Source organism: Lygodium microphyllum, chromosome 27 (genome assembly GCF_053477565.2).
Source record: "Lygodium microphyllum isolate KBCC chromosome 27, Lygodium_microphyllum_v1.1.10, whole genome shotgun sequence".
Lineage (NCBI taxonomy): Eukaryota > Viridiplantae > Streptophyta > Polypodiopsida > Schizaeales > Lygodiaceae > Lygodium > Lygodium microphyllum.
The window spans coordinates 95021159-95165337 of NC_141161.1; the positions used below are offsets into that span (position 1 = coordinate 95021159).

The 144179-nt window shown below is 43.5% G+C and overlaps 2 protein-coding genes across 2 annotated transcripts; one reads left to right on the plus strand and one right to left on the minus strand.

Annotated features, from left to right (window-relative positions):
- Positions 1-15287: 15287 nt before the first annotated feature.
- LOC148012618 (alpha/beta-Hydrolases superfamily protein) lies at positions 15288-113992 on the minus strand. Its single transcript, XM_087669266.1, has 8 exons — positions 113703-113992; positions 92295-92387; positions 53030-53241; positions 17190-17334; positions 16805-16877; positions 16436-16582; positions 16122-16247; positions 15288-15799 (listed from the first exon to the last, which is right to left on the minus strand). The coding sequence occupies exons 1-8, from the start codon at positions 113960-113962 to the stop codon at positions 15740-15742; spliced, it is 1116 nt and encodes a 371-aa protein (XP_087525392.1). The 5' UTR covers positions 113963-113992; the 3' UTR covers positions 15288-15739.
- Positions 113993-119257: 5265 nt separating this feature from the next.
- LOC148012619 (putative ubiquitin-like-specific protease 2B) lies at positions 119258-120598 on the plus strand. Its single transcript, XM_087669807.1, has 6 exons — positions 119258-119421; positions 119523-119699; positions 119788-119925; positions 120009-120099; positions 120190-120291; positions 120372-120598. Exons 1-6 carry the CDS (start codon positions 119405-119407, stop codon positions 120456-120458), a joined length of 612 nt encoding a protein of 203 aa, XP_087525933.1. The 5' UTR covers positions 119258-119404; the 3' UTR covers positions 120459-120598.
- The last annotated feature ends 23581 nt before the right edge of the window (positions 120599-144179 follow it).

Sequence of the window (144179 nt, forward strand, 5' to 3'; positions counted from 1 at the left end):
TGCCCACTAGCATGCTCACGATACAAGTTCACCTTCTTGTGCATCTTGTGGACGAAGTGGAGATTGTTGGACCTATCCATATGCGATGGATGTTCTTCCTGGAGCGCTTCATGAAAACCCTGAAAGGCTTTGTGCAACAACAAGCTCGTCTAGAAGGTAGCATGGCGGAAGGTTGGTTGGTGTCAGAGGCGTTAGTGCATATCTCACAATGGCTACCAACGGTGGAACCAGACAATGAAATGCTATGGACGCTGAAGGACGATGATAGGCTGACTGGAGATGTGGTGGTTGGAAATGGGGTAGAAAAAAGAATGGATGCCTCAATGGAAGAGAAGGTGAATCGTTTTTGTATGTTGCACCATGCCTCCATGGAGACGTGGCTCGCCAAGTATCAGATTGCAAGGCAAGATCGAGAGGAAGCGCGAGCTGAATTCCGACGCAGTACGCATCACCGACCGATTCGATATCCCGAAGGCATGGAGGAGATGCCACGGTTTATGTCAACACGATGGTTGCATGGAGCCTTGACCGCAGCATCCAGCGAAGGGACAGAGGTCTCAATGGAGGAGTGAGAGTTCTCAAGGGGATGTAGTCCAAAGGTAATGAGGGGTTTAGAATGTGTCGTATCTAAATTTGCTTGTTACATCTAATTTGAGTGTTTCAATGTGCAGTACAAAATATATAGTGCAGCGTGGTCGTGCGGACGGCATTTTCGGGTGGAGCGTATTGACAAAATGCGCTCCACAATGGACTGTGGTGTCATGGCAAGGTTTGAGCAAGAGAGCCGGCGGCGAGCAACGGATCCGAACACGGTTGTGGATGAGATGGAGTATTTTGGGAACTTGCAAAGTATTATTACGGTGGATTACCGTAGCTTCTCCATGATACTATTCGATGTGCAGTGGTTCAAAGTGGTACTTGGAGGAGCTGGAGCAACAGTTCGACGAGGTCCATCTAGATTTCTCGAAATAGATTCCGAAAAAAAATGGACGGATTTGCACGACACCTTTGTGTTGCCGGCCCATTGTGAACATGTGCAAATAGTCATTTGCTTGCTAATTGTAATACGACATGGTTTATGTCACAATGGATTGAACTTGCTTTGTAAGTGTTTGTGAACAGGTAATCTTCCATCCAAACCCCCGACAACCTCGATGGTGGTATGTTATACCTTCAACTCCTCGAGGTGCGAGAGTATATGATCAAAGCGATGTTCTAGGCATAGATGAAGAAAATATGCAAATAGAGGGGTCGATATTACAAGGGGTGGAGGCCACCGCAAGCTTGGAGCCCGCATCGGCTATCAATGATGGAAATACAGAAGTCGTAGAATTTTTTGAGAACGAGGCAGACTCGTTCTTTTGTGGTGACATGTCTATCGACCTTCCAGTGTATGCAGAGTTGTGTCAGGAGATTAACATGGGACCATAGAATACTTCATTCTTGGAGAATTGTATTACTCAATTCGTTGTTTAGATCTTCCATAAAGATAGACAAGATATGCATTTTAAGAGAGATTTTTCAAAAACGATTTATATTAATGTGCTTTGTATAGTTTAAATTGATTATTCTAACATCATTTTTTATCTGTGCAGGTATCGACATTTTCAGGATGAGACGAGGGATGAGCGATGAGGAGTTTCAGGACATGATGGCACGCATGTCTCCAGATCAGCTCGCGAGATTCAGAGAGATGGCAGACCAGGAGCTGTCTCGTTCTTCGTCAGGGCGCTCTGCTAGATCAGCTTCAGCGCGATCAGATGCTTCAGCTTCGAGCAGACGATCTCGATGCTCGCGACTTGGGCCAGAGGGAGGGACTGCGACTGCAGGAGGATCAGGGGGTGCTGCTGTGGAGACACGGACGTGGTGTCTTCGTCTCGTCGTTCAGCTGGAGCTGCGTCACCTCCAGGATTTGTCACACCTGTGGGGACGTCCACTCCAGTTACTCCGGCTTTTGCGCAGCCGTCGGGGCAGATGGCATGCCTTTTGGTGGCACTCCTTTTGGTGGCACCCCCTTTGGTGGCACCCCTTTGAGTGGCACTCCGGGAGAGGGTACCCCCGTCGGTACACCGGATGTACAGGGGTCTCCTGGATATGCCCAGGAGCGTGGACGGAGATGGGAGAGGGCCCATCTTAGGCAGACTCCTAGGGGTTATGGATACCTAGTGGATAGTAGGTCAAGAGCCATCATCATGAATGATGAGGGGAGGAGGGTGATGGCTCGCATGAGGGAGTTGTGCCAACAAGTTTTTCGGCACAACGTCCTGGATCATTGGAGGAACATATCGGAGGGGAGCAAGGACTACATAGTAGCATCCTTGCACGAGGAGTTCCCGGTGCCAGCCGCAGTAGATAGATTCTCTACGGGCTGGATGATGGATTGCATGCGTGCATACATGTCACATAGACGATCGACGCACGCAAGGCAATCAAGAGTGGGGCTCCAAAGCCCGAGTGGTTAGATGCAGACGACTCGTGCCGACTGAGGGAGGAGGCTACAAATTCGCCAGGACGTTGGAGTCAGCAGAGCGGGAGGCGGCAAGGGCATGAATCGAGGCCGGATCGGTGCATCATCTTGGGAGTGGCGGCCACAGGACATATTTGGAGGACTTTGTAAGTTTCTCTTTTGTTTTGCTTATTTGTTTTTTTGAGATATTCTTTGTACTGACAATCATGTTTCTAACAGTTAGCATTTTGTTTTCTTTGCAGCACTCCGTTACAAATCGCGATCCACAAGGCCTTGAGACTCGATATGCAGAGAGGCACGGTCTCAGGGCATTGATCGACCGATTGTATAGACGCAGTGGCCCTATAAGTCACTCATCTTTCTTGTCTGTAGTTACCATGAGATATTTGAATGCATTATTGTATGGTGGATTGATATGTTGTTTCTTTTTCTGCAGAATCCGTTTGATGCTCCTTTGCAGCGGGACAAGCTTTCGGGGGACGAGGATTTGTTGCTCGCCCTTGGATCCTTAGAGCTCACACACCTTTAGTTTTTAGTCACCTGATCTATGTAGACATTTTCTATGTATTACTGATATCGTTTCATGATTGTACCAATCGCATTTTATGTGATCATATATTTATTTCATGTATCAGTTTTATGATTTCAGTATGCATTCTTTTTGTTTGCAAACGCTTTGTATGCAGCAGTGCAGAAACTATTTTGTATGGCTCTCATACAGCACACAGTGCTATGCCACAAATTTTTTTTTTCTCTGTTACCGTTGCTATTTGCATCGCAAATTTACTGCTCGCGTCGCTATTGGCGTCGCTATGAGCGTCGCAAATTCTCTGTAACCGTCGCTATATGCGTCGCTATTAGCGATGCATATAGCGATGCCAATAGCGACGATTCTATGGCGTCGTCAATAACGACGCTTTTTGCGACGACGGGGGCAAATTTTGTTGTTTGTATTTTCGTCGCTTTAAACGTCGCTATAAGGTCTATATCTTGTAGTGTAAGAAGCTCATTCTTGGGTGTGGCTAAAGCTTCTTCTTCCTCTTCTCTTGCTTCTTACCTTCATGCTTGTGCTTGAGTGAGGGATTGAGGGAGTGCGAGGGAGTGAGTGTGTGAGAGTGAGGGATCGTGGAGAAGAAGCTCCCCATCTTCTCTCTTCATCTTTCCTTCCCTTCTTCTCTTCTCTTGTCTCGTGCGGCTATGGAGGATGGAGCTTGACGGAGGGGGCTTGAGGTTACTTGAACTTGCCACAAGGATCGTGGAGCTACCAGAGTGTGAGAGAGAGGAGGGAACTCGATCGAGCATCAAGGTAAGCTCACTACACCCGCAAGGTAGGCATTGCGCGTCTGCTATGTGAGAGGTAGCCATGGCCGCTCGACTTGAAACGCTTGATCAATAAGCGGTCTGTAGGTCTCGAGGTAGAGCTCCGTAGCTCCCCTACATTTTGGTTCCATTGTCGGGACCGACGGAATCGATCCTTGAGTGCCACGCACATCAAATCGAGCATAGCAGTAGGGTTTGCAGCCTGAACTGGTGCTCGAGATAGTTAGGAGATTTAGGAGGTTTTAATCCTTGGAGCAAGTAAGTATTTTGATTTGTTGCTGAATGTTAGAGTAGGACCATCTATCTTTATTTTTGTTTCTGATTTCTGTTGCATTAGGTTAAGTGTAGGATAGGAAAAAGAAAGGAACAGAAGGGTTTTGCTGCTGCTAGAGATAGAGAAGTTGGGGCGTAGATTCAGACATCTGGCTGGAAGAGTGTGCGAGATTAATCTCTGAGTCTACAACAGACTGAGATGAGGTAATAAGGGGCCCAGGGGACCAGGGGATGCCACATTTGACATCCTGCCTTCTGAGAAGACTGTGAGCCTGAGAGCCAGGGAGAGAGCGAGAGAGAGAGAGAGAGAGAGAGAGCTGCGAGAAATCGCGAAATGCTGATCGATTCGAGCGCCCCATCACTTCGAGGTATGCCAGATGTTTCCCTCTATTACTCGCATCTATTTGGAAGGCATGGCACGATTTGATAGAGTAGACATTGACCTAGAGGCACTGCACGCAACTTGCGGGCCGTCGTCCGCGCCGTCGGACCAGTGCGTCTGAGTCCCAGAATAGGACTGTCCGATTTCCAGAGTCGAACAGTCCGACTCCCATAATCGGACCAGCCAAAAAAATGGACCGTTGGTCCGATCCGATTCTTATAATCGGACCAGTCGAAAAAACGGACCGTTGGTTCGATCTGATTCTTATAATCGAACCAGTCGAAAATCGAACAGTTGGTCCGATTCGATTCTTATAATCAGACCAGCCCATCAAAGTCAGGCCATGTGTCCTAGCCCCGGACTTGAACCACTCGACCCATTGCAGTAGTCGGACCACCCCCGTCCAACTAGGGAAGTCAGACCTGAGTAAGATTGGACCCGCCCATCCGATCGCCATAATCGGACTAGCCCGTCTGATTCCTAGAGTCGGACCATCCCGTCCAATTCCCAGTATTGGACCATTCCATTTGATTTCCAAAATTGGATCATCCCATCCGATTCCCAGAATCGGACCAGTTCACCAGAGTTTGAATAGAAGGTTTTTTACTTGGCCCACAGTCCTGGGCACCTTGGTCACATCTCTGATCCCCCAGGAAACCCAGTTTAACCTTGGAAGCTAGAGACCAGACAGGGTGACCAAAGATTTACCCCGAATAGCTAGACACTGGGCATACCAAATTTGGAATTGGACGTGACGTTTGGCGACCAGCCAACCAACTAACCAACCCTGAAGCAGAATAGAGAATGCAGCAGGGTCTTTTTGTAAGACTTTATATTGGCCAGAACCTGCGCCCAGAGCCACATCAGGCTACAAACGTAAGCAGTAGGGTGGAGTCTGCATTGGGCATTTCGTGCATCCTCACCTCACCTTTTGATTTCATCACCTAGGGTGCACTACAAGGAAAGGAAAAGCCTATTTTCACACTGAGCACTAGAAAGCACGAAGCACAAGTTGTGGATAAGATTGACGATGGTTTCCAATAACAAGGAGCTCATCAAGAAACATAATAATATCAAGGAACCCACTACTAAGAGAAGATCCCAAAGCATAGCTGGCTACTAGAGAACCCCATCGGTAGGGCCCTAAGAGGACACGAGGATCCGGAAGGCAATAACATAGAGAATCGGACGCTGCCAGAGTTACTCAAGTTGATCGACAACCTTGTGGAGCTGGAAGTGGGAGCAATGTCAGGATCACAAGGTGGACAAGGAGAGGACCCGACTGGACTTGGGAGAATTCCCAGTCATGGTGCAGGATCACAAGGCAATAACATAGAGAATCGGACGCTGCCAAAGTTACTCAAGTTGATCGACGACCTTGTGGAGACGGAAGTGGGAGCAATGTCAGGATCACAAGGCGGACAAGGAGAGACTGGACTTTGGAGAATTCCCAGTCATGGTGCAGGAGTTAGTCAACAAGCATGACTTGTTGGCTAGGATGGTAGTTCAGGGTAGGCCAGTAGAGGAAGTGGTAGCAACCCTAGAAGAGGAAAGAAAGTCGATCAGAAGGGCGCTAGAGAGCATGATCGCCTATAATCACAAGAAAAAGGCTAGGAAAATCCAACAAGACGTGGATATGTATGAGGCCCGGCGTGTGCTACCCCTAGCGGGAGCAGCCAAGGCAGGACCAAATGCGGAGAGAGTGCGGGCAGTGGAGGCTGACTTATCATTAAGTGAACTTGTAGCCAGGCAGCTCATGGACAACATGTCTACTGAGCAGGGTGAAACAGCCTTAGCCACAACATTACTCTCGAGATTAGGGGTCACACAAGGGGCAAAGGGGAAATCTAGGATCCCTGTAGTGGCAAAACAACTTGACAAGTATGAACCTAGCAACGACCCATATAGCTTTATGGAGCAGTTCGAACAAGTTTGTGAAGCAAACGGCCTCATAGACCCTGCACAACGCTCCCAAGCTTTTGGGCTGTGCTTAGGTGATAAGGGGAGGGTTTGGTACACTAGTCTAGATGTAGCCGAGCGCATGAACTTTGCCCATCTTAAAGATCATTTTATCAAGAGGTTCTCTGAGGCAGGATACTTTGACAACCTCATCGTCCGGTTGATGAATGTCAGTCAGAGGGAAAAGGAGGATGTGAGAGACTACATCACACATGTACGTAGCCTCTTCAAGAGGATCCCGGCCAATGAGCAACCTAACAAGAAGGCTGTGTCTACAGTGTTTATAAATGGAATCCGAAGCGAGGAACTCTACAAGGCCTTGGCTAGTAACTCCACCCTACACAGAGATGTGCTAGCTAGGGTTTTTTACGAAGCAATAAGGGTGGACAATCAGGTTAGGGAGCGAAGCATGAGGAACACCAGTCAGGACGGTACAGGCCAGAGGGCTTCAGAGTTGTGGGCAACGACGTCGAGAGAGAGAGAGAACTCTAGCACACGGGATAAGGGAAAGGGAGTTGACCAAGGCCAGGACCTGGCTGAGGTGAGAATGGAGCTTGCACGTTTGCAAGAACAAATAAGGAAGCCTACACGAACTCACGTGCAGTGTATACACTATGGTGGAAACCACCTCAGCCCTTCAACAGGCCCCACATCAGTTTGGGCCAACTTAAAGACCTGTAAAAATTTTCATTTTATACTTAGCCCTCCCTTGGCACTCATTGGCAACTTGAAAACACTTCATTTGGCACTTGGGAACACCCTCTTGATGTTGGACATTGGTAGTTATCATTGGCATTGATTTGTGGACTGATTTACCTCAGTCTAGGACTATTTTCCACAGTCCACACGTAGCCACAAATAGTGTTGCATCAGCACTTCATGTTTATTCTTGGTTGGCATTGACATTGGTTGCTCGGTGGTCCCGAATGCTCCCAAAATGCTAGGGGAATGTCTGCATATGATATGAGATGCTTTTGAGACTAAATTTGCTCAGCCATTGACTATTTTACACAATCCACAGGTAGCCCCCTGCCATTACATTTTATGCTTATGCTACATGGTCAATTGATGCCCGATTAGTGCCTATACATATAGGAAAGTATGCCTATGGTGCTTGTCTATGGTTTTGAGTTTGGATTGAGCCACTATTTGCTCAGTTTTGGATGTTTATTTGCTACTAGAATATTCAGGGCTAAAGCTCTTTTGCTTATGTTTGGATATGCCTATTGCATTCGAGCTATGTCTTGGATGTATACATTGATGTAGTGACGCTGAGGATTGACATAGAGCTTGGAATTGTTCTCAAATCATTGGTTGAGCTTAAGCTCGTTTTGCATAGCATTTGGATCTTCATCTCTTATGTACTTATGGCATGTACTTTGCTTATGTCTGACTGGTCTTGACATGCTTGGCTTATGCCACTACTACATGCCAGTTACATTGTTTAGAGTTGGATGCTATTGAGCCTTGCTTTGACTTGACTTTTGATTGCCCAGAGCTTACTTTGGCTATTTCTCAGCTTGCTAGAGTTACAAATTGGATGTATTTAATGTCTATGGATGCTATGTACAGATGGTACATGGCCTATATGCTCATGAGGTCTTATTGATGCTTGATCTTGGATCTTTTGGCACTGGTGCAATCATATGCCCTTTTTGAGCTTCTTTGCTTGATATTTACGGCTATTGTGCTAGTGGGAGCGTCTTGATACACTTGACAGACATTGAGCAGACGGTTTATGCTACTTAAGCATTCGAATACTTAAGACTAGGATCTTCACTTGAATGTTGCATGGTTGATATGCGGTGGTCCTCACAAATGTACTTGGGTTGATTTAGGCTTTGCACTCCCTGAGCATATACCTCTTTGTGTTAGGTCTTGCAAGTGTTGTGTACACTTTGCCCTATTACACAAGGGGTATGTCGGCTTACTGACGGATTCATTTCACATGCTTGGGTGTTTGCTCGATGTCAGTATAACTGTCACATGCTAACTTATGTCCACTTGATACTAGTTATGCTTTGACAGTCAGTGGTTGACTTGGTGCATTTATTTTGCCTACACTTTGCTCTCATTATACCTAGCTCTCATTATACCTAGCTGTAATTTATTATAGCAAGCAGTCATGCATGGGCTGACGTAGAATTTTCATGCTAAATCATCTTGATTTTATGTACTTTTGATGGTACTAGGTGGGCAACATCATTAGCTATCAGTTTGTGGTCATTTTGCCTTGGTTTTGGTGGTATTTTGGTTGTTTACACAAGAAAACAGCAAGCAGTTTTGAACTGTCTGCACCGTTTTGGACTACAGTATGGCATCTTCTTCCACTAATAGTGCTATCTTCAACATCACTAAGCTTGATGGTACAAATTATGCCTATTGGAAGAGCCAAGTTTGGTAGGTATTGGTGTAGAAAGCGCAAATAAAGCCACTAAGGATGCATGGCGAGCAACCTAAAACTATGATTGATGACGAATGGGATGAGCTTGATGAGTTATGCAAGTCCACCTCTCATTGAACAAGTGCATTACAACGTGGTTGAGGAAGCACATAGTGCTTGGTAGCTTTGGAATAAAATTAAGAACCTCTATGAGACAAGAAAAGTCCAACAAGTCAAATGTATTGGCTGAAGCAACTTATGGACCTAGGCATGAAGGAGAATATGGCAATGTCTGCTCATTTGAGCCAGTTCCATGCTATTCTCAATAACTTGACTTCGTAGGGCATTACCTTTAATGATGAGGTTACTCCATTATTTTTGCTTGGGACTCTGAGTGAGTCATGGGATGTATTTCGCACTGCCTTATGTGCTCCTGCTACTATTTTGAACTTGCCTGATGTAGAGAGTGCTCTTCTATAGGAAGAGATCAACCGTAAGAACTTGGATGCCTCTCGTGTGTAGTATGCTGTGACTGTTAGAGGCAGAGATGGTAATGGAAAGAATAACCGTGGGTATGGACGTGGCAGAGACTTGCAGAAGTCTAGGTCTAAGTCGCACAATAAGTCTCGTGGAAGAAATGCTAATGTAACATGTCATCATTGCAGCAAGAAGGGTCATATACGCCCACAATGTCATGAGTTGTGCAATGAGAAGCGCAAAGAGAAGGGGAAAGACAAAGTACATGAAAAGTCCTCTGTCCTCTAATCGCAGCATTATGCCTACGAAATCCAGTGTGAAAATCGAGAAGATAAATGTCATGTAGATTGATGACTCCGATGGAGAGTACACACTTGCATCTAGTTCTTGTGATGCTATGCCGTTGACCAAGGTTCACTCTATGTATGCATAGTGCTGGCTTTTGGATTTTGGTGCTTCATTTCGTGTTACACTATATCGTGAGTGGTTCCATTTTTACCACACTGTCTCTGGTTCAATTTTCTTGGGTGATGACATATCACTTGCTATTATTGGCATTGGGGATGTACGGCTGCAGTTCTCTACTCGCAGTACTTTTCTATTACAGGATGAACGTCATGTACCTGCGCTTACACACAGTGTCATGTCTGAAGGGCAGCTTGATGCTGGATTTCATGTTTCATTTGGGGATTCTACCTAGAAAATCACCCGTGGCAGACTTGTGCTTGCTAGAGGTACCAAGGCTGGCAGTCTCTATCCTCTTGTAGTTGATGGGTTCTTTGTTGACCATGTTTTGTCAATCAGTTCCATCCCACATGCATCTCTTTGGCATGCCCATTTGGGCTATATGTCCTTGAAGGGAATGAAAATGCTTTCTGGTTTGTAGTACTTACCACCCCTTGACTATGCATGTTTTGATTCATATAAGCATTGTCTTTATGGCAGACAACCTAGGAATACACATAAGAAGTCTGATAGGACACGCACGAGTGAGCCCTTGGCATTGGTACATTCAGATGTCTGTGGGCCCATGCCCTATCAGTCTATAGATGGTGCAAAGTATTTTGTGACATTCATTGACGATTTTTCACGTAAAGTCTGGGCTTACCCCATTAAGCTTAAGTCAGATGTCTTGGCTGTGTTTCAGAGATGACTTGCATTGGTTGAGAACCAAACTGGGCATAGGCTGAAATGCCTTAGGATTGAGAATGGGAGAGAATATATGTCACGTGTCTTTGAGCAACTATGTGATGAGAGGGGTATTAAGCGTTAGTTGACCGCCCCCTATATCCCACCCCAGAATGGTTTGGCTCAGCGAATGAATAGAACAATCAAGGAGCATGTACACAGTATGCTTAGCCATGCAGGCCTACCATAGAGATTTTGGGTGTTGAGGCAGTCAGTACAAATGTGCATGTCATCAATAGATCACCTTCCAATGGTTTGGATTTCTAGGTTGCAGAGGAGGTATGGACTAGGAAACCTCCGTCTTATGCGCATCTACGTGTCTTTGGATGTGAGGTTTTCTGCCATGTGCCCAAGGACAAGTGGACTAAGTTGGATCCTAAGAGTATCAAATGCATTTTCCTTGGCTATGGAGATGCAAGCGAGATGGGTTACCGCCTTTGGGATCCACAGGCGCGAAAAGTCATCCGCAACCATGATGTAGTCTTCCATGAATACAAGATGCATCAGCAGCCTAAGAAGGTGGTAGAGATACGCAGGGTTATATTCCATGAGGAGCCATGTGCTCCTGCACAGCCAGTTGGACAGCCTGCAATAGCAGTTGGTACACATGGCCAGGGTGTTGGACAGGATGCTAGACATGCAGCAGAGCTTGCAGTGAGACAATCTACTAGAGCTAGACGTCCACCTGATCGATTTGAGCCCTCGATGCATTATGTCTTGGTTACAAATGCAGGAGAGTCTCTCATCTATGATGAAGCTATACGTAGGGGTGACAGTCACTCCTGGGAGAGGGCTATGCAGTCTCAGATGGACTCCCTGCATAAGAATATGACTTGGAATTTGGTTGCATTGCCTAATGGCAAGAAGGCTTTGCCATGCAAATGGATGTACAAGCTAAAAAGTACCCCTGGGCACCCCAAGCCGGATTATAAGGGAAGACTTGTTGCTAAGGGTTAAAACTAGGAGCATGGAGTTGACTTCGATGAAGCCTTTTCTCCAGTGGTCAAGATGATCACCCTATGCTTCGTTTTAGCCTTAGTCGCGCAGCTTGACTTGGACATGTATCAAATGGATGTCAAGATTGCATTCTTGCATGGGGATTTGCATGATGAGATTTACATGGAGCAATCTAAGGGCTTTGCAGAACCTGGCAGGGAGCACCTAGTGTGCAAGTTGAAGAAAAGTCTTTATGGCTTAAAGCAGGCACCTAGAGAGTGGTATCATAAGTTTGATGCCTTTATGCAGTCACAGGGCTACAACAGGAGTGCTATGGATTCGTGTCTTTACACAAAGAAAGCCCGTGATGGCTCATTGCTTATTTTGGTACTTTATATGGATGATATGCTGATAGCAAGGAGAGCTCATGATGAGCTGGATGCTCTTAAATATCAGCTGAAAAAGAGCTTTAAGATGAAGGATTTGGGACATGCCTCTCACATTCTTGGTATGTGCATTAAGCGCGACAGGCATCATGGACTGCTCTACCTCTCACAGAGGGAGTATATTCATAAAGTCCTTGATCGTTTTCGCATGCAAGACGTAAAGCCTATTGGCTGTCCATTACCTTCTTATGTGAAGGTCTCACAGGTCGATTGTCTACAGACAGATGAGCAGAGGGCCGAGATGGCCAAGATCCCTTATGCATCAGTCGTGGGTAGTTTGATGTATGCCATGATAGTCACTCGACCAGATATTGCCTTTGCAATTCGTGTTGTGGCACACTACATGGCTATACCTGGCAAGAAACATTGGGATGTCGTGAAGGGTATCATGAAATACCTAAAAGGCACAACAGATATGTGTATTTGCTATGGCAGCTAGGATACTAGAGTTGTGGGGTACACAGACTCCAATTATGCAAGACATGCAGATAGTAGAAAGTCCACTTCTGGCTATGTATTCACCTATGCTAGAGGTGTTGTCTCTTGGATATCCAAGGTTCAAAAGTGTACGACTCTCTCTACCACTAAACCGAGGCCGAGAATGTTGTAGCCATTGAGGCGTGCAAGGAGGCCATATGGTTGGGTTGTTTGGTTCATGACCTTGGGATTGATTCTATACCTATGCTGCATTCAGATTCTATGAGTGCTATTCAGCTAGCCAAGAATCCGGTCTTCCATGCGAAGACGAACACATTGAGGTGAGGTATCACTTCATACATGGGGTCGTGGAGGACTAGTCTGTCGACCTTGTCAAGATCTCCACTGACGAAAATCTTGTAAATCTGCTCACGAAAAGCCTCACTATTAAGCGCTTTGCCTTCTTCAGGAGATTAATGGGCGTTGGATGAGATGACATTTTTCCTCATCCTGTTGTACATGTGTATATTGTACTGTCTTTTCTTTTTCTTTTTCACTCCTCACTGGGACAGATTCACCTTTAAGTGGGAGGTTGTTGGGGATAAAGGTGCCTTTGCCTAGCCGCCCGTGTATTACTACACTGACAGTACCTGCCACTGCACACTGCAGGTGGCAGGCGCCCATCACCATCACTTTATTCTTTATTCTCTTAATGACAGTTTGAATAAAGGAAGGCCCGGTCAAACATTGTGACTATTGGAGTTCCCATTTGGTCTCTCTCTCTTTTCTTGCTCTTGCTCTCCTGCCATAGCTCTTCCAAGCAAGCTTCAATCCTTCTCACCTTTCAGGTTTAGCTCGTACAAGATGTTGAGGATTATATTAAAGTCAAAGGAGGCTATCAAATTGATGGTATTAAGACTCAACATAATGTCAAATTTGAGGCAAAACAAAATAATCAAATCATGGGAGTTCTTATTATGCTTTGCAAACTAAAAGAAAGAAGACCATCACCTTAATTTAAGGTAATAAGTAATCCATCAAGATGAGTTTCAATTTCGAGAGAATTTGTCATAGTTGGCCAAGGGGCAACCAACCCAAACATTGCAGGGGTATGTGGAAGCTATGGACCTCCTCCTTGTGCCATGTGCAAGGTAACATTTGATACTATTGCCTTTATAGCTCAACCCTTTTTTGTGGAAGAGTTTGACTATGTGGTCAAGAAGATGAAGTAGGAGAGATGTTTGGGCCTAAATGGCCTACTACCGATGGAGTTGTGCCTGACAATTTGGGAGACATGCTCCCATGACATATGTGAGTATGCTAAACACTTAAGAATGGGTTAGACACTTTCCAAAATTGGTGAATCATGGCCTAGTAAAGCTAATTCGTTGATAACACAATGGCAACCACTTACAATGTTAAATGTGTGCTACAAAATAATAGCCAAGACCATTGCCTTAAGGATCTAGTCCCTCCTATTGAAGATATGTCAAAGGGATTAGTATGATTCCTATATTGGAAACAACCATGCTACCATAATAAACCCCGTCTTCTCAATTAATTTGGCACTAGAAAGGAATGGAATATTTGTCCTAATCAACGTGGATATGCACAAATATTATGATAGAGTTTGGTGGGATTTTATTGTTGCCTTCTTGACATGGATGGAGTTTGGCTCACATTTCTACACAATGATCAATGGTCTCTTTGCTAATGCCATTGCTACTGTGAAGATGGATGGGCTGACTTGGCATAGATTTGAGGTGAAAGGGCCAATATGGCAAGGATGTCCTTTAGCAACACTACTTTTAGTTCTCATTACAAATCCCTTCCCTTGGATGATAGTTTACAAGGTCTAGCACAACAATCTCAAAGGGTTTCTACTCCCAAATGGATCGACCTTTCTATTCACAAATGTTTGCCAACGATAGTTCCAACATTCTTGAGGCGAGGTAGCAAAACATCGACTCCTTGCTTAGCATATATAATCTAAAAATCAAAACTATAAAGATTGAGATGTTATTCTTTCCTATCGAAAGGGAAGAAAAGTGGCTTACGTATTATGGATTCAAATCCATCAAACCTAACCAAGCCTTCAAATACCTTGGGTTCTCCATGCCTTCAGGTACCTCGAGTCCCCCACGGGACACGGCTCTAATGAGAAGCGCATGTTTAAATGGTTAATAGGTCAAAGTAGAACAAAATGCTAAGTACCAAAAGGTGCATGTGGGACTATGTGGGAGGCTAGTTATGCTACACTCTGTGATTAAACTGGGCGGGCTCTTTTGTGGATACAGCCAATGCCTTTTCTAAAGTTAATTGGGATGCTTTGGAGAAGAGAGGCCGGGATTTCATTTTGCATTTTGCTAACATCACTAATGGGCATTTTGTGACATGGGGACTCCTTTGTGACTCCAAGAGAAAAGGGGTTTGAAGAAGAGTATGTGGCTCTAAGGTAGGACTTGGCACTTCTTAGAAGGCTAAGGCGCCTTTCAGGTTAGTAGTAAGCTCCTTAGCAGAGCCACAGTTATAATTGTTTTTCTGGGGCCCAACTCTTTTCTTGTTTTCCCCCCATAGCATCTGATAGGATGCAATTGTGAATATTTAGACGATAGAAATTACAATTCTTATTCGCATTAAAAGAACTTTACCCCACAACCTTTTATGCCCAGCACGAGTAAGAGTTCAATACATATCAGCTCTAAATTTTCGCCCTGATAGTGAGACTTCTCAAGCTCTGCCTCGGGTGTTCCACTGTATAGCAGGGGTTTGCAGAAGCCTGGGCATTGAAATTTTGCAGACTAATTGCTGAGTGGGTGGTACTAAGTGCATGATGACTCGTGGGACATTGAGTTGTCAGGAAGTATTGAGAACCGTGTTTTGCTTCAACTAGCTGAGGTTTTTCCATGTCTTTAGATCACACAATGAATCTTACAGTACTCGTAGTGTTGCAATTTTACATTGTTGGAATTTCTCTTAGCAAAAGGGACAATCCAGTAGCCATCTCTCTTCATCAGTAAATGGTTAGTATTGCATCTTTCACATAACAATTTGTGGTGCAGAATCAAGATAATGTTTCTCATCAGAGCGAAGTTCAACAATCCGATACAAAATATTCAAGCTCAATTTTTGCTGAACCATTCAGATTGTGCAGAAGGTTCGTTTTGTGTCTTGCTAGGTGCATGAAAGCTTCACTGAAAATGTCCAACAGTAAATAAACAGCAGTAGCTCACAAGTAGATGAGATAATTAATTTGTTGTCAACACTGTCACTACTTCATTACTGCTCCACTGAAGCCCAAAAAGAATGATTGCTGTAACCTTACAGCAATAATGTGAGCAGAGATCTATGTCATGACTTCACTTACTGCTCTGCTCAAAAGAATATGATTGTATATCAAATAAATAGGAGCAGAGATCTGTTTATAGCAAAACTGTTACTCATGTGGCCATCCTGTGCTGCACCAACCTCTCTCTTAATTAATGGGGTGCTTATGTGTGCTGCAGAACAAATCTCTCAATCAATGGATTGATTAAATGTGGAGCCTCATCCTGCATTGGACCAGAAGGAATTAAAGGTTCAAAAACAACGCTAAGGAATAGATTGACACTAGAAAAGTCATGGCTTTCTTTTCATAGTAAAGGCGAAATGCCAAGATGGCAACTCTTGAACCCTGGTAAAAGCAGTGCTAAACACAAGGTTTTCACAATAACTGTAAGACTTGTATTCATTCACAGGACTATCGTTTGGAATTAATATTTTTAACTGACGTTCAACCTCTAAATTTAAACTCTATGTTTAATTTCATAAGGAGCTTTTAAAACTTGATTACAAAAAGCTAAAAGTTTGGTATAGTGCACTAAATCCAAGTACCTGTGGGCAATGGCCTACATTTGGCAGGACAAGAAATTCTTCAACACACGAATAAGAACCATACAATCTGCCCAACTCTACTGGTTCCCAAGGATCCTTTTCACCCCAGCCTATCAAGACAGGACACTGCACAAACACACAAAGAAAGCAGTTTTACTTGAGATGAAGACTACAATGCAAGTCCAAATTCCCACCTAAGGCTTGGCACCAACATAGTACCTGGTAAAATAATGGCAAAGAAGGGAAAACACCACTATCTATGTTGACCAAATGTAACATAGGACAAACGTTGAATGCTAAAAATTTTCTGTCACCTTAATGTCAGGAAGTATTTCTTCTGGCAATGGACCACCAGAGTAGCAAATAAAATCCAAAAACACATCAACAGCACCCGGTTGCAAACCAGGTAACAATATCTTTTCTACTAACTCATCTGTAACTGCATTATCATTGTGATAACACTGCAAAAATAATAGAACTTGTATGTCAGACATGAAATTGACGCCTGCATTATCATTGTGATAACAATTGTATGTCGGACATGAAATTGGCGCCTTCATTTCATACGTAACTAAACAGTCCCAGATTTCATTATTTCCTGAGGCAATTTCGATTCAAATCATTACTGCATAAATGTCACTGGAAATTAGAGGCCTACAAAGGGATTGGGACAAAGTTTTGACCTCACAAAGAATCTTCTTTACTGATTCTGGAGTTGCAATGGCTCTGAAAAATCTCTTGCCTAGATTGGTGTTTCTATACAAGTATACAAGAAACTTTTTGGTTATAAATAATCTTATGTTTCACAGGGCAACAACTTCAGAAAACGCAACTGCTGAATATTCTTGCACAAACCTTGTGACGGAATATCTTGCCATTTGACAAAAAAGTGTAACACAGCACAGACATTATTATACATGCTGCTTGATTCTAATAACTTACTGCTTCGTCCTAGCCTAAAGGAAATTTTGCTTCATGAAGTAAATGCAGTGCTGTATACAAGAAAGAGCTCCAATTATGACAAAAGGAAAATTGCTCCTATCGGATGTTGCAGAAAAGTAACCTTACCTTAAGAGATTTTGGAAACCTTTCACAAATGGACGAATATACCACTGCTGTTTTTTTATATGAAGCATACGAAGAGAGAGATTCAAAAGGACCAGACCTCTTACTGCATTTGGATCAAATAATGCAGCTTGAAGTCCTACAATGCCTGCAAAACTTCCCTAACTCAACAAACCAGACCTTGGGCATTTTTTTGTTACATACTTCATGAACCATTATTGGAATTATACAGTAACTTCTTTATACAGAGATTTATGCTAACAAGCAAACTGCATTTTCAGAAAAAGGAAACTTTGAAAGTTAATTGAAAGGTTTGACAGGCGGCTTTTAATTGTGTTTTCGAGACAAGTCACAAATTTCTGATGTTCATATGCTCAAAGGATACATGACCTTACTGACTTGGAAAGAGAATACAAGAATGAAGACTGAATCAGAGAGTGAAAAGCATGCGCATTTAAATAAAGTCACCAAACAGTGGGTGGGTAGGTGTGACTGGATGTGTTGTTGGGGCTTGGTTGGCAGAATCAGCAAGCCAAAGATGTCAATTAGCCATTACGTTTACAGCCATAGTAGATTGTAATGGCTCAGATTGGTTTTATTGTACTTAATTAGATGAAAGAACAAGGTTTTCATACCTCGGTGTCTCAGGCAACTAAGTCTTTTGACAGACATCCACATAAATGTCACCCACCCATTTGCTTACGTACTATAGCTTAGCTCACAGAGGCTCTGCTAACCAAAAATGCATAGGGATATCATCAATTAATATGTGCTGGCTCAATAAACCCCAGATTTTTAAAACAATTCTCCATTGCCTATCGCCACTCAGGCATAATAAGGACCTTAAAATCAAGAGGGAGGGGAGGTCTCAAGATCAGTGTGACTCATGTGAAAGGACGTCTCCTGCTTATGCACCCCAATGTGCCAAGGATGACAAGGCCCATCTGAAGTCTGCCAAATTGTTCGTGCTAAAATCCCAAAGTTCATACCAATAGGGAATGGCCATTTTAGGTGGAGGAGAACAGTTGGCAAGGAGAGCTGGAGAGGGTGGGGTAACTCGAATCTATCAAACGTGATAAACAAGTGGAACTGAGGGAACCAGAGAAGCCTGATCAGGGTTGAATAGACACAGGAGGGGGAAATACAGAAGTACAAGATAAGAAAATGGAGGGATGTCCATGTGAAAGGGAAACATGGAGGACCCAATATTAGTCCCCCTTTGAACTCATCAAAGAACATGTCATGATTGATGATGATGACAACAAACCGAACTTTTGAAATCGTGATCGACCAATGTCAGGGGGGGTAGCATAGCCGGTCACCAATCAAGGCGCATCTGAAATTATTGGGTGCACTGTGATAGGATAAGATAGCCTCATATGCCAGTGAGGAAGGGATGAAGTAAAAGAAGCTAGAATGGTGTGAAGGAAAGCATGCTGCAGATGTGAATCTGATGGAGCCACATATGAATGATCTCATCCACTTCCACATCCGCAATAAGACCCCCGACCCCCTCTGATGCTTGGAGGCCCTGCCCCTTGGCCTCATTACCCATAGATTGATAAATCTCTGTAGATGTGAGCCTCCGACCACAATAGCCACATGTAAGGGGATCCCCTCTCCTGGTTGTGAATAGTGAACTCCATCAGAGCCTGACAGAGATGGAGTAGCTTTGACTATTTTCAGCCCTTCTATTAGAGTGCACTGCAGTTTTAGACTGTTTAGGAGTATGTTCACACTGGCTGTCCTCTATTTCCAGCCAATACATTTCGATTGCTGCCTGCTGGTGCATCTACACTATGAACAGCTGGCAATCAGGTTTCAGCAGGTGGCTGCACGCTGTCAACATTTTATGCAGATTATGCAAGCAACCAGTATTAAATGTTGTTTGCTCAGTTTTTGGCACCACCAACTTCTTTGTAAAATATGGTCAGACCATATTATAGTCCCACTCTTTAAGAGTGGCAAACCTGTGATTCCCAATTACTACAGCCTACAGAACCATCATGATTGGCCAAACACTAGCTAAGATATACGGATCGATATTGAAGCATGAGCTCAATGCATGGGCTGAGATGCAGGGAAAAGCTCACAAGGGTAGGCTGGTTTTAGACGTGGATACACCACATTGGATCATATCCTAACACTTGGGGTAATCATTGAGGAGGGTCAAGCTTGAGGCAAGAGGATTTATTGTTACTTTATGGATTTCCGTAAGGCATTCGACACAATACCTCTAGCAAGTTTCATGTAGAGATTGCAGGAGATGGGAGTGCCAGAGGGTGTGCAATGGGGCATGTATGCACTATACGAGAGAGTAATCAGCCATATGCACATACCTAGGGGGATGTCTAAGGATTGGTAGCACAATAGGAGTAAAATATGGATGCCTGCTTTTGCCCACACTATTTGGACTATACATAGACGAGATATCCAACTACATTGAAAGAGGAGGTGAAGGTGGAGCTAGCCTAGTTGGAGTGTTAATACCAATACTAGTATATGCCAATGATATTGTACTCATTTCAGACTCACTGAAGGGCTTGCAGCATCACTTGGATGCACTATATGCCTTTTGTAAAGATAGAAATCTCATAGTGAATCTTGGAAAAACCAAAGTCATGGTATTCAACACTTCCACAGCATGGGCGACCTGATCAATGTATCAATTGACATTTGGGGGGGATGTAGTGGAGCATGTGGGACGATATGTATACTTGTGAGTCACTTTCTTTGGCCCGAGATTTTCACTAAGGGAGGCAACTGAAGCTTGCTTGGTGTGAGGTTACACAGCCCTAGGGCCCTTGAGAGCCAGTATGCCCACATACAGTTTCAATAACCTCGCACCAAACTCTAGTCACACCTCTTATGTATGGAGCTAAGATTTGGGGTTGCAGCCCATACCACAGACAATTAAGCCTGCTCTTGATGACAAGATTGGCCAAGAGAGAGACCATTATTATGGCTGGTACTGCATGGAGAGGCCATTGACAATTATGAATCTTGCATGATCAGGAGTAAGCGCTCCACCCTACTCCCTATCATCATAGCATAGTTAGGGGCAGCACCTATGATTATGGAGGTACTCTTTAGAGCAATGACTTTCTTACATAGGATATGGGAGCTCTCATGCCACAGATATCCCAAATTGGCAGCATTGACCTCCTCTAGACAGCTAGTAACGGAAGGTGAGGATTGTTGGTACTAAGAAATGGCAACTTGGATGAGTTTACATGGGCTAAACATTAACAAGCTCATGCCCTTTGATTATGGCCTGAACTGCCCTACATTCCCCCTCAGCCAATCTGAGCTGAATTCAGTCATTAGGGCGATGTCCTCAGAGTTTGAGATAGGGAGGACTTGGATCCAGTCACCTCTCCCTCAAATATCAAAGATGAATTTTTATTATCACCTCTCCCTCAAATATCAAAGATGAATTTTTATTGGAGTCACTTCCTAGACTTCTCTAAGGATGGATTTATTGTCCGACCATAGTATACGGATGTGCACCTTTTCCATGGTATATCCTGCCAGACTTCACCTACCACACACCACGGAGTCACCCTGGACACAGCCATTGCAGTTTGCTAAGCTCAGTGACCTCAACCACCTAATAATCCACTGACGGGTCCATACCATAGTCAAATTAGAGCCATCATTGCGAGATATAGGTCCCCTCAGTACATTAGTAGAGCAGTCCTGGACCACATCATAGCGAGGATTCTCCTTTCAGTTTCATGCTGAGATGACATTGAATGCAAATATACTTTGGTTTTGCCTCATAGGCCACATTGGCCTTCTACAGCTGCTAATATTTCTTTCTTTCTTTCTTTTTACGTTTCTAATAGAGCTCCATTCGAAGGACCCTGCATAGCCATTATGGCACCATCAATGCAGGTGCTTGTTTTTCCCACAATACGTGAAGAATTGTTTGGACAGCACCAACTACTCCCCTAGGCCTTGCAAGAATAGAGTGTATCTTGGATACTTATGATCTATGGGCTTCTGCGATATCCAGTGGAGGATCCTCATATTGGTTCTACTACTGACTAGACGGCTCCTTGAGATCGATCCAACTCTTGAGCTCGATCTTTCCTCTTCATAAGCTATCAAGCCTTAGTTTTAGTACATGTCTGCAAAACTCGAACTACAGCAAAGGTTTGGACAAAGTTCTCTTCTCTCTATCAAATCAAGACTTGCGCCCACCGAATCACAAATGAGAAGAAGATCCTAATGTTATCCATTGATTACTCTCCATACTAGATGAATTTGCATCCGTCGGCAAGAGGATGTCTCAAAGATATGGCTATGATTCTCATTGCTCATCTCCAATCTCTCAAGTATGATGCCTTCTACACTACACTAGTTTACTCACCTCCAAAGCTTGGGACACTATTCCTTAAGAGAATCTTGCCCTATTGGAACCTATGAGAACAGCCTCCCTCAAGAAGGCCAAATACCTAATATTTGCTGAAAAGCAAACTTCTTTCAAGGTTCGAGGGGTTTGAATCAATCATGGTAGTGAATTTTGTTCCAAGGTGAATTGTGTTCCAAAGTGTTTGGCAAAGGTTTTGCAAGGAGCATGGGAACCGGATGGAGTATGCCCATCCAAACACACCATCCAAGAATGATGTGGTGGAGTGAGCAAATCGTACCATGCTAAAGATGGCCTGTTTGATGCTAAAGCATTGAGGACTTTCTCACATCCTTTCAATGGAGGCAGTTTCTACTACTGTTCATATACGCAACAGGACTCCAACAGTGGCTTTGAAGAACATGACTCTATACCAGGCTTTCTTTGGCAAGAACCCTTCTATCCCTCACTTCTGCATCTTTGGTTGCCATAACTATGTCCATGTGGACAATAAGCACAAGGACAAGCTCGATGGTAAGGCAAAGAAACTCAACTTCATTGGTTCCACTCATGTAACCAAAGGATACGTGCTCTATGACCCCAAGAAACATATGATTATTGTGAATCGGGATACAATCTTTGATGAGGCTATGGCCTCCAATCCTCCATCCATGGTTGGTAGGTAGTTTGCAAGCAAAAAGGGAAGTTGAAGAACATGTGGCTAAAGCATTAATGCAGAAGGATATTGTAAAGAATGATGCATCAGTTGATCTGGAATAGGACATCCACTACACTTGTGAGCAGATGAAGCAGGAGATGGATGCAGAGAAGTCTGTGGTGTTGTTGCTGATCAGCCAAAAACATTAACCAGTTATCTCCCCAAGCCTAAAGCAATTTGGGTTCAGGGGATTCCAAAGGCACCTATAACTGTGACTACTCAGGATGATGCAGTTTTCTAGGATGCTAGTAACAAGCATGCAGATGATGTGATGAATCAAAAGTACCCAAGAAGACAGTGGTCACTGGTGAGCTGCTATGCCTCAAGCATTGAAGGACCCCAGTAAGAAAGACAGTATCATTGGTGATCTGAACCTGCATATCCCTTGATAACAGAAAGCTATTGCCATCAGTGACTAGAATGGCATATCCCTGGTAAGAAAGGATAGCAGCAGATAAACCAGATGACTGAATGAGGAAGAATGTAGTGCAGCATTCTCCAATTTCTGTCTTTGTTCTACTCTGTTTTCTGCGTTCATGTTCAATCCCTATGATGTGGTGTGTTTGGGTTTTGGGCATTGCTTGTCTTAGTTCTTTTTGGGTTACTATGTTTTGGTTGTTTACCCGTCATGTACACCAACTACAACTAGCATCTCTCCTCGTCATAACCAATATTCTTCTCTTTTGCTGCTTGTGGGATGCTACCTTGCTGCTGCCATACCTTCTGAAGCTGTCATTGACTTCCCCTGCCCTCTTAGTGGCTCTCTTTTCTCCTCTTCCTGCCTATAGACTGCTGCCCAGCTGTTCATACACACATTAATGCTGTAACAGCATCTATAGTTTCTGTAGTATGTTGCATTTCTTCTACAGCTAATGCTCTGCTGCTGTGTTTTGATACCAGCTGTGGTCCTTACCTTCTAGAGGCTGTTGACAGGTTGCACACTCCTGTGTTGATCAAATATAAAGAACATTTCGTCATTAATCATAGTGCTCAGAAGCCATAAGAAGCTCCACCAAATGGCAATAGGTATTCATTTTTCATGATATAAACTTCAGCCTGCAAATGATATGACAACATTATGCCGAAGGTGATGGGAAAAATGTTGTGCAGCTTAGTCAGAGTGCAAGTTTCTCTAGGCTTGTTGCCTGCTATATCTATTGGATTGATGGATGATAGATCTCAGATTCTTATGATGTCAAGGATAATTCACAATAAACCCTCAATATCAAACAGAGCTTGAAATACCCCCATACTGGTCAAAGGCTCTAATTCAACGCATCAACTACATTAAGCATAACATTCCATAAGGTTAGACAGACTATCATGCCAAGCCCTAGAGGCACCATAAAGTATTGCCACGCATGATTACCAACTGTCATGGTATTTTTTTGTTCCTTCATTGGTCCTCGAAGCATAGGGCAGACATAAAAAAATTAGCACCCTTCTCGCATGACAACTCCCCCATAGTTTCACTCTTCTAAGAGAAGAGGAATAAAGCTTGGATACTATATGCACAAATGCATACTCAACAGACTTGGTTGGGTCCCCTACCTGCCAAGATGCAACACTACAAAGATTACTTCCTTGTGTTCATAGATGATGGGTTTATTAGATGACCAAGCCACATGGATATACATATATTCCATGTTATGATGGTTGTTATTGGCTAGAGCAGAGTATCATTACGCACCCTTGAGATTGAGACCAGTAGAGCTGCGCTAGTGGCTAGAGAGGACAGGATAGGCAAGTTGTGCATGGGCTCTGCCATGAGATCATGGTGAGATATCATTGCTTGTTTAGACTGACTGGCTTAGGCCAAGTGATAGACTATCTTGATTACAGATCACTGTGTCTTTTTCTCATAGACCTACAGAGGCATCAAGAGACTCTTCTATGCACAGAAAGCCAGAGATGATAAATCCAGCTTCTTCATCATCCGAGAAAAGTTGGGTGCAACACCCATGGTAGCAAGCTCACGCCCGTTACGTCACAAGCTGCCCCCCCCGTCACGTCTGTTCACGCCCGCCCAGATCGGTCGCGCCATCACCAGCACCCGCTACAACAGTTCGCCCCCCCCCCCCCCCCCCACGACAGTTTGCCCCCCATCGGCTCGTGATAGCCCGCCCCGACGGCTCGCGATAGCCCGCTCCTATGGCTCGCGAAAGCCCACCCCACCTATCCGTCCTTTCCCCCTGCCCCCAACAGACTCCGCCGCCCAGTCTCCGCCCACGACCTGCCATTCCACCACTCCAACGGACTTGGCCACCCAGTCTCCGTCTGCGACCCGCCGTTTCCCCCCCCCCCCCACCCCCGGCCCGCCCGCTCTGCTATCCCCGCCATACCCACCCCCTTGGCGCGCTGCCTTCGTCCGCGACCTTGGTTCAGTCTGCAGGGTCCAACACTCCCCCCCCCAAATGCCAAAAACAGCAGCTTCCCCCCCGCCATTGTTCCCTCCCACCCTCCAGTTGCTCCCTCTCTTGCAGCAACTCTTCCCCCTCAGGTAGCACCGCGACGTGATTGGTAGTTTTCTCAGAAGGGTCGTGCAATGGAAACCTCTGGTCAGACGCCGGCACACTCAGAGAGTACCCCCCAGTCAAACACCTTGCGTATCGTCCTCTCTAAGGAGCAGCTCTTAGCCGTCCGAGCTAAGGAGTTGGAGCTAAAGGAAACAACGATTTATGGTTAGGTAGTAGGACATTTCCTAGCCAAGGCCCAGCTTTGGGACTTGCTTCACTCCACGCTGCGCATCAACACAGCACAGATCCTGGAGGTGGCCCTAATGGGCCAAGGGATTTTCATGGTCAAGCTCAATTCGGCAGACGCAGCTCATGAGTCGCTTGCCAATTCACCATATGCATCCATGAAGGGGGTCATATACATGGCCCCTTGGTACAGTGGCTTTACTGTGGAGGCAGTTGCACTCCACAACAGGTTTCTTCGGCACCCGGTCACCCTTCTTTTCCCCGGCTTGGCAATAGAGTATTGCTAGTTGGTGGAAAACTTTGGACGTCTCTTCGGCACTATCCTTCCTGCGTCCTTCGCGGATGTAATGACAGCTGCAGGAGTCCCAAAGGTACGGATGGCAGTGAAAGAGGTCAAGAATATCCCACAGTTCCTAGAGATTGAGGCGGGCGGTACACGTTTAGGAAGTAGGTCATTGTGATGGGGCAGCCAGGGCAGTGCCTGCGCTGCTACAACTTTGGGCATTAGGCAGTAGTTTGCACACGCTTCGGAGCCAAGGTGGCTCCGCCGATAGGCCCGCAGGTGGACACAGACGGCTTCACACCGGTCCAGAGACAATAGAGAGGGAGATGGCCGCGCGGGGGGGGGGGGGGGGGGGGGGGGGGGGGCGGCGCGCAGCCAATGTCTCAGACCCAGTCTCGACAGCAGGGAGCAGGTGGGCGAGCGACGCCCCCTCGGCAAAGCACTCCATAGTCCCCCCCCTGCCCGCCCCACCCATAGGACCGCAACCCCCCGCATCCACCACCCACGCCACAAACTACCTCTCCTGAGTTCCCACAGCCCCTACACCCACCTCCCCCCACATCCCATGCCCTCCCCCCCACTGACCCTGGCCCACAGCCCCCCATTTCCAGGGCCACCAACCCCCCCCCCCCCCCCCACACCCGCCATGTACCTCCGTCGATCCTACCATCCCTCGATCATCCTCCCCCTCACCACCCCCCTAATCCGCACCTAATTTAGGTGATCCCCACCAGACCCACCCCCCTCCTTCCATAGGAGGTGATGAACCACACACGCCTACACCCTCCTCGCACCAGCAGTCTTCCCCCTCCCATAAAGCCACCAGCTTATCCACCCCTTCCATCCGTCACACTTTCCCAAGACAGGCACACCTGTTACCACAGGAGTGCTACTGTAGTGGCTCATGGTCTTACTTGAGAGTTGCGAAGCGCTGAGAGTTCCCACTACCTCTAGAGGTGGGGATCTTCGTGGTTCATAAGTCAAGAAGGGGCAAGGTCCATCTACTAGCACCACCGGATGGACCAAACTATGCCTTTTCTTCAGTCCTCTCACTTAGGGGAGGGGACGACGACACAGATAGAGGAAGAGTTGAAGAGTCAGGTGGTGGACCACACCTCCCAGTGGATGGGAGAAGAAGGACTAGCATTGTTTGCACAGCAGTGGCCTGCTTGCATGATGAATATTAACTGGTGGGCTGGTGCTGAGGTCCCTCACTTGAGCATTATCTTTAGAGCCCCTCCACAGTGGAGAGCTCTGAGGGATGTGATCGAGTGGCCCCTGGCACAAGCGGCCCGTTTCTACTAGTGCACAGAGTCCCAACTCTCAGCATGGCTGATGGATGCATTGATAGTACCACCTAGAACATCTATCACCCCTATGGTCCAACCGAGGGCCACCATGGGGGATTGGAGTTCACCATCCAGACCGGCGCCAAAGCATACTTGCATGCCTCATAGCTTCTCCTCTTCATCAGTAGCCTCCACACCGAATAGATGCCTGTTCAGTCAGTCACAGGTTTCCCCATGAGCTTACACCTTGCATCCTGGAATGTGAAGAGCCTCCACTACAGTGGGGCATGTGGTTCCAAGAAGTTGATTGTTCGGCAGGAGCTCCAGCCTTCCCTTGCCGGACGGATCGACTTCTTACTTCTACAGGAGCACAAGCTCACCCCCACCCAGGCCCAATGGGTAAGGAAGGTACTCCCAGGCAACTCGCACACTTACTGGGAGCACACCATAGGTATGACGTGCCCCACGGTAGGGGTGGAGGCGTATGCACCTCTATTGGTCCGAGTCTTATCGCTTGTGTGCGAGACCACGGGACGATAGTGGCAAGGAGGGTTCTATGGATCAGATTGGATATTGGGGACTCGTGATTTGGAGTCCTTAATGTCTATGCCCCTACGGAGGTTAGGGCACGCAACAGGTTCTGGGTGGAGATTGCGGATGGACTCCCAGAGGTGGACTCTTGGATTGTTGGAGGAGACTTCAACAACCTGGAGGCTTTGGAGGACCAGCAAGGCAGAGGGAGAAACTACCACGGCATGGCCGGGGAGGAGCAGGAGGCATGGGAGGTCTTTCTACTGGCAGTAGGAGTACGCGATGCCTAGAGAGACCCTGCCTTCCACAAGAGGGAGAGATCGCTCGACTTCTCTTGGGAATACAGGCAGCTAGGTGGAGTCCTGCTAGAGAGGTTGGATAGGTTTTATGTGGGAGAGTTGGGAGGCTCTCGGGGAGGCTAGATGGAGCAACTGGTGGGTACCACGTTGTCCGATCATTGCCCGGTTCTCCTGACACTAGATCCCCTAGCATCTTCCCTAGATACACGATCTTATCGGGTCCCTGACTCGATCTATAGGAGGGAGAAGATGACGAGACAGATAGAGCAGATTTGGACCAGAGAGTAGGGCAGGAAGGACCAGATCGCAGAGGAGGTTGTAGAGGTCCTAGCTGAGTCGAGCAGAATCTGCCAAGAGGCAACCATACAAGCCAGGCAACAGAGCTGGGAGGAGGAGAGAGCACTCCAGCGGGACCTTGCATTCACGCAGAGATTATTACAGGAGGCACCAGGGGATCCCACTCTCCACGCACAGGAGGTACGTGCGCGAGCAACCATTGCTAGCCTAGAGGACAGGTGCTCAAAGTTCTCTTTCCACACCTCAGCAGCTTTCTAGGCGTGGAAGGGGGACACGATGTGCAAGGAGTTTTTCCAAGTGCACCAACCTCGCACCTGAGGAGAGTAGATACATAGCCTCTGAGATCAGTATGGGAGGACCCGTTCTAGCCGAGACGAGGTGATGGAGATTGCCACCGACTACTACAGACACCTCTTCTAGCAGGAGACAGCCTCAGCTAGAGGACGGCGATGTAGACAGCAGGTCTAGGATAACATCCCGTCCCTCGTCACAGAGGAGATGGGACGCTCCCTCCTGGCCCCCTTCATAGAGAAGGAACTAGAGGAGGCTTTCCATACACAGGACGGGCAGAAATGCCCGGGAGAGGATAGCCTCTTTAAGGCTTTCTTCACTACCTTTTGGGAAGTGGTGAAGGACCCCCTACTGATGGCCTTTCAAGAGATTTTCACTTCCAGACAGATGTCAGGGAGTCTTTCAGCAGGCCTTATCAGTCTTCTCCCCAAGGGGGAGACCGGTTGGAGCTTTCCCAGTGGAGACCGATCATCTTATTGTCAGTGGCCTATAAGGCGCTGGGAAAGATGATTGGTAGGCGACTATGCCCTGTGCTTCCAGACATCATCCATGACACACAGACAAGCTTCGTCCAGGATAGGAGCATCCTAGACAATGTATTCACCTTCTTTGAGGTGATAGAGTGGGCCCAGCACAGTGGGCAGAGACTGGCCATACTACTCTTGGATTTTGAGAAAGCTTATGACAAGGTGGACTGGGATTTCCTAGAGGGCACCATGGTGAGGTTGGGTTTACCCCAGGCTTGGATTTGCGGGGTCTCCGCACTTTAAGATCGGCCACCAGCAGGGTTCTCATAGGTGGTAGGCGAGAGGAGGAGTTTTGGCTAGAGAGATCGGTCTGACAAGGCTGTCCCCTAGCTCCGTACCTGTTCCTTCTCTTTGCAGAGGCGATGTCTCACTTCCTCAGGTCACGTGTGAGCGGATTACATGGCCTCCAACTTCCAGTGAGAGAGGAGACCGAGTTCCAGTGAGAGAGGAGATCATACAGCACTCTAATAGAGGACGACGAGTTGATGCAGGAGAGAATGAGGCTAGCTCTTGAGGTGTTTTGTTCTGTAGCGGGAGAAAAAATCAATTGGCGAAAGTTGGTTGTGGTCTCCTCACAGACCCGAACTCTAGCATAGAGTGGGGCATCCACCTGGGATTTAGATGGGTGAGCAGAGGGCAAACCGTCTGGTACCTAGAGTTCCAGGGGGACTCAACATCACTCCCGCCCACCAGTTTCTTCCAGTCCGCGATTCTATTCGGAGGAAGCTGACCAACTAGAGCACGGCTTGCCTCTCACTAGCCAGCCGAGCCCTGGTGGTTAACTAGATCCTCCTAGCGACGGCCTAGTACGTCGCCTCGTGTTGGTGCTTCTCCTCATCCTGCGCAATGCAGCTTCGCCGCCTAGTGCAGAATTTCCTTTGGTCCGGGTCAGACGACTCTAGGGATTCTAGGGCCAAGGTGGCGTGGGCAACCATTACACGACATCAGTCAGAGGGAGGGCTTGGGATCATAGACCCAGGGTATCAGAGTATGGCCCTCTTGGGCAAGCTAGTTGTCTGCGGCCTCAGACCGGGAGGACAGACATGGAAGGTCCTATTGCAAGAGGATCTTCAGGATTGTAGACCAAGGCTTGGTGGTGAGTGGAGACCGCCCCTGAGATGGATCTTCATGTCAGCCTAGATCACCCCCCCCAGATCACCCTTCCTACGCAGCTTGCTCCACGTGTGGCAAGGCCTCTGTAAGGCCCTAATCCAGAGCCCCCCAGGCTGCCAGGAGGAGATAGACCATCAGCCGGTGATTTGGAACCCCCAGGTCAGGGACCAAGAAGGGGCACAGATTGGGGAGCACCCCCACATCTAGTGGGCTGGGTGGGAGGCTGGCCCGGCTCGTACCATCAGGACATAGCGGGAGGTGTACAGGATGGCGGACGAGGAGGTGCTGCAGCAAGTATCAGGCGGCCAGCGAGGAGTGGAGCTGAGGAGAAGGGAGATAGACGCAACAATACCTCACGAGTGGCTTGCTCCTCCGATACGAGAGCCGATAGAGCCCGGGGAGGTATGGGCCACTAGGTTTTCACCAGCAAATATCCCCCTACAAGTGGCAGGAAGAGTGGGTGGCGCTCCACCTGGGACCTTTTTCACCATGCATGAGGGGGGGCATTTGGCTCTTGACAGAGGGCAGCAGGATGAGGGGATAGCTGTCCTTTCATGGAAGAGGATCCGGGTGACTGGCCTTCAGGAGAAGACATGGCGGTTGGACCCTTTGGTCTTTTGGCAAGAGCTCAGGGAGTGGTGCCTTTGGATCTCGGAAGGAAGGCCACTTGATAAGCTGGAGTGGGATCCGAGAGAGTGGCTTTGGCCAGTCACTGTGGTTGCCAAGAAGCCACCGAGGTTCCTGGAGTACACCGCCAGGATTGGCAAACACGTACTGATGCAGGAGGATATGGATTGGGCGCCATCACGTAGCAGGCACTGGGCAGAGCACAACATCACGGAGCCATTCTGACGGACCTTCTGGAGCCACCTGTGGGACAGCTGGAGGCCGAGGAGGGTATCGTATTTTTTATGGCTGGTAGCACATGGAGGCTTGGCGGTGGGAAGCTAGCTTGCCCAGATGCAGAAGAAGAGAGTTTGTAAGCGCTGCACACAGCAATCTATGGAGACCCCAAAGCACTCCCTTTGGTCGTGTGAGACGGCACAGCTTGTGTGGAGAGGAGTATGCGGCATCCTTCGTTGCATAGCACCTAGCCTTGGATGTATCTCTTGGGGAGCTTTCCACTGGCAGGCAGTCAGCTAGGGTCGTCACCTTCTGTATGAGGCAGGGATGCAGGATACGATATTCATTATCGAGGCAGGGTCGTACGCAGTGGTCCGTTTAGAGGCTCTACCCATCCACCACGTACTAGAGCTCACAGCAGACCACTCTGAGGTATGGGAGATCATAGGGAGTCTTACTGGTTGGCATATCTGGAAGGCATGGTGTCAGGTGGCTTTCGGCGGAGAGAGACTTTCAGTATAGGCAACCTTAGCAAAGCTCTGGACCTCCATCATCCACTCCCTTCGAGGCCGATGGGATCAGGTGCAGGGCTCGTCCAGGGCTCGTCAGGAGCTTTGATGTCATTTCATGCGCACTTGGGGCGGCTAGGACCTGTTCTTCGTGATGCAGGCAGGCAGCCCCAGATGGCGATACACCCCCCTTCCATGGCTTCTTGCCCCCATCCCCCCCAGACCGCCTTGAGAGGCTTGTATATATGATGTATTTGTGGCTTTCATCAGCTCCAGCTTGTCTGTTGAGCATGAGTACTCCGTTGTAATCAGTTTTTTTGAGTAATATAATCAGCCACATTTTACTTGCAAAAAAAAAAGCTTCTTCAAGCCCACCCGTGTGCCAGAACCATCCTTACCATCAACCTCATAGTGGGGACTCACAATTTATTAGCCTCAGCCAACAGGGTCAGCAAGAGACCCAGAACTCTTTTATGCGAACCACCAGGCCCATATCAAAATAGATTCCTCATATCCAAGAACGATCGAATGAAGATTATATGGTAGCCCAAAACAACACTCTTTATATCCTTACATCATTTCATGTCAAGACTAGTATTAAAGGTGCAGCCAGTCTACAAAGTATATTTCGTTCTGAACAAGGATGGCCTTTAGAGCAACATTTACTCTTGGGCAAGCTAGAAATTTCCTGAAGACCATGGGAGAAAATTTTCAAAGGTTATGGAAGAATTCAAGTTCAATATCCTCAGTCTATATGCACTATCTACACAGGGTTTCTGCACAGAAAGGTGCAAGCATACCAGATTCATGATAGGCATAAAAGCAAGAAACCATGAGAAGGATCTGCCTTTGCTCCCGCCATCACGTCGTTGTTGCCCCCCGTCCCCGTTCGAACTACCGCTACACCAGTCCTCCCCTCCCCCCGCCTACACCAGTCCCCCCCCCCCCCCCCCTTCGACAGCCCTCCTCCCTCCCGTTTGCCAGTCTCCCCCTCCCTTCGCCGACCCTCCCCCACCCGCCTTGCGGCCGCCTGCCCGCCCACCCTGCTCGTCCTACATCCGCCCGCTTGCCCTGCACTGGGCCTGCCCCTCCCCTCGCCCGCCCGCCCTGGGCCTGCCTGCACTCCACCTTTTTTCCCCTAGCTGCCCAGTGCCCCCCCCCCCCTAGTGCGCTCCCCCGCCCTGCGGCCCGAGCCAGGCAGTCACACCACCATTTGGAAAACAAGAATCCCCCCTCCCCCCCCCCCGCCCCCCGAGCTCCTCGCCATCGACTCCCCCCCCCTCCCAACCTCCAATTGCTCCCTCCCCCTACAGCAAACCCCTCCCCCTCGGTAGCACATCATCGTGATTGACAGGTTCCCAGTAGGGACGCACAATAGAAACCTCTGGTCAGACGCCGGCGCATTCTGCGAGTGCCCCCCAATCAAACACCTTGCACATCATCCTCTCTGAGGAACAACTCTTGGCCGTCCAGGCCACAGAGCTAGATTTGAAAGAAATAACGATCTTTGGTCAGGTCGTAGGACATTCCCCATCGAGGGCCCAGCTGCGGGATTGACTCCACTCCACGTTGCGCATTGGCACAGCGCAGATCATGGAGGCAGTCCTCATGGGCCGAGGGATCTTCATGGTTCGACTCACCTTTGCGGACGTAGCTCGTGAGTTAGTGGAGAGCTCACCCTATGCCTCCACGAAGGGCGTCATCTACATGGTTCCCTAGTATAGCGGCTTCACAATGGAGACATTTGGGCTCCACAACACATTCCTCAGACACCCAGTCACTTTACTATTCCCCGGACTGGCGGTAGAGTACCGCTAGTTATTAGTGGAGGACTTTGGACGGCTATTCGGCACAGTTCTTCCTGCATCCTTCACGGATGTAGTGACAGTTGCTGCAGGAGTCCCAAAAGTTCATGTGGCCGTGAAAGACACAAAGTGTATACCAAAGTTCCTGGAGATCGAGGCAAGAGGTCACTCCTTTAGGCAGCAGGTCATTGTGAGTGGGCAACCAGAGCAGTGCCTACGCTGCCACGACTTTGTGCGCCAGGTAGCAAACTGTGCGCGCTTCGGAGCCAAGGCGGCTCCGTCGGTAGGCCCGCAAGTGGATGCTGACGGCTTCACACGGGTCCGGAGACCACAGAGAGCGAGACAGCAAGGGAGAGAGCGTAGCCAGCTCCTCAAACCCAGCCTCGTCAACAAGGTGCAGGTGGGCGTGCGACGCCCCCTCAGCAGAGCACTCCACAGCCCCCCTTGCCCGCCCCACCCGGCAGGACCGTAACCCCCCACATCCACCACCCACGCCACAGACTACCTCACCTGAGATCCCACAGCCCCCACACCCACATTCTATGCCCCCCCCCCCCCCCCCCCCCACTCCCCCCTTTCCACCAAGGCCACCAGCCCTACACCCCCATACCCTCCACGCACCTCCGTCCATCCCAGCATCCCTCAATTCTCTTCCCCCCCACCATCTCCCCTACCGAGCTCCCCTCCTGATCCGCACCCAATTCAAGTGATCCCCCCCCCAAACCCACCCCCCTCCTCCCACAAGAGATAGTGAGCCACACACGCCTACATCCTCCTCGCACCAGCAGTCTTCCCCTTCCCACACAGCCACCAGCTCATCCGCCCCTGCTGCCCGTCACACTTTCCCGAGACAGGCACAGCTGTTGCCACAGGAGTTCTTCCGCAGTGGCCCATGGTCCTACCTGAGAGTTGCGGAGCGTTGAGAGTTCCCACTACCTCTAGAGGTGGGGATCTTCGTGGTTCGTAAGTGAAGGAAGGGCAAGGTCCATCTACTAGCACCACCGGATGGACCAAACTACACCTTCTTTCTTCAGTCCGCTCACTCAGGGGATTGGACAACTACACAGATAGAGGAGGAGTTGAAGAGACAAGTGGCGGATCACATCTCCCAGTGGATGGGAGAAGAAGGACTAGCATTGTTTGCACAGCAGTGGCCTAGCTGCATGATGGACATTAACTGGTGGGCTGGTGCCGAGGTCCCACACTTGAGCATTATCTTTCGATCCCCTCCATAGTGGAGGTCTCCGAGGGATGTAATCGAGTGGCCCCTAGCACAGGCGGCCCATTTCTACCAATGTACAGAGTCACAATTCTCAGCACGGCTGATAGATGCATTGATAGTACCACCTGGAACATCTATCACCCCTATGGTCCGGCCGAGGGCCACCATGAGGAACTGGAGTTCGCCGTCCAAACCGGCGGCAAAATGTACTTGCATGCCTCTTAGTTTTTCCTCCTCATCAGCAGCTTCCACACCGAACAAATGTCTGTTCGGTCAGTCACAGGTTTTCCCATGATCTTACACCTTGCATCCTGGGATGTGAATAGTCTCCATTACAGTGGGGCACGTGGTTCTAGGAAGATTGTTCAGCAGGAGCTGTAGACTGTCCTTGCCGGACGGCCGAATTGACATCTTACTTCTACAGGAGCACAAGCTCACCCCCACCTAGGCCCAACGGGTAGGAAGGTACTCCCGGGCAGCTCGCACACGTACTGCGAGCACACCATAGGTGCCCACGGCAGGAGTGGAGGCATATGCACCTCTATTGGCCTGAGTCTCACCGCCTGTGTACGAGACCATGGGACGATTGTGGCAGGGAGGGTTCTATGGATCAGATTGGATATTGGGGACTCGTACCTTGGAGTCCTCAATATCTATGCCCCTACAGAGGTCAGGGCACGTAACAGGTTCTGGGTGGAGATCGTGGATGGACTCCCAGAGGTGGACTCCTAGATCGTTGGAGGGGACTTCAATAATCTGGAGGCTTTGGATGACCAACAGGGCAAAGGCAGAAACTACCAGGGTATGGTTGGGGAGGAGCAGGAGGCATGGAAGGTCTTTCTGCTGGTAGTAGGAGCACGTGATGCCTGGAGAGACCCTGCCTTTCACAAGAGGGAGAGGTTGTTCGACTTCTCTTGGGGATACAGGCGACTAGATGGAGTCTTGCTAGAGCGACTGGACAGGTTTTATATAGAAGAGTAGGGAGGCTCTCGTGGAGGCCAGATTGAGCAGTTGGCGGGCAGCACATTGTCCGATCATTGCCCGGATCTCTTGGCACTTGATCCCCCAGCATCTGCTCTAGACACACGATCCTTCAGATCCCTGATTCGATCTATAGGAGGGAGGAGGTGACGAGGAAGATAGAGCAGATTTGGACCAGAGAGTGAGGCAAGAGGGGCTGGATAACAGAGGAGGTTGCTGAGGTCCTAGCCGAGTCGAGTAGAATCTGCCAAGAGGCAGCCTTACAAGCTAGGCAGCAGTGTTGGGAGGAGGAGAGAGCACTCTGACGGGACCTTGCAACCACGCAGAGATTACTACAGGAGGCACCAGAGGATCCCACCCTCCACGAACAGGAGATGCACGTGCGAGCAGCCATTATTGGCCTAGAGGCCAAGCGCTTGGAGTTCTCTTTCCGCACCTGAGTAGCCTTTTGGGCGTGGAAGGGGGACACGATGTGCAAGGAGTTCTTCCAAGTGTACCAGCCTTGTTGAGCTAAAATATGCATTACTTGCTGGTTAGCCTCTTAAACAGCCCCAAAACACAGTAAAAATGCTCTTTTAGAGTAAAACCCTAAAATAGGGAGCGGTTCCAGAGAGTTCAGGAAAACCCTAAAACGGGGGGTGGTTCAAGAGAGTTTAGTGGAAACCCTAATTTTTGGGGCGCCCTTCCACATCTATAAATAGACAGACTGCCCCCATCATCATCCTTGTTTGCAGGTTACACCAGACCACACACCCTCTGTTGCTGTTAGCGCCGAGTTTCCAGCCTGCAGCCCGCCTCCATCTGCTGTCCAGCCATCATCGACTGTAGCCACATTATCTTCATCCTGTCCATTGCTGTAGGCGACAGCTCTCAACTGCTGGCGACTGCTCCAGACTGTCCCGGACTGCTGTTCCAGCCTGCTGTCCATCATCTCCAGGGTCAGCCAGCCTACGTTCTCAGCATTGTAGGCCCTGACACTCTCAAACACTGTTTCAACCTGCTGTTTACAGCAGACTGTGCACAGTTTCCAGCCTCCGATCGGTGGCACACTGCTGCGTTTACCAGTTTCCAGCCTCCAAACTGTTGCGTTTTGGTGACCAACCTATTGCCATTCACTATTCAGCACTCCTACACTCCGACTAGTGGTCACAGACTTGGGATCTATCTTCGGTGGACGTCACACTCCGACATTGCTCTACCCTTGAGCACAATGTACACTCTTACATTCATTTACAGCATTCATTCACTTCAGAGTTGTGTTCTCTCTCTCCCTTCTTCTGTTTGTGTTTGAGTTGTTGTGTTTGAGCTTTGAGTTTTGCCTTTAGGATTTGAGTTTTTAAGTTTTATGTTTAGGGTTTGAGTTTTGCCCTCTGTGTCTATGTCTGTCTCTTTGTGTTTCTGTCGTGGTCGTACACTCTGTGTGTCCTCGTTGCAAACCCTAGTAGTTTCCTTCACATGGTATCACAGCCAGTGCTCTTGTAAAGAGTATCTTGCGGATATTGTGGAGAGCTAGTCTTTGTGCGAGGCACACAATACGACTCAAACGGAATCATAATGTCCCAGACACCTTCTTCTCTAGTTCCTATGATGTCTTATCAGGCTTCTCCATCATTGGAGGCCCTAAGACAGCATTATGGACTCCATGAGGAGGACAACACTCCACCTTCACCAAATTTCACTAACATGACAGAGGAGGACTTTGAGGAGTACTATCACAACAAGTATGGTGATGTTTACACCCCTCCTACTAGTTTTGCTACCACATCCAGACCGGTTGGTGAGGCTTGCCACCTCTCCGATCATGGAGAAGATACGGCATTCGGAACGTCTAGAGATCCATCTTCATCATCTCAGCCAAGTCCAATGTCAGGTTTGTACAATTCTTTTGCGTTGCATGAATCAAAACCCTCGCTTGTTTCTTCTTTTGAGGTATAGGATCCGGATGGCTTTGTGCATGTGAACTTCAATAGAGGGGCTCATGAAGCAGACGAAATTCAGGTACATCTACAGCTCCTGTTTCATTTGAGCATATCACACATACTTCTCACTTCCCTCCCATCCCACCCTCTTCTATATCACACCTCTCATCATCTTTCCAAAACCTTGGATTACACTCCACATCTGCATCACACACCCAAGGGATTGGATCTTCCATCTCCGCTCCTAGTACCTTTTCCTTCTTCACCTCATTCTCTACCTCTTTGCACCATGGTACTTCGTTAGGGGTAATGCCACCCTTTAACACAATGCCTCTCACCTTTCAGCACATGAGCACACCCATAACTCCTAGGACGACTGTGATGGGCATCCCCCTCACTATCCCCAGCTTCACATCTCCCGTGACCAATCATATGCAGGGGTTTCCATCCTCAACTTATGGTGCATCTTCACACTCTCCTTGGGTTACACCTACGCATGGATTCCCATCTTTTGCTCATCATGTTCCTGTCCCACCTCCTTGGGTTCCTCATGTGCCTACCATGCCCATGCCTAGTCAACCCATCCCTACCTATGGATCCACCTTGCACACTGCACACATGCCTGGTGGGCACTCAGGGGCCCATTTCCAAGTGTACTCCACTCCCCCATCCTACTCACACTACACTTTTTCACACTATCCATCTTCGAGCACTACCACTCCTGTTGCAACGGCCAAGAATGCCTTCACGGATACGACGTGTTTTAACGGGTCAAATCTCACCACTTGGTCTAATTTCATGCAACAAGTGCTTGAGTCTCAAGGTCTTTGGGACCTCGTCATTGGTCTAGAGCCTATGCCGGACGCTCAACTAGCTCACCCTGACTACATCCGTTAATGGAGAGCTCGCAATGCCACAGCCAATATTGAGCTGATGCAGGGATTGCTTCCTTCTCGACCACTATGCGGCTCGTGATCGTACTCAGGGCATCAATCTCAACTTTGAGCATCAAGAGTTCTCTACTAAGGAAGGGGATGATCTGTAAGTCAAGCTGAATGAATATAGGCGGTTACTTGCCGAGTTCGCCACTATTGGCTCTCCAAAGTTAGATGACGATCAGGTTACATTCTTCTTGAATAAGTTGCCCGCCGACAAGTACTTCAATTTCATTCAACACATCATCTCCCAACCTAGATTACCAACCTTCTACGAGTTTGAGTGCTAGTTCTTGCGTTACACAAGGCTGCCTGATCAAGTCCACAAAAAATCCTCATCATAACCTTATTCAGAGCAGAGGAGGTTGGTTGCCTCTTCTTCGAGAGGGACAACCACTAGTGGCAAGAACTTGCTTGATGCGAAGGCAAGCCAAATCAAAGGGTGACTCCTCTTCCTTAGATGGAACCAAAGGATCTAGACCTATCTAGCAGCAACTCCCCAAGAAAAACCGGTTTTGCACACATTGCTAGAGAGCAGGCCATGTGGACGAGGAGTGTCGCTCCAAGGCCCAAGATCTTCCACCTAAAAGGCCTCAACAGACCATTGTGACTGCACAGTCCAGTGGGGCTACGCCATTCGCTTCTGCTTCATCTGCTCCTTCAGCACCCGTTGTTGTTGTTGTTGAACATGTGGCTCGAGTACAGCCTCAACGGCTCATCCTTTTCACTATCCTTGAGGGATTGGCTGATTGGTTTGCAAGTTCCGATCCCGTTGCACTTCATGCATCCATCTCACCTTCCTCTCCACCTCGTAAGGCATTCCCTTGGCAGAGCCCTGCTACTGGACATCCACAAATGGTAGCCACCTTCTTTGACTCACATGCCTCTAGGTCTTTTCGGATATCCTAGGTGAGTCTAGCATTCATTTTTCGCACTCTTAGAGTCGGGCCCATAGGATTCATTATCCTTAGTTTTTCCATTTTTTTGTCTTCCGTTGCATTTATTCACACACATACACATTCATTGCATTTATTTTGAGTTAGATTTTCTTTCTGTTCTGTTTTGCCTTGGAGCATCTCACCACTAACCTCTGTGTTTGCAGATTCTCATCTCTTTTGCAGGGTTTTGTCTTTCAGTGAAGAGCTAACTTGCAAACTACTTTGATCCTCCCTGAGCTAGAGACATGGGGATGCACACCGTTCCTTTCATGGTTTCATCATCCTAGGAGTGTTTGCTCTTCTTCCAGCATGGCGGTTTTCCCTCCTGAGGCGAATTGTGCAGCATCTTTCTCGATGCTATCATGACGGTGACTTCTCCCTTGCTCTTCTAGCAGGGTGCTTCATCCACTTCATCTTTTCTTTCATTCCTTATGGTTCCGACACCATATGAAGACCGACATCAGGCTCCTCTTCCTTCTTCGGCATCTACATCTAGGTTGAGAGGGGGTTCCTACCCTTCTTGGTATTCTACAAGTCAGCACTTTGTCTTCGACATCGGCTTCTTCCCCCTGTTGTACCTTACCCTTTGCATTGCATGATTACATCATCCTTGTACTAGGGCACTTAGACAAGTGAACAATTTTCCCACGAGGAACACTATCCAAGTGGTACCTACTACATGAGCATTCTTCAGCATGTAGCATATTTTACATCTCATTGTGTATAGCACCACTTGCACGGATCCTAAGCTGCTTCCACCGGCGGCTATTATTACCAAACCACCATCCTTCTTCATCACATGGATACCTCATCACCTATTTTTCCTTGTCATTGATACCCTAAGTGGATGGGTTAGCTTGTACTGTTTTCTGATGTGTTGGGTGTACCCTCCCATCTTCTGGGTCACTTTTACTCAATCGGCCGCATCCCATCAAATTTACTTCACTTATTCAAAAAAAAAAAAACATTTAATGTAGTTCCATCCACCTTTGTAGGGCTTGGTAGGCCACTGGGCAGTCAACGTACACCCTTTGTCCGATGCCCTATCCTCTCTAGGGTGACTACTTGGATTCCCTTGGTACGATAGCCATCGCCTTTGTAGTCTTGGTAGGCCAAAGGGCAGCCGACGTGCACCCTTTGTTCGATGCCTTGGCTGCTTTGGGATGGAACGCCTTCGGGTACATAAATATCACAATGGCTGGCCTAACCTTTCAGCTCAGTTTTGGGCCTAAGAGGGGGTGTTGAGCTAAAATATGCATTACTTGCTAATTAGCCTCTTAAACAGCCCCAAAATACACTAAAAATGCTCTTTTAGAGTAAAATCCTAAAACGGGGAGCGGTTCGAGAGAGTTCAGTGGAAACCCTAAAACGTGAAGCGGCTCGAGAGAGCTTGGTGGAAACCCTAATTTTTGGGGCGCCCTTCCACATCTATAAATAGGCAGGCTGCCCCCATTCAGCCATCATCCTTATTTGCAGGTTACACCAGAGCGCACACTCTCTGCTGCTGTTGGCACCTAGTTTCCAGCTTGCAGCCCGCCTCCATCTGCTGTCCAGCCATCAACAACTGTAGCCACATTATCTTCAACCTGTCCATTGCAGTAGGCGACAACTCTCCGCTGCTGACGATTGCTCCAGACTGTCCCAGAGTGCTGTTCAGCCTGTTGTCCATCATCTCCAGGGTCAGCCAGCCTGCATTTTCAACATCGCAGGCCCTGACACTCTCAGACACTGTTTCAGCCTGCTGTTTACAGCAAACTGTGCACAATTTCCAGCCTCCGATAGATGGTGCACTGCTGCGTTTACCAGTTTTCAGCCTCTAGACTGTTGCGTTTTGGTGACCAACCTGTTGCCATTCACTATTCAACACTCCTACACTCCGACTGGTGGTCACAAACTTGGGATCCGTCTTCAGTGGACGTCACACTCCGTCATTACTCTGCCCTTGAGCACATTGTACACTCTTACATTCATTTACAGCATTCATTCACTTTAGAGTTGTGTTCTCTCTCTCCCTTCTTCTGTTTGTGTTTGAGTTTTGAGTTTTGCGTTTAGGGTTTGAGTTTTGCCCTCTGTGTTTGTGTCTGTCTCTTTGTGTTTCTGTCATGGTCGTACACTCTGTGTGTCCTCATTACAAACCCTAGCAGTTTCCTTCACAAGCCTCGCACCGCAAGAGAGCAGATACGTAGTCTTTGGGATCATTATGGGAGAACTCATTCTAGCCCAGACGAGGTGATGGAGATTGCCACCGACTATTACACGTGCCTTTTCCAGCACGAGACAGCCTCAACTAGAGGACTGAGATGTAGGCAGCACATCTGGGATCACATCCCGTCCTTTGTCACAGAGAAGATGGGACGCTCCCTCCTAGCACCCTTCACATAGAAGGAACTAGAGGAGACTTTCCATACACAGGATGGGTAGAAATGCCCAGGAGAGGATGGCCTCTCTAAGGCCTTCTTCACTACCTACTGGGAAGTGGTGAAGGAACCCCTATTGATGGCCTTCTAGGAGATTTTCACTTCAGGAGGGATGCCAGGGAGTCTTTCAGCAGGCCTTATCAGCCTTCTCCCCAAAGGGAGAGACCGGTTAGAGCTTTCCCAGTGGAGACCGATCACCTTATTGTTAGTGGCCTATAAGGCACTGGCAAAGATGATTGGTAGGCGACTACACCCCGTGCTTCCAGCCATCATTCATGACACACATATAGGCTTTGTCCAGGACAGAAGCCTCCTAGACAATGTATTTGCCTTCTTTAAGGCAAGAGAGTAGGCTCAGCACAGTGGGCAGAGACTGGCAATACTACTTTTGGATTTCGAGAAAGCTTATGACAAGGTGAACTAGGATTTCCTAGAGGGCACCATGATGAGATTGGGTTTCTCCCAGGTTTGGATTCGTGGGGTCTCCGCACTTTACAGATCGGCCACTAGCAGGGTTCTCATAGGTGGAAGGCGAGGAGAGGAGATTTGGCTGGAGAGATTGGTTCAACAGGGCTGCCCTCTAGCCCCATACCTGTTTCTACTCTTTGCAGAGGCAATGTCTCACTTCCTCAGGTCACAGGTGAGCGGATTACGCGGCCTTGGACTTCCAATGAGAGAGGAGACTTAGTTGTTAGACTTGGAGTACGCAAATGATACAGCACTCTACATAGAGAACGATGAGTTGATGCTAGAGAGAGTGAGACTGGCTCTTGACGTGTTCTATTCTACAGCAGGAGCGAAAATCAATTGGCAAAATTCAGTTGGTTTCCTCATAGACCCGGACTCTAGCACGGAGTGGGGCGTCCACCTTGGATGATTTAGATGGGTGAGCAGAGGATAGACCGTCCGATACCTAGGGTTCCAAGTGGGACTCGACATCACTCCTGCCTATCAGTTTCTTCCTGTCCTAGATTCTATTAGAAGGAAACCAACCTATTGGAGCACGACTCGCCTCTCACTTGCCAGCCAAGTCCTCCTAGCGACGGCCTAGTACATCACCTCATGTTGGTGCTTCTCCTCATCCTACATAGTGCAGCTTCACCGCCTAGTGCGGAACTTCCTTTGGTCAGGGTTAGATGGCTCGAGGGATTCCAGGGCCAAGGTAGCGTGGGCAACCATCATACGGCATCAGTCAGAGGAAGGGCTCGGGATGGAAGGGCTCGGGATCATAGACCCAGAGTATCAGAGTATGGCCCTCTTGGGCAAGCTAGTTGTCCACGGCCTCACACTGGGCGGGCAGACCTGGAAGGTCTTATTGCAGAAGGGTCATCAAGACTATAGAGACCAAGGCTTGGCGGTGAGTGGAGGCCGTCCCTAAGATGGATCTTCACGTCAGCCAAGATCACCCCCCCCCCCCCCCCAAATCACCTTTCCTACACAGCTTACTCTGTTTGTGGCAGGGCCTTCGTAAGGCCCTAATCTAGAGCCCCCCAGGCTGCCAGGAGAAGATAGACCGTCAGCCGGTGATCTGGAACCCCCAAGTCAAAGATAGGGAAGGGGCACAGATTGGCAAGCGCCCCCACATCCAGTGGGCCTGTTGGGAGGCTAGCCTAGCTCGTACTATCAGGACATGGCAGTGTTAAGAAATACCCTAACACAGAAACATAAACAGAAACCGTACGATAAAGCACAGACTGATAAAAGAACACAGTTAGGTTTAGGGTAACTCAGAGACAATGAACACAGTGAATAAACATATAACTACTGAATAATACGATACTCATGCAGCAAACATACTATGCAGTGAATGAATACTGAACCTCGAACTCTTGTATCTCAAGGATCAGGGTAGGGGTAATGAGCTAGAGAGTATGTCGTACTCCGAACGGATCTCAAATCGCAACAAGGCAGCCTCCGGATATCGAACATCAACAAACACAACACTGAGAAGCTAGATCTGATGTAGACAGTAGTATGAGAAAAATACTAAAAACGCAAGCAGGACAACCTGTAGGAGAGAGAAAGACTAAAAACGTAGGCAACAGGTGAGAGAAATACTAAAAACGTAGGCAGGACAGCCTACAAGAGAGAGAAATACTGAAAACGTAGGCAGCAGGACTGTGATGACATGGCAGGCTGTACGGCAACAGCTCCGCACAGGAACAGCAGTCGCCTAACTAAAATCAAGTCCAAATTGCGTGAAGAGGGCTGGTAATCAGACGCCAACTAATGGAGACAGGAATGGACAGCTTCGATTGAGATGTCCTCCGCAAACGGGGTGTGAGCAGCAAGCTGAAACACCTAAAATCTGCAAAACAAGATTTTTGGAAAGAGTGGAGGGCTGGCTGCCAATTTATAGAAAATTAGGGTTCTAGATCCTCTTCCACTTAACTCTATCAATCCGCTCCTCATTTTAGGGTTTTGGCTAAAATAAGCATGTTTTGGGGCTGTTTTAAGTGACTAAGTGCATTTCTTAGCACAATACCCCCTCTTAGGCCCAAAATAGGGTTAGAAAAGTAGACCAGCCTAAATTTTGATTTACCCCAAGGAGTCCCATCCCAAAGTAGCCAGGGCATCAAACAAAGGGTGCACATTGGGCGGCTGTCCAGTGGCCTACCAAGACTACAGAGGTGATGATTATCTTACCAAGGGAACCCAAGGGATCACCCCAGAGAGGCCAGGGCATCGGACCAAGGATGCACATCGACTACCCAAGGGCCTACCAAGTCCTACAAAGGCGGATGGATACAACAATGGACTATGTTGGTTGTGTTTTGATTTTTTTTCTTGTTGGAAAAGTGTTTTGAAAATACATAAGAAATATAGGGGAAGCAGCCAATTAAGTGACAAATAGAAAAGGATAACCCAAGTCATTCAAAAAACTAGCAAGCCAATCCCTCACACTGACTAGGATAAGTGCCTAAGGATGATAAAAGTGTGTGTGTGTGTCAATCATATGGTGAATATATGTAGAGACGAAAAAGATGATGGTGAGCTTAGCAAGACAAGCAAAGCAAGCAAGGATAGGGAAACTGCCTTTTAGGAGAACTGCCATGGGTTATGCCACGAATATGGTGGATCCTAGAGTCAACCGCTCCAAAAGATCGAAGCGGGATAAATGCGCACATATGTATATTTACATGAACAAAATGCCAATGCATGGAGTAAAGGGAGATGCAAGATGGCATGCTCATGCAATATGCTATGCAACAATGTCACTTGGACAGTGCCCTCACAAAGGAATTGTTCACTTGTCAAAGTGCCCTTTTACAATCATGTCATCCTGACAATGCGGATGAAGTTACAAATGTCCATAATACAATACAAAAGAATAAATGAATGTAAAGTCTAAAAAATGTAAGCATCATCACTGTCACTATCAAGAGTAGAAGCCGCCCCCTCTCAAACTGGAAGGGAAAGCAAGAGGGAAACACCCTCTCCCCGTCAAGCTGAAGAAGAAGGGGAGGGTGGATCCAAGCCAATCCTGGGTGGCAGGTACTGAAGAACCGGCCGGTTAACCACTTTGGTCAAAATGTCTGCAAAAGTATCTGATGAAGACACAAACTCTAGGCAAATAGTGCCTAGCTTAACCTGCTCTCTGGAAAAGTGAAAGTGGACTCCCACATGCCGTGTCCGTGGTGTGATGATCGGATTGCCCGCAAGGGCAATGGCACTCTGGTTGTTGCAGTAGACAATTGTGGAAGAGTCACATGGTAAATGAAGTGCCAACAGTAGACTCCTCAAATAGATGGCCTCGGTGGTGCCATCAAAGAGAGCCTGGTACTCAGCCTCGGCCGTGGAAGCCGCTACCATCTCCTGCTTACGACTCGACCAAGAAATGGGAGCCGTGCCCAAGGTAAAGAAGTAGCCGCCATGGGAACGCCGAGTGTCAGGATCTCCTGCCCAATCAGAATCAATGTATCTCTACAAACATAAACCAGAACCATATGTTAGGCCATAAGAAAAAATACACCGCAAATAACACAACACACGAAGACATGCAGTCCAATGTGATATCCTAGGTGCTGTGAAATACTGACTGAGTATGCTGAGTAAGCTAAATATGGCCTAGTGTGAATTAACCAAAGAAGTTTTCCTACAACAGAGCGATAGGTATGTTGTTCTAGGATATCCTTCGACAAGTGGATAGTAGGATCAAGAGGCGTGGCCACTCACCGTGTCTGATCCGTAGTGTACTGGTCCACGAGCTGAAGTGCGTACTTCTACTGTGACACAAAAATACAGCCCCTAGAACGAACTATTTCCATCCCCAAAAAATAGGACAACAAACCGAGGTCTGTCATTTCAAATGTAGCTTGAAGATTAGCTTGAATTTCTGCTATGGCACCAGAATCTGAACCTATGATGAGTAAGTCATCAACGTATAGCAAGACATAGCTAACCCCCTTTGCAATAGATCGAGTATATAAGTTCGGGTCATAAGGGGTAGAATGGTCTCCATGAGTCTGTAAGAACTCATCCATCCTATGGAACCAAGACCGCGGCGCTTGCTTCAACCCATAAAGAGCTTTATGCAAGCAGAATATCTTATTCCTTGGGTTGCCAGAAGGAAAGCCTGGTGGCTTTTCCACATAGGTCTCCTCCTCGAGAAAACAATTTAGAAGGGTACTCTTGACATCCATCTGATGTATCGGCCAACCGTGGTGAGTGGCTAGCGCGAGTAGCAACCGAAAGGAAGTCAACTGTGCAGTAGGGGCAAAGGTCTCTTCATAATCAATGCCATGCTTTTGTCAAAACCTTTATACTACAAGGTGAGCCTTGTACTTGTCTAAAGTACCATCAGTTTTTAGCTTAGTCCTAAAAATCCACTTCGTCCCGATGACTTTCTTGTGGCTCGGACGATCTTCCAATGTCCAAGTCACATTTCGGTCAATACTCTCAAACTCCTTCGCCATGGCCGCTCGCCATTGAGAATGTTGAAGAGCCTCCTGCCATGTATCCGGCTCAGAATGCACTATTTAAGCAGCTGTAAACAGCAACGCAAACGATGCCTAAGGAGCAAGCCAGGCAGATCTTCTAGGTCACTCCGTAGTGGAATCTGGTGGTAGGATCCCCGAATCCCGCAAGGTCTGCTGGTACCAGCGAGGTAACGGGTCGCGCGAAGGGGACCTAGGAACTAAAGAATCTGCGAGAAGGATAGGAGCGGAAAGTAGACCAGACTCAGTAGGCACAATCTCCGATGATGTGGAAAAAGGAATCAGATCGGAATCCGGTGCAGAAGATTGCACAATATCCCTCTCGTCAAAGACGACATTCCGTCTAATGATCACCTTGTTTGTCCAAGGATCGAACAAACGATACGCTTTCGCCTCAGAGGAATATCCCACAAAAATAAGAAGATCAACTCTAGGAGTGAGCTTTCTTATCTTGTCGTCAGGCGTGTGTGTACGCACGACACCCGAAGACTCTGAAGTGGAAAATAGCAAGCCAAGGGCCAAAGAATGCCTCACACAAGGTCTTCTGAGGAAGAGCAGCAGTCGGGCACCGATGAAGGATGTATATTGAAGTGTTAATAGCCTCGACCCAAAGGCGCTCAGGAAGCTCTACTGAGAACAGCATAGAGCATGACATTTCCATGACTGTCCGGTTCCTACGCTCGACAACTCCATTCTGAGAAGGGGAGTTGGTAGAGATGAGCTGGCGAGAAATGCCATGCTATTGTAGAAACTCGGAGAACTTGTGGGAGATAAACTCACCACCGCTATCACTCCCCATGCAACCGACACAACGGCTAGTCTGGTTATGAACTAGCAGCACCCAAGCAAAAAAGTATATGAAAGCATCGGATTTATACTTGAGGAAGTACATCCACAAGTATTTAGAATGATCATGCACTATCAAAAAGAAGTGCAGTGCGCCATTCAAGGCAACAGTGGATGTCAACCCACAAAGATCAACATGAATCAATCTAAGAGACACCTCAGCTCTATGAGAGGATTACTAAGGAAATGGGATACGGTGCTGCTTCCCGAGCTGACAAGCTTTACAGACATCTCGAGCAAGCTTCAGGCATGCAATGCCCTCAACCAGCTCACGGCGTGACAACTCATAAAGTGAGTCATAACCAAGAAGCCCTAAACGAAAATGCCAAAGACGCTCATTGTTCGTAGGCTCCCAAGAGATGGCTAAGGCCAGGAAGCTATGAAACACGGAGCCCTCGGCTATCGGCTTGGTCAGAAAGTGTATCATGTGGTATAGGCCATTAGGCTATGTCTCACCGCGAGCAATCACTAAACCAGTCAAAGAGTCAAGCATCTCAATTGTGGTCGTTGTAAAGAAAACTGCTCGCCCCAACCGGCAAAGTTACTGAATAGATAACAAGTTCACCCCAAGCTGAGGGACATGATATACATTGTCCAGTGTAGCCAGATCCGGACCCTTATCGATGGCAAAACTGGCGCAACCTTGTGCCTGAATCTTGACCGAGGAGTTGTTTCCTACGCGGACCCGTCCGGCTGCAGGGGCTCGGGTACGGAAGATGTCCTCTATAGGAGTCATGTGATGTGTAGCTCCACTGTTCATGATCCAAACGGGAGCTGAAGTGCTTGGCTGTGTTGAGTGGGCCTCTGCAGTAACCTCGTCAGGAGGCAAATCACAAATATGGACGAGACTCGCATCTAATGTCTCTATGGAGACAATGTTGGCCTCTATAGAGCAGTCAGAGAAGCCCTCTGGAGTTGAGAACATTGTCGATTAAGATGGTTGTGCGGTGGCAATGTGAGTGACCTTTAAACTGCCCCTTGCCATCACCCTACCTCTCCTACAAGGGATTGCCCGACTGAGGGGCGGGGGTCTGAGACTTAGGTTTTGGTGTTGTGCCTCTTGTCTTTGATCAATACTTGTCGTCAAAATGGCCAACCTTTTGACAATGTTGACAATAGAGATACATTCTGCTACCCAGGTTTGAGAGATTGAGATGTTTCTTGTGATTCCGCGGATTGATTTTGATTTTGATTTTGAGTGGAGATTTGGTTTTGTTTTCCCTTCCCTTGTTACCCTTTCTGAGAATGAGCAACAAGAGCCCCCTCTGAAGAGGAATTTATTTGGAACTGATCAAACAACCGTGTGTAACGCAACAGCTAACACTCAAATTCATAGAATGTAGGCATGGTAGGTTTTGAAATTATACCTTCCACAAAATTGAAGTATTTCCTAGGGAGTTTGTTTAGGAACAATGTGACCTGATCATCAGAGGACTTAGGAGTCCCCGCAGTGGAGAATTCAGTGAGGAGACGTCGAAACTCAGTCAACTTGACTTTCAAGTCATCCCGGTCAGTGATTTTGAAAAGCTGAAGGTAAGATTAATACGACGGGTCCTATTCTGAGCCGCATAACAGTCAGTCAAGTGTGCATATCGCTCTGACGCTAGGTCAAAATGCTGAAGCTGAGAATGAAACTCAGGCATTAAGCCCTGCATCAACTCGACAATAGCGGAGGCATTTCTAGCCTTCCATGAGAGGACAACCTGATATGGAACAAGTGCGGGATCGGGTTGGGGTTCCAACCCCTGCACAGGATCCCATAGATTCTGGGAGTCAAGGACATGTTACCAAGTAGTAAAGTTTGACCCATTAAAATGAGTCTTGTCATTAAATGCATGCTTGGTAGAGGACGCCGAGCTAGAACCATGAGGTGTCAAGTAGGTAGCGTAAGATGGATGTGGGGAATAAGATTGTGAAGGGTAAGATAGTGAAGATGGATATGTCTGATAAGAAGGAGGAGGGGGAAAAGATGGGTAGGCAGAAATAGATTGTGAGTGTCCAATGAGTGCCAATTGAGGTGAAGGCATTGGATCATGAATGTTTTCATAAGGTGCCAGTGTATGTGAAGGCATTGGGACACGGAAGCCCTGTCCAAAGTGAGGCTTGGGCACAACAGTATGACCAGAAGGTCTACTAGGAAAACCCATGGAGGCAAACTATGGAGTCAACTGATCCACACTCGGGAGAGATTGGTGGGGATACCCAGGCTGCAATGATCTCGAAAGTGTGTGAAGTAGGTGGAACACCACCGGGTAGAGATAAAGATGAGGTCCTAAAGGATGTGCCTATGTTTCCATACCCCCCCGGTGTGATGTGCCATGCGACATAAGGTGTTTGAAATGGAAAAGTGAATGGTGTGAATGGAAGTGGGGAAGCAACGGATGAATGTGGTGGGATGGGTGGTTTTTGAAAATGAGGTGTATGAGGTGCATATGCATTTTGTTTATTTTTATCATTTAATGATTGGAAATGAAAATGTGAAGATAATGATGCACCATGCAATGAAGAAAAAGGAACACCAAATTCATTCTGATTTTGTGAAGTAAACTGAAAAGAAGATTAGAAAAAGAGATACCTGGCTTTTTCTTATAATTCCCACGACGTGTGTTAACATACAAGAATTAGTCCTCAAGAGGACCTTTTCTTTGGTCAACAGACTGTACTCTTTCTTCCACGTGATCTTTACCAGAATATTGCAAAGCAGAAGAAGTAAAAGAAGAAGGCACAAAAGATGTATCTAACATACCTTGCATTGAAGTGGATGGAAGTGGATGAAATAAAGTAACATACTTTGGGTCTTGTTTTCCAACAGGGGGGCCCATCCCTGATGGAGGTCTCGACGGCCCTGCAACATCATCAGACTTACGCGCAAAATTTGAAGAGAGATATTCATGCATACCTTCATTTAGGAGATTTTCTTGAAGGGCAATCCTTCGATCGAGCTCCTCAATCTTCTTTCGTCTATAAGCTATGATCAGTTTATATTCTTCAGAGGTCACCTTGCCTAGTTGTTCTTCAACGTAATTAGAAGTATCATCCACCATGTCCGAACTTTGTGGAGCAAGCTAACCAGCCCACTCTCGCTCGGTTCTCGGCATAGTTGGTTTTGGAGCTTTTAGATCAAAGGTCTAGGTTTCTCATAGAGTACCAGGCTCTGATACCATATTAAGAAATACCCTAACACTGAAACATAAACAGAAACCGTACAACAAAGCACAGACTGATAAAAGAACACAATAAGGGTTAGGGTAACTCAGAGACAATGAACACAGTGAATAAATGAAGTGATATAACTACTGAATAATACGATACTCATGCAGCAAACACACTATACAGTGAATGAATACTGAACCTCGAACTCTTGTATCTCAAGGATCAGGGCAAGGGTAATGATATGGAGAGTATGTCGTACTCCGAACGGATTCTGAATCGCAACAAGGCACCCTCCGGATGTCGAACACTAGCAAATGCAGTAGTGAGAAGCTGGATCTGATGCAGACAGCAGTGAGGAGAGAGAAAGACTAAAAACGCAAGCAAGACAGCCTGTAGGAAAGAGAAAGACTAAAAACGTAGGTAGCAGGTGAGAGAAAGAAAAAATGTAGACAGGATAGATTGCAAGAGAGAGAAAGCTAAAAACACAAGCAGGACAGCCTGCAGGAGAGAGAAAGACTGAAAAACGTAGGTGGCAGGACTGTGATGACGTGACAGGCTGTACAGCAACAGGTCTGTACAGGAAAAGCATTCGTATGACTGAAATCAGCTCCAAACTGCGTGAAGAGGGCTGTAAATCAGGCGCCAAGTGATAGAGACAGCAATGGACAGCTACGGTTGAGATGTCCTCCACGAACGGGGTGTGGGCAGCAAGCTGAAACACCTGAAATCCGCAAAAACGAGATTTTTGGGAAGAGTGGAGGGTTGACTATCAATTTATAGAAAATTAAGGTTCTAGATCCTCTCCCACTTAACTCTCTCGATCCGCTCCCCATTTTAGGGTTTTGGCTAAACTAAGCCTAAAATAAGCATGTTTTGGGGTTGTTTAAGTGACTAAGTGCATTTCTTAGCACAACAGGCAAGAGGTGTATAGGATGGCGGACGAGGAGGTATTGGAGAGAGTATCAGATTGCCAAAGAGAAGTGGAGTTGAGGAGAAGGGAGACAGATGTAGCAATACCTCTGGAGTGGTGTGCTCCTCTGATACGAGAGCTGATAGATCCCGAGGAGGTATAGGCCACAAGGTTTTCACCAATAGGAATCCCCCTACAGGTGGCAGGTAGAGTAGGCGGCGCCCTGCAAGGGACTTTCTTCACTGTTCAGGAAGGGGGCGTCTAGCCCTGGACAGAGGGCAACAGGATGAGGGGATAGCCCTTTCGTGGAGGAGGATTCGGATGGTGGGCCTGCAGGGGAAGACATGGCAACTCGACCCCTATGTCTTCTGGAAGGAGCTCGGGGAGTGGCGCCTCTGGATCTGGGAGGGCAAACCACTTGATGAGCTAGAGTGAGATCTAGGAGAGTGGCTATGGCCGGCCACTACGGTCGCTAAGAAGCCACCGAGGTTCCTAGAGTACACTGCCAAGATTGGCAGACACGTATTGATACAGGAGGAAATGGATTGGACGCCCTCACGTAGCAGGCATTAGGCGGAGCACAGCATCACGGAGCCTTTCCGATGGACCTTCTGGCACCGCCTATGGGATAGCTGGAGGCCGAGGAGAGTTTTGTATTTCTTATGGTTGGTGGCACATGGAGGTTGGCAGTGGGAAGTTGGCTTGCCCAGATGCAGAAGGGAGGTTGTAAGCGATGCACACAGCAGCCTCTAGAAACCCCAAAGCATTGTCTTTGGTCCTGTGAGGCGGCATAGCTTGTGTGGAGAGGAGCATGCCGTATCCTTCACCGTGTAGCACCCAGCCTTGGAGGTATTTCATGGGGAGCTTTCTGCTGGCACGCAGTCAGCCAGGACTGTCACCTTCTGTATGAGGCCGAGATGCATGACACGATTTTCATTATCGAGGCAGAGTCGTGCGCAATGGTCGGTTTGGAGGCTCTGCCCATCCGCTAGGTACTGGAGCCCACAGCAGACCGCTAGGAGGTATGGGAGATCATAGGGAGTCTCACTAGATGGCATATCTGGAAGGCGCGGTGTCAAGAGGATTTCGGCGAAGAGAGACTTTCAGTACAGGCGACCTTAGTAGAGCTATGGACCTCCATCATCCACTCCCTCCGCGGCCAATGGGATTAGGTGCAGGGTGAGTCCAAGGCTCATCACAGGAGCTACGTTGTCAGTTCATGTGCACGTGGGACGGCCAGGACCTGTTTTTCGTGATGCAGGTAGGCAGCCCCAGATGGCAATACACCCCCCCTCCATGGCTTCTTGCCCCTATCCCCCCCAGACTGCCTTGCGATGCTTGTATACATGATGTATTTGTGACTTTGTATCAGCTCCAACTAGTCCGTTGAGCATGAGCACTCCGTTGTAATCAGTTTTTTTGAGTAATATAATCAGCCACTTTTTGCTTGGAAAAAAAAAAGGAAACCATGAGAAGATTCACTGCCCCATGCAGATTCTATGGTTTTGAAAACTCCCTGCATCCTGCGTTTAGCATCTTGCACTAACAGAAGAAGTCTAGCTTATCTGATTGCTATCTGAGTTGGGCATCAAATTAGAGCTGCCAAATGATCTACTTGATCAAATGTGTAGGTTACATAATAAGCATAGGTTATATAATTAGCATTTCTTTGTGTAATAGTTTGAATTCAAACTATGTATAAATTAGGTGAAACATATGTCCAAGTAGTACACTTAAGACAAGTACAGGAAACAAAGATCCAGGGTCACCTTGGCTTGTTAGACATATCTTAGCAAGCTTTCTTTTTTTTTTTGGGTCTTCTAAACTCCCTAACAAATCTATTAGGTAGAACTCTTCAGCCTCAAAAGACATTAAAAATTTCATCAGCATATGCATGAACCTTAGAATCAGGTGATGATTGGTGCCACTTGCTGAACTAACACAAACCTCACAGAACCCAATTCTTCCGTTGCAAATTATAAGCATATGCATTTAATTTTTTCCAAGTAGCAAAATTGACTCACCTCCTACAGAGTTGCAGACAAGAAATGCATTATCCTCTACAATGTTGTCAAGAAACTCAAGAACTTGAGTTGCCCAATTTTCAAAGTTATAGATAGAGTTTGGAAGTGCATTCTTTGGGCTGGGCTTGTCTGAATATCCATAACCCAAGAGGTCGACTGCATAGACTTTATGTTGACTTGCAAGGACCGGGATATTTTTTCTCCAATGGTCACTGTACAGTACACAGGAAATCATTATGCCAAAAAGTGAAAAAAACACAAATGTAATTAACAGCACAGTATAAAAGATGTTGTTCAAGTGTAACTTATACAAATCATTTTCATGCATGATGGATGCACCTTTTTGTTTCTTGAACTCCCATTAGCTTATTAGTTCTCACTCTTGTGAAAATGGTTTTAGTCATAATACAATGCAAACTTCAGAGTCACCTGTACATCTGTTGGACCTGTATTGGCTGCCTGTAACTTGCCTATAACTGGCCTGAAAAATGACCTCTGAAAATGCTGAGAAGGTGGAACATAATGGTGCGAATGCATTTCCTGTTTCATGGCTTAGAACTAAATATTACGACTATCATGGCAAGCACCCAAACAAACATCTTGTTGGTGTGGGTTGTGCACCAAATGGATGACCTCTGCTCTGCCTGAACATCTGCTTTGGGTTGCACTTTTCTGCTTCTGCTCCTCACCACCAGCTGTTCTTGTTTGATTTCTATTCTCCACTCCACCTGGCAATGGATTTCTGAGTTCCCTTTGCTACTGTTTCATTCACTCTACTCTGTTTATCATTCATATGACTGTCTACAGTACCTGTATATGACTGTCTCTTTCTCTGGACTTTTCGTGGACTCTTTTTTCCAGACCCCGCAGTTGGTTCATGATCATGTAGCATCCAACCAATGAATATCCTCCAAAGCATCCTCACCGCACACGAGGCTCTTCACCACAAGCAATGGCCAATAAAACAATGTCTATAAAGTTCCTAGATGCCTGACGACAGGTTGTTGTAGTATGTCCAGGAAGAGGGGCAGCTTGTCTGTTGTCTTGTAAGGTATACAATAGCCATCTAGGCTCTATCATTCCTTCCCAAATAGCAGACCTCCCTACAGTCTCTATATCATCATGATCTACTGCCTCAATGGAGGGAAAATCAGGCTGAAAATCAGCCTGGACAAGTTACTGAATTTGCTGCAATGGTGCATGAGATTGAGCAAGTGCATGCTCAACAATCTCTAGCAATAATCTAAATAATGACATAAGCAAATCAAGCACATCTCTACCAACAGGCATCTTGCATGTAACCAGTCGAACCAACCAACAGTCTTTGCTCTTGATATTGTACCCAATAAAAATACACTCAATTGCTTTGTCCTGCAACTTGCATCTCTTTTGAGATGGAACATAGGTGTAGACAAGACATCCAAAAGTATGCATGTGTGTAACCATTAGCTTTTTTCCATTCCATGCCTTGTAAGGTGTGACAAGCTTTAATGCTCGAGTAGGTGAACAATTCAACACATAGCAAGATGTATGAATCATATCCAAACAAAACTTATCTGGCAAAGACTTTCCTTTAGCCATACATCTTGCCATGTCCAAAAGAGATCTATTCTTGCACTCGGCAAGATCATTCTATTGCGGTGTATAAGGCATAGTGCACTAATGAATAATGCCCCTAGATTCTAGAAGAAAGAAATGCTGCAAATTCCTCTGACATGTACTCCCCTCCTCTATCTGTATGGAGAGTAACCAATTTGCAGCCACTGGAGTTTTCAGACATGGTAAAATGCTGAAAGAAGGAGAATATTTCTAACTTGGCCTTCAAGCCAATCAACCAAGTGTGACATGTGTAGTCTTCAATCAAGGTTCACAAAGTAGACACATCCACTAAGAGAGGAAATGCACGTAGGACCACATACATCATTATGCACAAACTACACTTTTGGTGTGGCACCCACACTCCCATCCTTGAATAAAGCTGAATATATGCTTTTTGCCAAGCAAACACCCTCACATATGTGCTTATGAGGCGCAAACATTTTGGGAAAATCACGCATTGTATCATCCCTATACAAGTGTGACAAGATATTAAAATTCACATACCCAATTTGAGCATGCCATAACTCAACAATAGATAAGGTGGAATAATCATAACCATAGTATTTGAATGATGCTATATATCATAAACATAAAGTCTATACAAGCCACGACAAAAAATACCAGTGATGACAATCACATCATCATCATCACGTGTCTCCTTAACCACACATCGTGGCTATCACATGAGGACATGAATTTTTAATGTTTTGCTTGGCTTTTTATTAAAAGATAATCAAATGTGCAAATGTGACTTGCGCATGTGAGATGCAAGTTAGTTATATCACAATGTGGGACCTAGGACCTTGACACATCAATTGGTACCAAAGGCAAAAGTTGTAATAAGTTATGCCTGATAGGTACTAGGTGGTACTTGATGTCAGATCCAAACCAATTTATTTGCCATTAATGTCAGTGGTGGTAACATTAAAGGCTAGACATTAGTTAATGAATTAATGTCAATCTAGGGGCTAATAACTACTCAAGGATACTTGGGAGACAAATTGGCCTAGTCAATTTAATTGTTGATTGGTGGAATTTTTATCGTGCAATAATTAAGTATTAAATTAATTTTCAAAATTAATATTTTGAAAAAAATTAATTCTAAAAAATAATTCAATAAGCTAGATAATGCTGAAAAATGGGATTAAAAGGCTACCACTTGGCAAAACTTGCTCACACAAGTAGGAAGAAGGTTGTTGGAGATTAGTGGAAGACTATTCCAACCATTTTGAGGAACAGAAGCATGTGGGACAGAGGGGAGAGGCTACCAATGTGATTTGCAACCACCAAAGACCTGTTTAGGGGTTGGCAATAACATTTTTGAGGCCTATAGGGGTAGGTCATAGATAGAAAGGAGCCCAGACCACTAGTGACCGCTCCAGAAGGGCTAGCAACAAAGTAAAAATTGATTCCCAGGTTGTAGGTAACATCATTCATTGTTTTTTAGACAAGGCAGTAGCTATTTTCCTCGAGTTTTCACAATGGAACTCTAAAATTTCTCTCTCTACAGCATTCTCTCTCATCCTTCAACAATTTCTCAAGTTCGCTCGGTAAATTCTAGCTATTTGATCCATTAGAGGTGGAGATTTTGATCCATCTTTATTGTAAATCCTACTTCAACAAAAATTAGGGTTTAATAGTTGCCTTAAGGAGCGTGCTCAAAATTGAGGACCTAGAACTTAAACTCCAGTAATTGAAATTGAAGAATTTCAGGGAGATTCAAGAGGCCAATCAGCCAATATCAAATTTAGGGCTAAATTTATATCTCAAGGAGTTGAGTGAAGGCCAATCCTCAAGCAAACCAAGGGGAAAATTAGTTTGAAGGCTTATTGGTCATTTTTTAGAATAAAAGGCACTTGAATTACCAAAGGAGATTCAAGAATCTCAAGTGTACTCTATCCATTTGCAATTAAAGTTAAAGAAATACTACAAGTGTTACATCCCTTGACATGTTGATGGCCACTAGTAGAATTGATCACAGTCGTCATGAAGTGACTTAGTGCGAATGCACTAAGGGCACTTTGAGGTTAGGGGAACGAAGTCCTATTTATAGGACTTAAGGTTCTATTGTGCACCTTCATTGTGTGATCACCACTCTTGGACTCTTGACCCATTGCCCAACCCATCCATACATCAGGATGGTATGGACTGGTAATATGGGACACCAACCCTTGGAATGTGATCATGACCCAGAGTGTTGCTAGCTCCCAAGCTTGAGGGTGAGCCTGTTTGGCTCTATGGCTTGAAGATAAGTCTCATGTCCAACACCTTTTATTGTGAGTTTGGCTTGCATCATGTCTCATGTGCATGTTGGATCCTAGGGGAACGTTTCATTGGTATCAAAGAGTCAACCTACAATTGTGCGCAAGATCCAATGATGTGTACAAAATCACTTTTGCTCACTGAACCTAATGGCTCATGCATGATAGGTATACCTTTATCTCGTTAAGGGTGATATGGGACATTGCTAGTAGGAGGGGCATACACGAGGGGCACACATTGCATAGGTACGAAAGCAAGGTATGTTCCTCGTTTTGAACTTGTGGTCAAGTTTTAAGTTGGGGTGATGTTTGTGCATAAGGATTTTTGGTAGTTCAAACATCGTAATCCAGGGAGCTACCACTCCAGACCGATGCCCAAAGCTAAAACCTTGTAGCCCGAATAAGCATCATAATATCAATTAACAATAATTTTTTCCATTTAATATTTAATATTAATGTTTCATTAATTTTAATATTAATGTCACAAATAATTTTAATATCAATGCAACATTAAATGTTAGTATGATTTTGTCATTTTATGTTTGAACTAGTGTTACCATTAATTTTGATTCTAACATTATGTTTATTTTGTTACTACAAACATTACTGTCAAGGTATAGTGATGTATTGTGTAAGAGAGAGAGATGGTAGTTGTAGAAAGAGAAAGAGAGCCTGCGTGGAAAGAGAGTGATGAAAGCTAATCTCTTTGCATTCATGGAGAGAGAGAGAGAGAGAGAGAGAGAGAGAGGCAGATGGGAAGAGAAGCAGAAGTATGAAGGGGGGGTGGTTATTTACAAACAGAGTGAGATGGAGAGAGGCAGACTAATTAGATAAATGCAGATTAAGTAGGAATAAACTAATACAAAAAATCAAAATGCAGCCTGACCAAAATGCAGCCTATAGAAGGTTGGAAACAGGGAGATGAGCAGTCAGCAATTAGTAGGGGCAGACTTGTAATCAACAGAAAACAGTAGTAGGAGCATAGATCCTGAAATCTAATACCATGTCAGAGGTGGATGCAGCAATGGAAGCATAAACAGATGCTGTAATAAATTGTTGAACACGAGAACAAAAGAGAAAAACACAAAAGAACATTCCAAATAAGAGAGCCCAAAAGAAAGCTCGGAAAATGGAATCCATATACCGAAAACAAGAATGATGTGTATAACAGTGAGTCACTAGCTCGTAGACACTAGCACCGGCTCCCTCTCTCCATAGAACTTGTAGGTGATGATGTGACTGATTGAGGAGGAAGCCCGGTATATAAGCACAAAAATAATGCCAAAATAGTAGTAGGTCGGCCGACATTTATTATTGGTCATCCAGCAATAAGTGCTCAAATACACATCATAATGACCTTAGAAAAACACCTAAAATGCCTAGAAAAATCAAGCACGAGCTAGACTCACACATGAGCTGACTAGACTGCTAACATACAATAGCCCTCCAAATAAGCCACCATATAGGGTGAGTGCAGCCCAGTAGGAGGAGATAATGAACCAAGTAAATGAGCTATTAGGAAAAAGGCTGATTCAGCCTAACTCGTCTCATTTTTGCTCCCAGATTCTTTTGGTATAGAGAAAGGATGATTCATGGCATACATGCATTGATTATCGTGCTTTGAATCAAAAAAATGATAAAGAATTGATGACATTATGGATAAATTGCAAGGGGCAGCCATATTCAGTCACATTGATTTGAAAAGTGGATATCATTAGATGCGTATTAGGCCTAATGATGTTCCAAAGATAGCATTTGGGATATCTTTTGGATTTTATGAGTTTCTTGTCATGCCATTTGGGCTTACAAATGCTCATGCCATGTCTAATCAGATGATGGATTACATCTTTAGACCACATAGAATATTTGTGGGAACATTCTTTCATGATATGATTGCCTTTTCTAAGAATGAGGCAGAGCATAGAAAACACTTGGATACAGTGTTTAATGAGTTACGATTAGTGATCGATGACAAGAAGAGAATTCTTTTTGCATGGAATCCACTTTCTTGGGCATATTGTGTCAGCTGATGGGGTATGCATGGATCCTACAAAGGTTGAGGCAATACGCTCATGGCCACATTTGAGAAATGTGGACAAGATTCACACCTTCATGGGTCTATGTTCTATTACAAGAAGTACATGTGTAACTTTGTTGAAATTGCATCTCCACCGCATGCTTTGCAAAAGAAGGGTGTGTCATTTAAGTGGACAACAATAGAAATTTCAACTTTCAACAAGTTAAAGGAAAAGATGACTTTAGATCATGTGCTTGTATAGCCCTATCCAAGGAAGTCATTTGTTGTTCAGTGTGATGTATGTGGAAACAACATTGGGGCTGTTTAAATGCAGCACGGTTGAGTGGTGACATATGAGAGTCGTGTTCTCCATGGTGTAGAGAAGAATTCGCAAGTTTATGAGAAGGAATTACTTGCTATAATTTGTGCACTTTCTACATGGAAACACTATCTTTTAGGGATTGATTGTATAGTGTAGATAGATCATCAAACATCATGCTACTTTCTCTAACTCAAACTAAGTTGTCTGAGAAGCATATAAGATGAATGAATTTCCTCTCTACGTTTCACTTTCATATTGTGCACATAGTGTTAGAGATTATTCATCCCTTGGGCTAGCATTTCTTAGGCTACTATTGGTGTGGTGAGTTCTCTCGGAGGTACTCTCGAAGGGCATTACGTATTTTTCCTATCATTTTGTGGGCATTTCCAGCAGTCACAATGTATGGGCACCATTCCAAGCAGGCGACTATGCCACGTGGTAGGCAGGCTAGTCAACGTAGATTATTTTATGCATTTATGATGCTATCAGCTGGTTGCTGATCAGGTTGGCCAATTTTTGTTGCCAACAGCATTATTTTATGGCCTTTTATTTGAGCTATTCATGCCCCTCTAGCAACTTGCCCTCCTCACTTGCTTTTCAAGTGTGGGTGGGAGAGATTCGGCTGGAGGAGATACATCGACAGCTCTTGTACATCTGCCCTCTTCATTTAAGCATTCATTGAAAGTAGATTTTTGCATTCTTCTGTCTCTTTTCTCTCTCCCTTTCTCTCATGTTTGTTGTCTTTCAATCTTATCCATATGCTTTTGCATTCGCTGCACTCTGACATGGTATTAGAGCAACGTTAGAAGAGTTGATTGATTGTGGACAGACCTAATCGGGAGGATTCTTCGTGACAAAAGTTTGAATTTTCAGCCTTTGGAGGCTGCAATGAACAGGTTGTGTACAAGAGGAGCGAAGTTACTGTTTTTTGTAGGTCCTTGCTATTTGTGAAGGAGGCAAGGCTGTGTTTTCAGCCTTTTGTTGCAGATTTTGAATTTCCATCGCCTCCAACAGGTGAAACTCTTTGAGGATGAGCAGAGAAAGCCCTAGTAGGCACCGGCATCGTGCACAGAGTCAGAGGGGGTTGCCCTTGTTTTTGTGCAAGTCATTCCATTTACAATGTCAACCAAAATTGACATGGAGTTTTAAGCTATTATGGACCGTAAGGTCCCTGTGTTTATGGCTCTTCCTTCAAATCAAACGCTTGATGGGGAAAATCACCGCATATGGCACGTAATGATGCTTGCCATCTTGGAGTCTTATGATTTGGCGGACCTTGTGACCGAGGCTATAGACCGTCCTATAGCTCCTGATGCCTCCAAGATTTCTTTAGATGAGAAAGCCGAGTTGATGAAGATATAGGCACATTGGGACAAATTGAATGCTTGCATCGGTTCTTTTCTCTTTCTCTCTTGCACTCCAACTGTCATTGCTCACATCAAGCACTTGACTGTGGCTTGAGAGTTATAGTTGGAGCTTGATTAAATGTACAATTAGATGACCATGACGAAGGTTGTGTCTCTGGAGGTTCAAATGAGGATTTGAGAGGCAATTACCTCGGAGGACAAGACGATAATTCATAGACTCTTTGTTGTGAAGAGTTGGTTCCTATGGTGTTGGACCAGGAGGAGCAATTGAAAGGGAAAAATGCTTCCAAATTGGAGGCATTGACTAGTTAGTCCTCTCAGAAGAAGAGGAAGGACCAAAATAAGAAGAAGGAAGACAAGTCGAAGAAGGACAAAGAAAAGGATTCCACTTGTTACATTTGCAACAAGACAGGTCACTAGAGGTAGGATTGCCCGGACAAGGAGAAGGAGAAGTCTTCAAAGGATTCACGAGCGGTGGCTACTCCCTCATCAACTTCCTTCCTCCACTTGGAGGTGATCGAGGTATCAACCCCTAGGGCTTCTGATGTTGCATTGATGGCCCCATACCCTCATGAGTGGATTGTTGCAATGGTGCATCTCGTCACATGACTCCTTTTGCAAGAAACATTGCCCGTTTGCGTCCTTTGCATGGGCAAATTTTTATAGGCGACAGCTCTTCTATTCCTATTCAAGGAAGGGGTAACATGCAGCGTATTCCAGATGGGTAGGGTGGTGCCTATACTTCAAAGGTGCTTTATATATCTGGCTTGGGTTACCATATGCATTTGGTATATAAGATTTGTGCTCTCGGCCTCTTTGTTGAGTTTGACAATGATTCCTTTTGGATAGGAGTGATTTGGGAGAATTTTGATCATGTATCCTAGTATTTTACCCCCCTTTAGAGCCAACGGAAGCATCAGATTAGCGGTCTGGGTAGCAAAGAAGAAGCTACTGTTTGATACACGTTTTTTGTCTACAAGGGATTTATCTTCTCAGGATACATAAATAAATTGTCAAGCTTCACCTCTATGAGTATTCTTCTATATCTTCTATTTCTTAGAACCCCTTCTCTTTCATCAATTACTCTCCCTAAATCTCCCTTCACCCTACTGTCTCTTATTTCTGTGGTAGACTTTCGACCCAAACGCTCCGACACTGGTGAACCCGACATAAAAGTCGGTAACATGTATGTAAAGATGGGGGATTCTACAGGTTCAAGTAGTGGTGATGCTTTACAACAGATGATTGCTTTGTTGTAGCAACAACAAATGCAGCAATTGTTGTTACAACAGTAGATGCAAACTCGACAAGAAGCAGAAAGAATTGATTCCTTAGCTTTGAATGCATTGCAGGCAATGGGGTAGGAATTGAAGCAATTTAAGGGTCAAAATGTTTCAGCCTTCATCGGATTGTATAAAGAAAATATGTTGTTTCATGGGATACCGCAGTATGCATGGAGTCGGTATTTCTCAGTTTGGCCATGCATGCATTACATGATCGGATTGATAAGTTACATAGAAGAGATGTTGATTGGGCAGCTTTTAAGAAAGCTTTGAGAGAAGAGTTTTTCTTGGAAGATGCAGGATCGGTAACTACATTTACAGATTGGATTGAAAAGCCCAATAAAGGATTGACTGCTACAGCTTTGCTCCGTGAATTTGAAAGTCGGTATACGCAATTGGATGCCGATGAGCAGCAATCATTGGAGAGTCAAAAAATTGATTTGTTTCTGAAGGCTGCAGATCTTGTCTTGCAGAAGAAGCTGACTAATCATTTAGAAGATGCCTCTTTTGAAACAGGGCTGAAATCAAATTGCACTAATGTAACTAAGATAGTGCATATGTTGGTAAAGAGAGAGCAGATGAAATTAAGATGGGGTATAGGCACCACACCTGTCAATGCTCAGAAGGGGGCTGAAATTGCAGCTAAGGCGCCTGTGCCTATGGCAAAACAACTGGCTATACCTGTTGGTCCGGCTCTTAAAGGTGATGTTGTGGATGAATTGATCAAAGGCATGCATGATTTAAGGCTGAATTTGACAAAAATCTATGCAAAGGTCGAAAAGTTAGATATTAAGGAAGAAGAGAAAGATCAGACAACGGCCCAAAGACCATACAAAGAAGGATACAAGAGGAGATGCATTTGGTGTGACAGTTTACAGCATGAAAAGCGAGACTGTACAACCTACCGTGAAGCGGAAGCAAAAAGGTTAGTCTTTTAGAAAGATGGCAAAATACATGCAACAAAAGTTGGTCTTTCAATAAAGCCAAATTTTGAAAATGGTGGCATGCAAAAGAGGTTGGAAAAAATGGCAGCAAGGATAGCATTTGTTACCATAGATGCAACCACATATGGATTGAGAATTGAAAGGACTGAAGAAGCTCGTAAAGGAGGCTGAAGCAAAATCTTGTGTTTGGATGCACGCATTAGATTGCAAAGTCTGAATTGGCTGATGTAAGTCAGAGTATACCAGGAAGAACAGGATGGAGTGCACCAGTGGATTCATTTTCAGCCTATGCTTATTTGGCTAAGGTTCATAATCAAGAAGCTCTTGTGGAAGAAAAGAGAAGAAAAGATGAGGATACTACTAGTCCTTCCTCTTCATGCCCATCTAAACGCATAACACGAAGTAAAATGGAGCAGTAGAAAGAGGCTGAGAAAGCCATACTTGAGCATGTTATGGAGGACGTATCTCAAGAGAAGAAACAAGAAGGAAAGAAAAGGGGCAAGCAGACCAATTACAAGTTACAATTGGATCTTGAGACTGCCACAAACCTTAAAAAGGTCTTGGAAGATCACATACTTGACAGTAGAGTGGAATTTACACTTAGCGAAGTTCTTAGAATCGCGAAGCGTGAATTTCATGATGCAATCATTGATATGCTGAAACGAAAAAGACAGTTTGATGGTGAAGTTTTGCAAGCATTGATGCAAGTTGACAAAGACATAGAGAAACAACTTCAAAGGGAATATGATGATGCATGTAATGCTGATTTGGAGCAGGCTGATATTGAGAATGGGTAAAATGGGAGTGTAGACACCAAGCTTGTGCCTGAAATTGGTCTTATGGGCAACAGTAAGCATAGAGAGAAGGCTATGTATAATGGGGATGTCCATCAACAAGTACATGAAGAAGAAGATGCTCATTTTATTCCAAGCAGTCATTATTTACGAACACATTGGGCTCGTGCTACAACAGCGGCAATTGTTAAAGTGGAAGAAAGAGAGATGCCTTGCATAGCTCTCTTGGATCATGGTTCCAAAATCAATGCCATGGCACACAGCTTGTATGAGAATGGAGGTTGGCCGATTGATATAGATCTAGGATGGCGCATGCGAGTAGCAAACAATTCATTAAGGTATCTTTATGTGGCTTGTCTAAATGTACCCGTGACTATTGGAGATGTTAGGGATGAATATCATTTTTTTGTGCAGGATTCATGTAGTTATCCGATGATTTTGCGGCAACCCTATATTTCAGAATCAAGATTGGAAACAAAAGCCTTGGATGATGGTTTTTCATATGGTCAGGTTCGGAGTAAAGACAATACAAAGCGGTATAGTTTCTCACTGTTTGTGCGAATCATCCCCACAATCGAGATAGGCTACAGGATAATCCCATGCCACCTAATGCACGAGAGTTTAAGGGTTTTTAGACAACACTGCTATAAGTGGAGGCTATGGCAGTGCCTCTAGGAAGATAATTATGCCTCCAAGAAAGGGGAAAACTGTGTTTGTGTCTAGATTGCAGAAATGGACAGCATGTAGTCTTGGCAATTTTAAGAATATTTTAGCCATGTGCAGGGCTGAAAAGAAATATGTAGGATGAGCTGAAAAAGAACTGAAGACATATGATCTAATGGCTACAAATGAAGGTATTTCAGGGCTGTTTTCAGGGCTGGTTGATGTTGATACAGTAGCTGAAATATCTGCAGCAATGAACGCTGAAAACAATGCAGAAAAAGAGGTCATTTATGTTGACACTTTAAAGATGTACGAAGTCATTCAAAAGTTTGCTAAGCATGAATGTTATGGGCTGCAAAACAGGGCTAAAGCATGGGTGGATACAAAGTACAAAACAGTTGCAAAGAAGGTTAAGCCTGTGGCTTTGCCTTTACCACCTGAAAGTGATGGGTTGGCTGAAAAAAGTATCTCAACAACTTAGTTTTCGGGATCCACATGGAGTAGGACATAAATTTACAACTGAAACTTTACAAAACCTGAAAATTGGTGATATAAGCTTTCTTTTGCATGCAGAAAGAGCTTGTTTTTTGCAGATGTTGGCAAGGCATAGCCTTTGTGTTTCAGCTAGATGAAATTGGATGTATTGATCCCGACCATAGTTGCACCTATGGTGATCTTTACAGTACCTCATGTACCATGGAATTTAAAGCCTATTCCAGTACCTCGGATATATTTGCTTAAGCTGCTAGAGCTTTTGAACGAGAAGATCAGGATGCGGATTTTGGAGCCCTCGTCAACTCCATATTCGAATCGGTGGATTACTGTTCCAAAGAAGAATGGTTCTTTGAGGTTTATATAGGATTTACAACTAGTTAATAAGGTCAACATAAGGAATGTTGGATTAGGCCCGATAGTGAATGAATTTGCAGAAGCATTTGCAAGCAAGGCAATTTACTCCATGGGAGATTTATATTCAAGATATTATCACTTCCAGCTTACATTAGAGAGACGGGATATCACTACCATGAAGACACCACTTGGATTAGTTAGGATGTATACGCTTCCACACGGAGAAACCAATTCAGTGGTGCATCTGATAAATGCAATGCACAAAGTTTTGAGGGAGTATATTCGTCAATTGACCTTACTCTTTCTTCATGATGTGCCGATCAAAGGATGTGATATCTATGAGAAGAATGAAGAGTTGAATGAGCATGGATGTAGAGGATTTGTGGCTGATCATATTACTGATTGTGACAAGATTTTGAGCCATCTTGAAGAAGTGCATTTGACTCTGTCAGGAGAAAAGTCGATTTTTGGAGTGGAGAAAGTATTAGTTGTTGGGCACATGTGTGAACCATACGGGAAAAAGCCCTCACCAATAAAGATTGATGCCATGAATAGGATGTGGGAGACATGTTCGAATGTATCCAAGGGGAGAAGATTTTTCGGTGCATGTGTCTTTTACTAGATATGGATCCCGCATTTTTCTCATAATGCTGAAAGTTTATATCAGCTCTTGAGAAAAAGGGCAAAAGTTTTGGTAGGGTAAACTGCATACGAAGGGGGTTCAGAAGTTAAAGAGCTTATTGATTTCAGCCCCAACACTAAAGCGAACAAATTATGAGAATGGAAAGCCTATTATTCTCACCGTGGATGCAAGCCCAATTGGCATTGGTTGGATAGTGGGTCAGGATGATGCTGATGGGAATAGGTATGCCATTCGGTTTGGAGCAAAGGTTCTCACTGAATGGCAACAGTAGTATTCTCAAGTCAAAAGAGAGCTTTGGGGTGTAGTGACAGTCCTTAAGTGTGATAGGGAGTATTTTATGGAAGCTCATGTAGTGGCAGAGACTGATTGTCTACCTCTATTGGGCATGATAGTAAATTGCTCAATTCCCGATAGTGCTATGTTACAATGGATTGCATATATAAAGTCACTTAACCCCGATTTTCAGCATATTGTAAGTAGAGAAAACCCCGTGGCTAACATGCTTTCACGAGCAAGGTTCGACGATGAAGAGGAGCTGATGGAAGATGAAGAGGATAACATGATAGGTGCTGAAAATGACTTTATGACAACATGAAATGAGTATGCAACTGCTGTTACTGTAAGTATAACTCTTGTAATAGGGATTTCAACAGTAAGAAAAGAACTTACAACCATGAAGAAGAGATGGGCAGTAGAGAGAAAGCATCATCAATGTCATGCTTCAATGAGAACACAATTTTTGAAAGAGTTCTATGAGAATGATTAGCTAAAAATAGGCCAATATCTCAGCCTCATGACAAAGAAGGCTGAGTGGTCTAAAGCTAAATTCAAAGGGATTAAAAGAAAAGCTTATGGGTTTTTCTTGAAAGATGAATATTTATGAAAGCATGCAAAGAAAAAGAGAGGAGCTCTAGTACATATATTGGGAGATGTGGCTTCTCAACAACAGGTGATGCAAGAGTTTCATAAAACTTTATGGGCTGGACAAAGGAGTTTGGGGCACATTTGCCAAGATCAAAGAGAAATATTTGTGGCAAAACATATATAAAGATGTGGAGCATTATGTGGAATCATGCAATGTGTGTCACATGTATTCCATGGTAAAGCATAGACATGGGTTGTAACCAACCTATCCATTATCTATGCATTACAAATGGGTAGTTGATTTGGTTTTACCATGCCTTTATGGAATATGAGATATCTTGTGCTTGCATGAGAAAACTTACCAAATCAAGTGGAAGGTCGAGCTCTTAGTACGAAGACTACTCAAGCAGTTTGCAGGTTCTTATTGAAATAAGTCTTTTGCACGTATGGTTGTGTTAGTAAAGTGGTTGCTGATAGAGGAGAATTGGATGCGGATGAGGCTCGTGACTTCTTTTTACGATTGGGTATTAAGATGGCTTTAACTTTAGCCCACAATCCTAAAGCAAATGGCAAAAGTGAAAGAGGTCATTAGCCTATCATTAAGGCATTAGCAAAGTCATGCAAGGGCAAGATGAAAGAGTGGCCAAGAATGTTACTTTTTGCTTTATGGGCTAATAGGACCACTCCTAGTGCAGTTACAGGGTATATGCCTACTAAATTAATGTATGGACAACAGCCAATCATGCCTATTGAGGAGTCTATTGCTACTTGGAGTGTTCTACCATGGGAAGAGGGTTTGAATAGAGAAGAGTTGTTGATCCTACGTATTAGACACGAAAGAAAGCCTGAAGACATTGAGACAGCCATGAAAAAGCTGAAGACTACAAGGATCAAGAACAAGAAGAGGCTTGACAAGCAACACGGACTTCGACCACGAGCTACACAGGAAGGGGACTGGGTGTGCTGGTTTATAACAGCAACTTGGAAAATCAGCATAGTGCTAGTCGGAAGATGACAAAGCGGTGGTTTGATCCATATGTGGTAAGGTTTGTTTTTGACAATGCTACCTATGCATTAAATGAGATGGATGGGACAACTCTAAGGATTCCAATGGCTGGAAAACGTATCAAGCAATTTAAATGCAAGGATTCTTTAGCATATGAGTTGAAGGAGTTGGATACTGAGCATGAACATGAGAATATGGAAGAAGAAGAGGTAGAAGATGAAAACATTGACATGGCAGAGGATACTTCTTCTGACACTGCAAATCCATAAGACTTTGGTACATGCCAGAGAATGTGCAGGTTAAGAGGGAGTGGATGTCGTGTCGCAGTCAAAGGGGTTTTTGTCGAAAGGTCGAATCCACCGGGGATCAGAGGTAGAAGGAAGTAGAGATAGGAGATGGAAAAAAAGAAAAAGAATACACAAGTGGTAAACACAATAATGACAAAGCACAATTAATCAAATCAATATGTATTGACAGAACCTGAAATCCTTTGTCTGGCCCTACTCAGAAGCGCTCTCCAGGCATTAGATCTCCTGGAGCTTCTTCGTAGAACAAAAACGTGGATCAGAAATAACAGCTCATTCTCTGCTGCTCAAAACCCAAATCTAATGGCTTTGTTGGCTTTGGAAGGGGGGTAAAACCCCAAAATACCTACTCATGAATCTCCCAAATCACTCCTTCTTCTTCCTGTTCAAAGTGTAGTTTTCAGTCTGTCAACAGCGATCGCAACGCGCGCGATTTCGCCAATCTGCCTTTTTTTATGAAAAATTCAATAACTGGCTAAAAAAGCAACTTGCTTTTTGTATGCTATCCTAATCTAAAAGCTTTTCTAACTTTTTCGGATTTTTACAATAAATAATATCAAAATTAGGCTAAAATTATCCAAAACTCTAGTATTTTTGGATAATCCATGCCACTCACACTAGTACTAATTACTCAGATCACATTGACTCTCTTGATCAATAAGAAATTCGGATGATGATGCACTCCAGAGTTTTTCACACCGTGTTCGCATAGTGACACGACATCCACCCCCTCTGAATTTGCACATCCTCCGGTATGTGCCAAAATCCTAGTTGTCATTGGATTCTGAGTCCTCCTCATCCTCTGCAACCATATTCTTCGCTTTTTCATCTTCCATATCTTCTTGGCTACCCCCTGTATCATGGCCACTGTTTTCTTCAAATTCAGGCAACTCATAGGCACTAGATTTCCGCCTCTTGAATAATTTGATTCTTTTCCCTGCTACTAGAAGTTTTATGGTTGTCCCATCCAGCTCATTTAATGCATAAGTAGCATTATCAAACACCTGTCTTACCATATAGGGTCCAAACCATCTTTTGGAAACTTTACGCATGGCACTATGCTAGTTGTCTAAACTACTATCATAAACCAATACCCAATCCCCATCTTGTATCGTTCTTGGTCTTAGTCTATGCCTTTTGTCAAACCGTTTCTTGTTTTGTATCCTTGCTGCTCTTAATTTTGCAATTGCTACCTCTATGTCTTCTGACTTTCTTTCCAACTGTCTAATGCACAAGGCCAACAACTCCTCTCGATTCTACTCCTCTTCCCAAGGTAGCACACTCCATGCAACTATCATCTCTTCTATCGGCATGATAGGTTTTTGACCATATATCAATTCTGCAAGCATATATCCTATAACACTGAGTTGTTCTGTCAGCCCACAAGGCATAAGGGAGCAATCGTAGCCACTCTTTTGCCTTCTCTCCACATACTTTTGCCAATGCCTTCACAATAGGTGGATGACCTTTTTCACTTTTTCAATTTCCTTCAGGGTTGTAGGCTGAAGTTAAAGCAAGCTTTATCCCCGACCGTGCAAAGAAATCATGAGCTTCATCTACATCCAGCTCACCCTTATCTGCTATAATTTTGCCCACACAGCCATACATACAAAAGATCTCTTCTAAGAGAAAAGTACACATAGCATTTGTGTAAAATATTACACGGTGCAACGAACAGAATCTGAGAAAGAGATAGAGAGTACACAACAGATAAGAGGAGAATCAGTAAATTCTTTAACTCCAAACAACCGATACAAAGATGGCTCTGTCCACCCGTGCGCTTCCACTGTGTGAAGCTTAGATGGCGATCTAGACAGAAGATAGGTGAAGAGCTTAAGGCTAGCTAGAACAACAACTCTGACTGGGTGAAAGATGAGTGATCGATAGCTGTAAAGGGGTTTAGCTTTTATAGCCTGCGAAGGCCGTGAGGTTGGCCTGACCGACCTACCATGTAAGCCTCCACTAGTCGGCCCCTTTTAACTCCCTTACCCCGCAACTCGATGCAATGCACCTCGAGTTGCTACCAGCTTGACTACTCCGTCTAACCCAAAGATTAGACCCACAACAATCACCTTTTTGCCATCCGGTCACATAGACCTCATCTGATATACAAGTCAGGACTCAACCAATGTCCGGGCTCACATTTGGCTTCTCCTCATAATGGGGGCCTTACAACTTTAAGCACCATGGATCATTGGTAGCACCTAATGAGGGTGGGGCATTGATCATATCTAACATTGTCTTAGTACGTAAAGCTCTCCCTTCCACTTGATTAGTCAAGTCTTCATAGGCAAGCACAAGATATCTCATTTTCCAAAGACCTGTAGGCATCGTGACTAAATCCACCCCCACTTAAAATGAAGAGACAATGGATACGTGGGCTGCAATCCATCCCGATGTCTCACAGATGAATATATTTGACATGTCGTACATGTTTCCACAAAGTGAGCAACATCCTTATACATACCCTACCACCAATATCTTTCTTTGATCATTGCAAAAGTACCCCAAATACCTCAATGACCAGCCCACAAGCTTTCATGAAATTCTTGCATAACATTTACTTGTGAAGCTCTGTCACCCAAAACTCGCAATGGCATACCCTGTTTCTTTTTAGCATGTTTCCATAAGTATCCATCTTTTAATAAAAACCCATAGGCTGGTTCCAGCCTCATAGGGGAGTGAGAAGCACCCCGTGCTTCGAGATCCAAGAGATAGTTAGATACCAACAACAGTACCTTTGGAGCTTGCATCTCATGGAGATGCTTCATCTTTGGATGAGGATACTACTTCCACACCGGCTTCCCCGAATGAGCCACCACTGGTGGATGTTCCAAAGACTTCAGTAGATGGAACGTGACACCTAGCCTCCTCGTTGGGCTTGAGATACACTGCAATTCAGGGATTGGGGGAGTCCCTAAGGAGTGGCAGCCACATGATGGTCCACGGTAGTTTCGGAGGAACTAGGCACACACTACCAAGGTTGTTCATACTAATTATTGTTTGATAACCCATGTTACACAAGATAGGGAGCCCACCTCCATGAGGGAGGCTTTGCATTCATAGCATTGGAAGAAGGCTATGGAGCAGGAGTTGGATGCTACTGATGACACTTGGAATCTAGTGCCTCGACCCGTTCATAGGAAGGTGATTGGTGTAAAATGGGTCTTCAAGACCAAATATCATAGTGATGGTACTTTGGATAAGCACAAGGTACGGCTCATTGCAAAGGGCTTCGCACAGTGACTAGGGATGGATTTCCATGAGACCTTTGCACCTACTGCTTGGATGGCTACCATTAGAGCCATTCTTGTCTTAATGAGCCATAGAAGATGGCCAGCTTATCAATTTGATGTGAAGTCTATTGAGAAAACACAGATCTAGAGCTAGTTAGCTATGGTGGATGCAAATCAAACACGTGATACATTATTAGAATGAGAGATTGTAACTCAAGTGAATTAGGTTCCAAGATAGATTAGCTTGGACTCATAAAGACAATCTTCGTAACTCAAACTGATAGTTCCATTACCTTGAAATGAGTGTCAAGTACATGCTTATATAGCTTTTTGGATAGTACCACTATTCCTCACCGTGCTTATGGGATTTTGGACATCTCTTCCTAGAGCATTCATCATTGTCTTATCTCTCATACACAGCCACTTATGGGCAAGCCTCTTTTGGGTACATACCCAGTCTCTACGCGCATTCATGTTAAGAATCATTTGCTATTCTCAACACCCCCCCTCAAATGATGAGTTCCTACACCTGCTGGCATTTGCCCCCCCTACATGCGAACATGGACCAGGAGACTAGCTCTTTGGCAGCGTTAGTTAGGTCAAGCTTGAAACTTTATATTTTTTGTAGGATTTGTTACATCCACTATGGGAAGCAAATCCACTAAGGGAAAACAAGATCCATGATGGAAAATTTTTTGCAAAACATTTTGTTTGTAGCAGCGGAAAGTATCTTCTTCTTCATGCTTCTTTGGCATTCTTCGAATTTCTTCTTTGTCTTCTTGGACTTCTTTATCGTCATGCTTCTTGGCTTATGCTCCTTATCCCTTTTGTCGATGTGTGGTACGTGCTTTTTACTCCAATCTTCTTGACACATTTTTTCTGCTTCATACTTTTACCAATGGATACACTAATGGATACATGGCCTTGTCTTAGGATTTCTTTGATATACATGGCATTGATCATTTGCACATGGTGCAGACAATCATTTTAAAGTTTGGGAAGGTCTTACCAATTGGCTTTTTGCTTAATGGCAGTGTCTAATCCCGATCACAAAATGCTTCAGAGAAATTGAGAAACCACACAATGCTAGTGTCAAAAGACACTTGATGGCAAATATAAAGAAATGGTAGACCACCTTAATGTCAATAAGGTTTGGAGAGGTAAAGTGTGAAAGGGTTTTAGAGAAGTGGTATGTGCCTTAGTGATAAGGCTCTCTACCCTTTAACATATTGGAGAATCAACATGAGAAAACTCGGTGCAGCTCTCGTGATGCAACATTTATGTCGTGATGTTGACTTTTTGCGAAATTTTCTGCGTCTGCTCTTTTTCTTTCTATAAGCGGCTATTTGTGGACAACTATGGCAGTTGTCGATTCTTCATCTCCCCTTCTTCACCATGCCCACCAACAGAGAACATTAGCAACAAATCCGATCTTGCTGAGTGCTTTGGTAAGATTGTGAACTGGATTAGGACGTGAAGAGCAGCTAATGATTTTGTGATGGCTAGCAATCTTCTTCTTCTTTTTGGTAGGTGCCGAACAACAGGGACCAAGCCCCTACGCACTAGTTAACTTGAGTGTATCCATGAAAGCCGTTCAGCTTAAATGGTGTTTCTGACTTGGTTTCTTTCAAAAACACACTATATAGTGCTAATGCTCTTTATTGTTTGCTTATGTTGCAGCCAACTAGTACCATTCAATTGAAAAGAGAGCTCTAAGCTTTCTACAACACCCACTTCTTCTTTCTCTTCTTTGTCAAACCAAAGAGCACACCCTTTCCTTTTTCCTCAAGGCAAAGCTTTTACTTGCAATTGAAAGCAAGCCCTTAGCTTGGCCTTAAGCAAGCCCCTCTTCTTCTTCCAAATGTCAACTTCTGAAATGGGAAATGAACCTTAATACCTCTAATGTAAACTCCAAACCAAGCTTCTTGAGCAACACCGCAGCACCTTCTTTCTTGAGCTTCTTCACCTCGTAAACAACACTAGATGTTGGCTTGAAAAATTGGAATAGAGACAAGCGTGTACAAGGAGAAGAACGAGATGGAAAGGGTTTAGAATATGCAAGGAAGAAGGGAATGTTAGGAAGCTATGCTCGCTAGCTATCTAGCTCAACCACGGCTCTAATATCATGTTGAGAAAACACAGATCTAGAGCTAGTTAGCTATGGTGGACGCAAATCAAATACGCGATACATTATCAGAATGAGAGATTGTAACTCAAGTAAATTAGGTTCCAATATAGATTAGCTTGGACTCATAAAGACAGTCTTAAGTAACTCAAACTAATAGTTTCATTACCTTGAAATGAGAGTCAAGTACATGCTTATATAGCTTTTTGGATAGTACCACTATTCCTCACCGTGCTTATGGGATTTTGGATATCTCTTCCTCGAGCATTCATCATTCTCTCTCTCTCATACAAAGCCACTTATGGGCAAGCCTCTTTTGGACACACATCCAGCCTCTACGGGCATCCATATTAAGTATCATTTGCTATTCTCAACAAAGTCTGTCTTCCTAAATAGTGATTTGAAGGAGGAGATCTATGTTGAGCAACCTCCTCATCAAATGGACACTTGTACAAGTTGAAGAAGGCCCTTTATGGCCTCAAACAGGCTCCATGTGCATTGTGCTTGGAACGAGAAGATAGACTCATTTATCCAAGGGAAGTTGGAGTATTGGCATTCCTCTTTCGATCCCCAATTGTATGTCCACGTCCCAACTAGAGGGCATGTTGTTCGTGCTTTATGTGGATGGTCTTATTTTGACAGGTAATCATGCCCAAAAGGTCAAGGAGACTAGGACAGCACTTCACAAGGTGTTCGAGAAGATGGACATAGGTCTTCTTTATTTCTTTTTAGGCCATGATATTTACTAGACTCCGAGGTGGATTTTCACCTCTCAGGAATGGTATGTGCTCTTGGCCATATTTGAGATGAAGGGATGTAAGGCCATTTCAACTCCCATGGACCATGCAAATTCTCTGGTGGCAAATACTACTTGCTACAAGCAATTGATTGGCTCCTTGATTTGGCTTCGTTGTATACATGTTCTCTTGATGCTTATTTGATGCAGTTACTCTTTAGTGGGCTGACTTGATTTATGCTTTGGATCTGCACCTATCTCTATCAGTGTGTTGTCTGTGATGTATACACACTGCTCAGCTATATATTGAGCTTTTTTACTCTTGCTCAATCGGTCGTGCATTTGGTAGTTCTTTTTTATTCTTTCAAAGACGTACTACATGCATGATGTCTATGTCTATTGGATGTATGATTTACTATTACATTGAGATGTGACAGATCTTGATACTAGTTGTATTACTTGCTTCTACATATCCCGGTTGTTTCCCTGAATATTCTTGGCAGTGAAAGCTTGGTCTTTTATTATTTTTCCCACACTTATTTTTTTGAATTACTATTGTATCCATAGTTGTCAGGTACGAAAGATACGATACGGTACAGTACGATAAAATACGGTACTAAATGGTACCTTAAGGTTTTATAAGGTACAGTATGATATTAGTACAAAAAAAAAATAACTTGATTATTTTGGACTAAAGATAATAGAATAGATATTTCAAGTCTAAACAGCAATGCTATTAGAGTATATAAGATGAGTACTTAAGGGTAACATGCCAGAACCTAATGCTGCATGCACTACTGCTACCTACAACTTATAACTATATAGATGGAAGTGGATACATCATACATGCATGATCATACAAATAAGAGAAGTGTGGGCTTGAGAGAGAGAAGATTGAGAGAAATTGTTTGAATCTCAAATAACCTAATCTCATTGGAGAATCATGTTAATATAAGGAGCATTTAGCTCGTCCCAAAGTGCAATTCGAATGGGAAAGATGTATCCATTAAGTTGGTACCTTGTCGTACTAATACGTAAGGTATGGCACCTAAAGTATGGTATAGTATCAAACCTTTCGTACGTGGTACTAGTGCAACTATGGTTGAGAGAGAGGAAGAGGCAAGAGAGAGAGAGAGAGAGAGAGAGAGAGAGGCTTAGGGGAGACAAGAAAGAAAGAAGAAAAAAAAAGGAAAGGAGAAAGAAAAAGAGAAAGTTGTAGACTTAAAGGAGAGTGGCCAAAAAGTGCATATTTTTTCGTACTAAATCGTACGGATACGTACCATACCGTACGGATCAATCCGTACTACGTACGGAGACAACCCTGATTGTATCTATTTTGATAGTTCCTTGGCTGCACTTGAATCGGTGTGAGGATAGTGGAGAGGCTAGAGAGAAGGGAAGGATGTCAGAGTGATGAAAGAAGAGGGGTGGAGAATGACTAAAGAGGTCAAGTAGAATGAATGAAGTGACGACCTATTTATAGGCCTAAGCTGTCTAGGGTGGTGCAAGTGGACGCCCACTGATAAAATGACTAGAATGAGGACACCGGCCCTTTTTGGGACTATCAGTCCTAAACCCTAATTGAAGTGAAGAGACTGAAAAAGTGGTTTCTCAATAGAAGCAATATTCTCATGGCTGTGGGCAAAATGGAAAATGGGGAGGGCATAGCTCGGCCAAGTGCCATTGCATTTCCTTGATTTGAACTTGGACAATCACCAAAAGCGACGAATCTCCATTGGTTTTCAAAGAAGCAACAACTTCGCGATGTTGCCCGCATGCGTGTTCAGATTTGGGAGAAGTCGGATGGATATTCTGCATGTGTTGAGGTTTAGTGGGATTCAAAAGGAGATACCCTCTGACAAGTCATGGTATCGGTAAGAGAAAGTAGTATAAAGAATAAAGAAAGCTTTGGAGAGGTAGAGAGATATGATAATTTAGAGATGGAGGAGTGCGAGAGAGGAGCAAAAGAAAATAGAAACAGTCTTTGTATTTAATACAGAACTTTTTATTTGGGGAGGTAGGCAAGGGACAGCTTTAAGGGGCTTGTTTGAGGCACCTTGATAAAAAATAATTAATTTAAAAAAATTTGGCAAAAAACACAAGAGAATCCGAGATGAGACTTAGAGATAATCCATTGAGAGGGACATGCCAATCCATCTCGAAGGACATACGACCCCTTCGAGCGCATTGGTTGTCCTCCAAAGAGCATATTAGGCCATCTCGAAGAGGTACTAGCTTTCCAATTATCACTCTCTACTACCACATGAGCCCACCCAACAGTCCACTAACCCAACTGGTAGTTCGTCACTCTTTTGCGAGCTCGTCAATAGGAGGACATTGTGGTTTGTGGTAGGCGTCTATCCTCTTTCCATCAACATGGCGACCATCTTTCCCACCATGGCATCATCATAGGCTGTCATCCACCTTGAGTTTGGTAGCTTGGAGTGCTCCCCTCACCTTGGTACCATCATCCAGATGTACCAGCGAGACAGTAGGGTTGGCGGGGAGGAACACGGAGTGAACTCGGAAAACAAAAACATGGAGAATAGAAGAGAAGAGAGAAGAAACTCTCATGAATGGAATGATGAAGTTCTGAATCATGGAGTGAATGTGATACAAGGAAACAAGGGTGCCATAGCACAAGGAAGATGATGAAGACAGCCATGAACCACGAACCGCAATGTCCTCCTAAAGGGGTGTGAGGGTAGTGGAGAGGCTGGAGAGAAGAGGTAACGGACTAAATGAGTCAGTCGTGAGGAATGAATGAGAGGGTGGCCTATAAATAGGCATAGTCAGTCTAGGATGATGCTCCTTTTTGGGGCTGCAAACCCTAAACGCAAAACGCAAAAACGCAAAAACGCAAACTGCGGGTGAAGGGTTTCTCAACACCCCCTCTCGCGCCCAAAAAGGGAAACAAGAGAAGAGTAAGGTGGAGATGCAATGCTACATGCTGAAGAATGCTCATGCAGCAGGTGCCACTTGGACAGTGTTCCTCATGGGGAAATGGTTCACTTGCAATGCATAGGAGGAAATGGTTCACTTGCAATGCTACAAAGATGATGAAAACATGCAATGCATAGGAGGAATGTCGGACTTTGTGCGGTGCCGAGAATCATAAGGATATGCCCATACTCGATCTCGGGAGGTGGCTCCATGCTAACCAAGTGACCAGAGCAAGAAGAGAAGAGAATAAAGAAGATGTAGAGGATCCCTAAGATCCAAGATTTCCACCGGAAAGGGAACCTACAGTAAAGAACACGAGACAGAGTGAACTGGAGAAACCAAAACTCAACCTCGGGAGAGAAGCCACTAGCTCCGTGCATCCATGTTGGAAGGAATACGAAGGCCTCATCAACCTCCAAGGTCCCGATCTAGGTGGTACCTGAAGATCCTGGGTAACAGTAGAAGAGATTACTGGTCGAAGACAGCCACCCTAAGAAAGTAGAGGATGTGTGAAGAACTTCATGTGGAGTAGATTCCCCCTCTGAGGTGGGAGGTGGAGGGGCCCCTGCTGAAGTCAAAGAAGAAGTAGATGCCCCCTCTGAGGGCAAAGAAATAACATCCCCCTCTGAATCCCCCTCTGAAGTAGATAGGAAATCCAAAAACTCATGGATCACGGACTCCGAAATGTCTGATGAGACGAAGAAAGTGCCATCGGTCATGTTAAAGAAGGTATCTGGGGTGCCGAAGAGCTCCCAGAGGTAGCCTCTCGAACCTGAGTAGTCAAGGGTGGGGAAGGGTGGGGCTCAGAATGAGCAAGAGGTAGGCAACAGTCGCTGTCTCTCAGTGCACCAAACTGGGTAGCCAAAGAAGAGGAAGAAGTCGAGCAACCATTGTCTCTTAAAGGAGCACACTAACAAGGAGACGGTATCAAACAATCGCTATCTCTTGATGGAGCGGACTACAGATCCGTAGGTCGTGGAAGCCACTGTACCTGAAAATAAGTGGGACAAGACTGCCGCTGGCATTGCAACAATCTCCAGGAGGTCATAGCGTCAATCAATTCTCCATGTGCTCGAAAGGACTTAGTACGCATCGAATGCATCTTATTACCTTGAGCATAGTACTCTGATAGGCAATGCAGAACAATCTCTGTGGCCCAGAAAGGAGAGGTGGCACAAGGAGTGCCTAGTGGAAGACGCATATACTCCGAGGGGGTAGGGAGCAAGGATCAAAGTCGGCAAGCATTGGTGGTGTGTCAGGTGATGCCACAGTAGGAGCACCCAGTAGTCTGGTTATCTAGTGGTAAAGAAGCCATGGCTACCAGTGTGCCTTGCTAAAGAAGGAAGAGGTCAGCCACTATAAACCACGAACTGCAATGTCCGCCTCAAGGGGTGTGAGGGCAGTGAGAAGCACGAACCGCAATGTCCGCCTCAAGGGGTGGGAGGGTAGTGGAAGGGTTGGAAGTGAGTTGCCAGTGGGAGGAGGATGTGACCAGCAGTAAGAGGTTGCAACCAGTAGAAAAACGCAGGTGAGGAGAGAGAAATACTAAAAACGCAGGCAGCAGGTGAGAAAGACTAAAAACGCAGGTAGGACAGCCTGTAGGAGAGAGAAAGACTAAAAACGCAGGCAGGACAGCAGCAGCAGTCAATATGCTGAAATCAGCTCTGAACAGTGTGTGATAGGCTGGAAACAAGCGCCAGACTGTTGTAGATAGCAATGGCCAGCTTGGACCGCGATGTCCTCCATGTTTGGGGTGTTGGCAGCAAGCTGAAATACCTAAAATCTGCAAAAACGAGATTGTTTTCTGAATGGAGAGTGATCAGCAACAGTCGTTCTGCTGAAAACAGCTGCAAATTGCAGGTGGAAGGCTGGAAACAGGCACCAGATTGTAGATGACAGCAAGGGACAACTGAGATTGCGATGTCCTCCGCGAAAGGGATGTGGGCAGCAAGCTGAAAACACCTGAAACTTGCAAAAACGAGATTTTGATGCAGTGGAAGAAGAAGAGAAGTGGATGCCGAACCCGCCACCGGTCTTTGCCTTCACTAGAGTGGAGGATCTTTGCCACTGTTTGAGCAGAACCGGCTCTGATACCATGTCAAAAGCTGACGTACCAGCGAGACAGTAGAGTTGGCGGGGAGGAACACGGAGTAAACTCGGCAAACATGGAGAAGAGAAGAGAAGAGAGAAAAAACTCTGATGAATGGAATGATGAAGTTCTGAATCATGGAGTGAATGTGATACAAGGGAACAAGGGTGTCGTAACACAAGGAAGATGATGAAGACAGCCACGAACCACGAACCGCAATGTCCTCCTGAAGGGGTGTGAGGGTAGTGGAGAGGATGGAGAGAAGAGGTGACGGACTAAATGAATCAACCGTGAGGAATGAATGAGAGAGTGGCCTATAAATAGGCATAGTCAATCTAGGATGGCGCCCCTTTTTGGGGCTGCAAATCCTAAACACAAACCCTGAACGCAAAATGCAAAAACACAAAAACGCAAACTGCGGGTGAAGGGTGAAGGGTTTCTCAACATGGCGTCACCTCCTAGACCTTGCGTTAATCATCTGAAGTGCTCCCCTTAGTCTAGCATCATTCATAGTCACTTGGCGACACATGATACCTTGCGTTAGCTCATTAATGGCATCAAGGGTCAGCTTTCTCCCATCCAGCATCATTCAACATCTTGTGTTGTGGCAGTTCTCATTACTCTAGTGACCTTCCTTTACATAGGCGCCATTATCTGGAGGCTCCTACAATTTGTGTTTGCATCCTTTTGGCCTCTAGGAATTTGTGTTTGTTGCCTAGGCCATCTTTCGAGCGTCCAAGGACTGTGCTTTGCTCCCTCAACAGTTGGTGATCATCTTCCTCATCTATGATGGTATCAGAGAATTGTGGTATGCTCCCTTGATAGAAATCCTTAACCTTCTAGTGATTACTTCGATAGCACACTGCTCGGAGGATCGCATTTTGCTCCCTTCATTGTGCAAATTCCCCACAAGTTCTGCCACCTGAGTCAAACAGAACATTGCAATCATCTTCTGAGCTTTGGCTCTGCTGTAAGAGCTTTCCTTCTCATAGCATGATTCAGTGCATCATAACTGTGTTCTTATGTTTCTAAGTTTCGGAATGTGATGAGTAAATACCAATTCATGGTTGGCCAAATGGACAGCATATTTTGATTTGTATCACTTCTATGACGCTAAGTGCATTGGGCAGATACAAATCATGTTACAAGGGATGACGTATGCTTGGTGGATGGGGCTACGTCCCAAAGCCAATGACATGGGTTGATTTTCAATTCATTTTTTGAAAACGTTTAGTGACTAATAACTAGATTTAAAAATTTCAAAATTTATTTGAGCTTGATATAGGGAAGAAGAGCTTGGATGCATATTCATACAAGTTTAAAGATATATTGCTCTACATGCCATACATTTTTGGATTGCCACTGGACTATCAAAACAAGGTACCCCACAATCTGTTTCATTTTCTCAAGGATGTCTACATATGTGTAAAGAATTTCAATAATACTTTGGTTACGAGTAGGGCAGCCAATCGGGATTCCCATCGAGCTACTTCTGTCTTTAAGTCAAAGAAGTCAACTACCCTGCTAGCAACTCGTCAACTACCTTCAAAGTTGCATAAAAAGGCGAATGGTAATAAGCACAAGGTCACTTGTAGTGAGAATCACTTGAAGGACGATTGCTTCACTTGCCATTAAACAGGTCACTTTCATGGCAATCGAGAGTGTCCCCAAAAGAATAAGAAGAAGGTGAAGTCTACTTCTAAGACTTCAATAAACTTCTAGGTCTATCTTCTCTGTAATTTTATTCAAAATTTGTTTTGTTGATGATAGTGAGCAATGGTAGTTCCATTAATAACACCATTTTTGGCCTGTATGACCTTTTAAAGGACTTGGGTGTATAAATGACCAAGAGATTACAATTTTTTTCAATAATGGCTCTACTCATAATTTCTTTCTTCTTGCTTAGTGCAAAGATTATAACTTGATATGGTACCCACTGACCAGATTTATTGTCTGATACGTGGAGGGCACCATTGTGAATTGTTAGGATTAGGTGATACTAGATTTGGATCTATCAATCCAATAGTACCATCAACTTATGGATTTTTGACTTATCAGCCTTAACCATGTCGATGTCATTCTTGGTATGCTATGGTTCTTTGATAAATACTCCTACTTGTATATCTATTATAAAAATCATGTACTTTTATGTAAGCTTGATGGTCATTTTCAGTGTGATCGAGGGCTATTTACCCTCCAAGTTTACAGAAAATAAAATATATATGATTTCAACGACGGAATTTACCCAATGTTTTTCTGATCCAAGTGTTACTATTTTGAAAAAGTTCAATTATCTGATTCTCAATGTAATCCAATTTCTTTTATCAATAATCTTCATATGGATTCGAATGTAAGTATTTGGATCTAATATTTACATGAGTATGTTGATGCCTTTCCATCTGAGCTACCTGGCAAACTTCCGTTGTCTCCTTGAACCTTAGACCTTAGAATTGAGGCATTGCTTGATAGCCATCTGGTCTCTAGGCATCCTTATGGATTAATCTGGAAAGAGGAAGACGAGATAGCTAGGCAACTTCAAGACTATTTATCTAAGGGATTTATTGAGTTGAGTAAATTTCCATGGGGCACGCCTGTCCAAATTCATAAAGGACTATACTCATATTGCTCAATCCTTGTCCCTTGGTTGTTTGGACTCGTGAGTTCAATAAATATCTTAAAATAGTGAAACAGCTCATTACCATTGCACCAATGTTGTAGATTATCGATCCGAATAAACCTTTTAAGGTTCATACAAATGCGAGTGATTGTACTTCAAGTGACATCTTTTATCAAAATGACTAACCTATCACATTTGAAAGCATAAGTTTATTGATGCCCAAACATATCATACCACCTAAGAGAAGGAATTACTAGTGGTCATCTATGCGCTTAAAGTATGGCGTCATTATTTGTATAGCACCCGGTTTATTATTTGGATGGACCACCATTCATTAAAATACCTTTTGTGATCATCTTGATCTCCATGACTGCAAGGCAAGATAAGCGAAGCTTATGTAAGAGTTTGACTTCGAAATTCACTATAGAAAGGACACAACTAATATGGCTGCCAATGCTCTTACTTGAATTCCTAAAGTTAATACCTCATCCTTCTCGAAAATCTCGATTGATTTCTATATTTCTCTCAAAGTCCATTATCCATGTCGTCCTCAGAACATCTCAAAACCGATGGATAGACCCAACGGACAAATCAAACCATGAAGGAGATACTGCATGCATATATCTCCCATAGATAATCTAATGGGAGTATTATCTTTCTTAGATTGAGTTTTTCTATAACGTTACTTAGCATTCAACTACTGGTTATTGCCTATTTATGCTTACGTTGTCATGTCACTACGTAGACACAGTGTGAAAACTCTAGAGTGCATCGTCATTCGGCTTTCTTATTGATCTAGAGAGTCAATGCCATATTAGTCATTAGTGTCAGTGTCCATAGTGAGGAAAGATCAGAAATACTAGATTTTTGGATTTCTTGTAAATATCCAAAAATTGTAGACAACATCTAGAATGGGGTGACATGTAAAAAAAAACAAGTGACTTTAAGCCATTTTTGGAGGATTTTATGCAAAAAGGAGTGGTGAATTTGTGCGACGTGCGATCGTTGTTTACAGGCAATAAACAGCACTCCGAAGTGGGAGAAGGAGTGATCTGGGAGTATTCTAGTCAGGCATTTGGCTCTATTAGGAGAAAAGTCAGTTTTTGGAGTGGAGGAAGTATTAGTTGTTGGGCACATGTGTGGACCATATGGAAAAAAGCCCTCACCATTAAAGATTGATGCCATAAGCAGGATGCAGGAGACATGTTCGAATGTATCTGAGGTAAGAAAATTTTGGGTGCATGTGTCTTTTACTTGATATGGATTCCGCATTTTGCTCATGTGGCTGAAAGTTTATATCAGCTCTTGAGAAAAGAACAAAAGTTTTGGTGGGGTAAACAGCATACGAAGGCAGTTCAGAAGTTAAAGAAGTTATTGATTTTAGCCCCAACACTAAAGAGAGCAAATTATGAAAATGGGCAGCCTATTATTCTCACTATGGATACAAGCCCAATTGGCATGGGTTGGGCACTGGGTCGGGATGATACTAATGGGAATAGGTATGCCATTCGGTTTGAAGCAAAGGTCCTCAATGAACGGCAACGGCAGTATTCTCAAGTCAAAAGAAAGCTTTGGGGTATACTGACAGCCCTTAAGTGTGATAGGGAGTATTTTATGGGAGCTCATGTAGTGCTAGAGACTGATTGTCTACCTCTATTGGGCATAATAGTAAATTACTTAACTCCCGACATTGCCATGTTACGACGGATGTGGCTGACATGCTTTCACGAGCAAGGTTTGAAGATCAAGAGGAGCTGATGGAAGATAAAGAGGACGATGTGATAGGTGCTGAAAACGACTTTATGACAGAAGGGAACGAGTATGCAATTATTGTTACTACATGTGCAGCTATTGTTACTGCAAGTACAACTATTGTAACAGGGATTTCAGCAGTAAGAAAAGAGCTTACAGCCATGGAGAAGAGATGGGCAATAGAGAGAAAGCATCATTAGTGTCATGCTTCAGTGAGAACACAATTTTTTAAAGAGTTGTATGAGAATGATTGGCTGAAAATAGGCCATTATCTCAGCCTCATGACAAAGAAGGCTGAGTGGTCTGAAGCTGAATTCAAAAGGATTAAAAGAAAATCTTAAGGGTTTTTCTTAAAAGACGGATATTTATGGAAGCATTCAAAGAAAAAGAGAGGAGCTTCAATACGTGTATTGGGAGATAGGGATTCTCAACAACAAGTGATGCAAGAGTTTCATAAAAGTTTATGGGTTCGACATAGAGGAGGTGCACCTGTGCTTCAATAATGAATGGTGTACCTGTAACCACCTGTAAGTACCTTGTAGGTGACCTGTAAATTCCCTGTTTTACCCTATTTTAGTCCTGTAGGTACTTGAGTCCTTGGAAAGTCTTCAAACTTCAATTCTCCACTCGTTGTACCTGTGTGAGGGATAAAATGGCATGATAGGCTCCCTACACAGGCTCCGAATCACCGGGAGGTGGGCAAAGTTCCCCCCCTTCGAGATCTTCGATAGTGAGGGAGGGTCACCTCTCTTTTGTCCCACTATCTCCCCCGGCATCCACCTTTTTCCTCAGTGGGAATATCAACATGGCAGAGGCTAGTATTCTAAGCAATCAGCATGATATGCATTTCTGAAATATTCATTCAGCCTTTCATGAGATGCATATGAAATATAAGATATCTTGTGCTTGCACGAGAAGACTTGACAAATCAAGTGGAAGGTCAAGCTCTTAGTACGAAGACTACTCAAGTAGTTTACAGGTTCTTATTGAAATAAGTCTTTTGCACGTATGGTTGTGTTAGTAAAGTGGTTGTTGATAGAGGAGAATCGGATGTGGATGAGGCTCGTGACTTCTTTTCACGATTGGATATTAAGTTGGCTTTAACTTCAGCCCACAATCCTAAAGCAAATGGCAAAAGTGAAAGAGGTCATCAGCCTATCATTAAGGCATTAGCAAAGTCATGCAAGGGTAGGATGAAAGAGTGGCCAAGAATGTTACCCTTTCCTTTATGGGTTGATAGAACCACTCATAGTGCAGTTGCAGGGTATATGCCTGCTGAATTAATATATGGACAAGAGCCAATCATGCCTATTGAGGAGACTATTGCTACTTGGAGTGTTCTACCATGGGAAGAGGGTTTGAATAGAGAAGAGTTGTTGATCCTACGTATTAGACAGTTAGAAAGAAAGCCTGAAGACATTGAGACAGCCATGAAAAAGCTGAAGACTACAAGGATCAAGAACAAGAAGAGGCTTGACAAGCAACACGAACTTCGACCACGAGCTATACAGGAAGGGGACTGGGTGCTGGTTTATGACAGTAGCTTGGAAAATCAGCATAGTGCCAATCGGAAGATGACAAAGTGGTGGTTTGGTCCATATGTGGTAAGGTTTGTTTTTTGCCATGCTACCAATGCATTAAATGAGATGGATGGGACAGCTCTAAGGATTTCAGTGGCTGGAAAACGTATCAAGCTCTTTAAACGGAGGGAGTCTTCAGCATATGAGTTGAAGAAGTTGAATACTGAGCATGAACATGAGAATATGGAAAAAGAAGAGGTAGAAGATAAAGACATTGACATGGCAAAGGATACTTCTTCTAACACTGCAGATCCATAAGACTTTGGCACATGCCGAAGAATATGCAGGCTAAGAGGGGGTGGATGTCGTGCCGCTACGTGGACATAGTGTGAAAAACTCTGAAGTGCATCGTCATTCGGCTTTCTTATTGATCTAGAGAGTCAATGCCATATTAGTCATTAATGTCAGTGTCCGTAGTAGGGATGGTTCAAAAATACTAGATTTTTGGACAAGTTTAGCCTATTTTTTATATTATTTCTTATAAATATCCAAAAGCTGTAGACAACTTCTAGAATAGGGTGACATGTAAAAGAAAGCAAGTGGCTTTCAGCCATTTTTGGGGGATTTTATGCAAAAAGAAGGATTGGCGAAATCGCACGACACGTGATTGCAATTTACAAGCAACAAACAACACTCTGAACTGGGAGAAGAAGAAGGAGTGATCTGGGAGAATTTTAACCAGGTGTATTGGTTTTTTATCCCTCCTTTCAAAGCCAATGTAAGCATCAGATTGGCAGTTTGAGCAACAAAGAGGAAGCTATTATTTTATGCACGTTTTTTTTGTCTGCAAGAGATTTATCTTCTCAGGATGCAGAAATAAATTGACAGGCTTTACCTCTATGAGTATTCTTTGACTTTTTCTATTTCTTTAAACCCCTTCTCTTCCGTCTACTCCTCTCCCTAAATCTTCCTTCACCCTACTGTCTCTTACCCCCATGGTAGACTTTCGACCCCAAATGCTCCGACAACGTATGATTGTGAGGTGAAACCACCAATTAGCACTAGGCTCAAAGGGGTGAAAATGCAATCCGTAGTTGACTTCCTGCACAATATGCAAGAGATATTAGCTATTGCTAGGGAAAGCATTAAAACAGCCAAAGATTGTACCATGTTTTATGCTAACCAACACCCTAGTCCTCCAGAGCTCTAAGAGAGGATGTAGGTTTACCTTAAAGTCCCAAAGGACTCTGATTCGATGACTACTGGCAAGTGCTATAGATTTCTTTGAGATATTATGGTCCTTTCCAAATTACTAAGAAAATAAGTAGTGTATCTTATGAGCTAGATTTACCTTCGGAAATCCGAGTTTACGTTGTGTTCCACGTGAATCATTTAAAAGAACGATTGGGACAATGTGAACTGATTGTTCTGATTAAGAAAGTCCAATGGCTTGAGGATATTACTCATTATGTTTCAATCCAACCCAAATTGGTACTTGATCTTAGGGCTAAACGACCACATTGGACCATTTATCTTGAGTATTTAGTCAAGTGTAAAAACCGCCCAAAGACGGAGGCTACTATGGAGTCACTATGTCCATTGAAGAGTCGTTTTACTCACTTTGTCCCTTAGGATATCGCTGAGGACAACAATCATTCATAAAGGGGAAAGTGTAGCATCCCTGAACATCCGAATGGGAGCTAGTAGCATTGGTCATAGTGGTCATGAAGTGACTTAATGCAAATGCACTAGGGGCACTTCAGAGTTAGGCCAAACCAAGTTCTATTTATAGGACTCAAGGCCCATACCACTAGCACACACTGAGACCGTGTACATTGGTGGTATGGGAAACCAACCCTTGGGATGTGGTCATGACCCAAAGTGTTGCTAACTCCCAAGCTTGGGGGTGAGCTTGTTTGGCTCTATGGATGGAAAGTGAGTCTAATGTCCAATCCATTTTATTGTGAGTTTGCATCGTGTCTCATGTGCAGGTTGGATCCTAGGAAACATTTTAGTGAGAGGGACACCAATTTTGGGACCACTGTCCATTGTCCAAATTAAAGTGATAAAGTGTGCATTTTGGTTTCTTTGATTTATTTATATACTATAATTATTTATTGATCAAGTTATTACTACCCTCTCCGAGATGGAAGGCTGGTTGCATGGTTCCATTGCTAGGAAACCATCAAATCCCTTGACTTGGTAAGCCCGAGGCACCTAATTGGAAGTCAAAATTTTGGCTCTATTGCTGAAATTGGGTTCACCTGAGCAATTACAGCAAGTATTCCTCTTATAGTGAAATGGGATCAATTAACGATGATGCATCTCATTCTGAAAATACACATAAGTAAGGGGAAAATGCAATGCCTAATCTTGGAGAAGGCTTACAGTATGGACAGCAAGGAGAAAATGTGGTGGTTGACTAAGAAGCAGGTCCTTCCAAGCCACAAGATGCTAATGACTAGCAAGGAGATGAAGAATACGATGACGAGTTCAAGGCTTGGTTGAAGGCAGTAGCTGACATCTTTGTTCAACTAGCCAAGAATCCTCAATTTGAGAGATTTTTGAATTCTCCCAAAAAGGACAGCAAGGGTAAGAAGAAGATGTCATCTTCAAAGGCATTTGAGTAGCAAGAAGCTTTCAAAGGATAGTCACCGTAGCCTAAAGATGCACCAAAGATTGGTGATGAGCAAAAGCAAATGGTACAAGTGAGATTGGATATGCAAATGCAAGGCCATCTTGGTAGTGCCAATCCAATGGGTTTTGGACAGCCATGTATGCATGCAATTATCGATGACTAGGATACTTTGGTGGTGGCACCATTTTCAATGCTATGGTGGGTCAGGAACCATATACAGGAATGTATTGCACAACTCCTTATGGTATGTAGCACTCAATGCATGGTGTGCAAGGCCCAATGTATCCACTTATGCTTGATAATATATATAGCCCCATGTACGATAGCATTCGCATGATGTGTGGGGCACAAAGTGCCATATATGGTAATGCATCTACATCCCCTGTTGCTTATGGGGCTCAAGGAATGAGTGGTGGTCGTGCAAATGCTTCTTTCAGCATTGATCATGATGTGAATACAAGAAATGTACCCTTTTTGCAACAGCCAGTGTATAATGACTTAAAATCCCAAAGGGGTAGCAAACGACTGATGAGGGTGAAAGGGGTGAAGTTGAGTCCTTCAATGGTGCAAAAGATAGATTGGAAACTTTAATTTTTATTTAGTAATTTGATATAGTTTATTTGGGAGATAACTTCACCGAATCCTCTAAGATTTAAAAGGCAACCACTTTCTTGAAGGGGAATATGCATTGCAACGGTTGTCCACGCTCTTAATGCAAGGTAAAGTACCATCAATATGGGTTCGATTCAAGCAAATGTTTGCATCAAATTGGTTGACATACAGCTACTGAATTATGCAAAGCATGGGACAAAATCAGAGATCAGCATACATTAATCGTCTTCTATAATAGGGCGCAAGCCAACATTATCTCCACGGACACGACAGCCCATCTAGGCATCAAAGAGAATGATATCAGACCCATTGGAAAAAGTTGGTATGGCACGCAAGGGCCATGCAGAGCCTATCACACCGTAAAGGGAAGCTTTGCTTGCACATTCAAGGATATATAGATTTTTTCATTGCACCACTTAAAGATTGTGATATCTCGCTTCGTATGCCTTGATGCCATCGTGTGAACGCAATGATTGATTCATATGTTAAAGTGATCACTATTCAATATAAAGGCAAGGCCCATACCTTGGATGTAAAATTGAAAGGGAAATCTATCCTTGTTGTATTAGCTATTGCCATTTCTAAAGAAATGAAAAATCACCTTTCAGAGTACTCTAGCTTTTTACTAAGAATAAGGTTGATAATGAAAATGTTGGAAACAGATCTAAGTTAAAGAAGAATCGCATGTCATTTTTGAATATGTATGCTAATTGATTTTCTCAATCGTTATTGGGACAGCTACCATCTAAAAGGCCAGAAGATCATGGCATAGATCTTATTACTGAAAGTAGCCCTCCTAATAAGCTACCCTACAGCGTAAGCGCATCCCAATAAGAGGAGATAATGAGTAAGTAAATGAGCTCTAGCAAAAGGGCCAATTCATTCCAGCTCATCTCCCTTTTGTTTTCCAGTGCTTTTGGTTCAGAAAAGCGATGATTCATGGCGTATGTGCATTGACTATTGTGCTTTGAATAAAATCATGATAAAGAATCGCTTATGGATCCCTCGGATTGATGATGTTATGAATAGATTGCAAGGGCAGCCATATTCAACCATATTGATTTTAAAAGTGGCTATCATTAGATTCGCATTAGACTCGAGGATGTATCTAAGACAGCTTTCAAGACATCTTTTCGGTTGTACGAGTTTCTTGTCATGCCTTTTGGACTTACGAATGCTCTTGTCACATTTAATCATATGATGGATCGCATCTTTAGACCACATAGAAAATTTGTTGGCACTTTCTTTGATGACATGATTATCTACACAAAGAATGAGAGAAAGCATAGAAAGCTCTTGGACATTGTGTTCAATGATTTGTGTCAGCACAAATTTATTATAAATTACAAGAAGAGTGAGTTTTTCTTGTATGAGATTTACTTTTTGGGGCACATTGTGTCAATTGATGGCATTCGTATGGACCCTGCAAAGGTTGAGGCAATACACTCATGGCCACCTTTAAAGATTGTGCATGAGATCCATAGTTTCTTAGGTCTATATTCCTATTATAGGAAGTATATGTGCAGTTTTACTAAAATTACATCTCCACCGCATACTTTGCAAAAGAAGGGTTTTAGATGGATAACACTGGAAATTTCAACATGGAAGAAGCTAAAGGAAAAGATGACTTTAAATCCTATGCTTCTGTTGCCCGATCTAAGGAAGTGATTTGTTATTCAATGTGATATATGTGAGAACTGCTTAGGGGCTATTTAAACACAAGATAGCCAAGTTATGGCATATTAGAGTCATATTCTCCATGGTGCATAAAGAAATTTGCAGGTTATGGAAAGAGTTGCCTATTGTAAATCATGCACTCTTGATATGGAAACATTATCTCTTAGGAATTATCATAGTACAAATGGAACATTAAACATTGCGCTACTTTTTGACTCAAACTAAGTTTTTTGAGAGCACATGAGATTGGTCAACTTTTTATGTATGTTTCACTTTCAAATTGTGCACATAGATGGGGGGGAAAATGTGGTGGCTTATGCATTGTCATGTAAGCCTCAAATTTTGATTATCACTATGATATATCACACTGAACTAGATACCATGAAATATCAATATACTGCTGATTTGGATTGTGAGAATATATATGATCAACTTTGCAATGACCAAAGGCCTGAGCACTTTTGTGCTTAGAGATGGTTTTCCGATGATACATTGGCAACTGTGTGTCACAAAGTAGTTGAGGCCTAAAATGATCACTAAGAGTCATGCTCCTTATGCAAGGCATAGAGAGATTGATGCTACAGTTAAACCAGTGTAGTATTTCTTTTATTAGCCTCCTTTGAGATATGATGTTGGGTAATTTGTCAATTCATGCATCGTATGTCAGAAAGTAAAGTATGACAGGTAAAAGATGCTAGGTTTATTGTAGCCCTTGCCTATTCCAAATAGACCTTGGCAAAGCATTGCTATCTGCTTTATCTTTAAGCTTCCTAGGATACCTACAAGGAATTATGGGATATGGATCATTATTTGCAGGTTTAGTAAGCATGCCCATTTCATTCCAATGAGGAAGAAGATAAAGACTGAGAATCTAGCACGCTTATTTTTGCAGCATGTGTCTACGTATCATGGCATACTAGAGTTGATCATATCAATGATCAAGTCCCTCGGATGACCAATTTGTTTAGGAAGGAACTATTTAAATCTATGGATACCACACTGAAATTTTCTTCGTCCTTCCATCCACAAACAGATGGTTAGTCAGAAGAGGCAAATTCTACCGTGCTTGATCTCTTGAGATGCTATGTTTTTGCCTTTGGTAGAGTTTGCATACAATAATAGAGTGCATAGTTCCACTAGTAGATTCCATTTGAGGTTGTGAAAGGTGCCAAGAATGTACCCCCTATTTTGTACACAAAGAAGAAGATCTTTGAGGTTGATTGGTATGTAGAAAACATGGATACAACCTATGAAAAGGTTAAGTATGCTCTTTAGAGGTCTCAAGAAAAACAAACGAGGACAGTTGATCGCCAGAGACGTGCTTTGCAATTTGCGAATGGCAATTATGTATTGCTATTATGCATTGTTACATTTTGAAAAGGCAAGGCTGAAAAAGATGAAAGATAGAGAGAGGTTGTATCCAATGGTGAGTATGAGATATTATGGGCCCTTCCAGGTGTTGGAGAGGATAAGAGATCTTGCTTATAGACTGGAACTGCCTCCACACTTGTGGATACACAACGCCTTTAATGTAAGCGCATCGAGGCCTTTTCATGGTGATGTGCTTGAGGACGGGAAGGTGGAGGATGGACCTGCTACTGTCTTGTGGATCAAGTTTTCTCCTTCTAGCTGCTGTGCAGGATCTCGTGATGCTGAATTTTCAGTGTTCTGCTGATCCTGTGGTAACTGTTGTAAGGAGGGAATGAGTGATGAGGAAAGGGCAGCCATTGCTTGGAATAGTGCTGCTAGGGCAGGGGGAGTAGAGGCCATGGGTTCAGCAAATGGTAATTTCTGTCTGCCCTCTTCTCTCTGCAAGGAAGCAGGCCCTCAGCTTGAGCAAACCCCCTGCTTCTGACAGTATTCTTTGCTTTCTTGTCATCAAACTGTTCTGATTTGTTCATTTTCAACTCCTGAAATGTTTGTTATATGCCATTATTTGTGAATAATTGCCCTCCCAAGATGCTTTATCCTCCAAAATCCTAATGCTTCTGCATAAACATAAGATACATGACTATAAATAAAATCAGATTTATATGCTGCATAGCAGTTAAGAAGGTCATGACACATGTCTGTATGCATCCAAAGAGCACAATACTGCAAAACAATAGTATAACAAAATAACAGGCTTAATAAGCAGTTGTGACTGCATTAAATGTTTTTACAAGGTCAAATTCTTCTCACAAACTGAACCTCTTAGTTGCAAAGAGTTGAAAGTTCTATAGATAGCAAAAATCCATCCTGCCGAAAAAAATCCACAAAGGACACCACAATGTGCACTAAAATATTGTGTTCAAACACTATCTGCAAATGGATGAGTCACTTGTGCTTGAAAGTGCATCAAATGCTGTAACACAAGCTAATTTAAAAATGCACAGCTGAATAGATCTTAGCCAACTGACGTACCAGTTTGCACCAAAACCATGAATGAGAACTAAAGCAGGCCCTGTGGATCCTGCTACATGATACCTAATATTGTAATCCCTCCATTTCCAAAACCTGCACAAGCCCAATAATAAGGCCTAAAGAAAGCACCTATCTTGTGATCTCTAAATCTTCCATCAAACTCTGTTGTATTAAAAAGAATGAAATTTACAGCAGGCCTTCAGATCAACATGTAAACCCCAAATAAAATCCATGTGAACAACAACTAAGGACCTCAAAAAAGAATACCTTGGCAATTCTAGTAACTACTACCAAAAGTCAAAGCACCACTTTGTCAAAGACCCCAGCTGCCCCCAAAAGGATAGCTGTCAAAGGATCCTTGAAGCCTCACCACACTCAAGGAAATCCCTGATTAAAAATCAAGGATGAAGGCATTCCTTGTCAACCTTTGAGTCCATAAATCCCACCAATAGAAGTAATGAAAGAGGTTCTGATTCTCCTCTCTGCAGAAATGGTTATAAATACCTGTTGGGCTTTGATACATTGCCAACTAATAGCCAACAACAATGTGGAAATAAAGGACCACACCCTCCAGGCCACCAAACAACTTGAATAAATGCAAACTAGTCTCCATATAAGTCATACAGAACATGCAATAACCCTCACTTTTTTTAAAAAACTAAGAAAATTCTACTTATGAAACCTCAAGTTAAAACTCCCAAGGTAAAACTACAATACAAAAAAAGCCCTCTAAAGAGCAGCTAAGTGCATCATAGATACAATCCTTGAGTGAACAACCAAGTTGGTGGGGTATAATGCCAAACCACATGAGGTGCTAGATAAAAAGGCAATTGAATCTCTATCCAAATCCTAGAGAAAGTCTTTCTAGGGGAATATCGTGAAGGTCAATACCATGGCTACATCTTGCAGTCCTACATCCCTCTCTCCCCTCTTTGTTTGCAATCTAATGGCTATCCTGGTGGCAAACCGCCTATCTTATCAACCCGCACACTTGGTTTCACTCTTACCTTTTATTCCTATCACTATGATTGTACAAAAGTAACGAATTGAACCAAGACATCATGGGATGAGACTAAAATGCTTAATTTGTCATGATATTTTACTTCCCTACTTTTATCAGTTCCATCTTAGCTTTGTATCAAGCCATTATTTTTACTTTGGCCCCATGATGTAGTTAGTCACTTTTATTAACCAATACATGTTTTTAATTTCCTACTCAAGGCATTTAGTTCCCCTGGGTTTTGGATGTGTCTATATTTCTCTCATAGGGCATTTGGGCCTCTAGTAGATATGTAGTGGTACAGTCGTGATGCAATTATGTTAAGCCACCAAGAAATTGCCAATTACTTATTTTCTTCAAAGAGAGAATTTTCTATTAATAAAACCCCTTGGAACAAAATATCCCAAGGCAAAATACAAGGTACAAAGTAGCTTTGCAAGGGGCTTCCATACTAGAAAATATATAACAAAGGGAAGTCTATCACAAGGCTTGAATGAATAACTAGTCGAGAGGACCATATTACCAAACCATGTGGATTTGAGACTGGAAAAAACAAGGGGAAGTCTATTCCAAGGCTTGAATGAATAACCAGTCGCGAGGACTACAGTACCAGACCATGTGGATCTAACAATGGAAAAAAATCCCATGTCCTTAACAAAGCATCTCTCCTCGTCATAGTCTTTGAACTGCCATATCTCCTCTCCCATCTCCCCACAAAGAGGATGAATAATCTCTATTCACATCATGGAGAGAGTCTCTATAGTAGATCCATCCAAAAAATCTATAGCAAGCCTACATATGGCTATCCATATATACCAAGTAGTAATGCTAGCTATGAGCTCCCATCTATGACAATGCCCCTTCATCCACACTGTCTATGAGAAACTTGGCATGAGTACAACCAGCCTTCCTTCTTGGAAAGGGTAGTAAATAACCTCATTAAGCACTAATTACAACAAGCATGACATTCACATAAACTGAAAATACAAACATTACCACTTAATCTTGGAAAGTAGACTCCTAGTGAGCCCCAAAACTGGCATCCCTTTCTGTATTTCTTTAGCTTTTATTAATATTGGATGAAGTACATTGAGAAGAGGCTCCAATCTCCTTCAATTTCCAATATCTCCTTTTGCCAACAATGACCAACAAGCCTTTTTATCAATACACCCTTGATCTAACAGGGGGAATGGCCTAAATCAGATTGGGATGGATGGCTTCTTGAAATCTCTGGATCCTCGAATACCAAGTACTGATTTCAAGTACTAAGCATTCAATTTTCTAGCACACCCAAGGTGGTTACTAAACCCTAATTTCTACTATAAATTAGGGTTCACAGAAGCAAATGCTTTGCTTCCAGCTAAATCTGCTGTAAATGGCTGAGAACTGCTGAGGGATTGCTTGTAGGAGAGAGAGAAAGATGAGAAGAGAGAAATTTCTGATTTCTGTCACAAGAATGTGTTAGAACCAGCTGCTCTCTGCTGTGAAAGAGCATTAAATGATGTTGGCCAACAGCCTAGAGGCCTCAGATGGATGTCACCCAACTGCATATGAAATCTTCAGCTGCTACCCTTCCTGTTGGACTATTTTCTGCAGTAGGAGCCTTCTTGGCTGCCTGGAAATGGCCAAAACATTCTGATACCTACTTGAACAGAACTCTCTCCTTCTCTTTCAATCTCCACAATCCGTTGAATGGCTGGAATGACCCTTCACTAGCCTCTAATAGCATTTCCTTCACTTGCATGGAAAGTTTTGACAGGTGGCAGCCTATTTTGCCACTTGGCAGCCTTCTTTAGTGCCAAAGGCACCAGGGATTAATCCACTCTCTTTCTCTCACTGTTCTTCATCCATGAAAAGGGTGACCATCTCCTCATAGCTCGTTTTCCTTGCTACCTTGAGGGTTACAGGAATCTCTTTAAGTTTATCCCCTTTGTTAGACTTTTGTTTTCATCTAGAGGACTTTTGAGTGTTTGAATTGTTGAAAGAGAGAGCTAAGGGTATTCAAATGTGGTTTGAGAGAGTCAAAGGGATTGTATGAAAGACAAGAAAGCTGCATTTTCAAGATAAAGTTTGAATTATTTATATTGCCATGGAAAGTAGTAGTAAGATCTTTCCATACCTCTTTGTTTGTCTTGCTCAAGTCAAGGTGATGAAAAAATTTGTCCAAGAGACCAAGCAACAAACTCTCATCTTCTCTAGCCCACCTCATAGGATCTAGGATTTCCTCAACCATCTTTTGGTTTGTCAATGGAGGTTATCTTCCATGCACCTTCTCTCATAAGAATGAGCTGAATTTTTGTCTTCCAAATCAAGAAGCCAATGCCTAAGAACTTTTCAATCGTGGTTTCCATACTTCAAAATCCCAAAAAGGACAACATTTTTTGCAAAGCTTGAATGTCACTTAGAATACTAAATCTAGTCTTAATCATGATGAATTCCATGAAATTTCACAAAAGCCCAAATCCCATTGATGAAATTTCAAGAAATTTCGCCTCAAATGTGAATTGCCCTAATCTTTTATTATGAAAATTTGAGAAAAATTAGTCAAAATAAAAAAAGGCCCATTTTTACCTCAATGTGTACTACCACTAAGACAAATTTATCTTTGATTAAGTAAGGTTTAATACACCTTATCTTTGCTGGCATGTATGGTTGACGAGTTGTGTCAATGGGGCGGTGATGTGGCAGTTGGTCAATGGGCAGCAAGCCAATGATGCATGGCAAGATTGAACCCCTGATAGGGATGGTGACTGGAGATGACCCACCTAATGCTCTGGGTAGCTACAATGACTAACACGTGATGGGCAATGGGTTGGGTGGCACGTGGAAAACAAGCAACAATCTAGGCTGACATGAAGGCTACAAGACAAGGTCACGGAAGGAGCCGCACATAGCCAGCAAACAAGGTGTTGGTGCAATAGGATACATATGAGCTAGGTGGCACCTGGATAGAACACAGACAGGGATCTCTCCAAAGAGGCAGCATTGCAATGCTATGCAAGACAAGTAACCAACCAGATAGTGGCAATTGTATGACAATCTTTTTCCAAAACTATTAAATATACTAAATGCCCCACCCTTGTAAGGTACCATCAATGATCCATGGTGCTCAAAATTGTAATGCCCCTCTTATGAGGAGAAGCTATGTATGAGCCCAAGCATAGGTTTTAACTTATATGTCCAATGAGATCTCTATGACCAAATGGCAAAAAGGTGAACTTAGTGCATCTAGGCTTTGGGTAAAATAGAGTAGTTAAGCTTACAGCAACTCAAGGCACACTTTATCGAGTGGTGGGATGTGAGAGTGATTAGGAACCCCTATTTTGGGGTCTTAGTGCAACTAGGCTTTGGGTAAAATAGAGTAGTTAAGCTTATAGCAACTCGAGGCACACTTTATCGAGTGGTGGGATGTGAGAGTGATTAGGAACCCCTATTTTGGGGTCTTAGGGCCACAAAAACAGCCTAACCCCTAGCTAAGGGTTCCCATCAGGGGGAAGGGTGTGTACAACGGCCCCCTTAATGGGGATCTGAAGGAAATACCCTCGCCCGATAATAAAGGGAATATTTATTGACTGACTAGGAAAGGTTCATAATATAGTAAGTCAAACAAACCAACCTGACCACCTTCTCAAAATATAAAAGAAAGACACCTTCACAGCCATCAAACTAGAGAAGGTTCATAATATGGTAAGTTAAGCAAACCAACTTGGCCGCCTTCTCGAACTATAAAAGAAAGATCCCTCCAAAGTCATCATCAATCTAACTTTCACCTTGTTAGAGTCCTTCTAGCTAGCCTTACGCTCTTCACCTATTATCTATCTAGATTGCCATCTAAGCTTTACAATAAAAGTGTACAAATAGACAAAAATCATCTTTGTATTAGTTTGTTAGAATTAAGGAAGTTTCTATTCTTCTTATAATTGTTGTGTACTCTCTATTTCTTGCTCAAACTCTATTCCCATTGATGTGTAATGTTTTGCATGGTATCAGAGCCCAAGGGGCTCTAGGAATTAAAGAGTACACAAGAGACAAAGGCTTCAATAGCAAAGAGGAGTGATGTTGACATTTGCAAGTCTAGCGCATCAAGAAGCAGTTCCAATGCATCAAGAAATATTGTTATTGTACAAGCAATTCAAACATCGAGGATTTGTCCACCAACCTTCAGCAAAGGCAAGTTAGATATGGTACAAACTACACTATGTGGAAGTTTAAAATTACAACTATTTTTGTTTCTTATGAGCTTCTCGAGACGATGTTGGGGATTGACCCAAAACCACAATCCACCCTCGATCCATCAAATTCTAGAGTTATGATCCCTCAAAATATAGATCTTCTATAGGCGTGGAAACAAAGGAACATAAATGCAATGTGTGCCTTAGTTACAAGCTATTTTAATAGTGTTTTAACGCTGATTCAACAACATACAATCAAGGATTTAGAGGCTTGGAACATACTAAGGAATTAGTACGAAATGCAAAACCAAACAAGGATTTAGAACCTAAGAATCAACTGGCAAGGGAAAAGTTTACTAAAGCAGAGATGATTGAAGCATTCATCACTTGGAGAGTGTGTCATACTCATAGATGCTGAATTGCAGCAAGGCAGTCTTTGTTAGTGACTAGCAATAGCAAACACAACAGTAGACAGCTAGATCAGTGTGTCAAACAAGCATGGAAGAGAAAATCTGCAAACACAGCAAGATGGTGATGACATGATAGGCTGATGGCAGCCTGATCAGCAAAACGCAAATATGTGATGACGTGGCAATCAGCACAAGAGCCAGCTGATCAAAATGCAGCCTTGGGAGGTGTTGGTATAGTAGACAGAGTCACCAAAGCAGCAAATGCAGCCTCCACGTAGTCACCACACCTTAATTGCAACCTCTAGGTAAAGGTGGACAGCAAGTGATAGCAAGAAGAGAAGGAAACAACGAAAAGAAGGCTGCAAAATAGGCATCAGATGGTGGTAGAAAGTGTGAGATAGCTTTGACTGAGATGTCCTCTGTGAATGGGGTGTGAGCAACAAAGCTACAGCACCTACAATTCGCAAAAACGAGATTTTAGGATCTCCCAAATTAGGGTTTGCATGTGGGACATTGAAACTCTCTAGGACCACATTTATTTTCAAATGAAAGGGTAAATTTCATTAATTAACTTGAGTTTTTGGGATATTTAATCAAGCCTAATGATTTACCTCAACATGGGAATCCTGATATTAATGTTAGTCATGTGAATGCTCCATATAGTGCTAGTCATGAGAGAAATGTAGCCAATATATCATTTTTAGCAACAATGTGAAAGATCCAAGGATCTAAGTGATCCAAAGGGAAAAATGACTAGAAACTAGTGCGAGTTTTGGGGCATGAAGAGTTAGAGGTAGAGGTTCCATGTGCTACTTGGTGAAATTTCAATATTGTTTCACCTACGATGGATAAGAATGGATGGAGGAGACTAACCTGGTAGATCATCCTCTCAATATTGAACTTTACCTTGATGTGTTTTAGTTAGAGCCGAGGCTCGTTCAGGTTAAGCGAAGTATAGAAGGCCTAGAGTATTGCCTAATGATCAAGGGGGAGGTTGCATCTGCACTCTCATAGTAATGGACGGCTTGGTTATGTATAGGATCTCAGATATACTCGGTTTGCATCCAAGGCATTGTATGCTAATAGTATTTCTGCCATTGCGATCACTATTCAGTGTACTAGTCAGTGTAAATTCAAATGCAAATGTGTATGGTTTGCACCAAAGCTTTGATATTGTACATTTGTAAGGCTACAAGCACGTATGAAATCCATGGAATATACATTTGAATATGATGCACATTTGCAAGACGTGTATAAGACACATGGATGGTATACAATGTACATTTGCAAGTGATGCACCAGTACATTTGTATGAGTTACATGTGGTTTGTAGCTGATGTATGCTTTACATAAGTATCATGTGGTACATCATTGCTTTGAGGCATTGCTTATGCTTAGTTTATGCATTACTTTGCCTTGGTGCTTAGAGCAATGTTGGGATTTAGCATGTGGATGCATCCCTTCTGATTTTGACAATGATTATGATTCATGTTTGTGGATTGTAATTGGTTTAAGTGACTGGAATTCCAAAAACGTTGAGGGCATGGGCATGGTTAAGCAATAGGTACACATGTTGTTTGACTATGATGCCAACATGTATTTCTAGCAATGGCAATGGACACTTTTGACAAAAGTACTATGCAATCGAGCGCAATTGCAAGGATATCAAGGAGGAGATCTATCACGAGGATTTGATTAAGTGTTAATTAAATGTGCAAATGGGAGGTGCAATTGTGATGTGCAAGTTAGTTATTTCAAAATGACTAGCTAAGGACCCTGAGATGTGAGTAGATATCAAAGTCAATTTTTTGAGCAAGACTTAATAATTCAACTCATTTTTAGGATTAATATTCTGAAAATTAATATAATTGGGCTAAAATTTGCTGAAATACATTTAGCGACTGTCGCTTGGCAAAACTTGTCTGTGCAAGTAAGGAAAAGGCTATGAGAAGTTAGTGGAGCCTCATTCCAGCATTGTGGAGGTTGGGAGAGAGAGAGAGAGAGAGAAAGAGAGAGAGAGAGCTATTGCTGCAATTTTTCAGCCATTGGTGATCAACCCAACCATTGACGGCTGTCAAAGAGCTGCCCCTACCTGATCACAAGGCCATTGGAGGCAAGTGACAACCCATATAAAGTGTCTACATGTAGGTTATAGCAAGTTTGGGGCCCAAAAGGGCCAATGACTACATGAGAGGCTTCTATTGATGGGGGGCTACTGTCCATCAGCCATTCGCAATAGAGTAGCACTAAATTTCAGTCAATTTTGATCCTGAAACTCTGAAATTTCTCTCTCCAACTTTCTCTCCATTCTCTCAACCAATTCACTACCTCCCTTGAAATCTCAACCAAATTCAGTTCCAAGAGGGTGAAAAAAAAATTGAAGAATTTCTACTACTAGACCCTAATTTACAGCATAAATTAAGGTTTACCAACCATCCTAAGACATAGTTACCAAGAACCGGGAACGGGAACGAGACCCCCCCAAACGGGGGGAATGCCTATATATTATCATGTTTGCTTTGAGAGAAAATGCTCCAAACATTCTAAGGGCCGATTTTCATAACTAAGACACAAATTTAGACATAAGACTACTACCACCTTCCCTTTGCCTTTGTTTTTAATGCAACTTGCAACTCTTCATTAAAAAAAACCAGCCAGCAATACAAATGCATTTCACCCCCACTATCTCTTAAAGTAGAGGGCTGATTGGAATCTTGGCATTCTAATGGGGGAATCTATAATCTCAAAGCATAATAAATTTCCCTCCCTTGTGTCAAAGGAAAGACAAGCACAAGGATCATAAGAACTACTCAAGGCCACAAAATCCAAGTATTGTAACTGATGACCCTGATCTTATATCACAAGCTCCCCGATGGTTTTGTCCTTCCTCTTTGCATGAGTGTGAAGCACTTCAGTATCGTCTAACTAGCTACTAGCAAGATGTACCATCTCTCATTTTTTGCCCATTCTGTTGTGTACCTCTTGCTATTCAGAATAAGCAGCGAGCAAGGGCTGAAGCCTGAATTGATTATTTACCCTTATCATTATCCTACTCTATAAGCAGAGCAACTATGGGTGAACCTTTAGGAAGATCATCGTCATGCATGCCAATACTGCCTGCCAATCAAATCAAGGCATCCATCCTTTTTGAGAGGTCATTCTGCCATAAAGTGTTCCAACTGCCCACAAGAGAAACAATGACCAGCAAACGTATCCCCTCTCAACCTACACCTCAAAGGATGCATACTTGTAGAATTAATCCACAACCGAGTATCCCAAAGCATGCAGTGTCAATTCTTATCGCTGCCCACACACTAGGGACATCCAAAACCTTCCCAATGGCAACCAAGCATTTGCCAAAATGGGCCAATACACTGACCAGAATCTTTGGCAAACAGCAGCACTTTGGAACAACAGATAACATTTAAATGCTGAGATCTCCATGGCACATGCCAATGTGCAAAACAACAAATTGCTGCAAATCCTAAACAGTAAAACAACAGCTGTCCAATCCTTCTCTAACTGTAACTCAGATGGTAATTTTCACAGTACCAACAGCTCCAAGAGAGGGGGAAAACTGTTGCACAGTTGGTAAGCCTCCCCTTCTCCATGCTAGAGATTTGGTGGCAGGATTCCTAGCTTACATGTTTAACAGAACCATGTGTGAAGGCCTTACCAGAAAGCTGGAGCACAAGCACTATTGTGCCTATCCTCAAGTCAGGGAACCCTACTCTACCCAGTAACTATCGGACTATCATGGTTGGACATACATTGGCTAAGTTATATGCTTCCATCCTTGAGCATGAGTTAAGCAGGTAAGCAAAGATGTGGGGTCTTAGAGCACAGGGACAAACTGGCTTTAGGAGAGGCTTCTCCACATTGGATCGCATCCTCACACTCAGAGCAATCATTGAGGAGGGAAGGGCCCATGGCCGATGGACCTACTGCTGCTTTGTGGACTTCCGCAAAGCCTTTGACACAGTACCGAGAGACAGGCTGATACATAGATTGCATGCCATGGGAGTACCCAAAAGGTTCAACGCTAAAACAAAAGATGGAGCTGAATCAAAAGCAGTTTCCAGCTAGAAACCTACTCTTGGCGCTGCTAAGAGGTGCCCTGTCTGTGAGTTCAGTTGGGGTATTTTGGCACTGTATGAGAGAGTTGTGGGTAGAGTCCAAACACCTGAGGGCCTTTCGGCACCTATTTACTCCACCATTGGGGTGAAACAGGGATGCCCCCTCTCTCCGACATTATTTGGCATGTACATTGATGGATTGCTGATTGCATTTCACATGAAGGAGATAGAGGAGCTCCACTAGCTTGCACTTGGATATCTCTCCTATTGTATGCAGATGACATTGTATTGATAGCTGACTCTCCAGAGGGTCTACAGAGACACTTGGATGCATTACACTCCTATACTTTGGACAGTGGGCTTTCAGTGAACCTTGGTAAAACCAAGGTGATGGTATTTAATACTACACCACAGTGGGTCAAGAGATCAGCACCTAAATTCACATATGGATCTGAGGAGCTAGAGTATGTGGATTCTTATATATACTTAGGAGACTTATTCACAAGGCCCACCTTTTCTATGCGAGAGGCAGCAGACACTAGACTGACTCGCAGATACACAACACTAGGTGGTTTGGAGAGGATGTGCTTACAAGTGCAATTCCAAGAACCCCACACCAAGCTATGGCTCTTCGATACACTGGTCACATCCACACTACTTTATGGAGTACAAATATGGGGGCCCAGTCTTGACCACCGTAGCAGATCAAGGCGCACTTATGACAGATAGAGGTCGATGGAGAAACCCCTAGTGTCCATGATATCCAGTATGATCAGATGTAAGGCCTCAATGCCACATGAGATCATCAGAGCTGAGCTAGCAGCTACACCGATTATGGTAGAGGCACTTACTTGATCGATCACATACATACATAGCCTATGGGACTTACCCAAACACAGGTATGCACGGTTGGCCCTTGAGTCCTCTAGGCAGCTTGCCAGAGAGGGTGATACTTCATGTTGGTATGCACAGATGTCGGCCTGGTTTAAGCTGCATGGCTTTACCATGGACAAGTTACCCCCCTTCCAGTACTCCCTTCATGCACCATCTCTTGATCTGAGCAAGTTAGAGATTCGCAGGATCATCAAAATGGATCTTACCCAGTTGGATATCAGGCGGACATGGTTGATGCTAGGGGAGGAGCTAGGGACAAAGATAGCTTTCTACCGCAAGCATTTCCTTCATACTACAGATGATGGATTTATTGCTCGCCCGAGATACATGGACACCCACCTTTTCCATGGGATCAAATGTACTATTGGCCAGTTGCACACCTCCTCACATCAGCTAGAGATTAAGACTAGTAGATATAGATCTATCCCATCAAAGGAGCCCATATGCCAGATACGCCAATTAGAGCCAGAGACAGAGGAGCATTATATCTGCCGCCGCTGCCCAATGTATTATGAGATCTGTGGTCGTTTCCGTTGTCTCTTTAGAGACGGATTTGGACCACTATCCAGAATCATGGATTTTACCAATCAACGATGCCTTGGTCTCTTTTTTCTTGAGATACGACAGCTTCATGACATGCGTCTCAAGAGTACAGCTGCTCCGGGACACTGAGACCGTCCACAAAGGCAACTCACAAACTTCTTTGCAAAGAAGGCTCAGAAGACTTCAATACAGTTACAGCATAGTCCACACAAGAGCCTCTCTCACCGCCACAGTCCACTCACAGACAAGGAGTACTGATTGATCGAGCCGTTCAGCTTAGCCGATCCAGATGTCCTAGGCCTCGACACAAACGCCGACAACACCTTCATAGGCGGATACAGGGGATTACTGCTCAGGCTAGAGCTAGCCCCACATACCCACATGAGATTGTACCATTTGGAGCTCATTGTTACTAAATAGAGCTCTATGTTTTACATATAGCCATAGAGTTTCCTTTCTTATTTTGCTTTGTGCTACATATTTTGTCCAGACAGTTGTACCATCATACACATGATTGTAACTCATGGTCTCACAGGTCACTTTGGCCTTTTGTAGACGTTAATATATCATTTCATTTCATCTCTCTCTTTTTTTTTTCGTAAAAGGTAATTGTATTAATTACGAAAAAAATACAAGATTACTTGATTACAAGATACATGACGACAATCTAAGCCATCATGTGAAGAGGTTCTAAGTACTACAAGTTACAATGTCATGGCAAAGACGCGGAGGAAATTGCCATATGCCAGGGACGTAAGTCCTCCCTAGAGAGCAAATCAGAATGGTGGAGAAGAGCTAACTGCCAATACAAGAGGCCCTTAAGCCTCGCAATATGCCGCTGAACATTATAGGCGGAGTCAAAAAGAAAAGCATTCCGAATGGTCCAGTTATGCTAACAGCCCCAATATCGAAGAAAGTGATACATGAGCTTCATATGTGGCTGTGCCGGAGTGGGGTATTTGGGCTGGCCAAAAACCCAATCAAAGGGGCGCAAGGTGAAACCAACCACCCCTTGCCAAACAGCCGACAAAAATAACCAAACTTTCTTAGCGATGGGGCAAGAAATAAATCGGTGGCGGGCGGATTCCACAATAGTGGTGCAAAAGAAATAGGTGCCATTGGAGATTTGTCGCTTGGAAAGAGCTGAAGCAAGCGGAAGACCACCAATCATCACTCTCCAAAGAAAGACTTTATATTTAAAGGGTGTCTTGTTCAACCAGCCCTCCATCACAGTTACCCTCCACCATGACCGGGATTTACGCAATCCCCATAAAGCATTCACTTTAGTAACTAGCCATTGATGATCTTTAATCAGAAGATGATACACTTGGTTAGCAGAAGCTTTGCTTAAATTCAGCCGGCCTTGTAGGTCCCAATCCTGCCAGGGATGATCCGAAGCAAGGGCAGGAAAGGGTTGTCTGCTCTGGAGCACCCTCAAAAGCTGTTCCCATAAAGGCCTATATCCACAGGGGATCCTGAAAAGCCTCCTAGCTGTACGAAACGATATAAGCACATTGCGACTGGCAAGGGTGGCATCCGCAACCGAAGACAAGCCCAAACGTGCCATCCGGTTGAATTGTGGTCTGAGCTCATGTTTACCTTCCTACGAAAGTAAACGCAAGACTGCCAGTAATTCCAATTGAAAAGAGTTAGTAGCTAAGCGATCCTCCGTTGGATGCCACTGAGCCTTCTGGAGGACGTGTTTCCAAGAACATACCAAATGAGTAAGCAGCAATGAAGAAGAACTGGAGAACCGCGAATCAGCATTAAGAACATGCCACCAAGAACTCCGGATTTAGGTATTGCCATGCAGAAGCCCATGGCCCTCAAGGAAATAACGGGCTATATCGACCCACGGATGATGATCCGAGCACATGGCGCGGAAAAGAGACCAACGGAGTGCCTGCATGTGAGTTTGGGCATCTAAAATAGCTCCGCCACCCATGCGTTTGGGGGTGCACGCATGCGACCACAAGATCCAGGAAATACCTGCATGCAATGAGTCCTTCTTCCATAGCATGAAGCGAATAGACTGAGTAAGAGCATTCAGAGTCGTAGTAGTCCAGGGCAACAATGGCAAAAAATATGTGAGCATTGGCAACATAATTGCCTGGGCTACTTTGAGGCGAACATGGAAGGGCCAGGCCTGAGACTTCCAATACATAAACTTAGCCACCATTTTCTGAGAAATCCATTGCAGAAGCTGCTTTGGGGGAACATCAACACCCAAAGGGTACCCAAGATGCCTGACAATGGAGCCACGAGGAACAACCTGACCCTGCCAGTCCAAGGACTGCAAATCCGACTCCGTGCAGCTTAGAATGGCTGATTTGAGTGCATTGATACGAAGGCCGGACGCCTGACCAAAGAGACCCCAAACATCCAATGCTTTTCAAAGGTTATCCTTGTCCGCACGCAAAATTATAAAGGTATCATCCGCCAGGGATTGGCTAATGAAGTGATGTCCTGTAGGAAGCGACAGTCCGGCCAACTGAGAAGAGGCTGCCATATGAGATAACATGGAAAGAACTGGATGTGTCGCAAGGGCAAAGAATAGAGGGCTCAAAGGGCACCCCTGTCTGACAGAAAGGGCAAGGACAAATGGCTCAGTAACACCTCCGTTCAGCATGACTCGCAAAGACGTCACAGCGCTAATGGTGTAGATTAGACGAGACATCCGAGCACCAAAGCCCATAGCAGACATAAGTTCAGCAACGAAAGACCAGTCCAGATAGTCAAAAGCCTTTTCCAGGTCCAGTTGAATCAGTACTACCTCCTGATTAGAATGCCTTGCATAATCAATTGCCAGTTGAGCATTCAATACATTGTGCAGAATATTTCGGCCCTTAATGAAACCATACTGGAGAGGGTGCACAAGGGCAGGGAGATGCTTATGGAGCCGATTCGCCATTACTTTGGAAAAGATTTTGTACATTGAACCCATCAAAGAAATTGGGCGCCACTGTGTCAACTTAGATGGCGAAGGAACTTTTGGAAGCAGTTTAATAAGTCCTTCTTTCCATGAGGAAGGCATGATCCCCGTTTCCCACACCTGCTGAAACAAAGCCTGCAATGGTTTCGCCAGTTGGGTAGCAAAAGCTTCAAAGAACTCATTGGTGAGACCATCCCAACCCGGACTTTTATCCTTGGGCAAGTGTAACAAGACGTCCATAACCTCTACCTCACAAATATCTGACTCCATAGTAGCTTGCATGTCCTGCGGAAGCTGATTGCGGACCAGGTCATAAAAAACTGAACGGGCCTGAGTAATTTGGCCTGAAGATGGAGAAGTGGGACCGAGAAGGTCGCGGAAATAATTCCTGCACATATGCACAATAGTCTGTGGATCCAGGATAAGGTGGCCTTCTGCATCCTCGAGTCTGGTCATATTCTCTCGAGCAGGAGAGGCGTGGAGAGCTCGAAAGAACTTATGGGTCTGGCATGCACTATCTTGCAAAGTCTCTGTCAGATGTTGCAATTTGGCCTGCTGATATGATTTCAACTGGAATTCTTTAATAAGATCAGCCACCCGCATGGCCAGTGCGAGCAGAAATGCATCATCCGGAGTGTCCACCAGCAGAGAACGAACCAAAACCAGCAGGTCCTCTGCTGCCTGTCGACGCCGCCGACAAAGAGAGGCATGATAGATCCCATACTACCGAGCAACCTGCTGCACATTAGAGAGCAATCTTTCAAATGACGCAGTGCCCTGAGAAAAAAAGTCCAAGAAGAATCTGTCAATCAATTGCTGCATATAGCCCTGAAAGATTGCATGCTTCAAGTAAGACGAGTTGAAACGCAAAGGGAGTCTCTCCAGAAATTGCTTGAAAGGTACAATGGGTTGTGCAAGCAACTCGAGCTGCAGAGGAAAATGGTACGACAAGGCATATTGCTGCAACACTATTATTTCGAGCATCTCAAGAAGAAAATCATCATTCTGCATGATATATATACGGTCCAACCGCGACCATGTTGTTGCATACTAGGCAGAATGGAAAGTAAAGCCTGTAGAAGACGGGTGTAGCTAGGACCAGAGATCTTGCTTAAGAACAGCAAGAGCCAACTCATGCCACATACGACTTTCCGGCGCATCCATTATCGAATGCTCCGATGTGGACTGGGAAGAATCAACACACATATTGAAATCCCCCATGAAGAAGCCCCGTCTGCCAAGTGACAAGGAGGTCTGCAAAGTCTGCCAAAGCTCCCGGCGAGATAACGAATCATTCGGAGCATAGAGGCCAAGTAACCATAAGATTTCTCCTTCGAATAAAATTTCAATCACCAAAAAGCGGCCATGAACATCATTTTTAATAAGAACAGGCTAATATTTGTCATGTACAATCATGAGCACACCCGAATAATGTATGGCCTGTGTTCCTGCATAGAACAAACGAAAGCCATAGCAATCCACAACTTTTCCGGCTTCACCGTGACTCTTGTGCTCAACAGTGCACAGGACATCCCACTGATTCTCATACAATGCAGTCCACATGGCATGTTGCTTGTATCAAGAACAAATTCCTCGCACATTCCACGTGGCTATTTTCATGTGTATTCAAAACAAAATCAGGTACGACGCACAGCTTGCCTCGATTTGACTTTGTCAGCGAGAATGTCCAGGACTCCCTCATCCAAGAAATCCGCCAACACCGCAAAAGAGTTCTGAGGACCAGATTTGGAAGTAGACGGCATATCTGCTGGCTTGGGGTTGGAACGGGGATAACGACGGTCCCACGGGATAATGACGTTGCCTCTGGTATCAAAAAACAGCTTAGCAGGTGGACCCTTTGGACGATCCGAATACATTTTCCTGGCAGGCTGAGGACGGGGGGCAGAGGAAACCATAGCAGGAGCAGAGCGCTCGGAAGACAACATTTCCTTCCTGCGCATATATGTACGCATGGAATCTTGTGAGGTAGTAGGCACAGTATTCTCCATGCTAGCAACAACCCTGTTGCCTTTTTTTGCACGTACTTCAACCCAATCAGTGGCACGGGAATCCAGACCCGAAACCTGTTGTTTACCTTTGGCCAGAACTTGGGGCGGGTGGATAGTATCCAGCGATGGAGCATCACACACCATATCTTCCATGGGCAGCGCAGCATGGCCAACATCTGAAGTGTATTGCTGCTCCGGGCATTCGGCCATAAAATGCCCCAACTGTCCACAGGAAAAGCAATGTCCTGCAAAATTGCCCCATTTCAAACGAAAGTGTAACGGATGCATGCCAGAGCAATTGAGGCGTAACCAAGCAGGCCTTTTCCTTGCAGTGTCCCATAACATACACAAGCGGTTGCGATTCACAGCCCTGAGACTAGGAGGGACCAGAACCGTGCCCACAGCGGCCATAGCATCCTTCAATAGTGGCCAATAAACAGCCGGACAATTTTCCACTTCTACCCACACAGGGCATTCACGTTGCAGCAGGCGCTGAAAATCTGCCATCGGGCGCCATGGAACCACATGAACCAACCGGCGATCAAAAAACAAAGGCAGTTTAGACAGGAGAGCAGCACGGTGCGTCTCAGATTTCAACAGGACCTCAAAAAAACCTCGGGACCCAACAAAAATCTCTTCAACACATTCCCCTTGTAGCAGACTCTGCAGCCATTGGCGAATACGGGAAAGCAACGGGATTCGACCAGTGAAGAAGAGTATCACAGCGCGATCATAAAACACCAAAAAGGAGCGTAGGACAGTTTTTGGGTCCACGGTGGCTTCCAGAACATCGTCAGGTGCAGAGTCAGAAAAGACTTCCTGATTATGTTGAACATAATCGCCAAGCAGAGTGTTGGCAAATTCCAGCAAATGCTCCCAGTCAACATCCTGAGAGTCCACAGAATCCGAAGCAACCTGCGCATAGGAACGATCCTGATGAACACCTATCTCTTCCGAGGTATGCTTGGTACGTTTACCCGCAGGCTGGATGTCAGGACCCGGGGGCATCTCTTCAGTACACGGAACCATATCCTCAGGTTCCTCAGCATCAGAATCCGGGCCAAGTGCTGCCACCGTTTGGTCTATGAAATCCAGATCCAAACCAGCCATCGTGTATCACGATCTGATCTCGAAGGAGGACTGACGCACAGTGCAGATCGCTGTCGGCTGAGTTAGAAATCTGCACCCCTGTAAGCTGGTTTCTCACACGGCGAAGGACGACCCTCTACTGTATCACAGAATTCTTTCTGTTATGCCAGAAACCTAGAAGAGGTGAATTCTGCAGTGCAGCCGCCTGAGTGGTGGGGCAGAGTGCGCGCAGGACCTGACCAGGACGTCACACGAACAGAGGTTGCAGGCGTTGACGGGCCGAGGTCGCGAAAGGCAGGTACAGACAGCAGATGGCAGGCGTGCAGGGACAGAGCTCGCAGGAGGACAAGGCCAGAGCTCGCCAAAGGCAGAAACGGCACAAGCGAACACACAAAAGCAGGGACCCGCAATACCTGTTTCCGTCAACGCCCAGGAAAATTGGCCGGAGTGCAACGGCAGTATGGCGAAACGAGACGGGGGCCTGCTTCAAGCGTTGCGCAGTCCACCGACAGCAGCGGAACAGCAACAGGGGCGGCAATTCGCACGGGCACAGGTGGGCGAGCACGGCGACTGACGCGCACAGGCGGACGAGCACGGGCGACGGCGACTGTCGCGGCGCAGACAGGCGACTGAGGCGGCGGACAGGCGATGGCGTGTCAGGCGACGGCGGCGACAGACGCGATGGCGTGTCAGGCGATGGCGGCTACAGACGCGACGACAGCGTGTCAGGGTTTCGGTCCCGCTCCCGCCATCGCGCGCTAAGAGTTCTCTCTCTCTCTCTCTCTCTCTCTCTCTCTCTCTCTCTCTCTCTCTCTCTCTCTCTCTCTCTCTCTCTCTCTCTCTCTCTCTCTCTCTCTCTCTCTCACTTGGATGCATTATCAGCTTTTTGCAGAGATAGAGATCTTAAGGTGAACCTTGGGAAAACTAAAGTTATGGTATTTAACACTTCAGCTGCTTGGGTGACAAGAGCTGAGCACCAGTTTACTTTTGACGGAGAGCCAGTGGAGATGGTTAGGCAGTATGTTTATTTGGGGGTCACATTGAAGGGACCACAGTTCTCTTGGAGAGAGACATCAGAGGCTCGTTTGGCAAAAGCATATGCAGCCTTAGGGGCATTGGAGAGGCAATGTGCTCACATACAATTTCATGAGCCGCGCACCAAACTGTGGCTTTTTGACACCTTGGTGACACCCACACTCCTATATGGGGCAGCTATTTGGGGTCCGAGTCTGTTTCACACGAGGAGACAGCCTTTGGGAGACCAGGATGGACCAGAGAAGGAATACTATGATGGATGGGAGCATATGGAAAGACCACTGGTCATGATGATCTCACGCATGATACGAGCGAAGAGCTCGACCCCACATGAGATTATCAGAGCTGAGTTGGGGGCATCACCCATGGTGGCTGAGGCCTTGGTTCAGGCAGTGACTTTCATACATAGACTATGGGAGCTCCCCCAAGATAGATACCCACGGCTAGCCCTGGCCTCCTCTAGACAACTAGCAGCAGACGGTGACAGACACTGTTGGTATGCTCAGATGAGCACATGGATGCGTCTACATGGTCTGCAGATTGACAGACTACCCCCCTTTGACTATAGCCTGGATTGCCCTACACTTGACCTAAGCCGATCAGAGCTAAACCATGTGATCAGAGCAGACATACTGAAGTTAGATACGGAGAAGACCTGGATCCGACCCCCCTCGCCCCATGGCACGAGGATGGCACACTACCAGACCCACTTCCTCCAGGTATCTGAGGATGGTTTCATCACCCGACCCAATTACATGGACACACAGCTGCCTCATGGACTACGCACAGCTATTGGTCAGATCCGCACCTCATCCCACCACCTGAGGATTGAGACAGGCAGATGGGAGGGTATACAGACAGAAGAACGCATATGCCCACTATGCGACAGAGAGCCAGAGACAGAGGAACACTACATCTGCCGATGCACTGTATATTACGACATACGAGGTAGATACCACTGTCTGTTTCGAGAGGGTTTTGGACCCCTGAGACGGATCATGCAGTATGAGGATTAGAGATGCTTGGGATTTTTCCTCTTGGAGCTCCAGAGGCGCAGAGCAACAATTCTACGGAGTAGGAGGCCCCCACAGCTCGGCTCACATAGACAGAGAGCAGTCACTGACTTTTTCATGGATACACGACAGAGTATGGCAGATACCACTACTACTGCCACACAGCCTACAGGAATACATCATCATTGGACCTCATCTTCTGTAGGTGTCCCTTTGGATAGAGCAGTGGCACTTAGCCGGTCTAGGCGCCCACGTCCACCCGGACGAAGGCCTAGACATCCACATTACAGACAAATTAAAGCCATCATTGAGCGCCACAGGAGACAGATGCCAAGACGCCTTAGCTATGCAGAGATACACTTCCCTAGAGAACAGACATATCATTGATGGAGAGTTTTCCTTTCTCTACTCTCACTTTCAGATCACTGACATGTTTCCCTTTATGGGACACTATTTCATTTCATTTCATTTCCTTTTCAGTCTTATAGGCATGTTCTTCATCTTTCTTCTCGTTCTAGATGAGAAACACACCATCATCATTGTATGTACTGTTTTGGTCTCATAGGCCACATTGGCCTTTTAGAGACGTTAATATACTCTCTCTCTCTCTCTCTCTCTCTCTCTCTCTCTCTCTCTCTCTCTCTCTCTCTCTCTCCATGTGTGTGTGTGAGTGCGAGCGCATGCACGCAGTTTAATGTGGGCCTTTCATTAGTTACAGATTGTGATTCTTAACTTAGAAGCTTTTCATTTTCCCAAGTCTCAAGGCTCTGTATGGTTAAACTAGATTTTATGACATATGTTTCAGCCTGAGCACCCTAACATATTCAAAGCATACTTTCATACCCCTATAAATATCTGTTTGCTTTGTGTATGATAGAAATTATGGTATCATTTCAACAAACAATACATCAAGGAGTATATCAAGCTTTGAAATGGGCAGCTTGATCCTCAGATACTTGTAGATTTATCTGTTAGGTAAGAACTCATGGCCTTTCCATAAATTAATAACAAAAAATGGACAAGTGGGCATCCTTGTCACATTGATCTCTAAATGCTAAACCCCTTTCTTTTAGTCCCATTGACAAGAACTTGGTTGTGAGTTGAACAATAGAGAGGTGTAAAAATTACACAGCACAGCAAATAGAATTTGAGCAAGGAGTAGAGAATACACATAGAATTTGAGCAAGGAGTAGAGAATACACAGCAAATATGAGAAAAATAAAAACTTCTTTAATTCCAAACAAGCTGATACAAAGATGGCTTTGTTCACCCGTGCACTTCCACTATGAAACTTAGATGGCGATCCAAATAGATAATAGGCAAAGAGCTTAAGGCTAGCTGAAAGAACTTTAACTAGGTGAAAAATAAATTGATAATGGATTTGGAAGAGTCTTCTTTTTATAGCCAAGGAAGATGGTGTGGTCAGCATATCTGACCATATTATGAACCCTCCCTAGTTGGCCAAGGAATATTCCCTTTATCGTTGGACCAGAGGCATTGCCCCCGAACCCCTAGTAGATGGGATGGTGGCCACTTGAGATCCCCAACCAAGGCCCGCAGATCTAGACCCCAAAGTAGAGGTCCCTTATACTTGCCACGCCTTGCAAATCGATGCATTGTGCCTTGAGTTGCTACCAACATTATTACTCTATCTAATCCAATGGTAAGATCCACAAAGGTCACCTTTTTGTCATTTGGTCACATAGACCTTCTTTGAAATACAAGACAGGACCCAACCAATGTCTAGACTTAAATATGGCTTCTCCTCATAATGGGGCTTACAACTTAAAGCACCACGGATCACTGGTGGTACCTTAGGGGGGGGAAGGGGCATTGAACATATCTCAATGAGAGCTAAAACTCCTCACACTCTATTGCTTTAGGAGCTAGAACTTCTCTCACTCTATTGCTTCAAGAATCCCAGTCTCAATCTGCTGGCCTTCAAGAACACCCGTCTACTATATCATATGCCTTCTTGACATCAAGAAGAAGCACAATGAGATCCTAATTTTTTAGCAGTCATGCAATTCATATGGCCACACATTATACACACACGTTTAATGCACCATTATGCAACTACGTTGCATAAGCAATGCAAAAACTTCAGAGGAAAGGCACAGAAACCGATTAGGATAAAATCTCTTGCGCTCTCCGATGGCATGGTAAGACAGCCACTGACCAAAAGTTCATGAACATTGGAAAAGGGAGTGCAAAAAGGACTTATTGAAAGATGACCTGGTTTCAAAGGGAGAGTCTGTCGACGAATTGGAGTCGACAACTGAGCTCGCATGGGGCTGGGCGGAAGCTCGGACTGTGTAGAGCTTGAGCCGTCGGGGCCTGCACTTGTGAACGAATGGCCGGGTATTCGAGCGGATGCTCGCGGGAGCGGCGACGATGGTTCTGCCGGGCTGTCCAAAAGTGGCTGTGAGGTGGTGAGCCATCTCTGGTAAAATTTCAAGTCTCCCTTGAGGCAATGCAAGATAGCACCCCAACATCCGCCACGTGCTCAAAGCTTATATCGCCACGTGTCTAACCTGAGGATTTGTGCGTGACCGGGTGGCCGTTCAATTAGGGGCCTTTCCGCCTTCCCCAGAAACAATATGCATCCTAGCATCTACCACGCGTTCAAAGGTTATACCACCACGTGTCATAAGTTGTGTGCATGAAGCAGCCTTTCAATTAGGAAACAAAAACTCCTAATGCAGCAGCAGTCCAGTTGGTTGGGTATATATTGCAATGTGTGCGACATTGTGTGAAAGTCTCAAGATTAATCTCATATCTGTTGAGGGTGAAAAAAAAAGGATCCATGTCAACCCATAATAATAATAATATTTGCTAAATTGAATGCTCTAGTCCTTTCTAAAAAGAGAGACTTGTGAAAAGGGATATGTTATTATCTAGATCTACTTTGGCATTAGACTCTCCACATTTAGGGAGGTTATCTTTCCAATGAGCCACTTTGGAGCGAGCCATGGCCCTACATCAAGAGGGGCATCCCTAACCCTCAGCACTAACTCCCACGGGGTCATTATGACCTCGGGGAGTTGGGATCAACGGCTCACGTTGATCCCCCTCCTCACGACCACGGCGCCGTCGTCGATCCCGTGGGAGATTAAACCCATCCTTCTTTGGTCATCCCGCCCAAATCATAAACTAGACCAGCCGGAAAAGTGCGCCGTTGATTGGCCGTCTGATACGTGTCTGCGCATGCGAACTGGAGACGCCTTAACTCCTTATTATTGGAAGGGGCCCCGCAGGATGTGCCGCCGCCATTGAACAGGGTGATATCAAGCCCTGGGAACATGCGAAGTCCCAGATGCGTCTTCATCCCTCCCATTTGCACCGTCTTCATCCCTCCCATTTGCTCTCTCTCTCATACCCTCGGAGCTCTGCGTCTCATCCCTCTCGAAGCACTCTGCGGCTCATCCCTCCCAGCGAGCTCTGTGTCTCATGCCCTGGGAGCTCGGCGTCTCATCCCAACTCGGCGGCACATCCCTCCCAGTTCGCCCGCTCAATCCCAGCTCTGCCCGCTCAACCTAACTCGGCGGCTCAGATCCCTCCCAGCTCGCTGATTGACGACGGCGCCGTGGTCGTGAGGAGGGGGATCATCCCTCCCAGCTCGGCGGCTTCATCCTAACTCGGCGGCTTCATCCCTCCCAGCTCGGCGGCTTCATACCAACTCGGCGGTGCATTCCAAAGTAGCGTGCGCCATCCACGGACCCATTCGGATGCGTGCTGGTCTTCATCCACGTCATCATCTCCCAAGTCGGCGTTTTTGCCAAAGTGCACATCCCATGCCCATTCGGATGCGTGCTGGTCTTCATCCACATTAGCATCTCCCAAGTCGGCGTTTTTTGCTCGGTGAGACAGTTCGGCGTCTCCAGTTTTGTATGCACCTCCGTCTTCATCCCTCCCACAGTCGGTGAGACCGTGACTCGGGAGGCTGCAGCGTGACCCGTGACTCAAGAGGTTGCAACATCTCGGGAGGCCCAATCGTCTTCATCAGCGTGACGCGTGTGTGGGAGGCACTATCTCCCGTCTCAGGCTCAATCCTTTTGTAAACTTTCACAATAATCTCAAAATAATGCTCTCTTTGGATGCAAGCATATTGATGTTGGAAGAGTTTGTTGATTAGGTCTCTATGTTGCTTACGTCGCAATCAATTTGCAATTAAAATATGTGCTCCATCTGATACGTGTCTGCGCCTAAGTGTGATAATCATGCATGCATTTCCTATAAGCTTTTATATTCGATTGATATATAATGTTATACTGTGGCTAACATATATATGAACCCAATAAATGAATGTGAGAATAACAAAGGGAGTTACAACTCTATTTATGTCACTAAGCTTACAATCATCACTTAGCATTCAACCTCTTTTGAACCATGCCACTTTGTGGAGAATGGGTTCCGCAAAAAATTTAAGATAACCAAAAAGGAAAGCTAAATCAAATTCAAGTTTCTAAGATAAACTATGATGCATGTGCAAATTGTGAAAGTGGTTTTGGGCTCAAGCTTTGAGGAGGTCACAACTACATGTTTTCATAATTTAATTATTCAAGCACTACTTTCCTTTTTGTTTTTCTAAGAAAATTAATGGTCTTAGATTTAAGTAGCTATTGGTACAGCACAATAAATTAGCTCTACTTCTCTAAAGTTTGGGCAAGAGAGAATACCCTTGCCAATTACATGTGGTTGTAGAACCTCAATCTTGGTTCCAGCCACATTAATGAGACTATCCTTGATGTAGTTGCAAGCCCACCAATCATCACTTTTAGCTTTTTCCATGCCCCAAAATCTACTTAATGGTCAAATTTGGCAATTAATACATGTGCAAAGCACAGATCTACCTATAGATCATCTATATAGGTCAAATTTGGCGAGTATTGAGAATTGTAGGAATGTGTTGAGTCTCAATCCTTCGCAAAAATCATTGATTGGAATCCTATAAGAAGCCCAATAACCATGTTACAATGTCAAAATATATATAATTACACTAGGAATAATAAGGCAAGGCACTAGTACTTGGAAGTATTGTAGTAAGGTGATAGCTTGGTGAAGAATTGTAACATTAGAGGTTTCTGACCTACTATTGATAGCCTACCGAATTTTTGAATAGAGCTTTTTTATTGTTACTAAATTGAACACGTCTAATCGTTAGATTGGATGTGGCATCCACCATTGGTCATAAATCATGACATATTCTATATTTGGGTCTTTCATCAAGCATGTCCACAAAAGTTTAGTAGGTTATCAACTTCTATATTTTTTCATCGAGCATATTCTATATTTTTTTATGGATTATCCAATGGTTATCAACTTCTCACTTTTTGTTGTTTTGTGACATGGATTATCCAATGGTTATGAGTAGGTGCGCACGCTTTTACCTCTGGCAAATGGCTCCACGCACTCGCAGCCATCCTTCGTCGAATGTCCATTCACGAAAAAATACCAGAGTAAGATGCCCTTTTTAATATTTATTTAGGGTTTTCTTGACGTTCATTATTGATTTCTCACATATTGTGTAGTTACGTTTCTTTTTTTTTAGGTTGCATCATCTCCTCGACGTACTCGTAGAGGGGCTCGGGCGGCAAGCGCGTCTCAGACATCCATCGAAAGAGAAGTGCCGAGCTACTCTCAGGTAAGTGTTTATCCTACTTTCCATTTTGTTAGTAAGCATACTCCTAAGATGTGATACTTATAAATAGAATGTCACTTTACATAGGAAAACCCACCATACATTGAGATCACACTAACTGATGGGTCTCTTGCCCGTCAGTCCCATGTTGATATTCTTTGTCCGAAAAGACATGTCAACATAAAGAGATGGGCAAGGATGATACAGCATCTGAAGGATGAGCATGGTATCCATTATGATATTCCATGTCGAAAGACCGGCCGTCCCATAGGCGCACAACATGCTCGTCATCCTGTTGGTGCTTGGCACCGCCAGGCAGAGTCTCGGTTCTCTAACCTTGAGCGAAAGTTGAGTTTGGCCCGAAGTAAGTACGACAAGACTCAACATGCGAGAGCGAGCTCATTATGGGACTTACTCGAAGATGTTGAGCGTACCATGGAGAGGTAGGAGTATGTGGAGGCATTTGTGAATAGACAAATGGGCAAATATGACTCCAAAAGAGATGAGCGTGTGCGGAGAACGCAGAGTCGAATAGCGAATGGTTACCAAAAACATGTAAGTAATATGCAAATGCAATTTTATTACTTTGGCCTTGAGTTTATCATTTTTTTTATATGTATATACACTCACAAATTGCCTTCTTTAGAAACGACCTCGCACACGAGAGTATGAGGATGTGCCTCATATTGATGATGAGGGTCAAGTCCTAGACCACCATGCGGAGTTGCAAACAGTGGAGCGTAACTTCTAGATGGAGATGGATAGCTTATTGCAGGCTGGTCCTCCATCCACCACTGGCGATGTTATGGACTCCCAGGTTAGTTTATCACAATTTTGTGGCTTTTGGTTATGGTTATGGTTCAGGTTAGTTTATGGGCATTGTGTAGTTAGGATTATGTTTATGGTTATTGTTTATGGTTATTGTATAGTTCATGGGCATTGTGTAGTTAGGATTATGGTTATGGTTATTGTTTATGCTTATGGTTCTGGTTATGGCATTGTTTGTTGTGTAGTTTATGGGCGATGTGTAGTTAGGATTATGGTTATGGTTATTGTTTAAGGTTATGGTTATGGCATTGTTTATGGTTATGGTTATGTTTATGGCTATGGGCATTGTGTAGTTAGGATTATGGTTATGGTTATTGTTTATGCTTATGGTTATGACATTGTTTATGGTTATGGTTATGTTTGTGGCTATGGGCATTGTTTGTTGTGTAGTTTATGGGCATTGTGTAGTTAGGATTATGGTTATGGTTATTGTTTATGCTTATGGTTATGGCATTGTTTATGGTTATGGTTATGTTTATGGGCATGTTTGTTGTGTTTATGGTTATGTTTATGCTTATGGTTATGGCATTGTTTATGGTTATGGTTATGTTTATGGGCATGTTTGTTGTGTTTATGGCTATGTTTATGGTTATGTTTATGGTTATATTTATGGCATTGTTTATGGTTATGGTTATGTTTATGGCTATGGGCATTGTGTAGTTTATGGGCATTGTTTATGGTTATTGTTATGTACATTATGGTTATTGTTATGTATTTTATGGTTATGGTTATTGTTATGTATATTATGGTTATGGTTATTGTTTATGGGCAAGGTTATGGCATTGTTTATGGTTATGGTTATGTTTCCGGCTATGGGCATTGTTTATGGTTATTGTTATGTATATTATGGTTATTGTTATGTATTTTATGGTTATGGTTATTGTTATGTATATTATGGTTATGGTTATTGTTTATGGGCAAGGTTATGGCATTGTTTATGGTTATGGTTATGTTTATGGCTATGGGCATTGTGTAGTTTATGGGCATTGTGTAGTTAGGATTATGGTTATGGTTATTGTTTATGCTTATGTTTATGGCATTGTTTATGGTTATGGTTATGGCATTGTAGGGCGAGGGGAGTAAGCGCTTCACGTCGCCCTACAATGCCATAACCATAACCATAAACAATGCCATAAATAAGCCCTAAACAATAACCATAACCATAATCCTAACTACACAATGCCCATAAACTACACAATGCCCATAGCCATAAACATAACCATAACCATAAATAGTTCCTACCAGTGCCACCTCAAGGTGCGTTTTTTTTAATTGCAATGCTTTCATTGTGTTGTATTTCTTGTACTTGTGATTGGTTGCACTGTGTGTGGTTGTTTTTTGGTATTATTTTAGGTTAGAGACTTCCGCAAATATCGAGTTCGTGTCTCTATGCTCAAAACTCCGTGTGGATATCAACCGGGCTTTGTTGGATGCATTGCGGTGTGTGGAGGAGGCATCCACCCATACTATGAATTTGTTCGCCATGTAAGTTTGTTAAACTAGTTATATCTCTCTTGGTTGTTGCCTGATGATTATGACTAGGGGTTTTGTTATTCTACTAAACTAATTTGTGCTTTTATTCATAGTTGGATGGAGTATTTGATGCCAAGAGAGCACGTCCATGATGTATGCTTTGTGGATAGTCTGTGGTTTCCATACATCAATATGGTTGAGCCACAAGACGATAGTGTTTCGTTGAGGAATTACTTTGATAGCTGTGATCCCACGATATCCACATTTATCTTTCTTCCTGTGCTTGTGAGGTTTGTAGTCCCTTTATGCATACTTATTGTAAATGCTTCATCATAGCCCTTTGATGCGCTAGTTTTAATAGCATTCTTTGATGTGTAGGTCACATTGGTGTCTTTTTGTGGTCTTCAACCCTTTGCTAAGAAGGGTTGAAAAATTACCTAGTGATCATGGAGCCATCCTATGCCTTGACTCCTTGGAATGCACTGATTTCATGGCATGTCTACCTTATGTGCACAGGTATCCTAACATTCTATATGCATCCATGCTTTACGTTGTGTCACATATGTATTATGTTCATCTCTTTTGTGTTTATGTTTCAGGGCCGTGTTTGCACTATTGAGGCTTTGTACTGACCCAGTGTGCGCAAGGTTTCTATCGGACGTGGAGAAAATGAAGCTCATCCACATTAAGGTATGTCACTATAGTGTTAAAGTAATACTGTCACTTAGAGATGTAACATAGAGAAGTTAACATAAAGATGACTATAATCCCTTTTCACAGGCCCCTCAACAGACAAATGTGGTGGATTGTGGATTTTATGTGATGGCTTTCATAAGACTACTCATCGAGGGTGGCGTGGTTGGGAAACCAACCAAAAACTGGGTAAGCCTATACTGGTATAAGTGCTTTTGCTATGCGACTTTGAATCATAATCAATCCATAATCACCTTTTTGTATCGCAGTTAACTAGAAAATGGTTCAATGCCACCTACGTTACCATTTTGAAGGAGGACCTTTACCAGTGGGCACTTGGAGTGTTGGAGAGATGATCTTGTGTGGATTTACTTGGTTTGTGACATTTACTTGGTTTGTGGCAGTCATGGACTTATGGTCTCACTTATGGTCATGTACTTGGTTTGCGGCAAACATGTACTATGAATTGAACTCATAAACATTTGCTTCTTTGGTTGTGTAGTCACTAATGATTCAATGTTACTAATCTCATGATTTAATGTTACTAATCTCACGATTTCATTGCACCATAGTACTTTGTTACATTATTCCATAGGATGTGTGGTTTAGAAATCATTAATTGATCTTATCTCTCTCTCTCTCAAATTGACCTTTGGAACATAAATTGAACTCATAAACATTTGCTTCTTTGGTTGTGTACTCACTAATGATTCAATGTTACTAATCTCACGATTTAATGTTACTAATCTCACGATTTCATTGCACCATAGTACTTTGTTACATTATTCCATAGGATGTGTGGTTTAGAAATCATTAATTGATCTTATCTCTCTCTCTCTCAAATTGACCTTTGGAACATGAATTGAACTCATGCATCTTTTTGAACTCATGCATCTTTGAAATCATTAATTGATATTATCTCTCTCTCTCTCAAATTGACCTTTGGAACATGAATTGAACTCATAAACATTTGCTTCTTTGGTTGTGTAGTCACTAATGATTCAATGTTACTAATCTCACGATTTAATGTTACTAATCTCACGATTTCATTGCACCATAGTACTTTGTTACATTATTCCATAGGATGTGTGGTTTAGAAATCATTAATTGATCTTATCTCTCTCTCTCTCAAATTGACCTTTGGAACATGAATTGAACTCATGCATCTTTGAAATCATTAATTGATCTTATCTCTCTCTCTCTCAAATTGACCTTTGGAACATGAATTGAACTCATAAACATTTGCTTCTTTGGTTGTGTAGTCACTAATGATTCAATGTTACTAATCTCACGATTTAATGTTACTAATCTCACGATTTCATTGCACCATAGTACTTTGTTACATTATTCCATAGGATGTGTGGTTTAGAAATCATTAATTGATCTTATCTCTCTCTCTCTCAAATTGACCTTTGGAACATGAATTGAACTCATGCATCTTTGAAATCATTAATTGATCTTATCTCTCTCTCTCTCAAATTGACCTTTGGAACATGAATTGAACTCATAAACATTTGCTTCTTTGGTTGTGTAGTCACTAATGATTCAATGTTACTAATCTCACGATTTAATGTTACTAATCTCACGATTTCATTGCACCATAGTACTTTGTTACATTATTCCATAGGATGTGTGGTTTAGAAATCATTAATTGATCTTATCTCTCTCTCTCTCAAATTGACCTTTGGAACATGAATTGACCTTTGGAATGGTTTAGAAAATTGGATGTAGCTACTTCTTGCTTTATCACATGAGTCAATTTGTTAAAGTGTGTTCCATCTAGATACTTTTCATTTTGGAGTGCATCTTTTTGGCATATATGACTAGAAAACAAAGTCACTAATATCCAGTAAGTGTTTCATCTCATTAATTCATAGTAGCCCTTTCAATAGAGTTACTACACACACACACACCCCTCTCTCTTAGTTGGTGCTACACACATGAATAATAAAATATAACATAGCTTCAACTTGCTTTATCACATGTGTCAACTATGCTTCCCAACAATGCACCCATCATTACTAACTTAAGCTATCAATATTTGCGCAACTCTTTAAATATGAAATAGAGTCACATTTGGATTATAACATGTAGTGATAAGAAATAACATGTTGGATGTGTTGCCAAATATACAGACTAATTTCTAAATAATAAAATTAGATAATTATCCAATACGACACTACCATAAAATCCAAGACACCACCATAAAAACTAGCTAATTCCTACAAATAGAGCAAGATAAAATCTAGGAGAACGTTATCCATTAGATGGACAATCATGTGTACACTACAAACATTCTGAACCTAGATGCCAAGACTTCTGTGATCGTGGACCCATCAGGGAACGAGAGAGAAAATTGACGCTCCTCATTCTCACTGTTGTAGGTGCAATACAAAATACGACAAGTGCCAATGTAAGACTCACCATACAATCGCACCGCCCTGCCGATCAAGATAGAATCCACTGGACAAGGAGCATACCGCAAGGATAGAGGGAGCAGTGCATGGCAAGTATTGCATGAATACACTGCGAGAGGGTCCACCAAAAATGTTTTGGTGCAGCAATGAGGACAATATATCCGCGGTTTTGGGCTAAACCTTACACGACCCCTCCCTCGTTGATGCTTGCGCCTTAACACGCCTGTAATAGATGGACGCTTGGGTTGTGATGAGAACTCCCCCCTCTCATTTGGACGATGACGATGATCCTTGCCATGCCCTAGGCGCGTCTGTGTGACATTTTCCTGGATCTGATAGATCCCGCCCTTTTTAGGCATGTCAATCTCCTGTGGTGTGAACATGTGAACAAGAGACTCTTTAGCACTTTCCAGTTGGCGCATACAAGCATCCATCTGTGCCGCTGTGTAGGATGGAATCCCATCCTCAATCCTTTGAAGGAGGCCTCTAAAGTCTGCGATGGAGGACACGAGTTCCCCTTCCTACACGCCACCATCGGAAGTTGATCTCTCCAATCCTGTGATTTCATCGCCACCTGGTCTTTCCTTTATGTCATCAAAGGCATGCGCACTATCGATGATGGGGAGAACCTCATGAAGGTGAGGAAAATAGCTCTTCAAGATGAGCCTCAAACCATGAAGATGTTTACAGTTAGTCGACCAATCAGGGCAATCACAGTAGTTTGATTGTACACTTACATGATACCATTTTGCATGTTGGGTTGTGCTCGCTATTTTAAACAACATGGTCCCCTCGTTAATGACTTGAAGAGAGGAGGGATCTTGCTCATACCGCTGAAGAATCTTCTCCCCTACTACCAATCTAGCCGTATGACTCTTGCTTGACCCATAGACTTTGAAGCGCTCAGAATCAGCTGGCATAAAAAACATGTATAAGACAACAATGCGTTTCAAGGAAAGGTCAAATGTGCAAATAGAAAGGAAATTGACCACAGTACCTATCTCTTGCTTTTGCTTGAAAAACTCCAAAGCCGATCCACCCATTCTAGAACCCGACGATGAGTCACCAACAAGGGCGTGCAGCAGATCCAAAATGGACCTGTTGATCCTAGCATCAAGTAGAGTGTACTTGATATATTGCCAAAGTCTCTCAATGAGGTTTGTTGTGTCGACATTGCCATGTGGAAACATGCGACCAAACTTGGGCCGTCTTGCACGCCAAATACAATCTTTCCCACACCATCCATTGGTAACGTATCGGACCACGTTTGGATGAGCGGAATAATGATGAAGCAATTGCTCAAACATATCATCAAACTACGACTCTGTAGGGCAATGCATAAGATTGGACAAAGAGGCATACACATGATCGCGCTCATCTGTAGGGACCTTGATTCACACAGGAACATGTGAAGTACTCACTGTCAAGCTCATGGAATTCACAAAAAGGCAATGCTTAAAAGTAAAATGGTATTGAAAAGGTGTACCTGTGGCAAGAGATTTTCAACCCATGCTTTCTTTGTGTGGAACCAGCATAGAATAATATGGCATGCTCGTTGACATTTGTTGCCACCAAGGTAGTCAGTGGTCCAACAATGAGGGTCTTCCAGAACAACCTTCGAGAGCACCTCCAACTCTGGCTGGGACTTATCAATCACCAAGGCAGCAGGGCGAATATCTCCCATCCTAGAGAGGACTAGTCTCATGGTGATTTGCAAAGCCATAATCTCTTGGTTTGACCCATTGTCACTAGTGCATAGCATAAACCAAATAGGGATACCCACCCCATGTTGGTTTGGTAAAACCGCCGCATAAAGCGGAAGACCAAACACATTGGTCTTGAATGTGCTGTCGATTGCCCAAGCATTGTTCTTTGAGAACCTCTTACTCATTTGCAACATCCATTCGTCCTGGACTATCAGTACGAACGGTTTGTCCTTGTCCTCTATGGCATGAGGATTGTATGGTTGGCAATAGAGTACCTAAAAGACCATGTAGATGATAGTATCAAATAGATGTACTAATTTTCACAGCTTATAAACATTTATGAGAATATGTCAAATACCTTGTTTTGATCTCGTAGACGGAGAGCCTCCAAATACATTGCCATCCAATCATCCTTCGAAAGTTTGCCTGCAGCAGGACGACACGTAGAACATTGACGCTCAAAGCAACCTAATATCATAGACAATGGCTTAGAAGGTAACATACCTTTAGTTCGAATTTGATATGATAGTGTCTGTACCTCCCTTGGTATCATGAAGAACCTATAAATGACACGATCCAATGGAGATGCATTTTTCAAATGAAACCGCTCCTTGCTAAGGCTCATCTTCGCGACGTGCCGACATGTCCCAACGTCAAACAGGTCATCCTTGCAACAATCAATCACAGTTGGATGCACCGGCAAGTGATACAAGTCGGCACGAGATCCAGGTACATGACCCTCGTGTGGTCCATGGACTCGTATAGTGACATCATGGAGATCGTCTTTGTACTCGATTTGCACCTTGAAAGGGCAACCACATTTCTTCGACGTTCGCAACCTGTGGATTTGGGAGCCCTTTCGAGTTGCTCTACCACTGCGATGACATGCATATTCCACTATTGTCTTCCCTAAACCATGCTTTTTGGTCGAGCGGACCTTGCCCAACCTAACATTGTGTTCAAGCATGATTTCTTGAAGCCTCCGCTCAACAAGAGATCTATCTACAGTAAGCTCCAAGATGGGTGCTCTTCTTTCTTGAACCTTCCCATGAACTAAAAATGGGCCTTTATAACCATGGGGCCTTGTGAACACCTTGCAAGTACACCCACTGATGAGATCTCTCACATACGCAAGAGGAATGTCATGCCTTCTCAAGTCAGTACACCACGTGGATTTGATGGAATCAATTGTGACATTGATACCCTCGTGAGCACCTGTAACCTTGTTTATGTGATTTTCAAGGAATATGCTCTCCCACTCCTCTATACATGCAATGCGCAATGATGGCTCCGATTTCAAGGCCAATGTAATGTATCCATCGCCATTTCTACCAATGCAAAGACCTTCTCTGATTCTTCTCCACTTCTTCAAGTCGAGCAACTCCCTCCTGTGGAGTTGCTTGAGCACCTCCAATGTGATGGCCTTTTGCCCGCTCAAATCACTGACCATCAAACTGTAAGTCTCTCTATTAAAAGAGAAGTACTTCGATGAGGTATAGGTAGTTGGGCTTGGTGCATTGATAGTGATTTCTTATGGTGCCGAATCATTGTCTCCACTTAAAAAATCAAGCATCTCAACCTCATCGCTTGATGATCCATCTGATGTCTCTTCATCCGTGTCGAGATCATCGATCTCAATGTCGCTTTCCATAATCCATACGTGTTGACTACATACGTATATATCACCAAAACATCATTCCAATGTCACAATGCATCCAATGCAAATATGAGAGGAAGAAAGAGAGAGAGATATGCACCTTGTAGTGGAAGCCATGACCAAGAAATCGCAATATGAACCTCAAACCTTTGTTCCAATGATCTCGTGAGCTTGTATGCGCTTGGAATATGGGCATCCAACCTCCGTTCACAACAGCACACGAATGCGCCTTGCGTGCAGGATTTTCCTGTGGGTAATACCGAGAGCTTTTTGGCTTTCGGTACCAGGTCAACACAGTTTACTTCAATGGCTGGGTTTACTTTAATGGCTGGGTTTACTTGTAGTCCACGATTCAAAAACTTGTATTAGAGATAGTGGGCCCCACAGAATCTACTATCTTCTTACTGCCAGCCCATGCAATCAATTTCAACGACTGGCGGTGCATTTATAGTCCTAGATGGGTTTACTTTTGCATGTGGCAGTGAACATCCCCGAATTTCGAGACGCCGTTGCTCCGTCAGATCCAAGTTTCCGGCTGGTTGGGTTTCTATTTGCTGGTTGGGTTTTGTAAAGCTGGTTGGGTTTACTTCTGCATAAAGTAGCGGCTCAGATGCGAGCCTTTTTTCGGGGTCAAGAGGAGCCATTGATCCCAACTCCCCGAGGTCATAAAGACCCCGTGGGAGATAGTGCTGAGGATCCCTAACCTTTAGGATATTGACCCACCATGCTTACTACTAACAAATTCGAGCAATTATCACCCACCACAAGTGATGCCTACCAACATACTTCATCCTTTCTATGCAAGAGCACATGTTGCAACACCCTATGAAGATGATCTTAGGATAACCTTTATTAGGCCTGGCCTTTTGCAAATATTAATCTCTCTCTCTCTCTCTCTCTCTCTCTCTCTCTCTCTCTCTCATGCAACTCCCATCAAAGAGAGTTGACAAAGGTGAAGAAGAAGATGGATGAATTAAAATCATGTCAATGACTTGATGTGTAGTTATTGTCCACCTGCACAAATACTAGCATGGGAGTGTATGGAGCATGGAAAACAATTGCACCATATATCACACTACCTACTCTTACTATGAATTAGTCTTACCTCGTCAAAGTGTCATCTCCAACATGGATATCTGATATGCTACCAACTAAGCCAACAACCCATTGCTAGAATATTGCAATCCGCAACTTTGCCTAATGCCCACCACGTCTGAATGAATCGGTATAGCATAGTTGTGCCATCTTCGTGGATGCATACCTCCCCATGTAGCACAAACGATGTGCTCAACTTGGACAGTCTTGTGCACATATTGTGGTGTGTATATTTGGGGACTTTGTCCCAATGAAACAAGCAAGATATCTCCCTTCCTTGCATTATCTTGTCTTCGCATCACCATTGAACATTAGGTGAACTGCCCTCCAATCGATGTCTGCTTCATCTACCACCATGAATCCTTGAAAATTAGTACTTGGGTGACCACACTTCTCCATCACTTCATTCAATTTTGATCAGAATAAGACTTTTATATCTATATCCTCTTCCTTCATCTTATATATTGATGTTTGCTATGTTCATGTTGTGATGGCAAAATAGGGTAAGAGACAATACCTTGCCTTATACACATGTGCTACCATGGTGGTCCCAATCATTAATACCACACACATGGTCGAAGCATATCCAACTATTGTGTAAGTCCCCGATGTCATTTATGCATATATGATTCACCAAGTTAACCCTTGACACTAGCCCTATGTGTATGCACAACATCGCTTTAACTTCAAAAGACAAGATTCCATCCCTTGATCACTCTCTGTGTGTGTTGCACAAACCATATATTTGAACCTACATGCATGGAATCTTGAACATCATTTATCAGACTTTTTGTTGCTATCTTATGGTATGGTTTATTTCTTGAATGATATAATATGTTACCTAATCCTTTGAACAAGTGGTTGGAGTTTCTTGAGTATTGTTGAGAATTCAATATCAAACATGGGAATGCCTTGCTCACAAACCAAGGCACTTGTCACCAATCTTCTAGCCACAATCATTTGTAAGTGTCAAGGTGCAACTACACTAGATTCTCTCACTATTTCCTCTATGGTATTTTGAATATCTTTTACATTTGTTCTACATGTACGTCTTTGCACCTCCTCATGTTTATGTATGCCTTGATGGATGAACAATCTTGACATTGTGCTTGATGACATCACATAATATACTACACACTCACACTTGGAGAGCAAAATGGGGGTGATGCTTGCAATAGAAGCATCCAAGGCTTTCGAGACTATCAACTGACATTTTGATAGCTAGTACATTGGTATTAAGTTTTCCTACATGGCATGAGGTGGGAGTTAATTCATAGTATATATTCATATAAGGGTACAAAAGGTAGGATACTATCCCACAATGCTTTTAAAAACCTTGCAAATGAGGAGAGTTACGCATGTCCTTGCCACATGGTTTGTTGATCCAGATATTGAGCGGTCAATGCAATTTCCATTTGGGCACTCTAGTTCTCCGACACATTTGTTTTGGCAAACCATACCAAGGAATACTATCAATGACAAAATGGGCTTTGTCTAGCAATGGCCATCATAATTTTGCTCTATACCCTCCATAGGATACATGTTGTCTACTACCAGTGGAAGCTCATACATCACATTGCCATTGTACAAAATCGGAATATCTCCACTCTCTCCAAAACACTCATATTTTTTAAGCAATCAACATAAGCCTTAATATCACCCTCCTAAAGACATTATATACTCAACAACACTTGTAATATGAGAGGATGTCCCTATCTTGTCCTCTTTCATATCAAGTGTAATTGGGATGGTCTTGTTTTTTGCCATGTTTGCAAGGGGTGGTGAGGCTTCCACAGTGATTGTTATTTGCCCCATGCTGCAAGGGCATTTAATGAGGTCTATTATAAGAGAAGGTTGCGATATAGGTCCATTCCCTTTTTCAACAAGATAATCTTGCAAGACCAGGGCGTCTAGACAGTCTCATGGTCATTACTACAATGGATTGGTGTGCTTTGTATTCGGCCATTCATATGGGTAATAGCAAGAACACATTCAACATTGCCATTGAAAATGTCCTCCTCCTTCAACATCAAGAACCACTATTTGTATACTGCTACATAATATTTATTATATCATAAGCTAGTCACATTATTATTAAAAGATAGTACTTTGATTTGAGCGGATAGAAATATACATTTTCTAAATTGGGTCAAACAAGAGACCTTTTGGGCCATGCTATAGGATGGAGAAAAGAGATTACTCTTGATTTGATTTGGGAGAACTATTATAACATTCGAGTCGATAATGATTTATTCTTCTAGTACATGCAAGAGATCAAGAGAAAACATAAAGAGTACATGTTTCGCATTGTCTTCCATGATTTAAACTAGACTAAGATAGAGAGTCTCAAACGTCATGCAAGTTGGTAGCATAGAGGCTTTTGTATAGGCATCACAGTCATATGGAAGCCCCCTCACAACACATTGTCTCCCATACCTCAGCGATGGCAAAGGTGGAGTGGCGTATTGTTCTTTGCAAAGTGTTCAAGATAGGTAATACATTATAAGTGATCAGCCAAGTGAGGCATTCTCCTCATTGGTAGAGGCATTAGAGGAGGTCAACCAACACAAAATGATTGAGATTGATGAAGAAACCACAAGTAGTGGATGTGAGATTATGGTGGTTTGTCTCCCTAATGATAGTCTCATCCATGGATTGGGGGATCAAATTCTATCTTGGAACTTCCATACTGAGGCAGAGCCAGTCGATGCCATGCATTTGGCTAATCACATGCTCAAGGATATAGGGATGTTAATTTTCATTGCCACAATGCACTCCATGGTGGATCTCATTGGGGTAGGTTGTGGAGGATGGGCATCGACAAATAAAGTTAGAGCAGAGGTATTGGGCCTTGTGCATGACACAAGTTGTTCATGGTTAGATGTCTGTACGTCTCATTGGAGGCAAAGAGGTGAGAGATTTAAAGTTACAATATGATCATGTTGGTTTCTATTGAAGTATCACACTTGGTGACTACATTTACTAATTGAAATAGCTAAAATGAGTATTTTTTGCTTTAAATGTAGGTATATATGATATATATTGTAGCATACATGCGGTCAGATATTAATTATGAGGCAAGTATCCCTCCAGAATGCACGACAGATGACATTACTATGAATGACTGGGTGTGAGATACAATAAGAGCTCCAATGAGAGGTCAGTATGAGATCCATTGTTGTTAAACTATTTGAGAGTTGTTTTTAAGGCTTTTGGTAGATTCCTAATTTCTTGGTATCAATATCACCTTTGTAGGTGGCATACAATGTGAAAGGGCTTTTTGGAGCTCATTTTTACAAATATACACAAAATAAGGGGACACCATATTAGATTGCATTGTGGGATGTAGTGACCTTACATCAGTAGAGCAGGATTCTCAAAGGTAGCTCGCATGCTTGTATTGCTTTGCTAAATTTAAGAGTGAAGGTAACACGCCTATGTAAATCTCTATAATATTTGATTGTAACATAGCTCTCTTTTTGTCATACCAATACATGCACTCTCACCTTTCCTAGTGTTCATGTATAGCTTCCCTCCAACTCGAAAGCTTATTGTGTTTGATGTGAATGGGGTGCTTCTACATAGAGGTCAAAAGCGATAGGAATCATTACTAGTGAAGCCCTTGGAAGTGGATAGATATTGGGTGATTTTGCGGCTAGGCCTTATTAAGTTTTTGAAGAAAAGATCTACCTTGTTTTGAGATTGCCATCTAGAGCTCGATGAAGGAGGACAACTTGAGTTCCATAATTTGTATTTCAATATTATGGGCAAGCTAGGTGCAAAATAGTTATCGTAACCACTTCTTTTGGAAGGAGTCATGAGAAGCCACATTTTTTGAAATGTTTTGATGATAATGATTGGCCACTTCAGCCTAACAACAACATTGCTTGTGGATGATAGCATGGAGAAGATGTAAAGAAACCCACCTACCTCCTTTATATACCCCCTCATTTGAGGAAAATCCTATGGACATCATCCTCTTAGAACACATGCTTTCCTTATTTGATTGAGCTAGCATATTTTCACAACGGAGTCTAGGAGTTTGTTAGGGATCACCCGTTCCACCCTCTAGCAATGGATCTTGATTAATATTTGATGTACACAATGAATATGTACATTTTCTTTGCACACAACGGTTCACCATCTTGCAAATGTAATCGTGGACTTAGTACACCTATTCGTAGCAAGTTCATGTAGAATGATGCAAATTGTATTGTTCTATCAAATTATTTGATCGTTGAAAGTTTTGAGTGTCGAATGGTATAATCTTGGAAGAAATAATTGAAACATGTAATAAGGCAACATAAAGCTTCATTTTTAGAAAGACTATGAAGCAATTGCAAGGGTTATTGTAAGCCTAGTCAAACGAGGACGAGAGAGAATAGGATAAAGAGAGAGAGGAATGTGCAAGTGAAACGATTTGTGTATGTGGTTTTGCTCATGTGGCACACAATTGTACTACTAATACATCAAGATGTATTAGTAAAGCACGTGTAAAGAATTGAGAGAGAGGGGAATGTGAATGTATACATGCATGTGAATGTATATGTGCATAATTGAACAAGTAATAGTGTGATAATATAATTATCCTAATATTAACTATTACAATAATTTGAAAACAACAAACCTTGTACATTTTTGTAGTTAGTTTATGCAGTGTAATGTCAAATGTATTAGTGTATCAAATTGTTTGATTGTTAAAAGTTTCTAGTATCAAATGGTTCAATCTTGGAAGGAATAAATGAAACCTATAACAAGGCAATACAATGTTACATTTTATAAAGATTGTGAAGCAATTTCAAGGGTTATTGTAAGCCTAATCAAATGAGGACGAGATAGAGTAGCACAATTGAAACTAGTGAGGATACTTGTGTTGTGGTTTTGCTCATGTGTATACAATTGAAGTACTAATACATTAGGATATAATTGCAAAATATATACAAAGAAGTGAGAGAGGAGAATGTGAATGTACGTAACAATGTGATATTATTATTGTCCAAATATTAACTATCAAAAGTGTTTGATACAATGGATCTCATACTAACCCTAAACCCTTGCAAAATTACAAAGAACATTATAAATGGATGCATAACTTCAATCCATAATTGCTTGTGTGGGCCAAGCTTTCATTCTCTTAGGTTTATGTAGGTAGGACTACAAGTAGGATCGTCACTCTTTATCTAATCACAATCAATGTCATCCAACTTTGATGTGCTTTTCCACATAATTAGCCCTCTATGATGCATCCCTTAAATGTTGTTCAAGATAAATTCAAATTCTTAGCATATAGCCATTGGATTGAGTGTATAAACATAAGACAAATTTAGTTAAGAGGATAGTACTTGAAATTAGGAAACTAGACAATGCCAATCCTAGTGCAAGGCTCATATTCTCATGGTGAATTTCAATGTTGAAAGATCAAATCAAATTGTCTTCGGCCAATACCTCATTATGTAATCATCTAGGTAAGCCTACTTAGATGATGATGAGAGAAAATATGAGAGAGAGAGAGAGAGAGAGAGAGAGAGAGAGAGAGAGAGAGAGAGAGAGAGAGAGAGAGAGAGAGAGAGAGAGAGAGAGAGAGAGAGAGAGAGAGAGAGAGAGAGAGAGAGAGTGTGTGTGTGTGTGTGTGTGTGTGTGTGTGATGAGAGAGTTTGGGGTGAAAAAGAGAAACACTAAGAGAGAGAGAGAGAGAGAGGGTATCATTGAGGGGGAGGTGAGGGGCATGCATGCCATGGGTCCCCAACATATGTCACAGAGAGAGAGAGAGAGAGAGAGAGAGAGAGAGAGAGAGAGAGAGAGAGAGAGAGAGAGAGAGAGAGAGAGAGAGAGAGAGAGAGAGAGAGAGAGAGAGAGAGAGAGGAATTGGTACTTAATGTAGTTAACATGGGGGGAGGAAGAGACCAGCGAAAGAGACCAAGTGTTAGTGGCACAGTTGGTAATGGTGCTGATGTGAGGAGGGGGGAGTAAGATATGGTGGTGGCGGCGGCATGGTAGCGGTGTTGGTGGAGGTGTTGGTAGCACTGGAGAATAGGCAGTGGAGGTGGTGGTGGAGGATGTGCTAGTGGTAGTGGCGGTGGAGAAGGAGGGAGTTGGACTCACTTTCGTGTATATTATATTTATTACTTACATTTGTATTTCTCACAAATGCAACTGTTGTATGTAATGCACATATGCATTTGTAATAATCAAAATAGCCTAGGCTAGGTATAATTAGGCTAAGGTACAATCATCCTTCAAGGATTGAGTGACTTAGGCCCCACAAAATGGATAGGATGCCCAAAAGATGGTGTGAATTAAGTTAGGCCAAGGTGCAACCATGCTTTAAGGATTGAGTGACCTAAACCCCGCAAAAGGGATAGTATACCCAAAAGATGGCGCAAAACCTAATTCACAATTGTGAAAACCCTAAAATGTAAAACATGCAAAAACCTTAAAATGCAAACATGGATACACTAAAAGGATAAATACAACTGAGACCCTAACCCTAATTTGGGTCTAAATAAAAGTGGGAGGTCTCAGTTGTATTTATCATTTTAGTGTATCCATGCTACGAAAGCTTTATTAGTGCAACTATCAAAGATTTCTATTCTCTTCTTCCATTCTACCATCTTGCATCTATTGTTAAGAGTGTGTGAGAGGTGTGTTGATCAAGGGAGTGAGGGAAGGTTAAGCTCTACATCATCTTTTTGATCTTCTTCTTCTTCTTCTTCTCTATTAGCTTCTCTATTCATTTTTGTGCTTGGTGTTGGATGTGAAGGAGCAAAGGTATTGAATTGTGTTGTTTAGCACATGGAACCATCTTCAAACCTTTAAGATTTTGGACTACAACGCAAAAAGGGAAGATAGGTGAGCTTACTACACCTTGAAGTTACGCTTATGTTCTTGCTTTCTTGGATTGAAGAGAAGGATGAATGGTTAGCTAGAACTATTGTGCGTTTAGCCCAATACCTAGCTCCATCACCCTTTATGTTGCCAAGAAGGTTTTGAGTATTCTTGTTAAGCACGAGGCTCTTTGCTATTGATAAGACTATCTTATGAAAGTAAGAACATACAAATATGCTTTAATTGCATCATATGCTTTAGTGATCATCCATTTAAAGAAAAGTAGCATTGATCCTTAAGTGTTTTAGCTTGGAAGATTGTGTCAATCTTATGCATGACATACCACAAACAGTTATCAAACCAAAGGATAGAGTTGTTTCTACAATTTTCTTTGTGTCTTGTGAGATCACAATAGCATTTGACAAATGGTTTGAGATAATTAAAGACTTCATAGAGAAATTTAGCATCACACTATTTAGGCACCTAAGAATAGAGACAAAGTCATACTCATTGGATAATACGCTATAGTCAAATTTTTTTGGCTATGCTCTAGGATATAAAGGTTCAAGAAGTGGAACTTTTTGTGCTAGAGTACTTATGCCTTGGCAGCTAATCCTCAAAAGCATTTGGGGAAATATGGACTCAAAAAGGGCCCTTTAGATTGAGGATTAATCATATTTTTAAGTATGCAAGATTTGACGTGGACCAATAGGAGAGAGAGTGATGTGCACATTTTATCCACTTGATTTTACCATTTTTGGTCCACAAGTCTATCTTTCTATGGTTTTGCAATATAAAAATACAAAAAGCACCCTTATGCATTGATTACTTTTGGAGGGATATAATGATTTCAAATTTGAAATTTAAATTTAAAGTCGTAATTTAGATAGAAAATTCACATCTGAAAAGTTAGAAATGTGAGAAAGGGGCCACATGGATGGCATCTTGCATATGGCACACAAAAACTATAGTTCTAACAATCATATAATATTTATTGTGAATGTCAAGCTCCACATGCAGGGAGTTGAGTCTAGAACTTATGGGACCTAAACTCCAAGCCTTACCACTAGATAAGAGCTTGTTTTGTGAAGATATGTTGCATGTACCAAGTTACTTTAATAAAACATATTTCAAGCTTCTTTCTTTCATTTTTAAATGAAAAGGACCAAACCTTTTGGTCAAAATCACTTCCTATCTCATCATGACTTTTAGCTCCGCTTGGCTCTCAATATTATAAAAGCGAAGGCTCTATTAATCCATTTCTTACGAGGTGCTTTTGGAGTCCATACTTCTCTTAATGACCCTCTTAGAAGGCTATAGGAGACAAAGATAACTCTTGCACAACAAAAGGAGTGTGTTCTTACTTAAAGACAAAGAGAAAGATGGGGAACCCGAAAGCACCAAAAGAAGAAGGCTTTTTAATTGTCCCCTGCAAAGTAATAAGAATAATTACTTTTATTAATAAACCTTGATGCTTTGTACAAAAGATTACATAAATGACTCCTTTGCAAACTTAATGTGATGAAAATCACATGTCTTGTACAAACTATAATTATACTAATGATACTCTTCATTTTATACAAGCATGGATGTGCCAATGTTAGTCGACCTGAGATCCTAAATATGCATTTTAAAGCCTTTATTTCACCATTTAAATGCATTCCACTTTGAATGATCCAATGCCTTCTATCTCAGGCAACTCTCCTTTTTCTTGTGACACAATAATTCTTGGAATGTCAATGTTATTGAAAAGCCATTTCAAAGTTTCATGGCTCTCATTCGGCAATGGATAGAATGACAATGGTTTCTTTTAGATTGTTTAATGGTTTTTATAGCATGCAAAGGATGTACAAGAAGTGGATGAAGCAATCCAAGGCCACTTTTGTCAAGGGTTTGTTTGCCTTGGTCAACTATTTTCAAGAAAAGATGATGACAACTCGATGACAATGCCTCCTACCATCAAGGAGCACCAATCTCATTGAGGCACAGAAGTCATGATATCCCTATGTGACATTCTTAGATGCCTCACTAGGGGATGAATCATCCAGTCAGGAAGGGGTTGCCCCTAAATTACAGTTTAAAAAAAACTCTAGTTCCATTTCAACCCTTATTGGACATTAGAATGGTTTCATTGTAGTGCAACAGGAGCAAGTTTCGGTGGTGCATTAGAAGAAGAGACTTCTCTCTTGAAGGAGTCTGATCTATACCTAGAAGTTGTATGAGGAACTCTTATAAGAGGTGGAAGGTGAAAAAAAAAATGATCTTCGTTGATAGAGATGGAACCAAGTATCATCTTAAAGTGGGAAGTGGCCTTCTTGAAGAGGAGTTATTGGTCCTATTGTGACCTATTGAAAGAGAATAGCTTGATGCTAAGCCATTATGCCAATGTTAACGTAGAATGAATCCCAACTATTTTGCTTTATTGAAGATTGAGTTGTTAACACGTTTAAAAGCAGAATGAATGAGTTTCACCTATCGTGGTCATGCCTAAGAAGAATAGAAATCTTCAATATTGTGGAATCTTGAAAGCTTAAATCCAAAACCAAGAAGGATTATTTTCCTATCCCTTTCACAAATCAATTGCTAGACATAGTTGTAGGACATGAGCTATACTCCTTTTACTAGATGGATTAGTGGATATAGTTACGTAGAAATTACAAAAGAAGATCAATCCAAGACAATCTTCACAACACTATGAGTTAGGGTGATGCCATTTGGGCTATATAATCTTTTGCATATTTAGCCTATTTTGCAAGCACTTGGGACACTTGCAACAATGCTTATTTAGATGACTTTTGTGACTTTAGCCTCTTTTGCAAACATTGGGGACACTTGCAACAATGCTTTGATCAATGCAGGGAGTATGAGATCTCTCTCAACCTTCAGAAATGCATTTTCAGAGTACATGTAGGAGTACTTCTTGGCCACATTGTCTCTGCACAAGGGATAGTAAAAGATCTAGTCAAGATCGAGAAGTTTGTGGCTTTGATCATACCTACCAACTTAAAGTAGTTGTGAAGATTCTTAGGTCACGTGGGCTATTACAAAAGATTCATTGCTCATTTCACAACAAAGGTAGCTCCCCTATATAAGCTTGTGGGGAAGGAAGTAGAATTTCTATGGATGCACATGAATGTGAAGAATCCTTCACTACTTTGAAGTAGTGCCTAGTTGAAGTGCTCACCCTATAGCCTTCTGATTGGATGAAGGTGTTTCATATGTACATGATGCAATAGTAGGAGTAGTTATCTACTAGAAAGGTTCTTCAAAGTTAGATTTGTTTGCATTGAAAAAGTTTTTGGCACTATCTTTTGTCAAACCACTTCAAGTTTTATGTGGATCATGAAGCTCTCTCTTTTCTAATGAAAAAGTAGATGTGAAAGGATGAATGATGTAGCCATTACTCCTTTTTTAGAGACTTGATTTTGAAGTGGTAACAAAGGTTGGCCATCTCTATTATGTGCTTGTTGTTCATCTATTCCAAATCCCTCAAGGTGAAGAAAAGGAAAAGGATGATTTGGATCTCCCAGATGCATTCTTATTTCTAGTGGAGATTGTTACTCATGGTATGTAGATATTGCGAATCTCTAAGCTATACAAGAATATCCTCTTGGATTCTATAGTAGAGAAAAGAAGAAGCTCATGTTAGACTCATCCCCCTATACTCTTCTGGGTGATGCATTATATAAGGAAGGCAAGGATGAAGTGTTTCATAGATGTGTCGAATGAAACGAGATTGAAATTGTGCTGAAGGCTTGCCATGATGAGCCATGTGGTGGACATTTCATAGGAGAGGAAACAACCATAAAGGCTCTCTTTGCAGGGTAGTGGTGGCCTATACTATAAAAAGATACCTATGATTATTACAAGCATTGTGACACATGCCAAAAGATAGGTAAGTCAATCAAAACTAGTGCCATGTGTTGTAACCCATCCTCCCCTTAAAGCCATTTGAGAAATGGGGCGTTGACCTTGTGGGACCCATTGACCCTCCAATGAGAAAGAAGCAAAATAAGTATATCCCCATATGCACTAATTATATTATGAAGTAGTGTGAAGCTAAAGTTCTCTAGTGAAATGATGGAAATAACGTAGCCCTATCCTCATATGAGAATATCATCCCACTTGCTTTGGTGGTCCCTTCAAGGTTGTCATCAATGATGGACAAAGGAACCCACTTTCTTAACAAAATTATGGAAGACTTCATGGAGGTTTAGAAGATCGGGCAACATCGAAAGTCATTAATATATTATTCTAGAGCCACAAGTCGAGGTCACCAATCTAATCCTCTATTCAAACATGATTGGGATGATTGCCCCACATCAATGTGATTGGCATGATTGACTAACAAAGGTCCTTTAGGTGTATGGAACCTCCCACAAAGCTATAATAGGTTAGTGCTAGTGTATTGTACAAAAGGTGACTTCCTTGTCAAACTGGAGCTACCTGAGTGGCTATTAAGGAATACCTAAGGGACGATGAGTCCTTTCAGTGCTAGCTTTACATTTTCTCTTTTTGTATCGATTCAGTCCTTTCAACACTATTGATGATAGTCCTCGTGCTTATTTTGATCATGTAGTATATTTTTTAAATCCTCTCATCCCCCCTCCCCTTTGTTCAGTCCTTGCCACAATACCCTATTATTTGAGAAAAGATAGAAACATGCTTAGCAATAGGGAAAATTAAAAAATTAGAAAAAATTAAATTAAAAAATAAATATGGGAGAAAAGGAACCAATTCTTTGTCATAATAGGCCCTACACCAAGAAAAGATAGCAACACCCTTGGGGTGGGAAGCTGGCTAAGGAAAAGGTGGTAACACCGCTCAATCCATACCCCTTGATTCAACCAACTAATATTATTACATAGGATATTTCATCCTTTTGTACAAAAAATTTGACATTAGTTATATAGATAAAAGCCCTTATAGTCTGCTTTATATTGTGATACATAGCACATATTGGTTTTGTGCATATATTCCTCTACTCATGCAACTTTTGCAAGAAGTACATAAAATGGCCATGGTTGACGACAATCATATACTTCATATATTGGTTGTTGAGGATAAGTTGAATGGAAGCAACTGTCCATTGTGGCCTTATATAATGCATTATTGTAATGGTTACAAAAGGGCTTTGGAATATTACACATGGAATTAAAAGATGTCATGGTCGTTTTTCAAAAGTTAGAAGTACAATAGAAGCAATAGAAATAGGCGATGTTGAGGATATTGGAGGTTCCGGTTTTGCTCCACTTAATGCTATACCATCACTAATAAATACTATTGTGCTCATGCTTTGATTGCATTGTCTATTAAACATTCCATGATCCCACATATTTGCTCATATACGATAACTAAGGATGCTTTGTGTACTCTTGTATGTTTGTATCAAAGAAAAAATGAGGCTTGTGTTGCTTACTTGAAAAAGGAGTTAGAGAGTGAACATATGGATGAAGGTGACTCCATGGATAGTTTTTCGACAAAGATCAAATATCTTAAGGAGCAATTGATTATTGCATATGAGATTTTGCTAGATAGTTCACTTGTGCAAATTGTTTTCAATGGTCTTCTTGATTCTTATCAAAGTTTTGCAACTATTATTCATTTGATGATGAAAGGCAATCCAAATGCTTTGTCATTTGATGAGTTGGTTTCTATTTTTTTGCAAAAAGAACAATCCAGGCAAAATAACCGCATTGTGCATGTTATGGACCAAGCTTTTGTGGCTAGTCAAAAAGGTAAAGGTATACCTTTCTCTTTTGCTAGTAAGTAGAAATTTGCGAATACTACTTAGAAAAATAAGGCTAACAAGGAATAAGAAAAAAAAAGAGTCAGATGTTTTGTAAGTATTGTGAGGCAAAAGATCATGTCATTAAAGTACTATCCTAAATTGTTTGCAAAAGAGGCTAAGAAGAAAGAGGCTAGGATGGTCAAGATGCCTAGACTCCTTCTAAGTTAGTATTTGCAAATATTATGCAAGATACAAATTGGACATTTAGTGCACAATGTAGTTATGACCCTTCTTTACATGATTCTTATATGTATATTGTGGATAATGTTGCCACGAAGCATATTTCTTCTCTACGCAGTCCGTTCACTTCTCTTGAACTTGTTTCTAAGGGCACTACTATGATATGTGTCAATAACTCTTGTCAAAAGAGTTGGAAAAATTGTGCTAGCTATAGTTAATGGTAGTACTTTCACACTTATGGATTCTTTATATGTACCAAGATATAAAAAAGATTTTGATGTCAATTTTTGCACTTGCAAAGGTTGGCTTGATTGTGAAGTTTGTTGATGACAGATGTATAATTAATGATCTTTCTTGTGGTGGTAAGATTATTACTTCTGATTCATTATGTTGCAAATTATATTAGCTCAATAATTATGAAAAATGTGTAAAAGAGATGGTATACGTAGTTGCAAATTCCTTGACAGTTTTAGATCTAAAACTTTTGGCATGCGTGTTTTGGTAGTCTGAATTTTGCTAGTTTGCTACAATTATAAAAATCTAAAATGTTGTCTTCATTATCTACTCTTGAGGAACCTAGAAATCACATTTGTGAAGGCTACATATTGGTTAAAATGTAGAGTGCTTCTTTTCCAAAAGATGGTTTAGTGAGAGATATCCATAAGCTACAACTTGTACATAGTGGTTTTTGTGGTCCCATGCAAACACCCTCTTTTGGCAACTACTTGTACTTCATGAGTTTCATTTAATGATTTCTCAAGCATGTATAAGTATTTGGTTTGAAAGCTAAGTCCAAAGTGCTTTTAGCCTTCAAGTAGTTTGTTAACATGGCCAAAAATTTCTCAGGATGTAAAGTGGGTACTCTTTGTTTTGATTGGGGGGGGGGGGGGGGGGGAGTACATGTCTAAGGAATTTAATGCATATTTGGCTAAATGTGGGATAGAACATCAATGTAGAGTGCCATATATAGAGCAATAAAATGGTGTAGCTAAAATGAAAAACAAATCACTCATGGAGATGTTATGATGCATGATTAAGAGTCAAGCTTGAGCATATAGTTTTTGGCTTGACATTGTTTTATTTGCAGCCTATGTATTTAATAGGTATTTTAGTAAGGGCGATACCTATTAATCTGTATGAGGCTTGGCATGGTAAAAATCCATATGTGGCTCACTTGCATATTTTTGGTCCCTTGGCTTATGCTTTGCTACCAATCTAACAATGCAAGAAGTTGGATGACAATGTGCTAAAATGCACTTTTATTGGGTACAATAATGAAAGCAAAAATTATAATTAGTCATACCATACACAAAGTAAGTGTGTCTTGGTCAAATATGATGTAATCTTTGTGGAAGATGTTGTTCTACATTTACTTTCATGTATGAAAGAGATAGATGTATACTCATAGGATATCTTTGATGCTTTCTTGTCTCTTTTCAGTGGTGTGTAGTCACATGTAGTGCCAAATGAGCCAAGTTTTTAGCCTACAAAGGCTTCTCGTGATAACAAAGATCACCCTATTTTTGATGTAGATGTGAATGATGAACTTCTTGATGAGGGAGTAGAGAATGAGCAATCTAGAACTTTGCCAAAATGGATGGCATAAACACTACATGAAAGTAATTTGGATGCACTATTGGATAGTTGTACTCATTTGAGCTCTCACAGTGCCTCTTATGCATCAGATTGTTATGCATTGGCTATTTCTAGTTTGTATGATGAGGAAGATCTCATGTCTTTTGAAGAGGAATAAAATTCAAAAAATTGGATGGCTACTATATGTAGTCAAAGTATGATACAATGATTAAAAGATTAATTCTTATGTGTTTTGCCTCTTGCTAAGAAGGCCATTGGTACAAAGTGGCTTTATAAGTTAAAGCATAAGCTAGATGGTAATGTTAATTGCTACAAAGTGTAGATTGAAGAAGGCTTTGTATGGTCTAAAGCAACCACCTTGGGCCTAGTATGAGAAAATACATGCATACTTAATTGCATGTGGTTTTCAAAATAGTCCCACTAGGAGCACATTATATGCTAGATATGGAGGTGATGTGCCTTCGATCATTGTGGTTTATATTGATGATATATTGCTTAGTGGTTCTTATGAAGACATGTTTGAAGTTGAGCCTTCATGATGATGATGATGATTGCTTTCATATCCTTTTCTATCAATAAGTTGTTGGGTACTTGATTTATATATGCATTATAAGGCATGATGTTCAATTTGCAATCCCACATATGACCAAGTTTATGTATAGCCCATGCACTAAGCATTGACAGGCAGTGAAATGAATCTTTCAATTAGCATGTGGGTTTTTTAATTCCAAGAGGCAATCATTACGACTAGATTTACATGCTTTTTCAGATTTTAATTGGGCTAGTTGTTATGACACTCATGTATCCACAAAGTGGTTTTTGCTTCATGCTTGGTAGCTCATACATTGAGAAGGATCGAAGCTTGCACAGGAGAGCTATGGCAGGAGAGTAAGAGCAAGAGAGAGAGAGAGACTCACAATGTGGGAACTCCGACAATCACAATGTGTGACTGGGCCTTCCTTTATTCAAATTGTTACTAAAAGAATAAAGAATAAAGTGACGGTGACATGTGCCCACCACTTGTAGTGTGCAGTGGTGGGTACTGTTAATGTAGTAATACATGGGCTGCTAGTAGGCAGAGGCGACTTTACCCCCAACAACCTCCCACTTAAAGGAAAATCTACCCTAGTGAGGAGTGAAAAGAAAAGGAAAATACATTACAATGTACACATGTACAATAAGATGAGGAAAAACATCATCTTGGCCATCTCGTCCCTTTGATCATTTGTCTGCGGACAATCGACATGTGAGACCTTCACATAAGAAGGTAATGGACAGCCAATACGCTTCACGTCCTGCATGTGGAAACACTCAAGAACTTTATGAATGCACTCCCTCTGTGAGAGGTAGAGTAGTCCCTGATGCTTGTCGCGCTTAATGCGCATACCAAGAATGTGAGAGGCCTGCTCCAAATCCTTCATCTCAAAGCTCTTCTTCAGCTGAGATTTAAGAGCATCCAGCTCATCATGAGATCTCCTTGCTATCAGCGTATCATTCACATAAAGTACCAAAATAAGCAATGAGCCATCACGGGATGTCTTCGTGTAAAGACAGAGATCCATAGCACTCCTGCTGGAGCCCTGTGATTGCATAAAGGCATCAAACTTATGATACCACTCCCTAGGTGCCTGCTTCAAGCCATAAATACTTTTCTTCAACTTGCACACTAGGTGTTCCCTGCCATGTTCTGCAAAGCCCTTATGCTCCTCCATATAAAGCTCATCATGCAAATCCCCATGCAAAAATGTAGTCTTGACATCCATATGATACATGTCCAAGTCAAGTTGTGCGACTAAGGCCAAAACCAAGCATAGGGTGGTCATCTTGACCACAGGGAAAAAGACTTCATCAAAATCAACTTCATGCTCCTATTTAAAACCCTTAGCAATAAGTCTTGCCTTATAAGCTGGCTTGGGGTTCCCAAGGGTACTTTTTAGATTTGTACACCCATTTGCATGGGAAAGCCTTCTTTCACTTAGGCAATGCAACCAAATCCCCAAGTCATATTCTTATGCACGGAGTCCATCTCAGACTACATAGCCCTCTCCTAGGAGCGACTGTCACCCCTGCGCATAGCCTTATCATAGGTGAGAGGCTCTTATGCATCTGTAACCAAGACATAATGCATAAAGGGCTCAAATTGATTAGTTGGACGTCTAGCTCTAGTAGACCATCTCACTGCAGCCTCTGCTGCATGTTTAGCATCATGTCCAACACCCTGGGCCATGTGTACTAACTGCTACTGCAGGCTGTCCAACTGGCTGTGTAGAAGCACGTGGCTCCTCTTGGAATATAGCCCTATGTATCTCTACCACCTTCTCAAGCTTCCTATGCATCTTGTCTTCATGGAAGACTACATCATGGCTGTGGATGACTTTCTGCACATGCGGATCCCATAGGCAGTAACCCATCTCACCTGAATCTCTATAGCCAAGAAAAAAGCATTTGACACTCTTAGGATCCAACTTAGTCTGCTTGTCCTTGGGCACATGGCAAAAAGCCTCACATCCAAAGACACGTAGATGCGCATAAGACAGAGGTTTCCCTGTCCATACCTCCTCTACAACCTAGAAATCCAAACCACTGTAAGGTGATCTATTGATGACATGCACAGCTATACTAACTACCTCAGCCCAAACGCTCTATGGTAGGCCTTCATGGCTAAGCATATTGTGTACACACTCCAGGATGATTCTATTCATCTGCTCAACCAAACCATTTTGGGGTAGGGTATAGGGGACGGTCAACTGACGCTTAATACCCCTCTCGCCACATAGTTGCGGAAAGGCATGTGACATTTATTCTCCCCC

Bases quoted from the DNA above. Each gene is read 5' to 3' on its own strand.
- LOC148012619 (XM_087669807.1), top strand. The intron at 119,926-120,008 runs GTATCCTAACAT...TTTATGTTTCAG, and splicing joins TGTCTACCTTATGTGCACAG to GGCCGTGTTTGCACTATTGA. The intron at 120,292-120,371 runs GTAAGCCTATAC...TTTGTATCGCAG, and splicing joins GGAAACCAACCAAAAACTGG to TTAACTAGAAAATGGTTCAA.
- LOC148012618 (XM_087669266.1), bottom strand. From the start codon at position 113,962: ATGTTGGGGTGCTATCTTGCATTGCCTCAAGGGAGACTTGAAATTTTA. The intron at 92,388-113,702 runs GTCATCTTTCAA...GGGCTTGTGCAG, and splicing joins GACTCTCCCTTTGAAACCAG to GTTTTGGAAATGGAGGGATT. The intron at 16,583-16,804 runs GTCAAAACTTTG...TTATTTTTGCAG, and splicing joins TAAAGAAGATTCTTTGTGAG to TGTTATCACAATGATAATGC.